The sequence below is a fragment of the Heloderma suspectum genome, chromosome 4, assembly GCF_057233095.1.
Source record: "Heloderma suspectum isolate Gila_16-S chromosome 4, 16-S_ref, whole genome shotgun sequence".
NCBI classification, from domain to species: domain Eukaryota; kingdom Metazoa; phylum Chordata; class Lepidosauria; order Squamata; family Helodermatidae; genus Heloderma; species Heloderma suspectum.
Window position 1 is genome coordinate 262984938 of NC_139461.1, and position 121896 is coordinate 263106833.

The 121896-nt window shown below is 44.4% G+C and overlaps 2 protein-coding genes across 2 annotated transcripts; one reads left to right on the plus strand and one right to left on the minus strand.

Annotated features, from left to right (window-relative positions):
* Positions 1-37586: 37586 nt before the first annotated feature.
* TMEM9 (transmembrane protein 9) lies at positions 37587-51832 on the minus strand. The gene is made up of 6 exons (XM_084853587.1): positions 51761-51832; positions 47963-48063; positions 45889-45980; positions 42351-42459; positions 41407-41538; positions 37587-39736 (listed from the first exon to the last, which is right to left on the minus strand). Exons 2-6 carry the CDS (start codon positions 48026-48028, stop codon positions 39587-39589), a joined length of 549 nt encoding a protein of 182 aa, XP_084709713.1. The 5' UTR covers positions 48029-48063; positions 51761-51832; the 3' UTR covers positions 37587-39586.
* Positions 51833-53340: 1508 nt separating this feature from the next.
* LOC146348611 (uncharacterized) lies at positions 53341-103970 on the plus strand. Its single transcript, XM_084853586.1, has 6 exons — positions 53341-53558; positions 91158-91275; positions 95080-95139; positions 95798-95959; positions 98741-98825; positions 100776-103970. Exons 1-6 carry the CDS (start codon positions 53398-53400, stop codon positions 101030-101032), a joined length of 843 nt encoding a protein of 280 aa, XP_084709712.1. The 5' UTR covers positions 53341-53397; the 3' UTR covers positions 101033-103970.
* Positions 103971-121896: the final 17926 nt, after the last annotated feature.

Below are 121896 nucleotides of genomic sequence, written 5' to 3' on the forward strand. Positions count from 1 at the left end.
AGTTCGCTGATTCCCAAGATGTCAATGTTCAATCTTGCCATCTCATGTTTGATCACCTCCAGCTTACTTTGATTCATTGATCTTACATTCCAGGTTCCTCAACAATATTGTTCTTTACAGCCTCGGATTTTCTTTTCACCACCAGACACATCCACAGCTGAGTGTCCTTTTGGCTTTGGCCCAGCCGCTTCACTCTTTCTGGCGCTACTTGGAAATACCCTCTGCTCTTCCCCAGTAGTATATTGGACACCTTCTGACCTGAGGGGCTTATCTTCCGGCGTCATATCTTTTAGCCTTGTGATACGTTCCATGGGGTTTTCTTGGCAAGAATACTGGAGTGGGTTGCCATTTCCTTCTCCAGTGGACCACATTTTGTCAGAACTCTCTGCCATGACCTGTCTGTCTTGGGTGGCCCTGCACAACATAGCTTATGGCTTCAATGAGTTACGCAAGCCCCTTCGCCACAACAAGGCAGTGATCCATGAAGGGGTTTCTAGTATTACCAGCTATAGATTTACACATGATCATGTCTAGACATGAGATGATCCTCTTGAAGCCTTTCGGTAACCAAATGCATTCATAATGTATCAGTGGCACAGATCAGACACACAGTTTTATCCTCAATGATGATTCTATGAGCATAAAGATGGAGGCACTTAGTCATTCACACAACACTCCATCTATTCAATTATGAGAATTGCTTGCAGGAATAGTCCCATTTCTGGAAAAATGATGACATGTGAATCAGCTCTAAGAAGAAGAAGAAGAGAAAAACCCTCAGCTATTAAACGTAATGAATAGCTAAAGAATGAGTCACAGTTATCTCCAAAGTTATAAGAATGTGGATGAGGCCAGAAAGGTATGTCTGGTGTTAACATCAAATAAATCTACAAGCCAGCCTGCTGACCTTCACATTAATGGCTCACTTGAAGACAGCATTTGGGTGCAATCCTATGCATGTTTAGACAGAAAAAAAGTCCTAAACCTCCCAGCATTCCCCAGCCAGATAGCTGGGGAATGCTGGGAGGTGTGGGACTTTTTTTCTTTCTAAACATGCATAGGATTGCACCTTTTCCCCTCCTTTCTGAGACAAATATGGTCCTCATGCTCTACATTTCCCAGGACTAGATAAGTTGAGAGCAACTGCTTTTCTGTTTGCACTTGCTTCCCATAAAGTTCTCTCCAGTTGTTTGTTTGTTTTACTAGTGCTACTTATAAATACCACTTAGTATAGAAAAATCTCTAAGAGGCTTCCATACAAAAATTAAAAGTCACAGTCAAAAATACACATTGAGTATAACGTTGAAAACGTTTCAACTTTCAACTACACGGGTAAGATCAAGACGAACAATAAAAGAGACAGTAACATGGAGCATCAGTATAATTATAAGCCAGGGAAAGCTTGCCTAAGCAAGCATGTTTTCAGCAGGCATCTAACATGCACCCCATTTTCTGCTTCCCAAACCGTTTGGGGAAGGGTGTTGGTGGACTGCAACTTCTATCAGTCCTAGCCAGTGTAGCCAGTAGTGAAAGATTATGAAGCTGCAACCCAGCAACATCTGGAGAGCTGCATGTTCCCCACCCCTTCCTCACAACGTAGAAGAGAGGTGGTTCTTTGTCAGCCTCCTGGCTGACCCCAGACCAGGGGAGTCCTCTTGAGTGGAGGAGGATTGGAATCCCACAGCAAACTCCAATCCCACGGCAGATGTGGAGGAGTCTGGGAGATGTCCCATTACAATGATATCTCACCTGGGGTCCCAAAGGGTCCCACCTGAACCCCCATCCTCGAGGTCTGCCTTGGCCCCTATTTCTCCTCACCAATCCTGCAGCTCTCAGCATAGGTGGCAGTGGACCAGGTGGGAGACTCAGAGTTGTCACTGGAGCACCTGCCTGGTTGCCAGAAGGAATTTTCAGCTAGGTTCTACTCAGGATCAAGGGCCTACTCAGGAGGAAGGAACGGTCCCAGCTGCATATAATGAGGAAGGAAGCCACAACTGCTGAACCAGGAAGAAAGGAAGCTGACAGCACACATTTTAAGACCCTAGTCTCCTCTCAGAATTTGGCTTAGTTAACGGCTCCTTGGAGTAGGGATGCATGAATGAGGGCTGTTCAAGGTCACCAGGATTCCTCAAACTTCATCTGAGCATTCATCTTGTGCCCAGCTCCCATTCACATTTGTGATTGCTGCTTGCTCTGCCCAAAATTGTGCAAATCGAGCAGCGATTAAACATGAAATTTGCACAAATTTTCTAATTTGCACAACTTCCTTCCATAGACTATAGCAGGGCTAATTCAGTCTATGGGGGAAATTTGCACAAATTAGGAAATTTGTGCAAATCAAATGCAAGCACATGTTTGGCAATTCATTAATATTTTCAGCAGACATGTGCTTGCACTCAGATTTGCTCACATGTTTTATGAGCAAAACCAAAATTCTCATACATCCATACCTTGGAGCCATTAAGTCCAGCTCCTTGCTTACATGGATACATTCACAACTGAGAGCCAGAGGAGCAGGAATGGGTGGGAGAGGACTGGAGAAGTCCTGGCCTCCTATTGAGAAGTATGAAGATATGGGCTCCTCCCCATTTGAAAGGTATCACTGAGAGAGAGGAGGGTTGAGAGCAGCCATAGGAACCTGGTAAGAGGGGTCAGAGCTTGCTAAGAGGACTGATGCAGGGTGAGACTCTTCTGAGAGGGAGAGAAAGAAGAGGACTGGATGGGATGGCACAGGACAGAGAAAGTTTGGGATATAGATGAAGTCTCCCTTGGCATGAAATCAAAGGGAATAATATGCTGAAAAGCTAAGCTTTGGGCTTTCCATTAGTCACCCCAAGCTGATTAGAGAGCTTCGGCTATTGGGTGGTATAGAAATAAATAAATAAATAAATAAAATTAGGAGTGTGCCAGGGTTTGATATACCCTCCCAACCCTTCCATCCTTTGCCACATTACTGGCTGTCATGTGTGTGCATGTGTGTGTGTGTGTGTGTGTGAGAGAGAGAGAGAGAGAGAGAGAGAGAGAGCATTATCCAGATCATTGGGTAGCTTGGGGCATTATGTGAATATATTGTCCAGGAATTTAAATCATAGCGAGAAATCAGAGGGGAGGAGTAAATAAACAACCAAATGTAGAGTGTCCCTACATTATTTTCTCTAAAATTCTAATGAAACATCATTTCACATCTCAAACAGAAGCAAGGGTTTTCTACAAAATATTATAATTTAACATTAATGTATTGAAGCCAAGATAGTGTGTAACCTATACTGAATATAGCGGTTTTTCTGCACAAGGCTTTTAATCTGCTGTATCTATTTTTGGATTTGTTGCAGAACTGAGATACAAGCTCTACCCAAAGAGCTTTTCCTTTCCTGCTGTTCCACTACATAACCTCTATGTGGCACTGTACTATAGCAGAATATTGCAATTACACAAGTAAGAAAATACCTTTGCGGTCACTTTCAGAAATGATACTCCATTTTTCCCAGTATTAAAAAAAATGGGAAAGTGCTCTTAAAAAACAGAAGTGAAACTTGAGTAAGGAATGATAAATGCCCCATGTATAAAAGCTCTAAATTTCATAAATTAAATATAAATCTCAAAATGCCAAAGGAAACAATTCACCCAGCAAGATCTCCTGCTCAAGTCACATTGAAACGAGCACGTTTCTCTGTAAGAACAAGAGATTTCCCTGTGTATTGCATCCAAATGTATATAAGTACTTTCCCAGTCTAGATATAACAAAACAAACAACTTGGATCTGTACTTTAATGTTTTTCATAAAGAGATCACTGAATGAAACAGGTTTGTTCTTCTGGGTTTTCAGTAATACTAGAATTATTGAATGTTTGCAAAACTTTGTTTAGCCAGTGCTCTTACAAACCACGCTGTCTAATGCAGTTGCCATTATGTCGCTCCTCACTTTGTATGAGGATGTGGCATATAAATGAATTCCAGATGGTAAGAACTTTCAGCGCTTATTTATCATTCTATGGGGCCAATTTCTTTCTGAATCATTGACTTCGCAATCCTGTCAACGGTAAGAGAATTACTGTTTGCCCAGCAGTTATTCTGCCTGTAATCCTAGCAGATTAAATGTGATGTGCCACAAGCCACATGTGAGCATACAGGCTGCTCTGCTTTAAGGTTCCGGTATGTCTAAGCTATCATGTATGCTACATCAGCCTTTGAGATAAGATCTCTTCCATCTTGCTATCCTACATCCTGCCCTATGGGGCTCCATAACTCAAAACAGCCTGTGTCACATAAGTTGACAACCAGTACAGTTCATGCAAGGTTAAACAGGAAAATAGGAACCTGCCTTATGCCAAGTCAGACCATTGCCCTGTCTAGATCAGTATTGTCGACATTAGTTGGTTGTGGTCCTCCAGGGTTTCAGACAGACATCTTCTCCAGCCTTACATGTCAGACTGAACATGGGATCTTCTGCATGCAAAGCATGCGCTCTCCCACTGAGTTGTGGTCCTGCAGATCTTTGTCATAAGGGTTTTGATTTTAGATGGGCCCTTAATTTAGGACTGGAGAATATTTTGCACGTAGTAGGTAGTAGGCAAGCTTTACATTAATTCACTACAAACCTTTGTAACCCCAAAGTTCTGAAGGTAGACTCCCAGAAATGAACATATAGGGGAATCTTTGGAATCCAAGGTGAAACTGCCAGCCCATAAACTTCTCTAAAAGCAAATGGCGGCATGGCCCTAGTTTCTTATCTCCCTCTATCTTGGGATGTGGATGAGCTGTTCCTGCATTGAAAACTGCACATATCCTGGGTGGGTGGGTGGCAGGGGGAGGAAGATGCATATGTTCTGCTTTTCATTAGACAAGGATGCAGAGAAACAGGATATGCAAAAACGCAAGGCACATCCTCTTCCTGTTCCTACAGCCCACATATATAAATGTCACATCACATGCTACTCAAGCAAAAGCATTTAGATTAGCGTTGGACATTCTGACTTACTCAACAAGAGTCTTGACATAAATCTTAGCATGCATATCACACGCTTACAGGGCCAGAAGGAGCTGACTGATAAGATTGTGCATGTCCCTGGATTATGTCATGCTCTCCTCCTCTGCTGACATGATGGCATTGACACAAGCAGTGTGCCTACTCAAGAAGATGACTTCTTGATGAATATGAACTTGAGCACACTCCGGGAGAGAACGAAGGACAGGAAGGCCTGGCATGCTATGGTCCATGGGGTCACGAAGAGTCGGACATGACTTAATGACTGAACAACAACAGCAATACTAGAAAAGTCCATGTTTGAACCTTCTAGTTCACAGTTTAGTTTCCTGTCATGGCCTTTTATTCTAACTGGTCTTTGTGATTATTTGAATCACCTATGATTTGTGGTGATTTAAGACAAACCATCACTGATTTTTGTTTCATGGTTATGATTTTCCATTATGTGGAGTTTGGATCCCAGCCTAATGTTGTTTTAAGGCTTGCACAGGCAGTGCTTAGTTGGGTCTGGGTGGTGAAGGGAAGAGAACAAATCAGACACACAGGGTTAGTTGCGATAATAAATTGGCCACAACTCTATTGACTTCCACCTGAATAGGCCTGGTGGCAGCAAAGGGTGTGGATCCTGTCATCAGCCAGCCTTCCTGCTGTCCGATTCCCCCTTTCTGGCACACATGACAGGAGTGCTGATGATGAATGGCAGGGCCAGGAGCACACCACAGTGTGGACTGCTAATGTGAACCCCTTTCCACCACCCTGGAAGTGGCCAACTTGCAGCCCCCATGCCGGGCTAGTCTTGGTGGTCTTGGTGCCATGTCCCCAAGATCCCATATGGGAATTCCCACCATGGGGTTGTGCTCCCCCCCACCAATGGATCCAGCCCAGTGCCTATCACGCCTACATAGTTGTGACAAATGTTATAAAATGAAGCTTCCACAAAGCATTTACTGACTGTCCAAATCAACTTATTTACAGTGGAATTAATCTTGCAATGGGGAAGGCAAAAAACCCTGCACTGTCTTTTCCTGGTATACAGTTAAAATTCCTTCCCAGCCCCATTCACTGGTGACTACTTCTGCCACTGCAAGACATCGTTTATCCGGAGTGGGTGGGTGGGGAAGTCAGTGACTGCAGTGCTGCAGCCATGTGGGAGGCCTTCTTTTAGGGGCCTCAGGCTGAACTGGAGTGACTGAGAACAGAGATCTCCCTGCAGTGGGTCTGCCCCTTTGGCCCCACCCCCGTCAAGCCTGTCAGACCATCACTTGGCTCAGCAGGCCTCTCCCTGGGAAGACGCCGACATTGCAGCTCAGCAGCCGCTCCGCACCAGCTTTCCCACCCTTTGCTGATGGCCTGCGCGCCTGCACAAATCACCCCCCCCCCCCCGTAAGTGGGGAACTCGGCTTTTGGAATAATCTTCAGGAGGTAGCTTTGCAGAGCAGATCATCCTGATCCCTTACTTTGAAGGAAATCCTAGTAATTTCAGTAAGGCTTATTACTAACTCATCTGTTTTGGATTGAGGTGAAGAGGATACATTGAGGCTGCAGTCCTATATACACTTTCCTGGGAGTAACCCAGTTGAACTTCTGAGTAGATATGCATAGGATTGAACGGTGAGTGGAGCCTATTATTTACACCAGTGATAGTAGGACAACAGTGCCCAAATGTCCTTCTACAAATGTCCTTACTAAACTATTTTTTTTTCCCAATGACCAAAGGCACTCTGCAAATTTTTCAAGTACTTGCTGTTCCAGATGGATAAACTGTGCTACAGAGAATCTTTAGACGCTTGCCAGTTACTCTGTAGAAGAGAATATGCTCAAATTAAAATAACATTGATTTGTTTCACTAAGCAGATGAGCTTCAATGCTGCAAGTAGTTTTGAGGACACCCGTTTTTGCTTTGACTGACTTGGCACTGAAGTGATATGTTCTTATATTGACACGCTTGAAAAATAAATATGACAAGGTTTATAAGTTGTCCTGCCCCCCCCACACCCACAAGGTTGCTGATTTGCTGCAGTTCACCACTAAACAGCATATTTAGTCATCTACTGAAATAGAATCTCCCTAACTCTGCATCTACAAACCATCTTTCCCAGGATCCTAAGCACAGATTTCCTGGAAACAACTCCTATTGATTTCAATAGGGCTCACTTCCAATGGGAGTAGTTAGGACTGCAGCCATGCTGATTGATCATATGCATGTTTATACAGAAGAAAGCCCCACTAAGTTCAATGAGGCTTGCTCCCCAGTAATGTATGCATAAGACTACTGCCCTAGGCTGCAATCCTATGCATGTTTAGAGAGAGAGAGAAATCTTACAGCTCCCAGCATTCCCCAGCCAGCTGTATTTGACAGACATGGGCATGTTCTAATCTTGGACAGTGATAAACTGGTGGTGCTACAACCTAATGATCTATCTGGAGGTGGGGACACTTCAGGATTGAGATATTTTCCACCATCAAACATCAAAACGTCAAAAACTCCAGGGCCCCATCTACATGGCACTGCTTTCACCCTCCACTCCGTTGCAACTGCACAACATTGCAGCTTCAAGGTGGTATACACTTGTGATTTACTCAGCGCTTCCCTAACAGACTCTGCCGTGCCATTTTTTTGGCCATTATACTTAAATGCGCAGCTGTGCGTTCCCGTGAGTGTGGGGGTGCAACACTTCAGTGGCTTTTTTGTATTTTAGGGGCGTTGCCTAAAGGTAGAGCCCCTAAAATTTAGGTTAGAAGTGAGTGTTTTGCGCTCCTTCATTTCCATGCCATCTGTTTGTCAGTTCCCCAGTCCAAGACTCTTGAGATGGTTCGCATTCACGTGCCTACCCATCACTCCAAAATGGCGGCTGGAGTGATGTTGGTCCTCCCCCAAGTCCCCCCTGGCCATTGGGCACTGAGTCCAAAAGCAACCATTGAGAAGATACAAAGTTGCAAAAATGTGCAGAAGTGTGATGAAATAGAGGAAAATGCATCTCTGTGCCTCTGTAACTGCACAGCTGCAAAGGGATGGGGGGAGTAAAGGGGCGTCACAGAGTGACACAAGCACTACGCACGCCTACAACATGCCCAACGCAAAATGAGGAGTTGGTTTGGGAAAGGGACAGATGGCTCGCAACCACGGGAAACCCCCAGCAAACCAAAAACATCGCAGCAAAACACCTCCTTGGAAGTCCACATTTTCTGGGAGAAAACCACACGTGGCTGCGAAGTGGCAACTGTATTGTCTAATCAAAAGGACCTCAACTCGCACCCAACATGGAGTAAAAGACTCATGTAGATGGCCCCCAGGTTTGATCCCTAGCATCTTTAGGCAAGGCTGGGAAAGAACCCTGCTGAAACCCTTGAGAGCTGCTGCCAGTCAATGTCAACAAAACTGAGATAAATGGTCCAATGTTCTGACTCAGTATAAGGCGGCTTCCTATGTTTCACTGTGTGTGACCTTTATTTGGTTAGCCACGGGTATATCTGTCTGGAGAATGGAAATCACTGGCAGAATGTCTTTCTCCTCCCCCTGATCCCCCCCCCACAATCAGCTCTGGAGGGTTTGGGGGCCCCCTGGACTAGATTTGGGAGGTACATGGGAGGCTGAGTGGGGAGGAGCAAAGGAAAAACCACTCATGTGACATTGGATTTAAGCCCTTGTCTGGAGTCTGAAATGTGCATGCTTGGCCAGCTGTAGCTCAGAAGCATCTGCTCCAAAAACGGGAGTTAGCCTGATCGCACATGCCTGCTATGTATTACAAATATAGCTGTTTCCTTTTCCTGATTCTGGAAGACAACATCTAAGAGGCCCAGCCAGAAACTAGCAATAAAAGGTTTTTTGGACTGGCTGTATATCGAAAGCGTCTTTTAATCTCCTCTGTTGTCAGCTGGTTGAGTAATTAATCAATTCTACAGTGTTCACAAAATTAGGCTCAGCTTCTCTCCCCCCCCCTTTTCATTTCAGAAAATATATTGATAGCTCCAATCTGCAGTGGTTAGTATCTGTAGTTATAATGTTCAGGTGATTACTTTGATTTCCCTTTAATTCCACCTATCTCCATGCCACTTATTTGAAGCTTTGGGGGACTAACCAAATGTTAACAGTATTTTTGCTTCCAATAAAACCTGAAGAAATGTGGCTGCAATGCTTTGCCAAGCTGGTACATATACTGCTCTATTTGACCATATTAGGTCAAAGATAAAGGAATGATAACTACAGAACTGCATGGCCCAGTGGTTTTTTCCTCCTCCCCCCCCTGCTCATAGGTCATGCATCATGTAGAATATTCCCTGGGGGGATAAATGTTCCTACTTTAATTTAGGGGATTGTGATCATACTTTTCAAAATGTATTTTCACTCAGCTCAGCCTGTTCAGTGAACAACTCAATAAGAAAGCACTGAATGGCATGGTAGACATAAACTTTCACTTCCTATTTGGGGCATGGTTACCATGCAGAGAAATAGATTTGACACTTGCTATGTTAAACATGTATTTAACAAGTACCCAAGAATGCTCAGATGCTGTATTTTTTAGGCTTTTATTCATTGGTGAGAGAAGAAATGGCAAGCGTTTCATTCAGAGGGAACCATTTTTATAAAGATGGTGTGGATACTCTGGCAAGTTCTGAGAGACAAAACAGAACTGACATATCTACTTTTAACATGACAGATGGGAAATGTGGACATGCTCCTACATTATTAATGTTATTCTGGGAGGGTGGGGAAGATAATTATTTTGCTGCCTTTGTAGATTTCTATCCTTTGGCCCCCTTGGACAGCAATAGATGTAACAAATAATTCCCATTTTTTATTTCATATTTTATTTCTTTAGCACTTAGATAATATCTCTTTTGCTTTGAGCCAGAAGTGCATTAACATCCTTGTTCCTGGATCTGCTGAGGCAAGGGCTAGACTTGAAGTCACCCATGCCTTGATAAAATAAGCAACACACTAGCACCTTACATCTGGGGAAAGGAACACACAGACACAGACACAGATCCATCCGTTCTGTGGTCAAGGAACTGATGGAGAGCAAGGCTGCAAGCAAAAACCTTCTCAGTTCTGCCTCAGAATTCTTGTGTGGCTTAGAGCCAAACTACATATTACACTGAATGTGTAACTTGCAGCTGCAACTTTGTTTTTTCTTTAATTCATTACAGGCATTGAGAGAGGGGGAGAGTGACTGTTATTGGGACTACAGCATGTGTGTGGGGGCATGCCTTTCCTCCCTAGCCATGACTGGGTCCAGAATTGTATGCATATGTGTATTTATTTATAGCATTTATACCCAGCAGTGCAGCTGGAAAGGCTCCCAGAGCAGTTTACAGATCATTAAAAACACGTTAGTCCCTGTCCTTTGGTTTACAATCTGAAAAAGACAGGCCACAAAAGGAAAAAGGGATGAGGAGGCCAAAGGAAAACAAGAATACTCAGGCACCTATTCTTAATGTTTTACGGGTCTTATAATAGCCAGCTGTGATGCAGATGTTATGCTGTACTGGGTGTAATGCAGCCAGATGTTTTGGGGCTTGTTATCATGAATGGAATGGAAACAAATTCAAAGAGAGGAGGAACCAAAAATGGAAGGTCTCTCAGCTGAGCCGATGGAGGAGACCTGCTTCCTATCTCTCCTTTGTAGCAGCCTGATGGAATGGTTGCTGGATGACAGCTGGGAGATAGTCAAAGCCTGGAGCTGGATTCACACCAGAGCTGAGGGCAACCTGGCTTTCCTTTCCTGCCACTGCTGCAGCCTGATGCAATAGCTGATTGGCACTGATTGGCACTGTTTGGCACTGATGGGAACTTTTTTTCTAAGCCTCATGTGGGTGGTAAGGCAGGGGGATGCAATATTCATCTTGATCATGGCTGAGGAGGAAAGGGATAAACCTCCCTTCCTCATGCAACACAGTCCCCCAAACAATTCCCTCTATGCCTGTATTTGGTGTTGTTGTTTTTAAGAACTGAAAGCACAGCAGCATGCTATGCATTCAGTGTAGTGTACGTTGGCCTTTTGTAAAAACTAGCACTGAGCTGAAACCGGGAACTTTTATCAATGAACCTTTTTATCCCCTGCTGAACAAATACCCTCTTTTTTGCACAGTTTGGTAAAGGGGGTACAAAACTGCTCATAAGGGGGCAAACATTTGGAGGAAGGGGGCAGCAACTAAGCTGACCCTTCCCGCCTCAATTCTAGAAAGTGCATCCAAAGGTGCATCCCTTTGAAAATGATGCCGCTCAGAGAAAGGGCATCCTCATTTGTCATTCGGCAGAAGTATTCAGGCTTGTTAGGAGGCGGGTACGGCTGGAAGGAAATGGCAACCCACTCCAGTATTCTTGCCAAGAAAACCCCATGGAACATATCACAAGGCTAAAAGATATGACGCCGGAAGATGAGCCCCTCAGGTCGGAAGGTGTCCAATATGCTACTGGGGAAGAGCAGAGGGTATTTCCAAGTAGCGCCAGAAAGAGTGAAGCGGCTGGGCCAAACCCGAAAGGACACTCAGCTGTGGATGTGTCTGGTGGTGAAAAGAAAATCCGATGCTGTAAAGAACAATATTGTTTAGGAACCTGGAATGTCAGATCAATGAATCAAGGTAAGCTGGAGGTGGTCAAACATGAGATGGCAAGATTGAACATCGACATCTTGGGAATCAGCGAACTAAAATGGACAGGCGTGGGCGAATTTAATTCAGGTGACCATCATATCTACTATTGTGGGCAAGAATCCCTTAGAAGAAATGGAGTAGCACTCATAGTCAACAAAAGGGTGGGAAAAGCAGTACTGGGGTACAATCTTAAAAATGATAGAATGATCTCAGTACGAATCCAAGGCAAACCATTCAACATCACAGTAATTCAAGTCTATGCCCCAACCACTGAGGCCGAAGAAGCTGAGGTTGATCGGTTCTATGAAGACCTACAACACCTTCTAGAACTAACACCAAAAAAAGATGTCCTCCTCATCATAGGGGATTGGAATGCTAAAGTAGGAAGTCAAGAAATCACCGGGATAACAGGCAGGCATGGCCTTGGTGTACAAAATGAAGCAGGACAAAAGCTAATATAGTTTTGCCAAGAGAACATGCTGATCATAGCAAACACTCTTTTCCAACAGCACAAGAGGCGACTCTACACATGGACGTCACCAGATGGTCAATATCGAAATCAGATTGATTATCTCCTTTGCAGCCAAAGATGGAGAAGCTCCATACAGTCAGTAAAAACAAGACCTGGAGCTGACTGTGGCTCAGATCATGAGCTGCTTCTTGCAAAATTTCGGCTTAAATTGAAGAACGTAGGGAAAACCACTAAACCATTCAGGTATGACCTAAATCATATCCCTGATGAATATACAGTGGAGATGAGGAATAGATTTCAGGGATTAGACCTGATAGACAGAGTGCCTGAGGAACTATGGACGGAGGTCCGTAACATTGTTCAGGAGGCAGCAACTAAATCCATCCCAAAGAAAAAGAAATGCAAGAAAGCAAAGTGGCTGTCTGATGAGGCTTTACAAGTAGCTCATGAAAGAAGGGAAGCGAAAAGCAAGGGAGAAAGGGGAAGATATACCCAACTGAATGCAGAGTTCCAGAGAATAGCAAGGAGAGACAAGAAGGCCTTCTTAAATGAACAATGCAAAGAAATCGAGGAAAACAACAGAATGGGAAAGACTAGAGATCTCTTCAAGAAAATTGGAGATCTCAAGGGAACGTTTTGTGCAAAGACGGGCATGATAAAGGACAAAGAAGGCAGGGACCTAACAGAAGCAGATGAGATTAAGAAGAGGTGGCAAGAATACACAGAAGAACTATACAGGAAAGATCTGAATGTCCCTGATAGCCATGGTAGTGCGGTCACTGAACTTGAGCCGGACATCCTCGAGAGTGAAGTCAAGTGGGCCTTAGGAAGCATTAGTAACAACAAAGCTAGCGGAGATGACAGTATTCCAGCCGAGCTATTTAAAATCCTAAAAGATGATGTTGTTAAAGTGCTGCATTCAATATGCCAACAAATCTGGAACACTCAACAGTGGCCGCAAGACTGGAAAAGGTCAGTTTACATTCCAATTCCAAAGAAGGGCAACGCCAAAGAGTGTTCAAACTACCGTACAATTGCGCTCATTTCACATGCCAGCAAGGTGATGCTCAAAATCCTACAAGCTAGGCTTCAGCAGTATGCGAACCGAGAACTACCGGAAGTACAAGCTGGGTTTCGAAGAGGCAGAGGAACTAGAGATCAAATCGCCAACATTCGCTGGATCATGGAGAAAGCAAGAGAATTCCAGAAAAACGTCTATTTCTGCTTCATTGACTACGCTAAAGCCTTTGATTGTGTGGATCACAACAAACTGTGGCAAATTCTTAAAGTGATGGGAGTACCAGACCACCTTACCTGTCTCCTGAGAAACCTGTACAAGGGTCAAGAAGCAACACTAAGAACCAGACATGGAACAACCGATTGGTTCAAAATTGGGAAAGGAGTACGACAAGGCTGTATATTGTCACCCTGCTTATTTAACTTATATGCAGAGTACATCATGAGAAATGCCGGGTTGGATGAATCAGACGTCGGAATTAAGATTGCTGGGAGAATTATCAACAACCTCCGATATGCAGACGATACCACCCTAATGGCAGAAAGCGAAGAGGATCTAAAGAGCCTCTTGTTGAGGGTGAAAGAGGAGAGTGCAAAAGCTGGTTTGAAACTCAACATTAAAAAAACGAAGATCATGGCATCTGGCCCCATCACTTCCTGGCATATCGAAGGGGAAGAAATGGAAGCAGTGACAGATTTTATTTTCTTGGGCTCCAAGATCACGGCAGACGGTGACTGTAGCCATGAAATTAAAAGACGCTTGCTCCTTGGGAGGAAAGCTATGGCCAACCTAGACAGCATAGTAAGAAGCAGAGACATCACCTTGCCGACAAAGGTCCGTCTAATCAAAGCTATGGTTTTCCCAGTAGTAATGTATGGCTGTGAGAGCTGGACTATAAGGAAGGCTGAGCGCCGAAGAATTGATGCTTTCGAACTGTGGTGCTGGAGAAGACTCTTACGAGTGCCCTGGACTGCATGGAGGTCAAATCAGTCCATCCTAAAGGAAATCAACCCTGAGTGCTCATTGGAAGGACAGATAATGAAGCTGAAGCTCCAATATTTTGGCCACCTAATGCGAAGAGAAAACTCCCTGGAAAAGACCCTGATGCTGGGAAAGACTGAAGGCAAAAGGAGAAGGGGACGGCAGAGGATGAGATGGCTAGATAGCATCACGGATGCAATGAATATGAACTTGAGCACGCTCCGGGAGAGAGCGCAGGACAGGAAGGCCTGGCGTGCTATGGTCCATGGGGTCACGAAGAGTCGGACACGACTGAACGACTGAACAACAACAACAACGGCTGGAAACATCTGTTAGGTGGCTGGAACCAGCTGTGGCCCACTGTGGCTTGTTTGTGAAGCATTTTGAAGATAACTTTACTTGTATTTTGCATATAATGTCACCACTCCAATAGGATGCCATATCAGTTGCAAAGGCAGCACCGGAGCCCTCTTAGCTACTCTCAATCGCAGCTGCTCTGATGAGTTTCAGTTGGTTTCACCTGAGGGTGCAGACAAGGTGTTAGGCAACTGCAGGCATAATGTACCTACTCAGTCCTTGCTTTCCTTGCCTGTAATGACTAGCTGCAGAAATGTAGCCCCTCTTTAAGAAACCATCTCATGCCCCCACTGATGTGGTCAACTATAGAACAGTTTTGATTACATTTGCCTTTTTTGAGTAAAGTACTTGAGGGGTGGTGGCCAGTCAACTCCAAATATTTTTGGATGAACTTGATTGTCTGCATCCATTTCAGTTTGGTTTCAAGCCTGGGTTCAGGACTGAAACCAGTTTGGTTACCTTGGCAGATGAACTGCACTGGGAGAGAGATGGGGAATAACGCTATGTTGATGTCACTATATTTGTTGGACCCCTTGAGGGCTTCCAGTACTATCATCCACAGAAACCTTCTGAATTGCCTTTCTGGGATGGGGGTTGGAAGTATCACTTGAAGTTCTTCAGTTCCTTCCTGGAGGTGTGGGGAGACTGGTTCCTCTCACTGGGAGCTGTCCTGCAATGTTCCTCAAGGATCAGTTTTGTCTCCCATGCTTTTAACATCTACATTAAACTGCTGGAGGAGACCATCTAGAGATATGAGGTTCAGCACCGTCCTTATGCTAATTTCTCCTTTTCATAAAATCTAGGAGGGTTGATGGCATCCTTGATACTATGTCAGAAACCAGTGATAGGCTGGATGTGAATGAGAGCAAATAAACTTAAGCCCAATACAGACAAAACTGAATTAATTATGTCTACATAACAGACTGGTTAGTTGGCAGAATGACTATTCTGGATGGGATTACATTCTTTTGTAAGAATGCAGTGCGTAAGAAGAACTAGGGTAGGGAACCTAGCCTTACCCTGAAATCCCAAGTAGCTTTGGCTACTTTTATGCTTTGATCCAGAGGCCTCCTCACAGATTCCCTCCCATCTTACTAAGTGGAGGCCTTAAAGGGACAGGCCCCTGGCCCAGAGCTTAGCACTCATCCATCTCTCCAAGAGCTCATGCTGGGCATGTTTCTGGCCTTGGTGCATCAGTTCCATTGAATATGGAGCTCCTAGAGATGGATGTGCTGGCCTGGCCCAGTGCTGGAGCTAGGCTCAGAGACCACAGATCTTGCCCCCGAGCCTAACCCCAGCACTGGGCCAGCACATCCAGCCTCGAGGGTTTCAGGCTCAAGTCTCTGGTTCTGCAGTGGTACCTGGGCCCAGAGCCTCCTATGTTGGCCACTGGTTCCTCAGCCTCTGAGTCCATGTCCAGGTCACTGCTGGACTGCAAGGTCATGACAAGGTCCTTGTCTGGCTAATTTATTTTAACTTCTATTTTCGTTGAACTATTTTTATTTTTGTCACAGGTAAACATGCTGTGGCCAGTTCTTATATCCTGACTTGACCCCCCCCCAGAGTTCTCTCTGTCTCCCCCCTCCCATCTCTTGATACAAGGATGGGAAATGTGTGGCCTCCAGATGTTGTTGGATTGCAACTCCCACTGTCCTTCACCATTGGCTTTGCCAGATACAGCTGATGGGAGTTGCAGTCCAACATGTTCCCCACTGCTGTCTTAATGAAAAACAAAAGCCCAGAAAGAAGGGGGGGGGAGAAAAGAGAGTTCTTTTGAACAGCTCATGTCTCAAATGTAAAGATATAGTTTTCCAAATGTGTCATTTGGCAGGAAAATGGGCTATAAAAGAAGGAATTGTATTAAAGAATAAGGAAGCAACGAGTCTGAACACCTTTACAGATCAAAAAGAAGTTGTTGAACAACGCTGCTGTAGAATCCATGGAATCAGAGGTATGTATGTATAGTACGTAGGGATGTGCAAACCCCCATATGTCTGGTCCAGGGGACTCTGCCACAGGGAAATCCAGGCCCTTTGGGGCTCTGCAGATTTCCCAGGAGCCCTGGTGTGTCCTCTGGATTTTGCATGGGCGTTTTCTGTCTTTAAACAGGACAAGATATCTTGGGCGAATTATTCCATAATTAGCATATGTTATGCCATTTGTGGCCATAAAGCGCTTGCTTTTATGTAAATTGTGGCCTCAATATACAGTATGTATAAGTAAGCACTTTATAGCCGCAAATGGTATAAAATACACTAATTATGGACATAATTTGCCCAAGATACGCTAATTGCAGCCACCCCATGCAAAATCCGGAAGATGTGCTGGCAAGGAGAGCCAGTCCACTGTGGACTCCGCAGGTCAGATTCTTGGGAATCCAACTTCATTGGGGTCTGTTGCAGATTTCTCCAGCATCCCTAATAGCACATAGGAGTTATTGTATGTTTCTATAAAAGAACAACAAAGAGGTCCCTGCCCAAGGTGGCATACAATCTAAGAAATAAAAGGGAAACAAAACTAAAGGGAGGGTGGAGAAAGAGAGAATAAGCACAAGACTTTACAAATAAAAGGTACATTCCAAGTTAGGATGGTGAAATTAAACACAGCTTGTTGTAAAATATTCAATTGTCCCCTATAAGGGTTAATCTCATTCTACACATTGTTATACTACATCGTAATATTATGGTGGTGAACCGATGCCACCTCTTTGAAGACAGTTCCATACTGTTGAAATGTTTGGTAGAGGGAGCAAAAGAAGTAGGGAAAGGCATTTTCTGGACCTTAATGAAATAGTTGCCTATTTAGCACCTTCCTCCATCAGAGTACAACAGTTTGAACAGGTCCTGCATTGTTGGTTAGAAACCAGCAGGTGGCATTAAAAATTGGTCATAAACCCAGTTCAACAGTTTCTGTGCTGAGCAGCTAATGCCATTTCCAAACCTAAACTCTTGGGTTCTTTGAGCAGATGCTCTATTTCTTTCTTGCCACCCTAGCAGTCTCATGTGCTTTGAATCTGAGGAAGAGAGAGTACAAAATATGAAATAAGATGCCTTTTTAAAAAATCTTTGGATCTCAATTTAAGATTCACATTTAACAGGCTGGGTTAACAACAGCTGATTTCATTGCATTCATTTCAGTAATTTGTTCCTCATTTTAAAAAAATATTTTTCCTTAAAACGGCCATATAATAACATTAGTGTGTCATACCGTACAACAATAGAACACTATCAAAAACATATCAAATGAAAGAATTACAATATACAGCAGCATTAAACCTAAGGAGACTGCATAAGAACGGTAGGATGCAATCATAAAATGCTTCATGGGATAAAACGGTTTTCAGCATCCCATGAAGCATTTTATGATTGCATCCTACCGTTCTTATGCAGTCTCCTTAGGTTTAATGCTGCTGTATATTGTAATTCTTTCATTTGATATGAAAGCAGCACGAGAGGAAAGCTGGGGAACCTCCCTGGAGAGAGAATTCCACAGCTGCGGTTCCACTGCCAAGAAGGCCCTGTCTCTGCTATCTGCCAATCAGATCTTTACTAACGGCAGGCCAGAGAGCAGAGGCTCTGATGCCAGTCTCAAAGCTTCAGCAGTTTCAAATGACCACAAGCTGTCCATAGGGTAACTTAGCTGTAGGCCATATCCCTCTAGCTTTAGCCTTATTTGGATGCTATTCTCTCCATACAAGCAGGGTTCCCAAACATGGAGAGGATGTATGTGCATTCCGCAGGCTTTCCCGCTACAGAGAAGCCCCCAATGTGTAAACAGCATGGGGGGGTGGCAGAGGATGCAGTGGCAGAGGAAGGGGCTAGCACATGTAGACCCCTGCTCTCTCTCCACAAAATCTCAAATTGTATGGAAAGAATAACACCCACACAGGAATTTTCTCTACCAATGGGTTGCTCCAGTTCTTCTTTCTCATTTCTGACTTTTGAATGAAAGATGAAATATCTAGGAATTTTCAGTGCAAAAATGACCCACAACTTGTTCAGGTTTGGGAAAGATTCACCACAATCAGTTCAAAATTATCCAAGAATTATGGTATAGGGATGGGTGAGAAATTCATTTCAGTTCATTTTTTATAAGAATTGAACAAAATTTGCACATTGATTCAGTTTTGGGATGGACTACTGTTGTTGCTGTTATTGTTGTTGCTGGTTTTATTGTCAGCTTTTATGGTTGCTTTTATTGCTATTTTATTGTGTTTATATTTTATCACTGTTAATATTTTAACTGTTTTTATGTATTCTGTTGCTGTGAGCCACCTTGGGAGAGCTTCTGTCCTGAAAGGTGGCCAAGAATTTTTAAATAAATAAATAAATACATTTTTAAAAAGAGATGTAAACAAAAAATTGAATGTAGGAGAAACCAAAATGGATGGATTCGGCCATCCATGCCCAAGGCTTTGAGAGCTCTGGATTTAAATCCCTGTGTATTCAACCATGTTAGTGTTGAGTTAGGGTTGCCCCCTCTTTTTTCTGACAAGGTTCCTCATCTGTATAGCAGGCAGGTAGAATGTGGTACTCTCCATGCTGGGGGCATCTGCACCTATTCAATTTGACAGGTGCAGATGGGGAATAATTTTGTTCAGTTCCATTTACGGCTGCATTTAGGCTAATCGTCCACTACGCCATTTGCATCCCTGTTTTTGGCTGTGATAGGCTACGCAAATATTTGCTTAGCCTATTGCATGAACAGGGACGCAAATGGCATCCAGTATTGCATCCCTGTTTTTGGCCGTGATAGGCTACGCAAATATTTGCGTAGCCTGTCGTGTGAACAGGGACACAAATGGCATCCGGCTCCGCAGGTTCGACATGGACAGGGATCCGACCCGGATGGATCCCGCAGGGAGGCAGAGGTGAGTGATCCGTTCTGCCCCGGACTCCGCCATCCCTACCAAATTCACCAGCCACACATAACTACATGGGACTGATGCAATAAGCCACAGAACCTCCACAGAAATCATGTTCAAGTATCCGTTCTGGGCAATAGTCTGCATTCTTGAAAAATGGCCCAAAATGGCAGCTTTCACATGAGCCAATTCAGCAAACTCACCAGTCACACATTACTAGGTGGGAGTGATACAATAAGCCATAAACAAACAGTACCACTCAATATTAGAATTAAAAGCCATATTTAATGTATATTGCAATAATATAACAGAATCAACCCCACCACCAAAATTACCGACATGTGTCTTTAACTTTTAGCCCTACCAAGTAACATTTGACATCATCAAATTAAATTTGTCTATTGTTAAACCAGTGTAATTTATATTCAGTGGTTGTTGTTGTTGTTGTTTTTAAAAAAGCCTGCTGGTTTATGACCAGAGCTAAAGCTATCTCATGTTTGCTCAAGGTCAACAAATCCAGGAAAATGGAAACTAAGTCTGGTGCCTTAACTGATGTGCCCTGTGATCAGTGATGATATTGTACAATGTCATTAATTATGCTTGCTTACAACTTACTCTCCATGCATCCACATTTCTCCTGGTCTTTCAGGCCCCAATTCACACAAGGATGATGGAGTGCCTGGGACCAGCAATGATGCCCCATGTTGTCCTGATCCTGTACTGCCTTATGAAGCATCTGAGCCCTACTCTATTGCTAGAGGAATCCTCCTGTGAGTTGAGCCAGGCTTGTTTGTTAGTTACATCAGTAGCTGGTAGGAGGATGGGTTAAACAATGAGAGGGAGACCTCTACTAGCAGTAATGCTCCATGCTCCATAAAGCAATATAAGTCAAGGACAACATGGGGCCAGTACTGTAGTGGCAAATTCAGAAGTGCAGGGTCCCTTTGTGACAGTCACAGCCACGCCCCCTTCTAAGATTGTACAACTTGTACGATATACAGCTTTCAACTGGAATCCAAAAACAGTGAAGCTGAGAGTAAGGCAGGGATGTTTCAATTGGATGTCTGAGAAAAAATGCAGGGGTGTTAATCTTTTTCACTCACTCATTCACTCACTCACCCACATTTTAGGTTTTCAAAATATGATCCTCTATGGAAGCTTCACCCTCTCAACTCAGCCCTCATGGACAGATCCCTTCTCATTTAAACAGCCCCCTTGCACACTCCCTTAGCGCCCCAACATTACCCATTAGCCTTCCCTAAGGTCCTTCATTGTATCTCCTCCCTCCCCCTCCAACAGGAACGTCCACACACCCAGCTGGATTGAACCACACTCGTGCACGCGCACCGCGGGCACCGCCCCTTCTTTCTCCTCTCCCCCAACTGATTTTTTTCTGTTTCCTTTCCCTCCACCAGGGTTTGTTTGCCCAGGTACATGCCAGCCTTGTACCAAAAAGTGTAGCTGACAGACCAGGTTGCATTTGGCAATTCTGCTTACTGTAGAAATTAATGTTCAAGAATTAACAGTGCAATCCAATGGGTCTTTATTTCAAATTCAATTTACAGAGATCTTGAAAAGGCAGCTAAGGCTGCAGTCCTTTGCACACTTACCTGGGAGAAAGCCCAACTGGCAATTCAACATAGTGGGACTGACTTCTGAGTAAACATGCATAGGTCTGTGTGATAAATCCTAAAAACTGGCACAAACCAGCCACCTGCCCTGCCCCATAAGTAAATAATTACTTCCATGGTCAGCAGCAGCAGCCCTGAGCGGGTGGCCGGTGGTGCAGGAGAGGAGGGCAGTGCCGGGCGTGTGGGTGCAGAGCAGGGATGGGCAGGGATGGGCGGAGAAGCCAAGAGCTGAGGAGGAGAAGGGGGCGACAGGAGGTTGCAGAGCTCCCTCAGGCTCCCTCTCTTGCTCCCTTGCTTCCTTTGTCTGGCTGGCTCTGCATAGTAGAGGAGAGGCAGCCAAGAGGCAGCCGCCCGCACTCCCTCTGTTTCCTCCTCCTTCCCTAGCAGACTGCGACCCAGCTTGGGGCTGGCTTCAAAAAAAGTGCTGGAGTGAAGCTCCGGTGTGACCTGCCACCACTACACCACTGTGTGGGGCATCTTTGCTGACCAAGGAAAAGTGTGGGTGCATGGGGTGGACTGAAATGGGCATCATAGACTGTGAATGCATGATCAGTGTAACATGTGAATAGAGTGTGAGATAAAATCTGTTCATGTCCTTTCCCCACCAAACAGAAAGTAAGAGCAAGGACTGGGGCCCTTGTTCTGCATTTCTGCTTTCAGAAAGGTGGTGTGGGGTCCTGATCCTTCTGCTCCCTCCATCTGTGCATTCCATCCCTGTGTTGTTGTTCAGTCGTTAAGTCGTGTCCGACTCTTCGTTGACCCCATGGACCACAGCATGCCAGGCCTTCCTGTCCTCCGCTCTCTCCCGGAGCGTGCTCAAGTTCATATTCCATCCCTATTCCGCACAAATTATCTGAGGGTAAAACTTGGTGTTACTGTAAAGATGTAGCTAGGTTTTCTTTCTTTTTTACTCAAAAGTAAGTTCATGGGACCTCATCTGGATAAGGACCCTAGACTGGTGGGTAGGGGGCTTTAACCTTTCCCCCTATGCCTGCAATTTACATTGCAACTGCATGCCTTTGGGGGATGTAGGAATTTTTTTAAATCTGTTCCATCTGTGTTTCATGCATTCTCAGGCATCCTTTGTTCTGTTGTCCACTCACTGACCTAATTGGATCTTTTCTACAAGAATTTCATTCATTTAAAAATGCACATTCATGCACTTCCATGCACGCACACATCTGCAAGTACACATTTGGACAAATTCCCTGCAAAAGTTAAGAAAAGAAAGAAAAAAAAGACTGCAAGTCTGGTTGTTGGAACACTGTTTTTGTGGAGGTTCTGTGGCTCATTGCCTCACTCCCATCCAGTTATGAGTGACAGGTGAACTTGGTTGATTTGGCATATTTTGAAGTTGCCCTTCTGGGCTATCTTCTGGAATATGGACCATTGCCTGGAATAGATACTAGAACATGGTTTCTGTGGAAGATGTGTGGCTTATTGCATCTATCCCATCTAAGTTACGTGTGACAGGAGATTTGGTTGATTTGTCTCACTTCGAAGTTCCTGTTGCGGGCCATATTATAGAATATGGACTGCTGCCTGAAACAAGCAGAAGAACATGGCTTTGTGGAGGTTTTATAATCCCCCCATACAATCCCACCCATACAATCCCTCCCATATAATCATGCGTGACTGGTGAATTTGATTTGGCTCACTTTGAAGTTGGTGTTCCGCACCATTTTCCAGAGTATGGACTATTGCCTGGAACTGCTATCCATTTGTGGTTTCTGTAGACATTTTGTGGTTTATTGCATCTATCCCATGTACATATGTGTGATGGGTGAATTTTGTTGATTTGGCTCACTTGGAAGTTGCCATTCCGGGTGGTTTTTCGAGAATGTTGACTAGTGCCTGGAATGGTATCTGAACATGGTTTCTGTGGATGGTTTGTGGCTTATTGCATGCCTCCCGTGTTGTTATGCGTGGCTGGTGAATTTCATTTATTTTGCTCATTTGGAAGTGGCTGTTCGGAGCCATTTTTCAAGAATATGGACTATTGCCCAGAACAGGTACCTGAACGTGGTTTCTGAGGAAGTTTTGTGGCATATTGTATCAGTCCACGTAGTTATGTGTGACTGCTGAAGCTGGTTCATTTGTCATATTTGGAAGTGACCATTCCAGGCCACTCTGTGTTCTGGGCCTTAAGGGATTAAAGTGCTGGTATTAACATTTAACTGCATATAAGTTATTGTCGCCCTGCTTATTTAACTTATATGCAGAGTACATCATGAGAAACGCCAGGTTGGATGAATCAGAGGTCGGAATTAAGATTGCCGGGAGAATTATCAACAACCTCCGATACGCAGATAATACCACCCTAATGGCAGAAAGCAAAGAGGATCTGAAGAGCCTCTTGTTGAGGGTGAAAGAGGAGAGTGCAAAAGCTGGTTTGAAACTCAACATTAAAAAAACTAAGATCATGGCATCTGGCCCCATCACTTCCTGGCATATCGAAGGGGAAGAAATGGAAGCAGTGACAGATTTTATTTTCTTGGGCTCCAAGATCACGGCAGACGGTGACTGTAGCCATGAAATTAAAAGACGCTTGCTCCTTGGGAGGAAAGCTATGGCCAACCTAGACAGCATAGTAAGAAGCAGAGACATCACCTTGCCGACAAAGGTCTGTCTAATCAAAGCTATGGTTTTCCCAGTAGTAATGTATGGCCGTGAGAGCTGGACTATAAGGAAGGCTGAGCGCCGAAGAATTGATGCTTTTGAACTGTGGTGCTGGAGAAGTCTCTTACGAGTCCCCTGGACTGCAAGGAGGTCAAATCAGTCCATCCTAAAGGAAATCAACCCTGAGTGCTTATTGGAAGGACAGATACTGAAGCTGAAGCTCAAATATTTTGGACACCTAATGCGAAGAGAAAACTCTCTGGAAAAGACCCTGATGCTGGGAAAGACTGAAGGCAAAAGGAGAAGGGGCGGCAGAGGATGAGACGGCTAGATAACATCACTGATGCAATGAATATGGACTTGAGCACACTCCGGGAGAGAGCGCAGGACAGGAAGGCCTGGTGTGCTATGGTACATGGGATCACGAAGAGTTGGACATGACTGAACGACTGAACAACAATTAACATTTAAAGCTTGGGGCCAGGTTATCTGAAGGATTGCCTCCTCCCATTTGTGTCTGCCCGGACCTTAGGATCATCCTCAGCAGCCCTTCTCCGTGAACCCCTGCCAAAGGAAGTGAGGTGGGTGGTTACTAGGAGGAGGGCCTTTTCTGCGGTGGCACCCCGGCTCTGGAATGAGCTCCCTAGTGAGGTTCACCTGGCGCCTACATTGTATTCCTTTTGGCACCAGGTGAAGACCTTTTTATTTTCCCAGGTATTTTAGCATTTTAGCTTTCTAGACTTTTAGCTTTGCAGTTTTAAATCTGTATTTTAAATTCCTGCACTGCTGCTAGGTTTATTGTGGTTGTATTGTTACATTGTGGTTTTAATGTTCTATATATTTTAAATTGTTTTATTGTGTGCCATTTGGTTTTAATTTTTGTGAACCACCCAGAGAGCTTTGGCTATTGGGTGGTATAGAAATGAAACAGACAATTAATTAATTAATTAATAATATAATTTTTCAAGGGTTTCTGTCCTGAAATATTGTTCTCAGATGTCTCTAACACGTGCCATAGTATTTGGCATGTTTGTTTTTTTAAAAAAAATAAAGGTGCCATTCCATTCTGTTCTGTTCCATCTCTGAGTGTGGGCAGCTTCTGCAAAGAGAAAGTGAGAGAGAATGAGAGAGGAGAGCCACTTGAGGTTACTGGGAGACACCAGTGGCCCTCGCCTTGCAATGAAGACCAGTGTTCTAAGATATTACTTGCTGTGCACCATGGGAAGAAGACCTTTTTCCCTTCCTGGCTCACCTACTACAGGCACGTGGTAAGAAAACACAGGAGCATGACTTGCCACCCAGTTTCTGAAAGGTGGCAGGATACAGCACAGATATACAGCACAGATTCCCCGATATAAGGAATCTGGCAGCAGGGCCCTAATGCCTTACTCCAGCCTTCTCCAACCTGATGCCCTTCAAATGTTTTGGACGACAACTCCCAGCATTCCTGACCATTGGCCATGCTGGCTGGGGCTGGGGGGAACTGATGTCCAAACCATCTGGAGGGCACCAGGCTGGGAAAGGCCGCCTTCGTCTCTGTGCCACCTCGCATGCAGAGGGAACTGCTGGCCTGCTCCTTGCTGTGCTGCAGTGCCAGCCTCATAATGAGTGGAAGGTATACTTTAGCTTGTTGTATGAGGCTGTTCAGGTAACCTGGGCAGCCAATAAGGCCCTTGCTAGCTTCATATAACTGCAGACTGCAGTTTTAGGCTTGGTGACCCAGTTTAAGGAATTCATCAGCCAGAGTAGTTGGGCTACAGACCCCTGAAATCTCACCGTACCGGTGCTGCCACTTTTCAGTTTGCCTATGCTGGACTACGTAGCTACCTGTCTCAGAACCTTTGGACCTACAGTTGCTGCCTTTCAGATTTAAACTTTTACCTGCCCCAGACTGCACTACTCACCCCTGGCTCCTCTGACTGACAAGCGGTACCCCTATGTATCTGAAATCTGACCACTTGGCTAACCTTACTGGGCCCTGAATGCCTGAGGGAATCTTAGTACGTTGCATTGTTTAGCTGTATGCAGTGGAGGCTGGTTGCTCTGATGTCAGTGGGGTGGTGAATTCGCTCCAGGTTTCAGTCAGAACCAGTCAGAGCTCCAAAGGAGCTATCCAAGGCGCTTCACTGAAACCCGAAGTGACACTGGAGCCACCACCCTCCGCTGGCTGTATGCCTACTTTTTTTTTTTTTAAGTGCACACTAAATCTGTGACAGATGATTAAAAATATATGTATCATATAGAAGTACTAATCAGAGAGCAGATATTGCCTGCAACTCCTTTTCGGATGTACAGTCAGTGCAATGGGAGCTTTTCCAGGCTGGTTTTATTCTGCTTCTGTTTGCCATCCAGATAGAAACCACTGAATGATATCATTCTGCCCATTGTCTTCTAATTGTTGGAACTAATTGGTTCAGATGAAATGGCACAGCAGGGATCGAACAGTAAGCATTAATCTCCTAACACTACAAGCTTTATCAGCAACCATAAAATAACCCCAAAAGAGCCCCGACAGGCAAAAAATGCTTGTCAAGTCTTGCTATTAAGGATTGATGTCAGGACTTGATGAAAAATGAAGTAATTGTCTCTGGGGGTGGCGGGGGGGGGGAAATTACTGGTTCTCTCTTTATTCTTTGTCTTTCATTAAACACATTATCCAGTCATAATTTGGTTTTTTATTTTCACTTCTATCACAATGTCCTTTTTGTGCTGTTAGTAAAGCTGGAGATAGAAAAATATAGGGCAAAGATTTCCCTATTAATTTTTGTTGTTGTTAAAGATACTTCAGTAATCCACTATTTTGCAGGGGTCATACTATGTTCACTAATGCATACATTTGTCCATGTTTTCATAAACAAACATACCTCTTGCATGCACATTTTAGCAACAACAACAAACACCCTAATGTAAATTTATATCAAATTAAGAATATGAAAGCGGAGATCCTTAATTCTTCTGGGGAGCCAACATGTCCCTGAGTGCTTTAACTTGCCATCACAAATGACATTCAAGAAGCACACTCCCTTTGAATTATGGGGTTCCATATAACTATCATGACCAAGGCTCAAGCTACATGTTCTGTTAAAAAATAGTGTGCAGCTGTGTGTGTGTGTGTGTTTACTCAAAAATAAGCACAGGGCCCCCCAATCCAGATCAGAGACCACAGTGTGCAGGGAGAGGAGATTAAATCCTTCCTTCCCCAGTCGCACACGCACAGCCCTGAATCTTCCCAGGTATAGCAGTTAGTGATAGTAACAAAAAAAAACACACACCTCCCGCTGGCTAGAGTCTAGCAGATGAAAATGCCTTGCATTGCTTCCAGAAGAAGATATCTAGTCTTCTGCTTTCACAAACATCTACAGATCCTACAGATTTTGAGTTGAGTTGCAACCACTGGCTTGGATTACTCACTGTACATAAATATGTTTCCAACAAGCTTATTAGAAAATAGCTACCAAGAATGCCTCTCCACATGCTGGGTCATGGAGGATACCACCAAGGAAGGAAAAAGAAACATACTATCTTAATGAAGCTCAAAGCTACAGGTATCATAACAGAATGCTGGCCTTTTTCTTTAAAAAATGTAAACTAGGGTAGCCTCTTATGAACCGCCAAAAAAAGAGAGGAAATGCATCACTAAAAAAGAGGACAAAAGAAGATAGTGATTTGCACACAGATGCAAATTTCAAAATAATTATTCTAATTTAAATAGAAATACAGTACATCTCACCATAGTGTGGAAGACTGTGGCCAGTTGATATGTGTGCCTGTCTGTTGAGTCTGCTGTCCAGGTGCTAATTTGTTCTTATCTTATGGTTCTTTATCCTTAAACCAGAATTGGGCAGGATAGCCCTTCAAACAGAAGATGCTTTCAAATAAAGGACTGTCCTCCGGCAGCCCTTCAAATAGAAGACTCTTCTCTTTAAAAGAGAGCACACGCTCACCCTAATTTATACCTGTACCATTGGGCTCAATTACTGCTGATTATAAACTTATTCCACACCTCCCATAGAATTTTGTAAGACAGAATTTATTTTACTTAGCATAAAAATAATATGGAAAGTGAAAAGGACAATGGCGGCACTCCAGACCATAGTTGCGCCATCTTTAATTCCTGCTGTTTTGAGTTGGGCCTCATGCATAACTTGCGGTCTGGACTGCAGCCACTGGCTTCCACTTTGTGCACATAAACATGTTTACTCATAAGGGACAATGTCTTTATTGTTCATATTTAACCGCTACTTGCTTATCTCAGATTTCCCATTATGGAGAAGGAATATGCTACTCTAGAATATTCTTTAGACTGTGTTTCTATTAAATATATGATAGTTGTCAGGGAGTCTTTTAGAGTGAGAATGGGATTGGATCCAGTTGCAGAAACACCATTCTAATAGGGGCTAATCTTGAAAATGGTTTGGCCTATATTATCAGCATGGATAACATATGGCAATCTAGTTATGCAATTCTTAAAAAGAGAGAAGAAAGAAGACTGAGTGCAGCTAAGGGGATGATGGGGCCCAAACTACACAAGCTCCACAGGAATCTATTTGTTGTTGAGCGACCCTCCTCACAAATCATACATGAATATGAATATTTGAGAATTTCACTGAAAGGGGTTGGAGGTCATTTAGAATGCAGTTGAAGTGAAGGGGGAAAAAGGAAACATGGCAAAGTTTGGAGTCGGTAGGCAGCTTTTAATGAATCAAACAAGATGATAAATTACAGAACTCAAAAGCAGCTTTATGTTGATGCCCCAGTTAAGATACCAAGGTTGTAATCAACAACAATCTTTGTCATTGTTTTTTGTTGGTTTTGTTGTTGTTGGTCACATCTTCAGGAAGTTTGGAAGTGAGAAAATGGCTTTTCAATGGCTGCTTTTCAAAACTCAAATCGCCACAAGTCAAAGGTGCCATCTCTGTACATTATATCCCTGCATTGCAAATACTAATGTTTGATAAATGATAAATAAACTAATTGATAAATTAGTTTTACATTCAACTGAAGCAATGATCAACTACACCTTGTAATTTAATAAGTCTGAGCCCAGCTCTGGATTATTCATTTTTTATATTTAATTTGACTTATAGCCTAGTCCAGCCCAAATTCTAGGATGGGTAATTATGCTAATTATTTGACCCTACATCTCCCTAACAGTGACTGCCAAAAGTGGCCACAGTGGCTGGGAATTATGGGAGTTGCAGCCAGTGGAGGCTGGCAGCTCCGATGTCAATGGGGTGGTGAATCCGCTCCAGGTTTCAGTCAGAACCGGTCAGAACTCTAAAGTAGCTATCCAGGGTGCAAAGTTCCTTTAGAGTTCTGGACAGCTCCTTTAGAGTGCTGTCTGGTTCTGACTGAAACCTGGAGTGGATTCCCCCCCACTGACATTGGAGCCACCAGCCTTCACTGACTGCAGTCCAACAGAACTGGAGGGCACCAGGTGGAGAAGGCTGTCCAACAGTGGGAAGCTTCCAGGGCAGTTTCACAGCGTCAGTTTCCTTTTCAATGAGAGAGCACCAAGGACTAGTGGCTTGGTTTGTTTAAAAAAATACGTTATTTACAAAGATGTAGGTAGAGCCGAGAGAATCAGGTAAGCCCACAAACAGGTACTGCTCATCTTAAACTGGGATTAGTCTCCCTAAAACAACAGCACACTCTTCCAGATCTAGTGACTGCTCCTTGCCAGCAATTGTTTCCCCTCCTCCTCCTCTGGCCAGATTCAATTTGCAAAACACTTTCCTCCCCTATCATGTTGGTTTTAGACCTCATGCTGTCAGGACAGTAGCCCTATTCAGGAGTTACTGCCGGAACCTGTGGAGGGCAGGATGAGGTTGCCCACACTAGCACCACCTGGCATCTCCGGAAGCTCCATTTCCACACTATCTGGGTTCCTGATCTCAGGGGCATTCTAAGTTCATTCAGCTGAATGTGTGAAGAATCCCTGGATAGAAGGTCAGGACTGGAGCTGGCACATGTGGGAACACTTTAGGTGGGGCTAGCATGCATAGCCCCACTCCTCCCTCCATGGGTCCAAGTAGTAACACCTGACTAAGGCTAGTGTGACCAACATTTCAAGTTCTAGGCACAACAATGTCCATTAAGGACGCAGATTTAGCTATAAAGCTATACAAAACCTAGGCAAATAATAATTTCTTCACTTTGCACAACACAAAAGTACAGCTTTATTAAGTTACAGAAACCTAACAAGGGAGTTTACGTCAGTGCTGGGTTATTAGTGGTTGGTGGGCACTCCTGTAAGTTACACGGAAACCTCGATGTTTGGTTGAACAAGCTGATCATTGAAAGAGATAGTTCCCTGAGGATTGTAGTTTCATCATTTCTAATTTGCACCATGATGTGAGGTTGATGTAAACAGCACAACGAATTAGTCAGTGTTTACTATGTAACATCACAGTAACTGAAGTCTATGCCCCAACCACTGCAGCAGTAGAAGCTGAGGTTGATCGGTTCTATGAAGACCTACAACACCTTCTTGAACTAACACCAAAAAAATGTCCTTTTCATCATAGGGGATTGGAATGCCAAAGTAGGAAGTCAAGAAATCACTGGGATAACAGGCAAGCATGGCCTTGGTGTACAAAATGAAGCAGGACAAAGGCTAATAGAGTTTTGCCAAGAGAACACGCTGATCATAGCAAACACTCTTTTCCAACAGCACAACAGGCGACTCTACACATGGACATCACCAGATGGTCAATATAGAAATCAGATTGATTATGTCCTTTGCAGCCAAAGATGGAGAAGCTCCATACAGTCAGTAAAAACAAGACCTGGAGCTGACTGTGGCTCAGATCATGAGCTGCTTCTTGCAAAATTTCAGCTTAAATTGAAGAATGTAGGGAAAACCACTAAACCATTCAGGTATGACCTAAATCATATCCCTTATGAATATACAGTGGAGGTGAGGAATAGATTTAAGGGATTAGACCTGATAGACAGAGTGCCTGAGGAACTATGGACAGAGGTCCGTAACATTATTCAGGAGGCAGCAACTAAATCCATCCCGAAGAAAAAGAAATGAAAGAAAGCCAAGTGGCTGTCTGATGAGGCATTACAAGTAGCTGGGGAAAAAAGGGAAGTGAAAAGCAAGGGAGAAAGGGGAAGATATACCCAACTGAATGCAGAGTTCCAGAGAATAGCAAGGAGAGACAAGAAGGCCTTCTTAAACAAACAATGCAAAGAAATCGAGGAAAACAATAGAATGGGAAAGACTAGAGATCTTTTCTTTTCAAGAAAATCGGAGATCTCAAGGGAACATTTTGTGCAAAGACGGGCATGATAAAGGATAAAGAAGGCAGGGACCTAACAGAAGCAGATGAGATTAAGAAGCGGTGGAAAGAATACATAGAAGAACTGTACAGGAAAGGTCTTAATGTCCCTGATAGCCATGATAGTGCGGTCACTGACTGAACTTGAGCCGGACATCCTAGAGAGTGAAGTCAAGTGGGCCTTAGGAAGCATTACTAACAACAAAGCTAGCAGAGATGACAGTATTCCAGCTCAGCTATTTAAAATCCTAAAAGATGATGCTGTTAAAGTGCTGCACTCAATATGCCAACCAATTTGGAACACTCAACAGTGGCCACAAGACTGGAAAAGGTCAGTTTACGTTCCATTTCCAAAGAAGGGCAATGCCAAAGAGTATTCCAACTACCGTACAATTGCGTTCATTTCACATGCCAGCAAGGTTATGCTCAAAATCCTACAAGCTAGGCTTCAGCAGTATGTGAACCGAGAACTACCGGAAGTACAAGCTGGGTTTCGAAGAGGCAGAGGAACTAAAGATCAAATCGCCAACATTTGCTGGATCATGGAGAAAGCAAGAGAATTCCAGAAAAACGTCTATTTCTGCTTCATTGACTATGCTAAAGCCTTTGATTGTGTGGATCACAACAAACTGTGGCACATTCTTAAAGAGATGGGAGTACCAGACCACCTTACCTGTCTCCTGAGAAACCTGTATGAGGGTCAAGAAGCAACAGTAAGAACCGGACATGGAACAACCGATTGGTTCAAAATTGGGAAAGGAGTACGACAAGGCTGCATATTGTCACCCTGCTTATTTAACTTATATGCAGAATACATCATGAGAAACGCCAGGTTGGATGAATCACAGGTCAGAATTAAGATTGCCAGGAGAATTATCAACATCCTCAGATATGCAGACGATACCATCCTAATGGCAGAAAGCAAAGAGGAACTAAAGAGCCTCTTGCTGAGGGTGAAAGTGGAGAGTGCAAAAGCTGGTTTGAAACTCAACATTAAAAAAACGAAGATCATGGCATCTGGCCCCATCACTTCCTGGCATATAGAAGGGGAAGAAATGGAAGCAATGACAGATTTTATTTTCTTGGGTTCCAAGATCACGGCAGATGGTGACTGTAGCCATGACATTAAAAGACGCTTGCTCCTTGGGAGGAAAACTATGGCAAACCTAGTAGTAATGTATGGCTGTGAGAGCTGGACTATAAGGAAGGCTGAGCACCGAAGAATTGATGCTTTCGAACCGTGGTGCTGGAGAAGAGTCTTACGAGTCCCCTGGACTGCAAGGAGGTCAAATCAGTCAATCCTACAAGAAATCGACCCTGACTGCTCATTGGAAGGACAGATACTGAAGCTGAAGCTCAAATATTTTGACCACCTAATGCAAAGAGAAAATTCACTGGAAAAGACCCTGATGCTAGGAAAGACTGAAAGCAAAAGGAGAAGGGGAGGGCAGAGGAGGAGATGGCTAGATAGCATCACCGATGCAATGAATATGAACTTGAGCACGCTCCGGGAGAGAGCGGAGGACAGGAAGGCCTGGCATGCTATGGTCCATGGGGTCACGAAGAGTTGGACACGACTTAACGACTGAACAACAACAACCATCTATTTACCAATATTTACCATCTACTGTTTAAAATGGTAGAAGGATGCTACAGGGAGTGCTCTCACATTGTTCCAGAAACTTAGAAAAAGAACTAAATCCCCCTTCACTCTCATATATAAATCTGTCACTCAAACACTGAACTTTGTTCCTTGTTTAAATTTATCACTGTACATTTCTTTTAAATGTCTATTTAAATATTTAACAGGTGATTTTAGATGAAGAAGACCCCCCCACACAATAAATTATAAACAACGTTTCAAGAAATAATCTTGAACTCTGGGAAAAACCCTCTGTCTTGGCAGGGTTGCTTGACAGCTGCAATAATAAATGCATAGTTTCCTTTACATAAAACACAAATAGGCAGATTCAAAACATCTTGTGCCTGAAGCAGATTTGGACCATTAGCGTCACATCCACACCTTCCAATAGCTGTTAGCAGAACGTAAAGGTGTCAGCCTAGGCCTTGTTTCTCTTTTGTCCCTGGTGAGTTCTTGAGAGAAAGTTTCCACAAACACCAGGAATTTAACCAGAAATATTGGGAAGTGAGAGAAATTTGGGCTGTATTGACTGAGATGACTGCCTTTCCAAACTTCCTAGATATTTGTTTACATACATCCTGTTTTGCCATGCAAGAAGGTGGGTTTGTGTGCAAGTGTTATGCAAACTCACTCAGATCAAGCTACATGGACGGGATGCAGGGGAAAAGATGTGGTTGTTGGCCTTACGTGCTGCTTTTTTCGTTGTTATACTCTAACCTTTTATCAGCCATACAAAAATAAATACATTTGGAGAGGATGCAGTGCCAACCATCCATGTAAACATCATTTTCTAAGCTGGTAGTCTTCCGCCTTTTGAACCCAGAAGAACTCACATTTAGTTACAACCTTCAGCACAGAACTGGCTTGTAATTTTGCAATTCTATTTCTCCTTCACTTTCTCTTTCTCCTTCACCATTTACCACCTAATGCAATCATGGGCATCCTCAGGAATTTCTTCTGTGGGAGAGGCAAAGCTACACAGCAGTTTGTGGCTGTAATTTGCACACATAACACGTGCCACTATGATGGAGCAGCTGTGCACTTTCCTTCCATGTGCACTTTGCTGCTTAGCATTTAGAAGCCTACACAGAGTAGTAGAAGATCCTGGGAAATGAACAGTACTAATGCAGAAGAGTGTTATATTCAAGAAGCATCATGAACTCCAACAAAACTCTATTTGAAGTGAGGGATTAAAAACCCCCACACACTCCTAGGAACAAGAGAAAACCAAACCAAACCAATGCACCAACACAGTACAGCTGCTTTAAGAATACAGTATTGGATACTTTATGCATCAGTGCACTTATTGTAACATTGACAACTTCACATGACTTGTCCTGGAATGATTTCATCTTGGAAACAATGGTGAACACCCTCTAGAGCAGCCTTTTCCAACCTGGTGCCCTCCAGATGTTTTGGATTACAACTCCCAGCATTCCTGACCAGGCTGGCTGGGGCTGATGGCAGTTGAAGTCCAGAACATCGGGAGGGCAGCAGTTGGGGAAGGCGGCTCTAGCAGTGGAGTCTGTGGGGAGTGTCTTCAGCAGCGGGAAGACAAGTGGGTGTGCCTGATGAGGGTTCAGGGATCTAGAGGAGCCTGGACTACTCACTTTGCTTTTCATATTGTTATCAGATACTTTTTACATCAGCTAGCAATACTGTTTTTGCATGGCTTGAATTCTGAACTGTAGCAGTTCTTTTGGAACTGCATGTTTTTCCTGGAACTGCACATTTCGTATATGGTTGCATATTTTAAAAACGCCCTGATGACATCAGAGAACAGGTCCACCATTTCCGGTAGGTCTGGTGATAAAACAATTACAAGGTCTGCTCACTATAGCTGCCAAGATAGGTAGACCTGGCCTCTGAGAAATGTGTACACCAGCTCTACCTCTCTGTTCTTTCTCAATGAGTAGACCTGGTGTCTGAACAATGTCTTTTCACCCGCCACTGAAACCCTCCATTCTTTCCTGGACTTCCATCACCACTGTAATGGCCCTTGGGACAATGGCCATTGCAAGGGTGAAAGGTGTGGTTAATACCTGGGGTGGAGGTGACTTGCGCAGCTTGCAGATAGCACACAATACATTCAGGTAGGGATTGACGAATGCCCCCTTCCAGGGACCACTGCCCCTGCTTGCGCACCCCAGGACCCACTTGTCTGCCCCCCAACACTCACTAAACTGCCGATAACCCACACTGACCCGTCCTCAACCACCTGTCATTCCTGCGGTCGCCTTTTTGCAAAAAAAATAAATAAATGGTGACTTGGGAACTTCGTAAATCTAATATTGCACACATAGTGGCCATAGACCCCACCTACGCGATATTACAGCCATATATGGGCCATTTACACCTGCAATATTGTGTAGATGGGGCCTTTACAGCCGCTATGTGTGCAATATTAAATTTATAGAAGTTCCCAAGTCACAATTTTTTTGATTGGAAATAAAAAGGAGAGCCCTGATAAAGTTATTCCCTGGTTGAACGCTAGAGCTATCAGTCACAAAACTATGCACCTTCCCCTCTCCCTTTCCATATATGGAGAGCTGGAGCCAGGGGGATGCATCAATTTTTGCAAACATATTATCTGTGTCTGTGTCCCTCCGAATCATACCCAGAAGTTTCAGAAGGAGACGGATATGGTTCAGATTCGTAGGACACCACCTTCGCTTCGGACAAATACAAAACCTCCCTGAATTTGCATGTTCTGGTTTGGGATCTGCCTGAAGCAAATGCACGCCCCTAAACATTTTCTAACTGCAGTGTTTCCCATTTTAATTCTTCAGACAAAGCAGCTAAAATAAGCAAATTGCCTTCAACAGCAACATTTTCCAGCAGCAAAGTGTTGCACTTTTAGGTACAATCAATAAAGGAACAGTCACTAAATATCACGTTCATTTGTCAGAGATTTGATCCCCCCCGCCCCCAGTCCCGGAGTGGCTCAATGATGAAATGTCTTCATCACTATGGGAAACAATTATTTCCGCAGATCCCAATAGAATCCACATGGGGGAGTGATAGAGTCAGATCAGTGAAGATGACTGCAGAAGAAACACACAATACAAGGGAGCCATCATGATAAAATACAAGAGAATAGAATCTGTAGGCAAATACTATTGCTCACTGGAAGTATAATGGGTGCTTGGATGCTCCCACTTAATTTCTTTGGGGACAGAGTTTGAAACAAAGGCCAGTTGTATTATGGTGGAAATGCACAGACCCACATTTCTAAACCGACTTTTATTTATTGGAGAGGAATCTTTTTTCTACACCCTCCTTTGGGCCCTTCCCCCTTACTGAAAAGAATAAAAATAAATGAATGAATGAAAGTATTAGGAAGGTAACATCTAAAGTGCAAGAAGATCAAACCAGTCCATACTCCAGGAAATAAAGCCAGACTGCTCACTTGAGGGAATGATATTAAAGGCAAAACTGAAGTACTTTGGCCACATCATGAGAAGACAGGATACCCTGGAGAAGATGCTGATGCTAGGGAAAGTGGAAGGCAAAAAGAAGAGGGGCCGACCAAGGGCAAGATGGATGGAGGATATTCTGGAGGTGACGGATTCGACCTTGGGGGAGCTGGGGGCGGTGACGGCCAACAGGAAGCTCTGGCATGGGCTGGTCCATGAAGTCACAAAGACTTGGAAGCGACTGACCGAATAAACAACAACAAACAACTTCTAAAGGACAGAACCTTAGTGGATTCATAATCAGAACTTTGCATTTACTTTTATTTTAACGGAACTAGATGTGAAAACCAAGATTAATTTATGAGTGGACTCTTGACACACACCATCTGAGTTCAGAAAAACAGAATTCAAATTCTCAAACTTCCATCGGTTTGAAGGATGTGGGGAGGGGAAATTATCGTTCTTCTCTGACTCCATGCTGCCCACTCTAAGACTGAAACATGACTGGGTCAAGTCCAGAATAAAAACCTAGAAAAAACTGGAATAAAGGATGTTTAAAAACATCTTCACAAATGCCAGTCTCTCTCTATAAATGCCAGACGTTTCCTAGGTAAGCAGAATAGTAGACAAATTGGGTGCGAGTTGCACATCCCACTGAAGAGCAAAGTTCCCTTTGGTTTTCAAGGATCTAGACCAGCCTTCCCCAACTTGGTGCCCTCCAGCTGTGTTGGACTACCATTCCCAGCATCCCCCAGTCAGCCGTGTAGTCCACATCTGGAGATCACCAGATTGGCAAAGGCTGACATTCTGTGCCTCTAGGTGCAGCCAAATTAATCAGCTAGCCTTTTTTTTTTTTTTTTTTAACCAGATTGACACTTGGTAGACAGAGGGATCCAGTCTTGGAGTTCTCCATCCAGCCAAAGGCCTGCTGGCAAAAGCCAGTCAGGGTGGGAGGAGCAATGGATGCTTTCACAGTCTCCTGTTCCTCCATTTTGTTATTTAGAACTAGACAGGCTTTGAGCCCATCTAGCTTACCTACTTTGCTGTGTGCAGGGACAGGAACAGAAGCCATACCATGCATAACCATGTGCACCTCTATCATGTCTCCCCTTATTCACCTTTTCTCCAAGCAAAAGAATCCCAGCTGTTGTAACCTTCCCTCATAGGGGAGTTGCTCCAGCCCCTTGGGTCATTTTAGTTGCCCTTTTCTGCACTTTTTTCACCTCTACAATATGTTTTTTTAGGTGTGGTGACCAGGAACTGCTATGGAACTTTCCACACCGACTGAGAGGGGTAGGGAGAAATCCCCACTTGGATCTCCCACGAACACCCCCACGGTCATAGCTCTGTCTATGGCCTCAGGGAGGGAATTCTGCCATATCCTATGGCCCATCTGTTACTGTTTGATTGCTGTCTTATTCTTTTGCATATAGTCCTCTTTATATTTTAATAGAAAAGTGGCTTGTAAAGGTTTTTAATAAAGAGAATGCATTTGCGTGCTTCATCCTTCCACTTAAATGTTTGTAACAGCTTATTTAGAGATTAATGTTTAGTGACAGCCTGCCTAAAAGCTTGCCTATATTTTAGGATGCATTCATATTCCTTCCTGTCTTCCCTTTGCCATGTGCTTCCACCCATTTGCTGAAATGTGTGATTTCTCATAGCTCCTTCTACACAAAAGTATCCAGAAAAACAGACCAGAAAAGCACACCAGAAAAAAAGTTACACACCAGTTTCTTTGTTTAATGAAAAGATGCTGCATAGTAACAAGGACTGGCCCAATCTGCCAGAGATCCCGTAAGGGAAATAAATAAAACCAATTATTTAGTACATAAACACTTTCTCATGCAGAAGGAATACAGGCCATCCTTAAAAATTTCTTGTTGACTTTTTCATTAGAGAACCATTACTACATACATTACAGAGTTGCACTACGGTTAATACTACTTCCCCTTCACCAGTGACATAATGCTGCCTCGACAAACTGCTGTGGATATCGTAAGAACAAACATGTTTGCAATGTCCCATACATGTGGACAACCTGTTCCCAAGCCAAACTAAAACAAAATAACTACTGCACCCCTGTGAAGTCAAATTAAAATCCAAAGCTTTAATCCTATTTCTTTTCAGGCGAGTTTATACCAGGATCCAGAGACCAGTTTCTGCATATCGAGTTGTATCCGATGTTAGTCCTACTTAGAGTAGACCCACTGAAATGAATAGGATTTAAGTTAGACTACCAACGGGTACAACACAGTGAACAGACTTCCACAAGCAACATGACAATTCTCCTTGCCTAAGATGCTCATGCAAAAAGTTTTCAGAACGTGGGGGGAGTGGGGAAGCAAACAAATCTAAAGAGCCTCTTTTGTATGCAGCTGAACATCTTGAAGGCCTTACATACAAACAGGATAGTTAACATGTGCAAAGCTTATGCGTGTGCAGGTGCAACTGTGTGAACAGTATTTGTTCTTCCTGCTCAAGGTTCTCTGGAACCCAGATTTAAGCCTAGATCTTACCCAGGGGTAGGCAACTATGGGAGGTCCATGAGCCATTTTTTACTTAACAGGCCAGAGAATATTGGTCTGTTTTTAAAATTAGAAATGCCATCCGTAGCATAACGGAGGACCTAAAGGGTCAAACTTAGCTTGCTTATTATTTCCCTGAAGCTGGCAGCAGGGAGCTGCATTTGGTCCACCCCTAATCTAACCTTATGAGCAATTAACTATTGTTGTCTGCAGAGGGAATACACAGCAACCTGCCATCAATGTGTATGTGAAAGAGGCATGTGCAAACTTTTAGGGCCAGTTTGGTCTCTCTGGAGGTGAGAGCAGGGGAGGAGCCTAAATCTTACCCAGGCTCATTCACAAAAGTGCTAAGCCATAGTTTAGAATTACCTCTGAATCAGCTAATTTGCTTCTCTGTGTTTCTTTGGTCCGAGCTTTACTTGCCTGAAAGAGTCCCTGAAGGAATTACCTATAAGGGCTCACGATGCAAACATAACCTCTCCCTTTACTACATTAATTTCCTTTATTTTACTTTTCAATAATTAGTGCCAGATCCCCAAACCAATCTTCTCTATGTAAGACCAGACCACTTCCCTGTGAGCTTTTTGCAATAATGAAGGGTCTTACATTAGCTTGATGCCAGGTGGGGAAACAAGGAAGTGGACCTTCCAGTTCCATTAATAATGTACCCACTTCAAGCTGAAAATCAAGCCATGGGTTTATAAAACAGCAAATAAACGAACAAAAACACCCTAGTGCCACATTTTTCACCAGTAACTTAGATCCGTGCCTGGCAGGTTACTGGACTAAGCATAAATTTGCCATTATTTATAACTTTGAAAGTCAAACAGATACACTGCAGCTAAAAGTTGGTCTTTCCCTCTTCCACAGATCACACAAAAATCAAGCGGCAATACTCACTGCTTGGTGAATGAAGCATGGTTTTAGGCAATGGGGCAGATGTAGGGGATATTCCTGCCTGAAGCATAAAAGGCTTTGGGGATACACAGCCAGGGGCTTGCTTCAGTGTAGCTTGTTCTTGAGGGTGGGGTGGGGCAAAGGGGGTGGGGAGAAAACCAGCAAATCCAATCTCGAAAAGGCAGGTGCAACAGATTTCAACTACAGGCCTTGGGGTTTGTCTTGGCTAACAGAAATCCTCCCCCCAGCTAACCGGCAGCCGCTGCCCACTCCTGGGTCGTAAACTCTCAGTGAGCTCTAGCTCAGCATCTTGTGCCGATCAAAGACAGTCTTCCGCTGCTCCTGCACCTGACGCTTCCACCGCTCCTGGGCTCCTTCCACTCTCTCCAGCACGGTGTTTGCCCTGATGCCGGCAGAAGGGCGGATAGCTGCCAACGAATGGGTATCCTGCAATAGCGAAAGGAGAAAGGTCTGAAGTATCCGGGTCGGGAAAAAGCATTTGGGATGCACAACAGTAATGGTCTATATTGGGACACAGTGAAGTATGAAAGGGTATCTGAAGCAGAATGGATACACACACACCTGCACGCTATACTAAAAGGAAACAGTGTCATCATTCAGACTAGGGGGACATCTCTATGTGGCATTCTTTCCCTGGCATTCTTCAAACTACCAAACCAATTACATTGCTGCAATACCCTCTGAACCTGCCTTCTGCAATCTGTGCCTTCCAGATGTTTTGGACTTCAGCTCCTATCAGCCCCAGGCAGCATTGCTAATAGTCAGGAATCCTGGGAGTTGTAGTCCACAATGTTTGGAGGGCACCAGTTTGGGAAAGTCCATTCTAAAGGGACTGGACTCAATTTAGGCATCTCATCAAGGCCTAACTGGGCAGGAAGAGCAGCATATAAAATCTGAATTAATGAATGACCCAGTTTGCACATAATGACAATCCATGGGCTTTTTAAAGCATGGGTTGTTGGGGCCTCAGGTGAAGAAATGAATGTGTTGCCTCCTGTGTGCTCATCGCTTCTGCTTTCAGTCACCAACCCAGGAACCTGGGTTGTTATCACGATGACCAAAACCAGAAATCTGGATTTCTTAGGGTTTAAACAACCTAGAGTGAACCCAACAACAAACCATGGGCAGTTGTTGGGTTAATTCTGGGTTGTTTGCTGCTGCTCAGCCCAGGAATTGTCATGACATGCAAACCAGGTCAATGAAATCTTACTGATTCGTAAGGGTCATATAGATTGCATGTATCTGCAGTTCTGACCTCAAGCACATCCTGGCTCTGAAAAAGGTCTGATCAATGTCTGTAAGCCACAATGGAGGTGGAAAGAGTCTCCAATTGTCAGGGACCAGATAACTTTTATATTCAGTGTTCCCAAAAGGGCTGGATAGGATGCTGCCTATATTATAAAGTTCCTGAAGAATGGATAATAAATATGATTGAAACTATATTCCCCAAGGTGTACATGTGCATGCATGCACATACTTTAAGGTACTCCAATGCCAGTCATGTACCCTAGAATTTGGGTAGCAGGAAGCTATATCACAATCTGGGATAAAATCCCAGGCTGCTTTATTCCACTGACTCGTTAGGGCCAAACTACAGGTTATGCTAATTGTGTCCTCAATTCAGATCAGGACCACAGTGCTCCTGGAGGGGAGGGTTCAATCCCACCCTCAGTTTTCCTGGAAATTTCAACTCCCCCCTCCCCCGCCCTCTGGGAGGGGTGTTAAAAAAAAGAAAAACGCTTCAATTGATTCTAATGGATACTTTTTTTCCTTCTTTTTTTTTAGCCTCCCTCCCGCAGGGGTGTGGGTGGAATTTCAGGGGGAAAAAATGAGTGTTGAGGGGGTGGGGAAATATTTAACCCTCCCCTACTAGAACACTGTGGTCCTGATCCAAAGTGGGATCACTTGTATAAGAGTAAAGAAAACTATCCCGAACAGCTACATGCTATGTGATTAGCATAATGTACAGTTTGGCCCTAGGAGTGTTAGTTACAGGAACAGACTTGGTTGCAATTTTCATTCTCCATCCCATCTACTTTTTCACCACAGCCTGTTCACTGTCCAGAGGGACCCTAATTAGAGAACATCACACTCACCTCACTCTCTTCTTCATTGTGCAGGCGCTGGGTGTAGGCATCGGGCTTGCGGATGAGGGGGTCCACCACCATCAGAAAGACCATGTAGAGTAGAAGGGCCCCAATCACAGAGAGGTATAGGATAATGATGAACTGCAAGAAGACGACAGGAAAAGATAATCAAGGACTCTGGATGAAAGAGAAATCTTAAGCCGTCACTTCCAACCAATGGCAAGGCCACAGAACTTATACTGAAATAAGGGGAATTGGCTCAGGCCCTTGGCAGGTCAGTGGCACAGAGATAAGATGAGGCTGTATCTCCACTGAGAGGCATTAAGTAACTGACCCAAGATAGCCATCACCTCAGAAGTAAGTGATCCAGGAGCCAACTCCCAGACAACTAACTAAAACATTAGCTCAATTGTTTCCTTGATGCCTCTATGATTAATCCAGGCCAAGGGCAGGCAACCTGGTGCCTTGCAGAGGTTTCAGATGACAACTCCCATAATCTCTGATCACTGGCCATGCTGGCTGGGGCTCATAGTCCAAAACATCTGGTGGGCACCAGGTTGTCTACACCTGATCTACATCATGATTCTCAAAGATAGCCCCAGTGGCTGCCTGTGGGTACCAGGGACTTCTGATGAGGCCACTGAGACACAGGCATGTTCCACTGACATGTACGGGATATGACTCTGCTGTGGCCACATCTGTAACCCCTACATGCGTTCTATGGCCACACATTAGCTACAACCAAAGACCTATGTGAGAACTGCCAAACTAGACCTTCAGAGATGCAGGCATTCTTTGTGGAGCAGTGTTACTTCCCCCATAGGTGTATCCTCCATCCTTTTCACCTCTCTCCTGGAAATTGCCAACAGCCAAAGTTCTCAGTGGAATACAGCAAGAGTGGGGGAAAAGAGGGCACAAGGAAGGCTGGTATAAAGGATGCGCTTGTCATGTACCTTGATGGTGGTGGTGCTTCGCTCTTCATACCTGCACTCACACAGCAGGCAGTATGCCTCGACATCATGGCCTGGCACTGGCATAGGCTCCACCACATGGAGGCAGTTACTGGAATGGCAAGAAACAAGCATCAACAATGGGTATCAAAGATCTCTCATGCTGCAGAGTAGGGTATAATGCAGGCTTCCCCAATGTGGTCTCCTCCAGGTGTGTTGGACTGCAACTCCTACCATTCCCAGCCATTGCCCATGCTGTCTATGGGAGTTGTAATCCAGGAGCGCACCAGGGTGGGGAAGGCTGGTATAAATTATCTGTTCTGGAGAAGTTTATTGCAACATTCAACTGGACATATTGTCCAGTTGAATGTTGCAATACATGCTGCATATTGACTGTGTTTAGATGATTATCAGCTTAATAAGCCAAGATATGCACAAGACTTTTGTGTTGTGCTCACAATCCCTTCTCCACTCTTTACAGTATGCAGAAATTAAACCCAGAAGTCTCAAATTAACCATAGTTTCAATTTCATCCAAATCAGAACAAGTTAGGATCTTAAGCCATGGTTTGAAGTTGGCTTAAGATCCCAGTTTATTCTGAAGATGAAAAAGGAAATTCTAGTTAATTGGAGATTCATGGGTTTAACTGCTGCATGCCATGAACAAAGGGGCGGTGGAGAGAAAGGGGCTGTGTGTAAAGGCAAAACACTCATATATATTTCAGTTTAAACTGAGATATGATCATCCAAACTGAGCCATTTTACACAGCAGGAAAATAAAGACCTGTGCAGTGGCAACTAAGTGTTTGTGCTGTTGGGCATGTGGAGTTTAACAAGGAGCTAGGCTGTTTCTTGAAAAGAAATAGACGAGAAAAAAAACAGATGAAAAACAAACAAAAAAATCAGATGAATACTGTTTCCTTTCAATCTTCTTAACCATATACTAAAAGAATATTAGAGCCTTTCCTTATTCCCCATTCTTTGCAAAGCACCTCCATTTTTCTTCTTCTTCTTCTTCTTCATCTGTTCATTCACACTTTCCCTTCTTTGTTTCCTGATTGTTCTTTCTCTCAGCTAGAAAACATCCACCAAAATTAACTGCTTGTGCAGTTAGAAACAACCCTGGAAAGATGAGATTTTTGAATGAAAGAAGCAGATTCAAGAAAATTCATTTGCAGGAATTTGGTAGAGCAAACGCCTGCACTTGGGTGAGATTTGGCAGACCTATGATAACTTGACCAGTTGCATCCTCAATCATTTCCAGCCAAAGTTCATCAGCACGGCAGCCTTTTGGAGAATTCCTGCAGTTACCTTCCCAAAGTCCTAGATGGCACCAGCTACATGGCCATTTCTTGAATACAGCTGTGTGCACAGAAGTCACATAAAATGGAAAAAACACATAAAAGAACATTTAAAATGGAAGTCGCATGTCTAGAGACCATCTGGCTGTGAGTCCTGCTGGATGATCTTATTCCCTGTTTCTGTTCCATCTGGCGGGGGGGGGGGCAGTAGTCCTAATGAAGGGTTTCTGCTGGGGCAATGTTTATTTTTGGATAAGTGATACTATTTTTGCTGCAATTTGGGATTTTGTTTTTATATTTCTTTTTGCTAGGCCTCAGTATGAATTATTAGGGGATTGTTCAATTTTGGTGCAATACTGAATTTTGTTAACATGAATTGCTTGGGCCTACTGAACTATTTGTTATGGCAACTGAAATTTTGCTGACATGACTTTTACTTGTACTGAGAATTATCTTGAAATGTTGGCCTACTTTATTATGCATTGCTCTATTCTGACGTTGTCATGAGCTGCTATGAGCATGACTGGGCATACTAAAGGAGGCATACTAATAAATGGATGATGTCATTTTATAATACAATGCAATAACTGATGATGTCATAGCTAATAAATTGATGATGTCCTAACAAACTGATGATGTCATTTTATAATACAATGTAATAACAACAGCAGCCGCAACAACAACACTTGAAGGCAGATCACAGTCCTAAAGTAGATGTTCTCGAACTCCATCAGAGTGTGTCTTCCCAAGTCAGCATACTTGTAAGTTTTACCAATGGGGGCAAATAAATAAATAGCAGGGGTGGAAATACTTAACTCTCTCCTCCTGTGGTCCGGATCCAGATTACCCCTCCCCCCCATGATTGCTTTTTGTTTTTTTAAAAAAATGCTTTGGGAGTTCCAACTGCAGAACTCCCATGTCACAACTAGTTTGACCCTTACTTGTGAGTAAATCTCATTGAACTCATTGAAACTTGCATCTGAGATACCACGCTTAGGATTGTGCTGTTCACGTATCTAACATCACCAGTTAGTAAAGTCAATCTTCCTTACGACTAAACTACATAAAAGGTAAAACAAAAGCATCACCCAGCATAATTAATTCCATCAAAATACATCCTGAATAATGATTTTTAAGTTATTTTTTAAAATACATTTCTTCCTGTAAGTTACAAGGGAAGAGTACTAGTGGTACCCACTTGGACAAATTTCCACAACCTCATGTTTATGCTATAGAAGTCCCTCTCCAGTCATTCTGACTAAGGACATTCTGAGCAGACCTTCTTAATACATGGGTATAAGGCCGCCTTCCCAACCTGCTGCCCTCCAGATGTTTTGGTGTTCAACTCCCATCAGCACAGCCAGCATAGCCAATGATCAGGAATGCTGGTTGTAGCCCAAAACATCTGGAAAGCTCCAGGGTGGGGAAGGCTCATGTAGGGAATGGAGGGTGTGTTCTCTGAGATGGCAGGGGATGGTGAAATAATCTCACTGCTTCCAATGTTACCTTCTCCATATCAAGACTGTGAAAATACTATTAGGAAGGGAGCAGAAAATAACTGCAGACAGAAAGGAGTGTCCATTTTTTTATTGTTTCCCTACTGAGGGCTTCAAAACATAAGCAGGGCATTGTAGCACCATGAGAGGTCCTAATCCTCAGACTGCCACTCTCATCATTACAGCTTCATTCCCTTAATCAGTAATGTTGAATACACACATAGTTTAAAGGCACAATCCTTTGCATGTTTAGACAGAAAAAAGTCCTGCAACTCCCAGCATTCCCCAGCCAGCCATGCCAAGAATTGTAGGACTTTTTTTCTGTCTAAACTTTCATAGGATTGTTCCTTAAATGTATGTTTAAAGCAATTATGTTGATCAGCCAGGAACTATGAAATTTCAGTTTATTTTCCCAACAACCCAAGACTTAAAACTCAGCACAAAGAACTCCCATGGTCTTGATCAACATTTAAATGACAAATGTTCATTTTCTTTGGTGTTGTCATGATATGTTGCATGGTGCCATTGGCATTTTATATTTTAAATCCCTTAAGAACAAACATCCATCCATTTCGGCTCCAGAATCGGAAAGGAGCAGTTATAAATCCTGGCCTTTCACACTGGTGGAGGTCCAAATCTGTTTTGACGTTCCTGGAATAGTTACATAAGGAACTCTGTTTTACAGCTTGCAAAGGTCAAATGCTACGAATATGGAGATTGTAAACCACAATGACGGATGACTCACCAGTCCTTCTGCGACACATTCTTCTTGTAAATCTGTCCACTAATATTCCTGTATGGCGGGCAGACACACTTGCAACGGATGTCCTCAAAGGTCTTCCAAAGAAAAATAGGATACAAATGGAATAAAGAGCACTAGGCAAAATGTCCTGCCCCATCATGAAGTGAGATACTTGCAGCAGATCCCCACTAGAATTCCCTAGCAATCTTTCTCCCTGCCTAATCACTTCATCCAGATAATAATATGTTAAAAGAACTAATAGCCATATGTAGGGGATTTTTAATTCATGTTTCAAACATTCTGGTAGAAAGAAGCTCTCAGTTTGCTGTTAAGTAGAACTACAGAGCAGCTGATATCTGTGTCTTAGGGCGCAATCCTGTTCATGCTTAGAAAGAGCAATGCTGGCTGGGACATGCTGGGAGTTGTAAGCATTTTCTCTGTCTAAACATGCATAGGATTGCGCCCTTAGTGTCTGATGCTATGCATGTTTACTCAGAAGCAAGTGTCAATGAGCTCAATAGGACATACTCCCAAATAAGTGTCCATAGGAGTGCATCCTTACTCATATTTTAACAGCAACCTAGTTAACTCTACCATGAAGTCATAAAACAGGTATCTTTTATTGGATTGATCCAAAGCAGTAGCAAAGGACTGTAAGCTTTCAAGTGATAGAGTCCTTAGAATAGACAGAAGAGCACTATATGCCCATCACAACCCATAATAAAACAAGGGGGCAATCCAGCTAAAAAGATTACGCATGTTTATATCCCACATTTTAATGGGACAGTCAAGCACATGCAAAGTAGGTCAATGGGATTTAAAAGCATCACACAGTTTCTTCTACATGTAATGCCCATTTCCTTTCTTACTAGCACTGAGATGATTCACATGTAGGGATGTACGAAAGTCACTTACCTTTTACGAAATTTGATTCACGGTGGGGGGGAGGCGCTCTGTCCCTCCCCCCGAAATTCTGGCCGGGGGGGGGGAGGCGTCCCGTCCCTCCCCCCTGAAATTCTGGCCAGGGGGGGAGGCGCCCCGTCCCCCCCCAAATTCTGGCCGGGGGGGAGGCGCCCCGTCCCTCCTGCTGCGAATCCTGGCCGGCCGGGTCTGCAAATGGCGGCGGCCGTAGCCGCCGCCGTTTGCGTTCCTGCAGTCAGCCGTGATAGGCTACATAAATGTTTACATAGCCTATCATGGTATTTTTTAAAAATCTAGCTGTGATAGGCTACGTAAATCTTTAGGTAGCCTATCACGTTTTTTTTTAAAACTTGGAAATGGCGGCGGCGGAAGCCGGTCGGAAGACTGGCCGCCGCCGCTGCCGAAGCCGCCGCTGCCACCAGGGAGATTCGCCCAAGTTAAGTCCTGCCATGGGGGAGGCCGGGGGGGCAGACCGTTTCGCCACGGATTTCAGGGGGCCGAATGAGCTGGCATTCGGCCTCCCCGAGATTCGTGGCGAAATTCTCTGACATCCCTATTCACATGCAGGACTAAACTCTGGTTTCGATTACATTCACAAGCTGAAATGAGCCCAAGCAAAGCCTTGAAGTCACATACTCCCCTCTCCCCACTGCTGGGCGAAGAACTTCCCTAGTGTTTTTGTTTCACTTTCAAAGAATCATGACTTATCATGTTGTGGCTTAAAAAAAACTCTTGTCAGTTTTGAAGCAAGCCAACTTCCAAATGTGGTATCTGAACCTGGCTTGTTTAACTAACCAGAGTTTGTTTTAAACCACGGTCTCGGGGTTGTATGACACAAGCCAGAATTCCTTGAAAATGAAAGTAGTGACGCTCTTCTCCTGGCTGGGTGGGGGGAGGTGAGAATGCACAAGACCGAGGCTTTGCTCAGGCTCATTACACCTTTACTCAGGTAGCTTTCCCCAGCCTGGTGCCTTCCAGATGTTTTGGACTTCAACTCCCATCAGCCCCAGCCAGCATGGGCAATGATCAGAAAGGCTGGGAGTTGTAGTCCAAAACATCTGGAAGGCACCACGTTGGTGAAGGCTGATTCAGTGTTACATGTGAACTCTCCCATAGAGTGCATTTTCTCCCTCTGAGACCCCTCTTGCTTTCTCACCTTGCGGGCCTCAGACAGTGGTACTAGGATACACCAAACAATGGCTGTGACTGACACGAATTTCATGGTTTTTCAGATGTGCTGCATGAGCATCACAGGACCTTGGAGCAAAGAAAAGAAAGGAAGTCAGCAAACTCTTTGTAGAGCTCTATGCATAAGTCCTAGATGTCACAATGGGCCTGTTCACACGTTGGGTGCTGCGTGTGAACTGCTTCCAATCTGAATATGCAATCTCCAAACCGTCCAATCGTAGGTTGCTTTGTGATGTGCGAACCCAGATGCTATGGGTTACTCATGGATTAAATAACCCAAGGTTAACCTAAGAACTAATAGTAGATTAACTTTGGGTTGTTCAACCCACAAACAACCCATCATGTACAGGTGCACATGACACAAAGCAACCCACAGTTGTGGCAATCAAAGGTTGCATATTCAAAGCAGCAGTGGCACATGACCCAGCAAATCATGGGTTAATTAATTAACCCATGGTTTGCCACCACTACTTGCAAAACGGGTAAAATATGGTTATCTGTTTCCCAATACCACCAAAATATACCTTCCCGCTTAATTCATAATATATAGTTGACCATGGAGATGTCTACCTTCTTCTTTTAGGCCCAACAACCCCAAGCATTCAACAAAATGAGTCAAAATTCAGTGTTGCATCTCCCAATCCTCCAGAACAGATTTTGAAGTTGCGAAAGGGGGAGGAGGAATCAGGCCTCTCCCCGTTCCATTGATGGAAGCCATATTGTCAGTGGGAGGAGCTAATTGGACATAACCTATTGTCGGTCAAGCTTTAAAAAGAGAACTTGGTCTTTTTCTGTCTCTGTAGTTAGATTTTTAATTTGTGTGCTGCTTTTAACCTGTGTTCTAAACCCCCCCAAAGCAGCTCACAATACACAGAAAATAAACCAAGAACTGTAACAATGCATATCAAAACATAAGAGCAACATATCAGTAACCATTCATTTCAATCATAATATCAATACTTCAATAAATATTTCAAAAAACATTTAATTATTAGAAAATTCCAACCTTTACAACAATTGCATTGGCCTCCAGACTCAAGCACATTCTCACCCTTCCGGCCCACATGAGATGAGCTTTTCCAGCCACTTTATGTCCAAATGTATCATCAGTCTTGTGAATGAGACAGTGTTAGTTTGTAGACCGGCCCATTTTGAGACATCTGACTTCTGTATGTCTTGAACAATATGTTCACAAAACCAGAAAGTACATAGCTATGTCATGAAGTAACTCTGGGGCGGGGCGGGGTGGGGTGGGGTGTAGGAGATCAGATTTGGTGATGTGAACCCATCCTGACTGTATTCACACAGTGCATAGTTAAACTATGGAACTTGCTGGCAGAAGATGTAGTTATCGCTGCTAGCTTAGACAGCTTTAAAAGGGAATTAACCCATTCATGGAGGACAGGGCTATCAATGGCTACGAGTCGTGATGGCTATATATCGCCTCCAGTATCGGACACTCCAGTAGAATATAAATGCAATAATAAATTAGAACTATATATAAAAGTAATTCAGAGTTGCTCAGTGCCAGGTGTGTGTGTGTGACTAGCAAGTCCCGAGCAAGAATGGGAGTCCCATTCCCACAGAGCGAGTCCCAGAGCCTTTCCACGAGGGTTCCCTGAGCACTGCTTTTCCACAATCAGCTGGATGCCGGTCCATAACTGAAATGGGGCTCTGCACCACACTTCATACAGTGTGCTACCCCTCATTACAATGACACAACACCTGCCACAAGGAAAAGGCAAATACAGGCAACACATTACTGCCCCAGCCATAGCAATCCCAAGCAAAAGGAGTGTAAACGTTTGCTCATTAATTTGGGGTTTGTCTTTTCAGCGCACTTGCAGAAAGAAGAAAAACGGCAAACACCAGCTGCTGTAAAACAATGAGGGGAAAGGATATTGTTGCAGGACATGTAAAACAATGGGGGCAAAGGATAGTGTTACAGGACATGCGATGACAGAGGTGGTGGAAGCAGCTTGTGATTCTTTTTGACTTTTTTATTAGCACACCTGTGCTGCAGCGCAAAAACAAATCAAAAATGTTGACTAATAATAGGACTAATGCTAGCTGTGAATAGGGAGAGGGATTGCTTTATAAAATTACCAACAGGTGAAATGCAGATAAAAGTCACACCAATCAGCTGTTTGGTGAGAAAGAGGGATATGGGGGGCAGGTCTGACTCTAGCCCCCAGCTTCCTAGCCTAAACAGCAGAACCGCAGAATTTTAACGTTTTTGAAAATGGATATAGGACAATGGTGGCAGAGCAACCAGGGAACTCAGGGCAAGCACGCAGAAGGGCAGGTTTCTGACTGCCTTGAGGACCACTGCTTTGCCAGCTGAATTAATGGCATTCTGCCGGCCAACATGGGAAAGGCTGATGCTGTAAACCTAAAATAATGAGTCCAGGCCAGGTCTTCAAACATGGCAGGAGAATTGGTGGGAGGTTGGGGACTGGCTGGGCTGGAGTGGGAGTGGAGTAAAATGCCAGCTAGAGAAGAACTCGGTCTTGCAATGTTCATCTTGTATTTAAGGCAAGCATTACAAGCCCTGGATACTCGTATTTCGAAGGCTACATCTCTATAAATCTATGGTGCATCCACATTTAGAATACAGTTCTGGTCAGCTCATTCTGGTCAAAATATTGCAGAGCTGCACAAGGTACAAAATAGGCAACTAAAACAACAGAGAGGTTGGAGCACACTCCTTTTAAGGAGAGAAATAAGCATTTGGGGTCCATTTGTTGACGGGGGTTACATTTAAAGGAATACATTAGAGATATATGAAATGATGAATGTGGTAGAACGGCTTTCCCCCACCTGATGCTCTCCAGCATGGCCATTGACCAAGCTGGTTGAGGATTGGGGGAATTGTAGTCCAACACATCTGGAGAGCACCAGGTTGGGGAAGGCTGAGGTAGAAAGTGAGGATTTCTTATGCTATTCATTAAAGCAGAAAAGGGTCACCTAGGCAAGTGGACTGAAAGAAGTTTCAGAGCAGACAAAAGAAAGCCATTCACATAATGGGGTTGATCCACATATAATGCCAAACCATGGTTTGGATAAGTCCTGTATTTCCACAGCCCTGGTTTGCAGGGCAAGCGTAAAACACAGATTGCTGGTTGGGATGCAATGGCACATTCTGGTTTGCAACCAACCAAGCTGCCACTCGTTAACCAGAGAATAAGAGAGGAGAAGGGAGAGGGTAAATCCAAAGCTCAGTTATGTGACACCAAATCATGGCATGGCGTTACAGATCAATAGCCCCAAGATTTAATTCCCACACAGAATTCACTGCTACAATATGTGATTATGGCCACTGGCTCAGACAGCTTTGAAAAAAGGCTTAAATTAATTCATGGGGAACTGATTCGTCAAAGGCTATTATCTATGACAGCTAAATAGAACCTCCACTTATGGAGGGAGTATACCTCTGATGCCCAGGCCAAACAAAAGAAAACGTACCACTAAGTAATGATGCATTTCTGTAGGCCTCCTGAAGGAATACAATGAAAAGGTAGCAATTTCTATGGGTTTACTTGCAGATCATATTCTGTCTGGCAATTTAAACTCTGTCTGAATCCGTTTTCGCACATTCATTCATCACAAACGAGAAAACTGGCCAGATTGCAGGAACTGGGCTCTTCGAAGCTACACGCCAGCCAGCACGAGACGGCGCAGACTAAACTACGAACTCCCCCGCATCCCCCGTTGCTAGTCCTCAAATCAGGGACTAGGATTATTCAGTATATAATAAAATACCCACCCCAGCTGCACCGGCTCGTAGAAACAGTAGAATCCACGCTAATCGTCGTCGGTATTCCCTGCTGACATCATCAAAACAGACGCTGCTTGCAACCAGCCAATAGTCTTCGTCCAAGCGCCGCAGCGAGGGATCATCAATATTTTCTGAACCTTGGTTTAACAGGGGAAAAAAAATACCAAAGTTAAAAAGGGCTTGATTTTGGGAATGAAAGATTCGACGGCTAAACATTTAATGCAGGGCAGACGATAATTATAATTTATCGGGGCACGAAGAAGCGCCAGGCGCAGAACCAGCACTGATTTCCTGTTTTGAATCTGCGAATTTATCCTTACAGTCTTGGGAAGTCATGTCATCTCCATGGGCTTGCTCAGACTAGTTTGCAAATAAAGTGAAATGCAATCTTTACGTATCAAGGACATCCGGTTCACAACAGCGGAGAGGTACACTTGATTGCTTGGTTCGGGGTGTCTGTGTAAGGACACTGAACACACACACCAGCACTACCAACCTTTTATATTAAACAGTGACACGCTGGCTAGAGTACCATTGAGCATGTGCAGAATATATTTCCTTTGTAGCCAGCATCACATACATAGAGCTATACAGAATAATTTACATCGTAATCCTATGCATGTCTATATTCAGAGGAGTCTCACTGAATTCAATGGGATTTACTCCCACGTGAGTGTGCACGGGATTGCAGACTTGCGCGCGCGCACACACCTCAGTTCTCCGCCCATATGCAATTTACAATCTAGATCCTGACGGAAGAGGAGACCAGCGGAGACGAAGGGGAAAAAAAGTCGTCGTAAAGTATTAATATGCGCGAATGGGATTAGCCACTCCTTGCAGATAGAGTTTGTTTCAGTTGGGGATTAGATCACTGAAACCAGCTTTTGTTTTGAAAATGAACCTGAGCCAGGAGCTTTGAGCATATATGCAGAGTGATTTCCCGGATAACACGAACCAAATTCTGTTTTGTTTTGAAAGATGTAAAGGAATCGTTGCACCACTCAAAACACCATCTCATTAAAAAAGGATGCAGGAGGTAGGAAAACACGGGCTGTGCAACTCGCTGTTGAAAAAACGATTGATCTTTCTGCCGGGGCTGATTTTAAAAGGTGTAGGATTCTTCTTGTCCCACAAGCGGTTCGTCCCAGGAAGTTTCTCTTATCAGCCGCGCTGCTGCTACTGGGCAACCAGTACCAGTACTTCGGCTGGGCAACCTGCTTCTAGTTTAATGGTCCCTCTCTAACCGTACGCAACTCCAGTCGGACCCTGCCCATATTAAAAGTGCTGCGTTAAAGGCAACGAACGACACGCCAAGGGCGCAATCCTATGCATGCCTAGCCCGAGAAAAGTCCTACAAAAGCATGCTGGGAATCGTAGGACATTCCCCCCCTGGGAATAAACTCTTGACTACAGTGAGCTTTACTTCCGAGCAAACATGCACAGGAGCGCTCTGTCGTTAGGCGGGCTGCACCCGCTACCCACGCTCGCCAGAGATGCCTTTTAATAACGTCAAGTCGACTTGATGGTGTCGGAAAGTGTTAATAACCTGGGCCGGAAGCGATGTCACCGAGGGAGGGGCGGGCTGAAGTGCCGGGAAGCGCGCGTCGGCTTGCTGGGCCGGCGCGATGGCGGCAGTGGACTGCATCGTTAAGCTAGGAGGCAGCGCACTGACGCAGAAGCACCAGCTGGAGACGCTGCAAGCGGGGTCCTTGCGGAGAGCGGCGGCTATTGTGTCTAAGCTCCGCGGGGCTGGAGAGAGGCGGTGCATTGTCGTGCACGGCGCAGGGTAGGGACGCGGTGCATACCTCGGAGTTGGGCGGGGCCTGTTCCTGGGAGATGCTGGGAGTTGTAGTCCAATATATCCGGAGGGCACCTGGTCGAGTAAGGCTTCCAAAAGTAACGGAGGCTGCAGCCCTAGAAGCACTTGCCTGGGAGCGAGCCCCATTGAAGTCAATGGGGGCAAACTAGTCAGAAGTAAGCCCCACTGAAATCAAGGGGGCTTACTTTTGACTAGGTACGTATATACGATTGCGCTGTGAAGCTTAGATATACGCACCACCATCGAAGAAGTCATGCAATGCTATGACCTGTTCACTCGGAAGCAAGCTCCGTTGTGTCCAAAGCTTACTCCTAGGGAAGTGGGCAAAGGCCAAAGTACTTCAGTTTTGCCTTTAATATCCTTCCCTCAAGTGAGCAGTCTGGCTTTATGTCCTGGAGTATGGACTGGTTTGATCTTCTTGCAGTCCAAGGCACTCTCAGAATTTTCCTCCATCACCACAGTTGGATTGATAATTTACTGCCCTTTAATCCATAGGTGCAGACCTGGAGGCCAAATTTGGCCCTCCAGTCCAGCTGTCTGGGGTTTCCAAGGAGGCCAAACCCCTTCCCCCAACCACTGATTCTTTCATGGTTTCCCAGCTTTTGTGCAGTTTTTTCCTCATTCTAAAGGTTGAAATGCCTCTCCTAAGACTTCGAATGGCAGTAACAGCTTTTAACTAAAATATGCTGGTATTTTTTTACCATGCCTTTGGCCTTGTTTGTTTTGCATTCGGCCCCCAAGTGTTTCTTCAGAATGGAACTTGGCCTTTGGGCTGAAAGAGGCTCAACCCCCAAACCTCTGATTCCCCCCCCCCCAATCTAATGGTACAGCCTGCCCTGCTTGCGATTGTGTTGATTGCTGCTAGGATGAAATCATGACACTTCAGACATCTCAAGTGGCATTTAGCATGTGATATGTTTAGTGCTTCTTGGGTTTCCTCCCATTGGCAATTACTTCTTGTACGTAACGTGCAATATGAGCGAAGTCGGTAGAATCTGACTGATTTTGTCTGGTACTCAGTACTTTACTGTACAGTGTAGAGTTGATGGGGCAACAGGGATCCTGAAATAAGAAACATACTTTATGATCTGTATAAAGACAATAAACTACTCTGTAACCCCAGAACGCATGGAGGATGCGAAATTGTTCTGGTGGTGGCAGTAGTAGCACACGAGTTGTACTCTGCAGTCTTTGAATCCAGGGTTGTCCTAACAGAGATATTCTGACCTTCTCATACTGGGCTGAAGTATTGCTGGATGGGGAATGCTGGGAGTTGTAGGCCTTTTCTCTGTCTAAACATGCATAGGATTGCGCCCTAAGTGTGATGTGAACCACCCTTCAGTGGTGTGGGGGCGGGGGCATGGAACAATCCCTGTGCAATCTCCTTTCCTCCTTTGCTTTCCTGGGGTCCCCAACTCATGAATATGAAAACAAGTTTTGAGTGTGTAAATTGACCTGCTCTCTCTCTCTCTCTTTTTAATTTGCCCAATATCTGGCCTGGGATACAGGGATGTTTTGCCAGTGAACTAGTTTGACTTGTCTTTGAGGGACCCTAACTTAGGAGAAAGGACAAAGTTTAGGAGGACAAAGGTTGAAAATTCCTGGTTTAAAGTCTGAAATTTGCTGTGCTGATTTTGCCATCTGCCTGCTGCTGCGTGGAAGAAGGAAGTGTCTAAAAGAAAGCTGTGCATTTTGTCTCCAGCAGGGGGCAGTGGTTCTTATCTTCTCTAAAATACCTTAAAGGTGCACAGAAGCAGGGATGTCAGAGAATTCCGCCACGGATCTCGGTGAGGCCGAATGCCAGTGCATTCGGCCCCCTGAAATCTGTAGCAGAACGAAGCCCCCGCCCCCCCACCCCACAAAAGGCGCATGAAACGGCGCACTTACCTGCTGCTGTCTGCACTGACTTGCGAATGGCGGCCGCACTGCAGCCGCCGTTCGCTTCCTCATCATAGCTGTGATAGGCTACGTAAATAATTACGTAGCCTATCACGGCTAACGCAGGGACACCATTTGTGTCTTTGCGGAGGCCGCGATAGGCTACGCAAGTATTTACATAGCCTATCATGGCAAGCTAAAAAAACCCACCAGCGTACGCAAATGGCAGCAGCTACGGCAGCTGCCATTTGCGTTCCTTTTTTTCTGCTGTTTTAGCCTATGTAAATATTTATGTAAGCTATTACAGCAAAAAAAAAGGGGGGGGGAACACAAATAGCATAGTGGACGCTATTTGTGTTCCTTTTTTCTCCCGCCGTAATAGCTTACGTAAATATTTACGAAAGGGCAAAGTATACATGAATATGTTCTTCATAACGGATGCTATAACCATCTGAATGAAGGGCAATATATAAATGTGCAATACAAATAAACAGTATTTTGAACTTGGATATTGGAACCAGAGTACAAAATGTATCTTTATCTGAAGAAGTTGCCTTTATGGTGTGATCAGATGGTAGGTTTGAAGGGGGTTGATGGATGGCCATCCAATGCAGATCCAGTCTGTACAGTGTGTTGTTGTTGTTCAGTCGTTAAGTCGTGTCCGACTCTTCGTGACCCCATGGACCATAGCACGCCAGGCCTTCCTGTCCTGCGCTCTCTCCCGGAGCGTGCTCAAGTTCATATTCATTGCATCGGTGATGCTATCTAGCCATCTCATCCTCTGCCGTCCCCTTCTCCTTTTGCCTTCAATCTTGCCCAGCATCAGGGTCTTTTCCAGGGAGTTTTCTCTTCTCATTAGGTGGCCAAAATATTTGAGCTTCAGCCTCAGTATCTGTCCTTCCAATGAGCAGTCTGCAACTCCATCCCTGTGCCAGTCTGTTGCTTGTTCTCCATCAGTCTATAATTTAGGTAGTGGCAATGGAAGGATTAGCTAGAGAGGAACCGCTCACGAAAAAGAACCCCAGCAACCAGTTACAGATTTTGCAGGAATCAGCTCTTTTGTTCACATCTTATGCTTCTGGTGTAGCAAACATGCATAGCATGAACAAAGTGGGAAGAAGTTCAGTTGGCAAGAAGTGGCATTTCAAATCTTTGAAGAGCTTGAAAATCAAGGGCTGCAAAGCTCAGTTTTGAATGCAAATAAAAAGCACCTCAATACATATATTTTACAGTTCTTGCTTTTAAACAAACCACCTATTTACTGGGGAAGCAGACTCATGACATGTGAGGGACTGGAGGTCGAAAGAGCAGATGGATGCTAATTTGGAGCCACTTCCCCCATTGATTCCTGGTAGAGCCAGCACTAATATTAGATAGGACAATGTGGTTGTCTTTGGAGTACCATTAAAGGGCAGAAAATTGTCACTGAGTTTATTATAATTTTTACCACAAAGGGGGAGGTTTGAATTTTCTGCCGCAAGCACCAACATTTCTTGGGCTTTTGGTGGATGATATCCTCTTGCTGAATTAGAATGAAACTGTCGAAACAGTATCTTTTCCCATGAGTATTCTGCCTGTCACTCTCCCTTGCCAATCTTATTTTTACACCCTCTTTCCATCCTTAGCTTGCCATTTCTCATTTGCTGCTGATAAGCACGGATTAGCTCTGGAAAGAGCCAGGCCAGACTCCAAGGCCTGCAATGATGGGCATGCTGTTGGTATGGGGACCAGCAGGGCATTGTCTGCTGTTATTGGGTTACACTGGGGTTTAGTATTCAGAGGGTGGATCTGCATAGGAATAGAAGCATCTCTGGTACGTGCTGGAGCCAGCTAGGGGATTTGTCACATGCAATGCTTGAGAAAAATGGGCTTTGATGCGCAAGGGCTTAGCCCAGCTCTTGGAACATGTCTCATGAACAGGTGTGAAGCTCTTTCAATTACCACCCACCCTGCAAAATGTTTTAAAAGTTTTGAGAGCCAAATGGCACTGCTCTCTAACTGAGGCTCAAGTGACTGTTGGGCATTGGGTGCAGCTGGCGCAAGTGAGACTAGATGTCTGTTTTGGCCATGTGATGCATCTCTACCAGCAGCGTGATGTGATCCAGTGGCAGGAAACCTCTCAAGCTAGATTGGAACATAAGAAACTGCCTTATACTGAGTCAGACCGTTGGTCCGTCTAAGCCTGGTGTTGTCGACACTGACTGGCAGCGGCTCTCCAGGGTTTCAGGCAGCAGTTTTTCCAGTCCTGCCTGGAGATGCTGACGAGTGAACCTGGGACCTTCTGCATGCAAAGCAGGTCCTCTACTGCTGAGCTACAACTTCTTCCCTAAGCTATAGTAAGCTTATTCTTTATAGAACTTGGAAGGATTTTCTCTTCCCCCTGTCCTCCTCCAGTAGCAGTTTTACACCACAGTAACTGCTGAACTTAAGTGGAACAATGCAGAATAAGGCTAGTGAAAGGGATCAGTGGCTGGTTGAACTTATTTCAAGGGTGCAGCAAAGTATGAGTGACTGGAGCATTGAACCAAGGTGTTGTCATTGCTAACTGTCAGTTGACTGGCTATGCATGGTTATGTTATGCCAGACAATATGCTAGTGCTTCTTGAGAGAATCTGATGATTGTGGAACTAGAAAGAGGATAGGATCTGGCAACTGCAAATATTATTTTCCAGGGTCTTGGTGAAGCCATAAGGCTTATGCAGTGCTCAAATACTTGAAGATCTATGGACTCTGCTACGGCTTGTTCAAACTTCCTCTCCTCCAGCTGTTTTCTCCATGTGGTGCATCTGCTTATGCCCCAGCATCTTCCTATAGTGAAACATCAATAATAGCTAATGAGAACGTCACAGGAATTAAACACTAAACCAGGTCCCATGTACATATGTACCATTAGATTACTGTCTCATGCACGTATGTGCAGCATTATAACCTCTCCACTAAAATTTGCTCGACCTTAAGTGGTAGAAGATAAAAGCTGTGGGTAGTAACCAGTGTTAGTCCTACATAGAGTAGAGCCATTGAAATGAATGAAAAGTTGTGACAAGTCTCATTCATTTCAGTTGGTCTAGTCTAAGTAGGAGGTGAGCCTTTACACTATATAAGACAATCGAACTGAGCATTTCTGAAGAACCATTGACTTTACAGCCCAGGCTGAAAAGGCACCTCTTCTGTTTAGCTCTGGATGGCGATCATTTGATGTCTAGTGGGATATGTTGCAAAATGGCATTGTGTGGCGGGTTGAACATGTCCACAGATGTCATGCACCAGGAGAGCCTTTCTTGGCCTAGAACAAATAACCCCAAATGCAGCCACTGTCTTGACTTGGGAGAAAGGAAGGAATGCTCTAGGAGCAGCAATACCTGGGGGCACTGGTTTCCACAAGCTGGCCCAAATGCTAGAGAACCACCATGTCTTGTCTTTGAACGTTTCACTTATGGCTTTTTCAGAGCTGCATTAGGATTCTGCACAAAAGTTGTTGAATTCACATCGCCCCCCGCAGCCCCGGTCCTACTATATAGTTTGTGAGTTATTGGAAGATCCTGTCACACTCTTGTTTAGTTCTTACAATGGTAAATCAATCGTTTGCAATAGTACTCCTGAAATTGTGTGTCACGACCCACCAGTGGTTCACTGGAATCTCATTGGGTGCATCACCAGCCCAACTCTAGCACTGGGTGTGGCCCCAAGGTATATTCATGTGGCTCCTAGAGTCAGTGGATGGGATCAACAGTTGAGTCCTGAGCAAAGGTGAGAGCCAGTATCTCTGCAACAGGAAAAATGACTCCCACTGCAGAGCCATGGCCAAACCACTCAGATTATTCCATGCCTTGGTTTTCCTATTTTCCTAATTATTTCAGGACCAACAGAAGATGTATTGAATAACCATTTGTTAAGGCATTTTGCATTCCTCATCTACAAGGCCCTGGAGATATTAAAAACCTGTTATTCTGCCAGTGGCTGCCCATAATCTCTTAACGTATAATTGCCATTAATCAAGACCGGGAGCAGGTGGCTTGCTCACGAACTGAGAGGGAAATGTGGATTTCCCAGTATGCAGCAGAGAGGGCAGACATAGTATCAGTGACGTGCCTTTGGTTACATGCAGACAGACGGGCGATGTGAGCAGCCCAGTGTCAGGAGACAGCTCCCCTAGGAGCAGCACCAGGCTGCGATCTACCATTAACTTAATTGCCATGTCCAAATCAATCTAAATACTGGAGCTGAGCAGTGACTCTCAGGAATGGCAGCTGCTGCATTTGCCAGTTCTTGAACGCCTCCTGGATCTTTTGGAGGGGGGGGAGATGCAGAGGGGGATAGATGCTTAATGTTTTCAGGGCCAGGGAGAAGAATCAGAGAAAGTTAAGACTTTCCTTGGGTGTGAGATCCTCCCTTTGTGTCCACTCTACTGCCTCTGGACCCAACTAACCATTATGGGGAACATGTGGCAACTGCCACTTTGTGCTACCCTGGTGACGTCTGATAAAAGAAATGCATATGTGATGATATTGTGGTCAGCATATCCTTGCTCCTGCTCCAGTTTGTTTGCTGCCACTTGCAGAGGGCAAGGCATCACTGGCCATAATATCACTGCATGTGATTCTTTCACTGGGGACCAGTAGGGAAGGGAGAAATGGGTCAATGCTAGCCACATGTCCCTCATAACATCTAGAGATGCCCTCAGCTTCATGTGGGAAGCTGCTTGCCAGATATCACCCCACAGGGGAGGAGGGGTGCAATAGAGTTTCCATCTTTATCACTGGTTCTTCTCCTGTGTGCCCTTAACAGCAGACTGACTTGCGTAGAATTTTTCCCCAGCATGGAAAGGCATATGGAAATGGAAATACATATATTTACTTTCTTATGAAACCTAGACTTACTTTAACAACATAAAATGCATAATGTATTAAATTTCGCTATGCAGCATATTTATCTAATTACCTGTGCCATTTTATTTATTCATTTAAATATTTTAGGCTGCCCATTAAGACTAAAACCTCTCCCAAGGCAGCTTACATAACAGAATTCTGTTCGTCTTTACTCAGAAGTAAGACCCACGATGTTTAGTGGAGCTTTCTCCCAAGTATCAGATCCCATCCTCAATAGTTTTAATGCATACATTTTGTACAAGCAAAATTGTGAACATATCCAATACCAGAGAAAGTGAGACCTGCAAACTGCTGCACCTTTTGCTACCCGTGCAGACATGTCTTCACTTTTTTCCATCTGGGATGTAAGAATAAATAAAAGTTGAAAATAGAAATCACAAATTTAGTAGTAAGCAAAATAAATTTTAGTATTTAGACAGAAATAATCTCATACAACCATAATATTAAGGACTAGCAGCATATTTGGGTATCAAGTTAAACTTTATAACAACACTGAAAACATCGAAGTCTTCAATAGTGTATCATTCTGTAATGCTGTAAATTGCCTTACATAAAAATGGTTGTACTACACAATTAAAGTGAGCAAAACCTTGTCTTCAAAAGCATTTCATTCATTCCAAAAGTTAATGTTTCATAGCAAGTTTTTCAGTGTTCCCCCCAATTTTCCTCTTTTTTTTGTTGTTGAAAAAATTGGAAAAGAAAAAAAATCCTGGGGGAACACTGGTGGAAAGTGTTTTTTCATGTTTTTTTCTGGGCCTTCACATCCCTACCCATCATCAACTCAAACACAATGCTCTCCTTTGGTGGAGACAATTAACATGTTTGGCTCAGAACCTTCAAGTGATGAAATGCGCGTATATGAATTTTCCCAAGCACCGGATGAGCTGTACTACAGAAGGCTTTGTCTGCTTGTTAGTGCAGAATTTTATTCTCCCACCCTTGCTCTGGCCTGGTTTGCATGTGACGAGAAGCCACAATGGGCAAATTTCCCTATGGAGCTTCTCATTGCTGCCACCACCACCATTTTGAATATTTGAGGTGCGGCATATAGGCTTTTGTTACGTATCAACCTGGCAAGGGTGAGTTGTTGGGGTGGTTGACAAGCCACCCACAACCCTAAAACAGCCCATGGGTTCTGGGTGGCTTGTCAACCACCCCAACAACTCGCCCTTGTCAGGTTCACACGTAACGAGAAGCCACGGCGGCAGGGGCTTGGATTGCCAATCTGGCGCTCACAGGTGCAACCCACCATGCCAGTAAGCCATGGTGGGCTGCAGTGACTGAGCGAACCAGGTCTCTCTCTCTCTCTCTCTGGTAATATCACTGCACAGTTGTCTGATATTTAAACATTGGAGAGCAGTTGCAAATGGTGGCATTTTCCCTTAGAATCATAGAATAGAAGGGTTGGAAGGGGCCTACAAGGCCATCGAGTCCAACCACCTGCTCAGTGCAGGAATCCAAGTCGGAGCATCCCTGACAGATGGCTGTCCAGCCTCCTCTTGAACGCGTCCAGTGTGGGAGAGCCCACCACCTCCCTAGGTATTGGGTTCCATTGTCGTAATGCTCTAACACTTGGGAAGTTTTTCCTGATGTTCAGCCAGAAAACACCAGGAAAAATGATGTTACAGTGTATCATTGTAACTATCACCATCCCTTCTATTACAATATATTTGCTAAATTACATTGTTTGTTTATATTTATTTTAAAAACCTAATTAACATTCAACATGTTACTTGGAGCAGCTTTTGCCGTTTTGTGTTTATTAATGATGGCCTCCTTCATATACACAATTCCTGGCCTATGGTGTTTCGTAGGAAGGAACAACAGCTGCATTACTTGTGCCAGTGCTCTCCCCTGACCCCCAAACCTGGCACAAGCTGATACTGTACTGTGAGTAAAATGTGGTTGGTTCATGCACTGATGTGTAGAGGACTTTGGTCTGGATCATGGCACTGCCAAAACACTCACCTGTTGTCAGCACCGCCTTTTGGATAAGATATTGCTCTGAGTTCTTGTGGCTGTTGAAGAATTTTTGCATGAGAAGGTGAATTTGCTCATGTGACATGGCTGAATCCCAACTTGGGCACTTGCATTTGGCATCTCTGAAATTCCCATTTGCACTGTAGTGCGTTAAGAGATTCTTCTAACTTCCCTCCTGCCACATTTATATAGAGCTGCCGTGTATTGGAAAACAGCTGCCTCTTTTCATTTGGGAGGGGAAGCACATCTGCATTATGGGAAGTAAATGTTGGCAGGGATTAAACAGCAGGTTTCAGCCAAAAAATGTTCCCCTTTAGCCTACTGATAAACCCCAGGGTTAGGGATGGTGTGAGGCTGGGAATAAATTCATTTATTCTCCCATTTAAGCAGGCATAGTTTCCCAAGGGAGATGATGCCAGTTGCCAAATTATTCGAAATAAGTTGCTTCTGGGAAAAAAACATACGTATGATGGATTTCTCAATTATATGATTTTGTCCATGCTGAATGCGAAGTGGTATGGCTAGGGATGTACGAAAGTCACTTACCTTTTCACAGCTTGGATTTGCGGTGGAGGGAACTGCTCTGTCCCTCCCCCGGGAATCCTACCTGGGCCGGCTCCGCTCCGCTGTGGCTCTGCAGAGCCGCCAGCCAGGGCCATCTGCAGCCGTAGTTCTGGCCACGGACGGGCTGCTGCGGACGCAAATGACAGCCGCTGTAGCGGCTGCCATTTGCATCCTGCGAAGCTGCCATGATAGGCTATGTAAGTATTTACGTAGCCTATCACGGCAAGCCAAACCCCCCCCAAACAGCATACACAAATGGCGGCGGCTAGCCCACTACGCTATTTGCGTTCCCCTTTTTTTCGCCGTAATAGCCTACGTAAATATTTTTTTTTTAAAAGGTAAAGGTGTCCCCAGCCAGCCGTGTCCAACTCTAGCGTGCGGTGCTTATCCCTGTTTCTAAGCCGAAGAGCCAGCACTGTCCGAAGACGCTTCCGTGGTCATGTGGCCGGCATGACTGAACATCGAGGTGCACGGAGCGCTGTCACCTTTCCCGCCGAAGCGGTACCTGTTTATCTACTTGCAATTTCTTGCTTTTGAACTACTAGGTTACATAGGCTAAAATGGCTAAGAATAGGGAACGCAAATGGCGGCCACCGTAGCCGCTGCCATTTGCGTATGCTGGGTTTTTTGGGGGCTTGCAGTGATAGGCTGCGTAAGTATTTACGTAGCCTATCACAGCTATGATGAAGAAGCGAATGGCGGCCGCAGGGTGGCTGCCATTCGCAAGTCAGCGCAGATGGCAGCAGGTAAGTGCTCCGTTTCGCACGCCTTTCGTGGGTTTGGGGGGGCGGGGGCTTCATTCCACCACAGATTTCGGGGGGCCGAATGCACTGGCTTTCGGCCTCACCAAGATCCATGGTGGAATTCTCTGACATCCCTAGGTATGGCTACTGCAGAGCAGCCAGAACGAGGGACATGCATCTCCTAGACAAACCCCTTGAGAACATGTTCCTCTCTAAGGCTGTTTTTACCAGTAATGCCAAAATCCGTTTTTGAATGTCCTGTCTATGTGAGCCCAGATTATGCATGTTCAAATGTTAATAATGTTTTTCTACCCTGAAAGTAACTTATACCAACCGCCTTCTAGAACAGGAGAAACCACAGTCTCTGCTGGAGAGCTATAGTTCCATGTTTTTCCATAGTAAACATGGCCAAGCATCATACTGCACACTGTTCTGGAAACAACTGCTTGCAGGTACAAGATAATATGTGTCCACCAAATCTCTTGAACTAAATAGCCATATTTGTCAGTTCTGCCATGTAACCCAGATTCATAGGCACATCAAAGCTGCCTCATAGCAAGTCAAACCATTGGTTCATCTAGCCCCAAATTCTTTGGTACCAGGGTTTCTGACAGGGGTCTTTCCCAACCCTACTTGGAGATGCTAGGGATTGAACCTGGGACCTTCTGCCTGCGAAGCATGTGCTCTACCGCTGAGCTATAGGCTGTCCCCAAACCCTGTGTTGTATATCATCTTACCTATATTGGGGGGAAGGGGAAATGTCATCAGGGGTGAAAGCTGTTCTAAGGTTGCTTTCATAAGACATGCTAAGGATTGGATGGCCAAGGATGCTTCCTGGCAGAAAGCACAAGTAAGCACTGACAGCAGTTCATACCACACCTTTTGAGTAAATATGAGCAAGTCGCAATCATCCATTTTCCAGCCACCACCACCTTGAAAATGCTGTTGGCCATTTCCATGATTAGTTCGCACTGTCTGGCCACCGGACCAACTATCCGAAATGGTTAGGGATTCCTTGTAAATGTACAAAGCACTGTGTCAGGCTGATTAAACATTTTTGTTTCTCAGTACAATTTTGAGGTTAATTTTTTAAAGCCAGTGGACTGAATCCAATGTTAGTCCTACTTAGAGCAGACTCACTGGAATGAATAGGACTTAAGGTAGTCATTCATTTCAGTGCTCGAAATAGGGCTAACATTGGATTAAACCCAGTGACTTCATTTTACTTCCTCGATTTTTTAAAATAATTACACATTTTGTTTCAGAGGCATAACTTCATCTTTGTTTTAAAGGTTTCATTGTGTTTCCCATTCAGGCAAATTAGAGCTGAACTCCTTCGTTCAGAGGAGATAGGTTATTTGCTTTTTGTATCCATTTCCTCTGAGTCATTTATAGTCCCAACTGGTTTGCATTTTTTACTTTTATGACAATTTAACTGTTAAAATAGGTGGGTGACCTTAAATATCGCAAGTTGCCTATGTTAAATGGGCTTTGTCGAGAAGCAAGAGAGCCATATGCAGATCATTATGAATGATGGTCATAAAGAACCTGAATTGCTCCTGGATATGTGATTAGATGGCAAACCAAAGTATGGGTTTCCATGCCTTGGGGTTTGATCCTTTAAAATGGGCTGTGGCAAAAAGTATTGGGATCCCCTCTGCCATTTAATTTCCATGTTATAGTTAATCCACGGTGGATAAACAGCTTGCTTTTACCTCCAGCTAGTACCTCCCGGTCCCCCAGAAAACAGGGGATCAGTTTGAAACTGTGTGTGTGTGTTTAATATGGATTGATTTAAATCAAGATGACTTAAGGGTGCAATCCTATGGCCGCTAGTCAGTGGCAAGATGGCCATAGGATAGGTCAGTTCCCAGGAATTGACCTCAGAGCCTGCACTCCGAGGGTGGTTTCCTGAGAACTGACCTCCACCCCCTCCCGCACTGCCTCGTAGGCAGCACAGAATGGCCCTGTGCTGCACACTCGGAAGAGGATCGTGGAGCGGCAAAAACAGGGCATTCCTGGGGGTGGAGCGGGGCTGGCGGAAGCGCTATTCCAATGCTTCCTATGCATTGGCTGGCATCCGCCCCTCGCTCCGACTTCCCGCGACTAGAAAGCCGAAATCAGCTGTCTAGCCATGAATGCAGGGTGGATGAAGCATGGAGGGGATGATCCCCTCCACGCTTCTGCCCTGCATTGGATAGGTGGCCGCCTCTGAGTTTGGAGGCGGCTGGCTGCCGATCCCGATAGGATTGCACCCTAAATCACTAAATTAAATCAAGTTCTTCTGATTCATATATTTCTTTGTTGCTCTAACAATGAAAACATATTAGTTGTTTGCAACTCAGCTGAACCTTTGCATTACCCGAGATAATCTGAAACCCCTGGTTGTGTAGCAGGCATGCCTTTTGTACTACAAAACCTATATTTTCCTTAGGGGAGCAATTGTGAAATAAGGATTTCTGTTAGGGTATCTATATATACATGTCAGCAAGGTCATTTCTAGACTAAGTGCCCAGAACTTCCTAGAAGCAAACAAGTCCTTGTAGTTACTAGTCAGAGGAATATTTCCTCAATATGTGGAAAATAAATGTCCACCGTATTTTGTTGAAAAATTCTAAATATTCATATTTTGTATATGAATGGAGAATAGCATGGTTTGTGTCATAGTCCTTATCCTTACTGCTTGACCTCCGAAGTCAGTATTTTTTCGTCTGGTTTGTTCTTGTACGCATAAAAGCAGGTTCCTGGCATCATAGCATCTTTCTGTGACAAGCACCTGCTGGGGATGCCAGAATAGCCCTGTTCAGATATCACACTTCCAATCCTCCACTTTCTGGTTTCCTCAAACCACAGTTTGCCTTAATGTCAAAACCAGCAAACTGTGGCTTGAGAGATCCTTCCAAACTAGAACACTAAACCAGGATCAAATCATGTTTTGCAATCCCTGTTTCCTGGTTTGGATGTCATGGCAATCAGTGGTTGGAAGAAACTAGGAAGTGTTCTTTTATGTTGCGAGCAAGAGGAGATGAGGGAGTGCTTGAGGCTGTTGCTTGTTCCTGATCCTTACTACGATGGTTCCTCCATATCTGACTGCATCCAAGGTGCTTGATGGAGGGTCATGGCTTCAGAAAATAGAGGGTTTATATTCTGAATGTTATGGGACCGCAGTGGCTTAGTGGTTAAGATGCTGAACTGCAGACTGGAAGGTCGGCAGGTCAGCAGTTCGAGACCCGAGTGCTGCGTGACGGAGTGAGCTCCCATCTTCAGTCCCAGCTTCTGCCAACCTAGCAGTTCGAAAGCAAGAAATTGCAAGTAGATAAATAGGTACCGCCTCGGTGGGAAAGGTAACAGCGTTCCGTGCACCTCGGTGTTCAGTCATGCCGGCCACATGACCACGGAAGCATCTTCGGACAGCGCTGGCTCTTCGGCTTAGAAACGGGGATGAGCACCGCACCCTAGAGTCGGACACGACTGGTTGGGGACACCTTAACCTTTTATTCTGAATGTTACACAAATGATATATTACTTTTAGGCCAGTTGATTTTAAAAGCCATTTATTATAATTGATAAAGAAAAACTGATTCCCCCTCCATCAATTTTTAGCCACTTCATTTATTTCGATTCACTCTCCAAATGTTAGTAGAATGTTATTGTCCTGAAGTAACTGGCATAGGCACACCCTATTCCCCTTATGTGCTGTACTGCTCCCTGCACCAGCTGTAAGTATCTCAGCAAGGTGGGTTATTGCCTTATCATTTGGGAATAACAACTATGGAGACTTTTTTCATAGAGAGGCAGATGTTGATTTCCATTCATCTTCCTGATCCTTACGAAATATGAGCCTGTTATTTAGTAAATCCCTCCGAATGTGAGAGTCTGTCCATTGGCTTGCATCTTTGTGGAGCCTCCTCTGTAAAGTTTCTCAGTATGATGTCTCAGTCGAGAAGCATCTTTCCATGACAAGCACCTGCACTTGAATGCCTGCTGGGGATGCCAGAGAGGGTTTCTGAGTCTGGAAACACTCATCGGTCTCTGTTGTTGGCTCACGTGCGTCTTCTCAGCTCTGGTCACTGGTGTATCTGGTTGCTGCTAGGGATACCATCTCGATTATACCATGTGCTTTGATTCCTCGCCCTTGAAGTGTTTTGCTACCGGCAATGCTGGTACATAGTGAACTCACGGAGGCAGACTGAAGTTTGTGGGGATAAATATGGTTAAAAAAAAAATCCTAACCAGGAGTCACCACCATCCCAAACTCAAGGTTGGCTTGATCGCATGGCCAGTAAGGGATGCTAGGTCACGTGGTTTAATTGAGAAGGAACAGGGCAGAAGCTGCCTGGGAGAGAGTTACAAGGCAGGGGATGGCTGCTCCCCAGTTGTTATGGTATGGGTGGCCCCATACTGGGGAGCAATGGACAGTGTCCTGGGAAACCCATCCCACCAGCAAACACTATTGGCGCTGCGCTAGAGATTGCTTACACTAACTAATTGCAATGCAATTTATGTTAGTGGTAGTGTTAAATAGGATACTGCCCAAGGAGTCGTGCCATTGATATCCACAATGCGATCATTGACTCCATGGTTTAATAATGAAAAATAGACTACCACTTGGTGTTGCTGACTTCATGGAATATTTGGCCACAGTCCAATAACGGTTGTTCTACCAATTTGACTTTTCAGCTAACCCAAACCTTCCTGGCGGGTGTGAGCATATCCTAAGTTCTGCTGCTCACTTGCTGAGTGACATTATGGAAGTAGCTTCTCACTCGCGTGCTCAGTGCCGGCTCCAGGGTTTTGAGGACAATTGGGCAAGACGCCTTCCATGCCCCCCGCTCCCTCGGTGAATCTACCTTCACGCTGCCATTGTCAGCACCTGCTATTGCTCCTCCTCCTCTTCCTCTTCATTGCTACCACTTGCCTGCTTGATGGCCAGACAGCCAATGAGCAAGTAGGCGGCGGCATCTACTGCGCCTCCTTCTCGCTACTGCTGTTGTCTGGGCCGGAGCAAGAGGCAGGAGAACAAGCAGGTCACAATGGTGCAGAGGAAGAGCAACTCCAAGGGGCCCCTGCTGGGGTCTGGGCTCCTGCCAGGTGCCCAGCCGTGCCTACCCCTGACGTTGGCTCTGCTCATCCCCCTCCCCCCATTGTGAAATGGGTAGAATGACCCAGTAGAGTGTTGTGCTTCGGAGTGGCTGGAGGGCAGGCACTCTGAGAGGTGACATAGAATGCTAGTTATAAATGCAGTGGAAGCTCTGCAGACTTGGTGACAGGGTTGCGATGTTGTCACTGGACTTGTCCGTATGTAGTTGCACTTGCCTATGGAGACAGCTACAAATATCTCTTCTCCTTGGTGTCATCTCTTTGTGCCTTTCTCATGCTAACAGCTAACCTTTGAGAGCAGCGACAGCCGCACTGCCGGTCCTTTTGGACCCATGTCTGTGTTACATTAAAAATAGTTTGAAACAAACATCCCCTCCCTTTTAAAAATGATCACCAAACCATGGATGTGAAATCACTGATTCTTCTACCCCACCCCCCCAAGCTCAGCCTTTCCCTCTATTGCTTCTACATTCCTCCCCTCTCTCTTCCTTTGGTCTCCAATCTTGATTTCATTTTCAAAGAGCCTCTGTTAATCATTTTCATATCATTTTGAAAATTCCCCCTCCCTTCCTGCTTCAAAAATTTTGATTACTTGCTCTGTTTCATGCTAAATTCCAACTTTTCCTGACTGGGGATGTGCTTTTGAGCACACACCTTTTCCCCGTTCCTCAAACAATTTACAGATGGTCCCATATAGAAATGCATAAACTGGACATCTGATTTGCCAGCTTGAAATGCACTTTGTCCCTTAGAAGATTTATTTATTTATTGCATTTCTATACCGCCCCATAGCCAAAGGTCACTGGGCGGTTTACAGAAGTTAAAACATTAAATACAATATAAAATGAGATAGGTCTTAACCTGGTGCCTAAAAGATAATAATATTGGCACCAGGCAGACTTCATCAGGGAGCTTGTTCCACAGATGGGGGGCCACCACTGAAAAGGTCCTCTCCCTCATTGCTGCCTTCTGAGCTTCCCTTGGAGGAGGCACTCTGAGGAGGACCTTAGATGCTGAATGTAGTATACAGGTAGGTTCATTTCGGGAGAGGCATGTTGTCAGGTATTGTGGTCCCAAGCCATGTAGGGCTTTATAGGTTAAAACCAGCACCTTGAATTGAGCTTGGAAGCATACAGGCAGCCAGTGCAAGCAGGCCAGAGTCGGTCTTATATGTTCAGGCCTTCTGGCACCTGTTAGCAATCTGGCCACTTCATTTTGCATGAGCTTCAGCTTCCGAACTACCTTCAAAGGCAGCCCTATGTAGAGTACATTGCAGTAATCTAATCTGGAGATTACCGGAGCATAGACAGCTGAAGCCAGGTTATCCCTGTCCACATAGGGGCATAGCTGGGCCACCAACTGAAGCTGGTAGAAGGCACTCCATGCCACTGAGGCCACCTGAGCCTCGACAAAGATGGTTCCAGGAGGATCCCCAGGCTATGGACTTACTCCTTCAGGGGAGCACAACCCCATCCAGAACAGGTTGAACACCCTCCATCTGGTCAGAAGAACCACCCACCAACAGCATCTCAGTCTTGTCTGGATTTAGCTTCAGTTTATTAGCCCTCATCCAGTCTACTGTCACAGCCAGACGCTGATTCAGCACATCCACAGCCTGACCTGAAGAAGATGAAAAAGAGAAATAGAGCTGCATGTCATCAGCATACTGACAACACACTCCAAAACTCCGGATGACCGCACTCAATGGTTTCATGTAGATGTTGAACAGCATGGGGGACAAAACTGACCCCTGTGGAACCCCATATTGGAGAATCCATGGGGCTGAGCAGTGTTCCCCAAGTGCCACCTTCTGCAGCCGACCTTCCAAGTAGGAGCGAAAGCATTGCACTACAGTGACTCCCACTGCCAACTCAGAGAGCCACCCCAGAAGGATACCATGGTTGATGGTATCGAAAGCCGTTGAGAGATCAAGGCGAATCAACAGGGTCACACTGCCCCTGCCTCTCTCCCGACATAGGTAATACAGGGTCACCAAGGCTGTTTCTGTGCCAAAACCTGGCCTGAACCCCAATTGAAATGGATACAGATAACTGGTCTCATCCAAGAGTGCCTGGTATCCACTTGCTCAAGGACCTTGCCTAGGGATGGAACATTTGCAACCAGCCCATAATTATTAAGGCTTTCTGGGTCTTGGGAGGATTTCTTCAGGAGTGGTCTCACCACTGCCTCTTTCAGGCAGCCCAGAACCACTCCCTCTCACAAGGAGGCATTAATCACCATCCTAGCCCAGCCGGCTGATCTCTCCCTGCTAGTTTTTATTATCCAAGAAGGGCAAGGATCCAATATGGAAGTGGTTGCACGAACCTGTCCAAGTACCTTGTCCATGTCCTCAAGCTGCACCAACTGAAACTCATCCAAGAAAACTGGACAAGACTGTGCTCTGGATACCTCACCAGATTTACTTGCAATAATACTGGAGTCTAAGTCCCAGTGGATTCAAGAGATTTTATTCTGGAAGTGCTTAGCCAGTGCATTACAGTGGGCCTCAGATGGTTCCATGGTGCCTTTAGGGCCAGAATGTAAAAGGCCCTGGACAACCCTAAAAAGCTCTGCTAGGCGGCATATGGATGATTGAATAGAGGCAGTGAAATATTTTTTCCTTGCCGCTTTCACTGCCTTTGAATATACCTGACCATAGGCATGCACCAGAGTTCGATTGCATCCACTAAGAGTTTTTCTCCACCTGCACTCAAGCCGTCTCCTATTTTGTTTCATCACTCTCAGGGGTATACCATGGAGCCATATGAGCTCTACTCTGGAGAGGGCGCTCAGGAGCAATTGTTTCAACTGCTTGGGTCATTTCTGCATTCCACAGATCAACCAGGGCTTCGACAGGAGTGCCAGCCGTATCAGCCGTCAGCCCCCCCAGAGCCCCCTGGAAACCCTCCAGATCCATTAGCCTCTGGGGGCGGACCATCTTAATAGGTTCCCCACCCTTGCAGAGGGGAAAAGCTGCTGTATGTCTAAACCTCAGCAGGCAGTGATCTGACCATGACAAAGGGACTGATACAAAGTCCCCCACCTTCAGATCACCATCTCCATGTCCAGTTGAGAAAGCCAGGTCTAGAGTATGCCCCACTACATGCGTTGGGCCAGTGACATGTTGGGACAGTCCCATGGCTGTCATGGAGACCGTGAAATCCTGAGCCGCCCCGGACAAGATGCCCTCAGTGTGAATGTTGACATCCCCCAGAACCAACAGGCTGGGGGATCTCAGCAGCACACCTGAGACCACCTCCGTCAGCTCACCTAGGGAGTCTGTTGAGCAGTGGGGTGGGCAGTACACCAACAGAATCCCTGATCTGTCGCCCTGACCCACTACAAGGTGCAAACACTCCAGGCCAGTAGTCACATGGACAGGGAGCCTGCAGAGGGAGGTGGAATTCATATAGACCACAGCAATGCCCCCTCCCCGGCCTTCAAGCCTTTCCTGATGCTGGACCAAGTACCCTGGTGGGCATAGTTGGGAGAGACTGACTCCTCCCTGCTCACCCACCCTCCCCAACCTGAGGCTCTTCAGATATGTTAGACTACAAGTCCCACCATCTCCCAGCCAGCAAGGCAATTATGCATTCAATGCATTATTAGGGGATGTTAGGGAGTCTACCTCTGTTTTATTGACCATTGACAACTTGATCTCTTACAAATTGCTTATTAGGATCATCCTTTGTTGTCAGTGTTTGGGGGATTATGTGTGAGTGTTTTGCCAAATATCGAAACAGTACCTATTTTTGCCAAGTTCTCAAGTACCCATTTACCTTGGGAAAATGTTATTCATCATGCAGATCATCCCTTACTATTGTGATTACCATGGAGTTGCATGACAGTTGTAGGTTCCCGTTTAGGGTTGCTAGCTCACAACCCTTTAACTCTCATAGATCATAGAATAGAATCATAGAATAGCAGGGTTGGAAGGGGCCTACAAGGCCATCCAGTCCAACCCCCTGCTCAATGCAGGAATCCAAGTCAGAGCATCCCTGACAGATGGCTGTCCAGCCTCCTCTTGAATGCCTCCAGTGTGGGAGAGCCCACCACCTCCCTAGGTAAGTGGTTCCTTTGTAACAGTCAGGAAGTTTTTCCTGATGTTCAGCTGGAATCTGGCTTCCTGTAACTTCAGCCCATTATTCCGTGTCCTGCACTCTGGGATGATCAAGAAGAGATCCTGGCTTTCCTCTCTGTGACAACCTTTCAAGTACTTGAAGAGCACTATCATATCTCCCCTCAGTCTTCTCTTCTCAAGGCTAAACATGCCCAGTTCTTTCAGTCTCTCTTCATAGGGCTTTGTTTCCAGTCCCCTGATCATCTTTGTTGCCCTCCTCTGAATTTTTTGCCCTCCTTTGTTGCCCTCCTCCTCCTCCAGTTTGTCTGCATCCTTCTTAAACTGTGGTGCCCAGAACTGGACACAGTACTTCAGATGAGGCCTAATCAGTGCTGAGTAGAGGGGAACTAGTACTTCTCGGGATTTGGAAGCTATGCTTCTATTAATGCAGCCCAAAAGAGCATTGGCCTTTTTTGCAGCCACATCACATTGTTGGCTCATATTCAGCTTGTGATCGACAACAATTCCAAGATCCTTCTCGCTTGTAGTGTGGTTGAGCCACGTATCCCCCATCTTGGAACTGTGCATTTGGTTTCTTTTTCCTAGGTGCAGAACTTGGCATTTATTCCTATTAAATGTCATTCTGTTGTTTTCTGCCCAGCGCTCCAGTCTATCCAGATCACTTTGAATTTTGTTTCTGTCTTCCAAAGTGTTAGCTATCCCGCCCAATTTTGTGTTATCTGCAAATTTGATCAGCATTCCCTGCACCTCCTCCTCCAAGTCATTAATAAAAATGTTGAAGAGCACTGGGCCCAGGACTGAGCCCTGCGGTACCCCACTCGTTACCTCTCCCCAGTTTGAGAAGGTCCCATTGATAAGCGCTCTTTGAGTCCGATTCTGTAGCCAACTGTGGATCCACCCGATTGTTGTTTCATCTAGCCCACTTTGAACTAGTTTGCTCATCAGGAGATCATGGGGCACTTTGTCGAAAGCTTTGCTGAAGTCGAGGTATATGATGTCTACAGCATTCCCACGGTCTACAAGGGAGGTTACTTGATCAAAAAATGAGATCAGATTTGTCTGGCAAGACTTGTTTTTGACAAATCCATGTTGGCTTCGAGTAATCACTGCATTGTTTTCAAGGTGCTTCCAGATGGATTGCTTTATCATCTGCTCCAGAATTTTCCCAGGGATTGATGTCAGACTGTCTGTAGTTCCCAGGTTCCTCCTTTTTGCCCTTTTTGAAGATAGGGACAACATTAGCCCTCCTCCAGTCATCTGGCACTTCCCCCGTCCTCCATGATTTCTCAAAGGGAATAGACAGAGGTTCTGAGAGTTCTTCTGCCAGTTCCTTTATTACTCTAGGATGCAGTTCATCTGGCCCTGGAGATTTGAAATCATTCAAAGTAATTAGGTGTTCCTTGACCATATGCCTATCGATCTCAAGCTGCAATCCTGCCCCTTCAGCCTGTACTTCACCTTTGCCAGGGGGGTCATAGACCCTCTTTTGGGAGAAGACTGACCAAAGTAGGAATTGAGCACCTCTGCCTTTTCTTTGTCATCTGTTATCGTTTTGCCATCCCTATTTAATAGCTGAACAACCATTTCTTTCCTCTGCCTTTTACTATGCACCTAGCTGAAGAAAGCCTTTTTGTTGTTTTTAGCATCCCTAACCTGAGCTTTAGCATCTTGCTAACCTGAGCTTGTTCTCAGCTTTAGCCTTCCTGATACCATCCCTGCAATTCTGTGCTACCTGCCTGTACTCTTCCTTTGTTACTTGGCCTTCTTTCCACTTCCTATATGTGTCCTTTTTTGTTTTCAGGTTATCCCTAAGCTTTTTGTGAAGCCACATTGGCTTCTTCTGTTGTCTTCCACCTTTTCTTCTTGTTGGAATTGTTTGTAATTGTACCTTGAGAATTTCCTTTTTTAAAAGCTCCCACCCATCTTGGACTCCTTTTCTCGCTAGCATTGTTTGCCATGGGACCTTACTGATCATTGTTCTGAGTTTATTAAAATCAGCTTTCCTAAAATCCAGGGTACGCATTTGACTACCCTCAGCTTCTGCTTCTCTTAGAAACAAGAACTCAAGTACAACATGGTCGCTTTCCCCCAGAGTTCCCATAACTGCTACTTTATCCACTAAGTCATCTCTGTTGGTTAGGATCAAGTCAAGGATAGCCGATCCTCTAGTTCCTTCCTCTACTTTGTGTAGGAGGAAGTTATCCGCCACACAAGTCAGGAATTTCCTGGAGGGGCCATGTTTTGCAGAATTTGTCTCCCAACAATAACGGGGAAATTGAAGTCCCCCATTACTACTACATCATGCTTCCTTAAAACATTGGCTATTTGCTTTTCAAAAGTTTCATCCTCATCTTCTCCTTGGTTGGGTGGCTGGTAGTAGACTCCGACCACCAGGTTCCTTTTATTCTTTGCTCCATTTATTTTGATCCAGATGCTCTCGAAGGGGCTACCAAGCTCATCCTCCTGTATTTCTGTGCAGAGATATGTATTTTTCACATACAGTACAACCCCACCTCCCTTTCTGTTCCTCCTGTTCTTTTTGAAGAAGTTATATCCTTCAATTGCTGTATTCCAGTCATGAGAGTCATCCCACCAAGTCTCAGTTATATCTATCAAGTCATAATTTCCCTCTTGTATTAAGAGTTCAAGTTCGTTCTGTTTGTTTCCCATACTCTGGGCATTAGTATATAGACATCGAAGACCATGTGCTTCATAGTCTGGCTTTCTTCCTACATGTGTCTGAAGACTATTATTGGGCGCTATCAGAGCTGTTCTCTCCATTGCAGTGCATGCGCCTACGTCCATTGTTACCCCCAACATTACATCTCCCTCCCCCATAGGATTCAGTTTAAAGCCCTCCTGATGAAGTTCTTCATGCTGTGGCCAAACACATTCTTCCCTGCCTTTGTGAGGTGCAACCCATCCCTTGCCAACAGCCCATCTTCCAGGAAGTATAGGCCGTGGTCCCAGAATCCAAATCTCTCTCGTCGGCACCACCGTTGTAGCCAGTCATTCACCTGGAGTATTTTTCGTTCCCTTTCTATCCCTCTTCTATTATTGGGCGCTATCAGAGCTGTTCTCTCCATTGCAGTGCATGCGCCTACGTCCATTGTTACCCCCAACATTACATCTCCCTCCCCCATAGGATTCAGTTTAAAGCCCTCCTGATGAAGTTCTTCATGCTGTGGCCAAACACATTCTTCCCTGCCTTTGTGAGGTGCAACCCATCCCTTGCCAACAGCCCATCTTCCAGGAAGTATAGGCCGTGGCCCCAGAATCCAAATCTCTCTCGTCGGCACCACCGTCGTAGCCAGTCATTCACCTGGAGTATTTTTCGTTCCCTTTCTATCCCTCTTCTAACTACTGGAAGGATGGATGAGAAAACTATCTGAGCCCCAAAGTTCTTGAGTTTCCTTCCCAAAGCTTCAAAGTCTGACATGATCTCTTTGTAGCTCTGCTTGGCAGTATCATTTATTCCCACATGGATGAGAAGAAAGGGATACCTGTCAGTGGGCTTTATGAGTTCAGGCAACCTTTCAGTCACGTCTCTAATCCGTCCTCCTGGGAGACAACATACCTGGCGAGTCCACAGGTCTTCGTGACATACTTGGGTCTTGATCCCACACAGCAAGGAGTCTCCCACTACTGCCACTCTTCTCTTCTTGTTGTTGTAGGCCTGGGTTTCATCACCTCTGTTTGACTGACCTTCAGCCTCTTGCTCACTCTCATGTAGGTTCCTCTGTGATTCTTCCTCTGCAGGCTGTCCTCCAGTCTCATCCGCCAGTACCTGGAATCGGTTCCACAGCTCCACTGCTTCCACTGGTGCAGAGTGGCGTCTAGCTCTTCTTCTCCTAACTGTCACCCTTTTCCAAGGAGTATCCTCTACTCCATTTTTCTTCACTTCAGCATTTCCCACTGCCTCATCTTTCTGTTGCTCTTCAAGCTTCTGGTCTTCCCTTTGCTGCTGTAGTTCCCCCATTCTGTCCAAGAACTCTTCGTGTTCTCTTATTCCCCGGAGGGTCGACAGTTGCCGCTCCAGTCCACTTACTTTTTCTTCCAGCAGCAAGATCATCTTGCGCTAGTTGCAGGTGTAGGCCATGTTGTTCTCAGGCAAGAAAATAAACATTGCACACACCTTGCAGGTCACCGCCACTGGAGAGTCCTGTCCTTCCATAGCCTCTTTTCCCTTTTTGTGTCTGGCTTTGTGATTGTTCTAGACTAGCCTGTGCCTGCTCCTCTACTCACTAGAGGTTAAAAGCAGAGTCCCACTGGTGTGGAAGTGTGTGTTACAACAGAAATAAATGGAAAAAGTTAGTTAAAAATAAAATAAAATGAAAAAAAATGTTAGGGGCCTCCTCCTTGACCTCCCCTGCCGAACTCCCAGGGTGACCTCAGAGCAAGTGGGCGGTCAGGTGAGCTCTCTGAAGAGCTGCGTCAGCCAGAAAAGTGGCCAACATGGTGCGTCAGAGAGGCAGTCCTGCCCAAATGCTTGCCTCCGTGGGGTCTTTCCTTAGGGCCAGGCATTGTGGGAGAGGTGTCCCTGGAGATTGCCCATGGTAAAGGCTCATTACAGGATCACAGCCTGGACACATGGAGCAGAATGAGCTGTTGCTGCACTCACAGTTCTACTACAACCCCCACCTCCTGGGGCACAGAAGCCTTGCTGGTTGACAACCACAGGACATGTATTGTTCCTTTTCAGGACCATCTCTATCCATCTTGGATGCTGTTCCACAAAGGCTATGACTTTAGGGATTCTGTCCTTCATCCTCATAGGATGTGACTTCATAGAAACATAGGAGGCTGCCTTATACTGGTCCATCCAGCCCGGTATTGCCAACACTGACTGTGGCTCTCCAGGGTTTCAGGCAGGAATTTTTCCAGCCCTACCTGGAGATGCTGGGGATTGAACCTGGGACATTCTGCAGCTGCTTTACCACAGAGATACACCCCCTCCCCTGCCTCAGCCCCTCCCCTTCAGCTGACTTCAGGATGGGGCTCTGAGTGGGTAGGCAGGGAGCTTGATGGGCTCACCGTCAGTGTCCCCTCTGCCCTCTGCTGAGTCAGGTTCCTAGGTCTGTGCACAGGCAGGCCTCAGGGTGCTGCTGCCAGGCACGCTGAATGAGGCAGTCGTGTGTGTGTGTATGTGTGTGTGGCGAGCGATAAGGGAGGGAGAAGGAGTAATGGGGCCTATTGCAGCGATTGGCAGTATGGGTCACCGGGGGGAAGGTGTGGGCCAAAAGGGCTGGTTAGTTCATGTAGGAGTCAAGCTGTTGCTCCATGCAGCACTCCTCCTGGTTGGCTCAGGTGTGCCTGGGTGTGAGCTCCCTTCCTCCCTTTCCTGGATTCTAGTGTGCTTCTGTGGCCCAGTGGTTAGGGAACTGCACTTTGAAGCTTGTAATGTGGGTTCAAGTCCCAGGAGCACTCTCTTCCCTGCTCCTACCCCCAACACACAAATGGTGTGGGACTGACTTCACTCCTTCCTCCTGGTGGGGCTCAAACTCCCGTCTCCTGCTTCCCAGCCCCATGCCCTATGGAGGTTGCTGTCTGCCAGTGTGTGTCTGTAGCTCCCCTTGTTATGGTTGAGCCAGGCCCCCTGCCTTTGGATTCTTGGCAAACTGTATTTCTTACTACATTTTAAAAGAGTCTTGCCATCCCTGGGTAGGTCTTGAGCCCTTGTCCCAGGATGGCTGTGTGTGCTCTCTGCAGGCACCCTTCCATGGCAGATATGTGGGTTCTGGTGGTATAGGCTGTTTCCTTCCTTTGTGTGTGGTGCTCCAGAATGGTGCTTGTGAGGAGCATCAGGGGATTCGAACCCCTGCCTCTAGGGATGATTGGGCATTTGCACTACACTGCTGCCTGTGTGTACGGAGGGTGTCTCCTCGTTGTCTCAACATCGCTGGCTCCCTCTGCGAGTGGCTGGAATGTGCACATCGCTGCCAGCATAGTCCTTGATTTATAGGCTCTGGCGGTGTTTACAGAGATGCTGTTTTATGACATTTTGGGATTTTCTGAGCTGTTGTCCCCCTCCTCCACATCCTGGGCTGAGCGGAAATGGGATCCGGAGGTCTTGCTGGCCTAGCAGCACAGTATCTTCCCCCCACCCACCACAGAATTATTTTGTAGGATTACTCTGCCCAATTTGTTAAGCAATATCCGGTGACTCTGTTACATGGGCATAAGGTCAGCGACTAAGGTACATCTAGGAAGGTAATAGTCCTCTATGACTCTAGAGAACATTGACTGGTAGACAATTGACAGGTTAGAGACACTGATTATCCATCTTTTGAGTCTTTGGCCTTCCGCTGTGTTGCAAAAGATTCCATAGTTGGATGCCAAAGACACAAGTTTGTTGTGCCTAAGAGTTCCCCTGAAAAGGATTCTTGAAACACATTAGGCTCATTACACTTCTTTCTCTGCATTTATAGGCTTCCTCCCCTCTCCCCGCCCCCCTGTATTTGATGTCTTCCTGCTTTGCTTTTTAAAAATAATACTGGCCACCTTACAGGGTTGTTGTAAGGATTACAAGATAATTCTGTGAAGTCCTTTGAACAGTCAAAAGCACATGATGATGATGATGCAGAAGCAGAAGAAGCATCAATATTATCTCCTTCCCCAGCACTGCCCTGTCATTCTAGGAACCTTTACTTAATTTTTTAAAAAAACCTTTCATTGTAGATTGCACACTCCCCTGCAAGAGCAATTTTAAAAAAACAAAAAACAAAAAACAGTTGAGAACAACCGTTTGGCTTCTCTCCCAGCAGCTAGGGGACAGGATATCATACTTCTGGCATCCGGCCATTGTGGCTGGCACTTAGGAAAAAATCAGTTTATTTGATTGCTTAGAAAGGCCAACTAGGCCAAGGGAGCAAATAGGAAACGTGCACCTTTCCAGCAACCTCCTTCCCTGGCAAAGGTGTTTATCCCATTGACAAGCAGTCAAGCAAGCCCCTCTGGTCCTTTTGTAATTGCTGCATTAGCAGAGGATCAAGTGGCGCTTAATGGGCGCAGGCTGTCATAAAGCACACTTGAAAAGGTCAGGGCCCTCGTGAAGGGAGAATATTTGCGGTACTCTGACATAAGCCTTGGCCGTACGCTCACAGCAGGTGCATGTTTTTAGCCCCTCCTTGACAAACCAGCCTCTTCAGTGCCCCCCGCCCCTGCCCTAACCACAGGCCTGGCTAGTTCGTGTGACTCTTGCCTGTTGAAGCTATCACAAGCCATAGCTGAGATTGGGGGGGGGGGGGGGGGGATGGGATCAAATAGCTGGTGCAAGCAGAAGGTAACCAGAAGCACCAGTTCTGCTTAATGCAGGCTTTTAGTACTACTCCACTCCACTGCTGGTTCTATTGAGTGGCTCAGGAACCCATAGGAAAAGCTGCAGCATTCCCCAGTCTGGCGCCTGCCAGATGTTTTGGACTTCAACTCCCATCAGCCTCAGCCAGCATGGCCAATGATCAAGAATGCTGGGAGTTGTGGTCCAAAACATCTGGAAGGCACCAGGTTGGGGAAGGCTGATTTAGTGTTACATGTGAACTCTCCCATTGAGTGCATTTTCTCCCTCTGCATTCCCTCTTGCTTTCTCACCTTGTGGGCCTCAGATGGTGGTACTAGGAAACACCAAACAACAAATTTCATGGTTTTTCAGATGTGCTGCATGAGTATCACAGGACCTTGGAGCAAAGCAAAGATGGGAAGTCAGCAAACTCTTCGTAGAGCTCTATGCACAATTCCTAGACGTCACAATGGGCCTGTTCACACATTGTGTGCTGTGTGTCAGTCACTTCCGATTTGAATTGGCCCCATCATAGGTTGTTTTATGATGTGGGAACTTGGACACTATGGAGTCAACAGTCATCGGCCCCAGCCAGCATGGCCAATGGTCAGGAATGCTGGGAGTTGTAGTTCTGGAGGGCACCAGGTTGAGGAAGGCTGCTGTATAGTATCCTCACTTGAGCTGGATTGGTGCTACGTGCTTCTCAGGCCCTGAGAGCTCTCCTCTGGGGCTTCTCAGAAATAAATATGGGGGCATTTTGAAAACGTTGAACAAAGCAGCACCATGCAGTTCTGATGCCCTGAGCACACTGCAAAAGATATTTCTGAATCAGGCCTTTCTGAATCCTATGGTGGTGTTTCAGAAAGAAACTAAAAAACCACATAGGGTGCAATCCTATGCATGTTTAGAGAGAGAAAAGTTCTACAACTCCCAGCATTCCCAGCCAGCCATGCTGGGAATTGCAGGACTGTTTCTGTCTAAACATGCATAGGAAAGTGCCCTTAGAACCTCTTCTGTACTGTGTTGCTGATGTTGGGAAAGCAGTTTCCAGTCTGTGGATAAATGCATAGTAACAATGTTCATGTGTGTACTATTAGCACCATATGCAAAACCACCCTTAGGAACATAAGAAGCTGTCTTATATCCAGTCAGACCTTTGTCTGTTTAGTCCAGTATTCTCTCCTCTGACTAGCAGCAACTCTTCAGAGTCTCAGAAGGAGAATATTCTCATCACCAGTTACCTGAGGTCCTTTTGAGTGGAGATGCCAGGGCTTAGACCTGAAAACTTCTGCATGCAAAGGCTGCACCCCGCTTCTGAACTGTGGTCCTTCCCCAGTTCATCATTATGACACAGTGCCAGCATTGCCAGAAGTAAGGGCAATTTTTGAGGAAGGGAAAGTAGCCCTTGCATTTTCTGCCTTCACATGGATCTTGCTCCTCCATCTGAAGGCTCCTTGTCCCTGGTTTGTACCTTCTCCTTTTTCCTTCCCATGATTAAGGGGGAGCTATCCTCCCTTAGGGACTGAAGCTGAAAAACTGCCAGTGCAGGCTTAGCTTCCCCTAGCATAGTCAGCATGGGATCTATCCTGTGCTGGGGCATAAACCAGTGTTAAAGCTGAACCTTTTGATGACAGAATTGTGTGGTCCCTGGAAGGAAAACAAATCTGCATTTAAATCACTACGTTGTCTTGGTAATTGATTAAGTTGCTATGTCTTAATGCCTTTAAACATAGCTGGCAATATGGGTGTAATATATGGGCTGCAGGGTTTTTTATTAATTCAGGTTCAAACCAGCAAAAAACCCTAGTATATAAGTCGCAAGAGTTGAGACTCCAGACTTCTTAGGACAAATTCATTCTTCCCAGTGATTCCATGTAAGAGCAGGAATTCAAATGTAAAGACAGAACTCCCCTACTTGCCAAGAAGCCAATTAATCTCTGTGGAAGGGGAGCTTTGCTTGCATGTGTGGATTAGTTACGCCTGTTGGGTTCATACAGGAACTTACACAGAAGTACTGAGTGTGCGTGTGCATTTTTTTAATGCATTGGAGTGTGCATGGACTGGATCCGCTTATTCTCCCCCCTTTTCTTTAAGTCACTGCATTCTCGGTTTCTTCTGATTATGCTTAAATCATACTTAATGTTGGTGCTTAAAGGATCAATGATAATCATACTGTAAGTGCATGGATATGGAAAGATTACATTAGTAATAGTTACCCACATACATTTCAGGGGATAGCTTTCTGAACAAGTTCCAAGGATCACATGTCCTGCATGTGGGTTTCATTCTAGAAATATTTCATCTAGATATCAGTCATAATGTTCCCAAATGTATGCACTTGCAGGATCAGATAGAAACTTCTCTTGAGCACCAAAGCTTACAGAATTAGTTTTCATAATTTCCTGCTTACTGTTTGAGCCCTAAGCAGTCTTTTCTAGGCATAGGTGGGCCGCACATATCACCAGCTTCGTCTTGCTCAAAGGCAGGTTAATTAACAAAGTGAGACTTTTTAAATGACATTAAGTTGGAGCACTTTTAAATGCAAAGAGCTCTCTCATGCAATATTTATTTATTTATTTATTTATTTATTTATTTATATCCTGCCTTTTTTCCTCCTTAAGGAACCCAAGGCGGCTTATTATCCTCCTCCTCTCCATTTTATCCTCACAACAACAACCCTGTGAAGTAGGTTGGGCTGAGAGTCTGTAACATTGTGGGATTGTCAACCCTTCGCCATATTTTCCACCCTGCTTATGTAATTTTGCGATGCTTTACAGAGTTTCTTGAGCAGTAGGTCTGTCTAGCTACTTCCCTAAAAGGGATTGTTACCTCACATTGACCATCATATTGGCCTTTTGGAGCCAATTACTACAGCAGTGACATGGGAGCCATTTTCCCATGGTTTCATCCACAGTGCTACTGTCATGTTTAAAGGACTGACACCATGTGTGCATTGTCACTCCTGGGTTGTAACATCTAAATTCTTCCATTTTACTCCCCAGTTCTTTAAATTGTCAGATAAGACATTATGAGAATTGGCTCAGTAAGCTTGATAGTATACTGAAATGCTCATATACCACCATCGAAATAATTGTACCTATTGTGTTAATAGAAGTCCTGTCTATTTTTTTTGGTGGGACTTACCTGATACATTCTCCTTGGTATAAAGGAGGGCTGTAGGTGACCACCTGCAACACGTTTTATTGCCTTCTGTCTGAGCACAACTGATTCTGAACCACTCATTCAAGGGATATAATTATTACTGATGTTCTCTATTTATTTTAGCTGCTCCTATGCTGCTTGATATCCAAGATTTCCAAGTTCTTTACATTAAAAAAAAACATACAATACAATATAAAAACCAGTATAAAACCAGTATAAAACAATAAATACCTTAAAAACATTACAATAAAAGCAGTAAAACAGCAGTGTCAAAACTGATTGCAAGTCAGGGAAAGCCTGAGTGAACAAATGCGTTTCAAGAGGCAATTGAAGCTTGACATAGTTTCCAACTCTCAAACGACATCTTGGAGAGTGTTCCAGAAGGTGGGTGCAACTACCAAGAAGGCCCACTTAAGTGCCACTACCTGACGACACACTGTTGGTCATGGAATGACCAATGAGGCCTTCTTGGAAGATCTCAGGAATCCATTTGGTGTACCCAGCAGGAATCAGGTACTGGGCATTTTGCTGATAGGTTGCTTCAGTGCCTCCCCTTTTCCATGCCAGCAGTTCTCTTAACTACTTTTACAGTATGGAAATGCCCGTATCTGCTAAGCTCCATGTTATCATAAAGTTTGAATGTTATCGTAAAGTTTCAGAATGTCCAAGATCTGGTTTATAGACTTCCTTTAATGGGTTTGGCTTCTCTTGTCTTTCCACAGGAATGAGGTCTGGAATCTGCATCTGTCTAATCTTCCTTGCACGCAAAAGTCATGCTTTGCATGAAGGGTGGACAGCTGTGTAGAATCCAAGTAGGAGCACTGAGATATTACAAAAAGTATATCTCTGTCACCAAAAACAGGAGCCATGTGTAGAATAACATGTGTAGCTACGTTATACCGGGACAGACTATTTGCCCTCTCATCCAGTATTTTCTACTCTGAGTGAAAGCCACTCTCCAGGGTCCCAGGCAGGGATTCTTTTGCATCACCTGCTATGCTACCTGGTTGTCTTTTAACTGGAGATGCCTGGGAGAGAACCTGAGACATGCATAAAAATGCATGTGCTCCATCACCAAATATGGTCACTCCTGCCTTCTGTAGCATCGAGTCCTGCCTTCCCCAATCTGGCACCCTCCAGATGTGTTGGACTACAAATCCCATCAACCCCAACCAGCACGTCCATTGGGCATGTTGGTTAGCGTTGTAGTCCAACACATCTGGAGGACGCCAGATTGGGGAAGACTGATCTGGTATAATTTATTTTGTATCCTAGCTTCATTATGCTGAGTGTTTCCTTGCCATTGCTACCCAACATTGGCCGATGCTGGCCAGAGTGGGGAAACTCTCTGTGTAACGATGCACGGACACAAACAATGTATGTTTTCCTACACATTTTGGAGGATGAGTGGAGGGGGGGAAGCTTATAGTTTATGTTTTCTGGTGTTTGCTGTATGTTTGGGGAGCGGGGGTTGCAGCAACTAGTTCTGTCCTGATGCAGGTAGTACAGTGATGTTAACCTTATAAATCATTTGAACCAGGGCATTAAAATATATCTGTATGGTCATCATTGTCTACTCCTTGGATAGGAAAATGGCTGCTTTAAAGCAGGCGAGCAAGTGGGTAGCTGCAGTGAAGAGGAAGGGGATTATGCCAGGATTTTTTCACTAGTCCAGGAGTCTTGTTGAGTGCCCACCCAGACATACTGATCCCTGATGTCAGAGCTGTCTTGTCACTCCCAAATAATGCCACATATGCCTATTCTGTAAAAGGTCAACATTAAAAGAGAATAAGCTATGGTTACTAACTGAGCAAATGGGACAATATCCCTGTGAAGTTCTCTCCATTGGATTATAAGGGGGTGGGGGAAGATATCAACAAGGATTAAAAACCCCAGTTGTATTGGCTGTACTGAGCACTTGGACTGAATATAGGAAAGCCTGAACCTTCTAACACCTTGATAATAAGAACAGTATGGACAGGATATTACAGCTCTGGTTTAAAAGCAAAAGCACAAACTACAGTTTAACCATGTTTTGGAAAATAATAATTTGCTATCCTAATAGGATCTATGTAGCCTTATGAAGCCCCTTCATGGATCACTACCTTGTTGTGGTGAAGGGGCTTGCATAACTCAGTGAAGCCATAAGCTATGCCGTGCAGGGCCACCCAAGATGGACAGGTCATGGCGGAGAGTTCTGACAAAATGTGGTCCACTGGAGAAGGAAATGGCAACCCACTCCAGTATTCTTGCCAAGAAAACCCCATGGAACGTATCACAAGGCTAAAAGATATGACGCCGGAAGATGAGCCCCTCAGGTCGGAAGGTGTCCAATATACTATTGGGGAAGAGCAGAGGGTATTTCCAAGTAGCGCCAGAAACAGTGAAGCGGCTGGGCCAAAGCCGAAAGGAGACTCAGCTGTGGATGTGTCTGGTGGTGAAAAGAGTCTGATGCTGTAAAGAACAATATTGTTTAGGAACCTGGAATGTAAGGTCAATGAATCAAGGTAAGCTGGAGGTGGTCAAACATGAGATGGCAAGATTGAACATCGACATCTTGGGAATCAGCGAACTAAAATGGACAGGCATGGGCGAATTTAATTCAGGTGACCATCATATCTACTACTGTGGGCAAGAATCCCTTAGAAGAAACGGAGTAGCACTCATAGTCAATAAAAGGGTGGGAAAAGCAGTACTGAACGATAGAATGTTCTCAGTACGAATCCAAGGCAAACCATTCAACATCACAGTAATTCAAGTCTATGCCCCAACCACTGAGGCCGAAGAAGCTGAGGTTGATTGGTTCTATGAAGACCTACAACACCTTCTAGAACTAACACCAAAAAAAGATGTCCTCTTCATCATAGGGGATTGGAATGCTAAAGTAGGAAGTCAAGAAATCACCGGGATAACAGGCAAGCATGGCCTTGGTGTACAAAATGAAGCAGGACAAAGGCTAATAGAGTTTTGCCAAGAGAACACGCTGATCATAGCAAACACTCTTTTCCAACAGCGCAACAGGCGACTCTACACATGGACATCACCAGATGGTCAATATTGAAATCAGATTGATTGTGTACTTTGCAGCCAAAGATGGAGAAGCTCTATACAGTCAGTAAAAACAAGACCTGGAACTGACTGTGGCTCAGATCATGAGCTTCTTATTGCAAAATTTTGGCTTAAATTGGAGAACGTAGGGAAAACCACTAAACCATTCAGGTATGACCTAAATCATATCCCTGAGGAATATACAGTGGAGGTGAGGAATAGATTTAAGGGATTAGACCTGATAGACAGAGTGCCTGAGGAACTATGGATGGAGGTCCATAACATTGTTCAGGAGGCAGCAACTCAATCCATCCCAAAGAAAAAGAAATGCAAGAAAGCAAAGTGGCTGTCTGATGAGGCATTACAAGTAGCTGTGGAAAGAAGGGAAGCGAAAAGCAAGGGAGAAAAGGGAAGATATATCCAACTGAATGCAGAGTTCCAGAGAATAGCAAGGAGAGACAAGAAGACCTTCTTAAATGAACAATGTAAATAAATTGAGGAAAACAACAGAATGGGAAAGACTAGAGATCTCTTCAAGAAAATCGGAGATCTCAAGGGAATGTTTTGTGCAAAGACGGGCATGATCAAGGACAAAGAAGGCAGGGACCTAACAGAAGCAGATGAGATTAAGAAGAGGTGGAAAGAATACACAGAAGAACTGTACAGGAAAGATCTGAATGTCGCCGATAGCCATGATAGTGCAGTCACTGAACTTGAGCCGGACATCCTCGAGAGTGAAGTCAAGTGGGCCTTAGGAAGCATTACTAACAACAAAGCTAGTGGAGATGACATTATTCCAGCTGAGCTATTTAAAATCCTAAAAGATGATGCTGTTAAAGTGCTGCACTCAATATGCCAACCAATTTGGAACACTCAACAGTGGCCACAAGACTGGAAAAGGTCAGTTTGCATTCCAGTTCCAAAGAAGGGCAACGCCAAAGAGTGTTCAAACTACCGTACAATTGCGCTCATTTCACATGCCAGCAAGGTGATGCTCAAAATCCTACAAGCTAGGCTTCAGCAGTACGTGAACTGAGAACTACCGGAAGTACAAGCTGGGTTTCGAAGAGGCAGAGGAACTAAAGATCAAATCGCCAACATTCGCTATATCATGGAGAAAGCAAGAGAATTCCAGAAAAATGTCTATTTCTGCTTCATTGACTATGCTAAATCCTTTGATTGTGTGGATCACAACAAACTGTGGCAAATTCCTAAAGAGATGGGAGTACCAGACCACCTTACCTGTCTCCTGAGAAACCTGTACGAGGGCCAAGAAGCAACAGTAAGAACCAGACATGGAACAACCGATTGGTTCAAAATTGGGAAAGGAGTACGACAAGGCTGCATATTGTCACCCTGCTTATTTAACTTATATGCAGAGTACATCATGAGAAATGCCAGGTTGGATGAATCAGAGGTCAGAATTAAGGTTGCTGGGAGAATTATCAACAACCTCAGATACGCAGACAATGCCACCCTAATGGCAGAAAGTGAAGAAGATCTAAAGAGCCTGGTGCTGAGGGTGAAAGTGGAGAGTGCAAAAGCTGGTTTGAAACTCAACATCAAAAAAACGAAGATCATGGCATCTGGCCCCATCACTTCCTGGCATATAGAAGGGGAAGAAATGGCAGCAATGACAGATTTTATTTTCTTGGGCCCCAAGATCACCGCAGACGGTGACCGTAGCCATGAAATTAAAAGACGCTTGCTCCTTGGGAGGAAAGCTATGGCAAACCTAGAGAGCATAGTAAGAAGCAGAGACATCACCTTGCCAACAGAGGTTCGTATAATCAAAGCTATGGTTTTCCCAGTAGTAACGTATGGCTGTGAGAGCTGGACTATAAGGAAGGCTGAGCGCCGAAGAATTGATGCTTTCGAACCGTGGTGCTGGAGAAGAGTCTTATGAGTCCCCTGGACTGCAAGGAGGTCAAATCAGTCAATCCTAAAGGAAATCAACCCTGGCTGCTCATTGGAAGGACAGATACTGAAGCTCCAATATTTTGGCCACCTAATGCGAAGGGAAAAGACCCTGATGCTGGGAAAGATTGAAGGCAAAAGGAGATGGTGACGGCAGAGGATGAGATGGCTAGATAGCATCACCGATGCAATGAATATGAACCTGAGCACACTCCAGGAGAGAGCAGAGGACAGGAAGGCCTGGCGTGCTATGGTCCATGGGGTCACGAAGAGTCGGACATGACTGAACGACTGAACAACAAGCCTTATGAAGAGTGTGATACTTGACTATCTTTCGGGAAATCCAAAGATTAAAATTAGGAAGAGCTAATGCTGAAAGAGCATGAACTGTGAGAGCCTTTTGTTGAGAAGTTATACAATTGTATTCAAAATAGAAGATCAGTGGGTTTAACTTTTTCAAGACCCAGTGTAAAGAAGCATCCTTATACTATGTTTTATCTGTGGTGTTTGACACCTGCTCTTCTAGCACTTCTTATAGTGAACTTGAATTTAGTGTCAACTAAAATCACGCAACAGTTTATGGCATAAATAGGATGTTTTGACCACTAGGTTGGGATCCAAAGAGCTATTTTAGATATGGCTGGGGCTTGATCAGGCCTGGTGTCTGTGTGTGTGTGTGTGTGTGTGTGTGTGTGTCTTTGAACAGGAGCCCCCCCCCCCATGGTTTATTGGAAGCTACTTGTGAGCAAGTGCTGTTGTTTATGAAACATAAACCCAAAGGCCTCCTGTGGGTACAGAATTGTGTGTTAGATCCCAGCAGCGGCAATTGATTGTGATGTTGGATCTTTCCTACCATTTTGCCTCTGTTACTATGATGCTGTATTGGCTTTGGCTAGAGATATCATCCAAGTAAGGTTACCTTTTCAGTGGTGTAGAGCATTCATTTCATGAAAAGTGAACTAAGTCTTTCGTTGAGGCCCCTTTGCTCCTTAAGGAGTGAGGGGCATGGACCAAGATCTTCGTGGAATTGCTGGACACAGGATAGGCCCTCCTTGAACATAAATACTTCATCAGCCAGCTCCTGCTACAAGAGTTGCACTGCCCCCCTCCCATGCATCTTTTTCTTACTTGGTCCGATTGGGAACAGCCCATTTGGGCCACAAATTCAGTATGTTCTCCCCAAAATAGAAAACAGTTGCTAGATGAAAAGAGAGAAGTCCAAGGATATAGAATGTAAATTGAGATATGCCTGGAAAAAATATGCTGATTGAATCTAAAAAGCACATGACTGGCGTAAGGCAATGAGTGATTATCCATTCACTGTCATGAAGATAAACGTATCATAGACGGTCTCTAGGACCATCTGGGGATACCTGATCTCCCAGTAAAAAAGATTGACAGGAGCCTGCTGGGCTTCATTAATGTCCAAGGCAGAAATCTGTTTGTTTTCCATTATCTTCACTTCAGAGACTTGGATTTGCACCAGTCGAAATTGGACAACAAAAGGGGAACGTTATTCCCTTGTTCTGTCTTTCTCATGGGTAGATTTACACCTCCTGGACTATTAATCCAACTGCCCTATCTAAGAATCTACTACAGCCTCTGCACTTACTGAAGCCATCTGTACTTTCCTCCTCAATGGACAAATCATTTCTTTTCTAGTACCTGTTTCCTCAAAATTTCTGCTCATCATTATCTATATTGCTGTCAAATACATTTGCACTATTTATTTGTCTGCCTTGTTCATTTCTGTGTCCCTCGGGATTAATCTTGCTGTCTGGATGTTGTTCAAGCCAACAGTCTAGATTGCAAGTTAGTCCATCCAGGTTATGTATAACCTATGTCAAGTGCCTCCATTGGCAAAAGCCCAAGTTGTATGTAAATAGCAGATACCCTTTATTCCTAATTGCTCTTTCCTGGCAAGCTTCAAAAGAATAAGCGAAGTAGCTTCTTTTCCTTTCAGTCTAAGATTTCTTTGTGCCTACCCCTCAGGGGTAGAGAAAGAGCGTCATTCTCTTCACACATGATGTGAGTGGACTTGCACCCCTCCTTCCTTTTCCGGACTGGGCTAGATTAGAATAAAAGACTTCCTTGGAGAGGCCCTACTTTATGATAATTTCCATGGGACTCCACTACTGACTTCTGAGGATGTGACCCACCAAGCCCCACCCCAGGAGACCTACCACAGCTCCACTTCTGGAGATGGGCTCTTTCCTACTTGAGCAGAAAGGCTAGCACAGAAGCAGCTGTCCACAGAGCCAGCTCAGTGGAGCAGATACTGGGGAGATCTACCCAAGTACCTAGGACAGCTGTAGCCTCAATCTCTGGGGTCATGTCCATTGGCTTTCCCTAGAGTCTAGAAGCAGAGAGGGACAGTTAAAAGGGGGGAAATCTCTTCTTTGTTCTGCCCTACATTTCTGTCTCTGAAAATTTGTCCTATATTGTACTTTTGATGTCTGCTTGTATATTTTATTATAATGCATTATCAAGACTATTAATAAGAAACCATGCCCACTGCAAAAGACTAAGAGACATTGAAAATGAAGCTTGAAAATCTTTCAATGCCTCCTCTTCTGTGACTCTGACTAGTTGCTTGGCATAGACTGCATGGTACATGATAAGTTTTTTGTGCACCAGTTTAGGTGTTCTTTGAGGGTTTGCAGTGGTGAATTGGCACATTACAGTCCTGACAAAGCAGATCAGAAAGGCATTCCAGATGCCTTGCATAAGCGGAGACTTGTAATAAACAACTAGTGCAAGCATGCCCTGCACTAGTTTAGATTCTTTCCCTTGTGGGGCAGGACCTTTGCAAGCTATCTAACTGAGCTGCCTCAGAGGAGTCACGTACAAATGTAGCTTTTCAGCAGCCGTGTAGATGAAGTGACCCAAACAGCTTTCTCCAATATAACCAACTGCCTTTTGCCATTCCAGCTCCTTCGGGCATTTCCAAGCAAAAGAAAATGATGTTGCCTCAGGGGCGTCGGCAGGATCAGCTGCAAGTGATAATTTGAGACGCGGACTGTGTTTGACCAGGATTTCTGTCACCAAGGTACTCGGCGGCCAGCAGGCAACAACTTCATTCAGCAGCCTAGTAAATGTTCTCAAGTCGCCTGTCCAACCCTGTGCTATGCCGCTGCTCCTGCTGGAGTCCTTATGTCAAGTGCACAGAAGTCTGGCAAATGGACAGGATGAGACCATGTGCTGGGCACATGTTTAAATGAGATACGATTTCACAAATCTGCGAAACCAATGGCTGCGAAACGTGCTGCTTGGACTACGTCTCAGCGTTCTGTATACATGTGAATTGCTAATTGCTTTAATGCAGAATACATTTTCTGATTCCAAATGGTTTTGCAGAGAGAAATAGCTCTTGCAGCTTTCTCCCCAGCTTTTCCGCCAATCCCAGTAACAAGGATCAAGGGAGAGAGAGGACTGCCTGTTCCCTCACTGTTCCATGAATCACACGGTGCCCAGAAAACTAAACGTAAAGCTCTGGGCGAATGTGGAAGACCTGTTTTGAGGGTGCACGACTTTACCGCAAGGATGTTGAACCTCTTTCAGCCAGGGGCTGAATTCCATTAAAGAAAAGCTCTTGGGGACTTTTCCAGTGGTGCGTGGGGCCGAAAGCAAAAGTGGCTGAGCCAGAGGCAAAGGGGGCAGGGTTAAAAATGCCAGCATATTTTAGGTTAAAGCTCTTGCTGCACAAAAGCTGGGAAACCACCAAATGATTGGTGGTTGGGGGAAGGGGGCAGGCCCAAGGGAAGGGGTGTGGCCACCTGGGAATCCCAGAGGGCCAGATTGGAATCTCAGGAGGGTCAGATTTGGCCCTGAGCCTGAGGTTCTGCACCCCTGCTTTACGGCAGAGTTGAGCCACTGGTTTCGCTCCTGGGCTAATTAAATATATGCTAGATAGTCTGTGGGTTGCAGGTTCAAGCCAGCCTCCCATTCAGAACCAATCCCTACTCTAGTATGGCAATGCTATGAGGGGCCATCACTTCCAGTGTTTCTGTCCTCCAGATACATGGAAAGCAATGGTACCAGACCACTTGTCTGATTTTATTATTGGTGGTTTCTACCCATTGGGAATACAGCACAGATCACTGCCCAGGAACTACAGTTTAATAATACTTGCAAAGCACTTTGTCTCTTACCCTTGGAAAAAAATAACAGAAGGGGAATGATAGTTGTTTCCAGGGACACTGAAGTTTGGAAGGCACCTAGAATCAGTGTTGTGATTTTTAATTTATTTTGTGGGGACTGTGAAGTTACATCCACTTTGCCAGCTCCAGTGAGCAGGGATGGATGTTAGGGACGGTACTGACTGGTAGCTTCAATGGAAATCATTGCATCATGTCATAGCAGTGCTGCTACCTTGATGAGATTCCAAGGCATCAGTCTGCAGCCTGGAGCAATAGCTCGGTGTCCAGCCCCAGACAAACACTTGGTGTCTCCAGGAGAATCTAATGCCAATACCTAGCAGGACTCCCCACAAATCATAAATGGTTACATTACATTCAAGCTAGCATTAAAGAGCAGGGTTGAAACTTCATCCACCTCAGCCCCAAATTGGCTTAGCATCTGTGCAGGATATCAGAGATCACCTTGAAGTCTATTTACTTCAGGACGGGGGGCTAATGAATGAGCTTTTTTCCCTCATACTTGCCCACAGTGCTTCTGTGGTTTCTTCAATGAAGTATTGGAGTGCATTAGTGATAAAGTGAAACGCTATTCTCATTGCAGTGGAACTAAGTTTCAGAGAGATGAATTTTGACATTGTCTGTCTGTGAAGTGCTGAAGAAGGGCAGATTTCTGAGTCAAACAAGACTAATAGAATCATAGAGTTGAAGGTCATCTATTCCAACCTCCTGCTTGATGCAGGAAATCCAGAGCTGGACCATCCTCAACAGATGGCTGCCCAGCCTCTGCTTGAAGACCTCCAGTGGAGGAGAACCCACTTCCCTCTAGGTAATCAGCTCCATCATCAAACTACTCTTACCATAAGATGTTTCTCCTAATGTTCAACCAAAATCTAACCTCCCCTAATGTAAGACCATTCGATCTCGTCCTGCCCTCTGGAGCAGCAGAGAACAAGTCTTTGTCCCCTTCTGTGTGACAGCCCTTCAGGTGATTGTAGGGCTATCATATCATGTCCCCCTGTAGTCTTCTCAGGGGAAACACACACATACATATATATATTTATATATTTTTATTTTAATTAATTAATTAATTACATTTTTATGCTGCCCAATAGCTGACACTCTCTGAGCAGTTCACAACATATCCAATTCCTTCAACCTTGCCTCTTGTTGTAGGCTGTGTTTTTCATATCAACTTGGTGGCCCTCCTCTGAAATTGTTTCAATGTGTCTATGTCCTCCTTAAAGTGTGGCACCCAGAACTGGACGCAGTACTCCTGATGAGGTCTGGCAAGTGCAGTTCTAATAAGATAAAATTATTGCTTCCTGTGACTTGGAAATTCTGGCTCTATTAATGCAGCCTGTAATTGTGTTAGCCTTTTTCAGGGGGAGCTGCATCATACTGCTCACTCATGTTCAATTTGTGATCGACTACAATTCCAAGATCCCTTACACATGAACTGTTACCTACTACACACTGGTTTGTCTGTCACACCATGATTCAAGCATATCTTTGAAGCCGATTACTTATATACATGACACCTTTACTCTTTAAATACAGGGTGATATGAAGAAGGGAAGGGAAAACCTAGAGGGGAAGGAATGGGGGCAGGGGGTAGCAGGAGCGGGGAAGGATTGTACTGGAAAATGAAAAAAACCTAATAAACTGTTAATAACACCAGCAACAAAAGGATGTGTTAAAGCAGAACCTTTGGAATGGTGGCGTTTATACAGAATGACATCTAAAGTTTTTGCGCATATTTTGTAAAACTTGAAGAATTAGAAAATTCTGTCCAGTTCTCATTCAAACAGTGTTTTTTGTAACTGCTGTGTATTCATTTCAGTCTAAGAGAACCTGAAGCAGAGGTCCTACTTATGGCACAGACAGTGGTGGTTTGTGGCACATCTGAACAGGAGGGCCCAGGGATCTGGCATAGAGTCAGATTCATATGTCTGCTTTATACTGAGTCAGACCATCGGCCCACCTAGCCCAGTACTGTCAACACTAAAAGGCAGCGGCTCTCCAGGGTTTCAGGCAGGATTCCTTCCTAGCCCTACCTGGAGAAGCCGGGGATCGAACCTGGGACCTTCTGCATACAAAGCATGTGCTCTATCCCATTGAGCCCCTCCCATAATCCCATATGCTTGATTCCCTAGCTCGGAAAACTAGAGCCCAAACCACCCCAAAGCAGTGTGTGTGTGTGTGTGTGTGTGTGTGTGTGTGTATACATATCTGCTATAATGTGTATTGGAGCAACAGTACCTCATATTTTGGACATGCCTTGTGACAAACCTGAAAAAAGGTTGGCTACCAGTGTTCTACCCTTTGAGCCAACAAAATCTCCTGAATACTGAAAAAAAGAGAAGGCTAAATTCTAACCAATTTGACTTCAGACATCACAGTATCCACAGTGTGGGTTGTATCTGGTTACCAGCATGGTCTATTGTATGTCCAGGTGTGAGGACAGCTTAAGAGCAACACTGCATACAAAATAAAATGATCTGGTGCCTCCAGATGTTCCGTATGAAATATCTGAAACAGATCCAAGGAAAGCACATGGCCGATGTTGCTTTTCCGCTCTCCCCTCACCTCCACCCCCACCCTGGTTATGGTTTTATCATCCAAGAGTATTACTGAACTAATATTGCAGTTTGAGTACAGGAAACTGAGATAGAAAAACTCCTGGGGTTTCAAAGTTACTCGTTTTCTTCTCACAGCTGAACCTTCTGGTGACAGAACAACTGGTAAGCTGTGGAGTTCCAGCAGTGGGCATTTCGGTAAGGGCGCCAGTTGTTTTTATTCGTCTCCTTTTTACGTGTTAATGCCTTTCTTGGGAAGAAAATACTATGGGACGTGTATTTGGGTGGAGGGGAAGAATTGGGATTTATACAAGTCATGTGCAAGTCTTAGATCTGCTCTAAACAAACTGCTGCAGCATCTTGTTCTTGGGTTTTCATAGTACAGTATCAAACAATTTAAGAATTTCAGTTAATTGATCATCTGCCTTTTAACTTATTAATCAGTAAATGTAAACACATTTGCAAAGTGCCAGCACCTCTGTATAGTTGCCTTTTGAGATACTAATGTATTAAGATAATTAACAGTTTAATTTATAGGAGGAAAGGTTGAAGGAAAGTGTTAGAAGGCAAGGATGTTTTAAATATTTTCCTTTTCATTCCCTATTACATTAATACACCAGAACCAAGGCAGCCCCCAAAACAAAGTAACTGACTTGCAGCCTTAATTTTAAAGTTGTCACTCTCCTTAATTTATAAGTAATAACTCTTTTAATTTTGGTATCTTGTAAAATGATTTTATTTATTTCCACATTTGGAGTTGAATTTGACTTGCACATTCTAATTGAAGTTTGGGGGCACTACTGACTTGAATGACCAATACAAACAGGAGTGTTCGTCTTTGTCGTCTTTCTCATAGCCTTTTGGAACCTGGAAAACAGCATGCAAGAATGTCAGCCAGGCTGGTATTGAGGTGGTGAAGGATGTTTTAGATGCAGGTTATGTCCCAGTTTTACATGGTGATTGTGCTCTGGACTCGGAACAGCACTGCTCTATCTTATCTGGTGATACAATCATTGAGGTGAGAGGCGGGGAAGGGGAGAGTTCGTATTCATGCATCATAGTAGTAGCATTAAGGTATTTAGCCTTAATGGATCATTTTCATCTTTGTAAGCTAGTTCTCCTACTCTGCACTTGATGTGAAACCAGTTCTGCTTTGTTTGTTGGTTTGTTGCAATTATTTATATGTCACCTTTCAGGATACAGATCCTACCAAGGTAGCTGGCAAGTAACATTAAAATAATGTTATGTAACAATATTAACATTTTTAAAAAATAAAAATCAATTCATCCATCATTACGATCCTTTCCACAGGGCAGTTGATTGTAGATGGCCCTGGTGGGGAGTTGTGGGGGCGGGGGAGTGTCTGAGGTGGTCTTTGCCTGCCTCTTCCTCTCTCCTGTTCTAGTGCATGCCAAGCACTTTGCAGATACATTTTTTTGTGGATATAGCGGAGAATGCTGTGATGTCCATCCACAGCAATTGTACTTCCAAGAAATGTGGATTTCTTAGGTTGATTTCTTATCTTTCTTACCTTCAATCTTATATGCTGCATTTATGCCTGATAAGCACCTCAGACTGAAATTTTTTTAATTAAGGGTGCACAAACTGGGGTTGATGATAGTTTGACAGTCCAGTTGTGAACAGCCTACCTGTGCATTAACAAACATATCTGTGTCCGTGATTCTTAACTGGGCCAAATGTGCATCAACATAGGAAGCAGCCAAGAGCTAAAGAAATGATTTCAAGTTGTATGGCTGTATGCTTATAAGAAAAACAATAATATACAAAGGAAATAATGTATTAATTTCATTGAGAAACAGTCCTACACTTGACACATTTCTGTGCTACACTTGTCACATTTTTATTTTTGCGTGTCACTCCCATAACAATAATAATAACAACAATAACAGCAGCAACAACAATAATAACAACTATCATTATTTACAATATTTATATACCGCCCCATATCTAGAACAGATTTCAGAGCAGTGAACACAAAAGATTAAAACAGTAAAAGAATAAAAAGATTAAAACACCACATTAAAATTATACTTGTTTAAAAAACACAATGGCAATAAAAACCATAACTTGTCAATTGAGGAATGTCTCCTGGAATGGTGCCATTTTTAGGAGGTGCTAGAAACAATGCAGTGTTGGTGCCTGCCCAACCTCCAAGGGCAGGGAATTCCAAAGAAAGGGGGCCACCACGCTGAAGGCTCTTCTCCTGGTGGACTCCAGTCGGGCCATAGGTCCATGTGGAACCACCAGAAGCAAGCCCTCTGATCGCCTCAAGTGACTGGCTGATCGCCTCAAGTGACTGGTAAGGGAGAAGGTGCTCTCTCAGGTATCTTGGTCCCAAGTTGTTTATGGCTTTGTACACTAGTACTAATACCTTAAACCTGGCCCGGTAGTGAAGAGGCAGCCAGTGCAGTTCCCTCAGCAAAGGAATTACATGATAGAAAGGGGCAGTTCCTAACAACAGCCGAGCTGCTACTTTCTGCATTAGCTCCAGCTTCCAGAGCAGCCTAAGGCAACCCCACATAGAGCACATTGCAGTAATCCAGTCTTGAAGTTACTAGCGCCTGTACCACTGTGGCCAAGTTATCCCTGTCCAGTGGAGGCTGTAGTTGGCGAACTACCCAATCTGGGTAAAAGGCACTTAGAGTCTCCATGACCACCTGGGCTTCCAGCGACAATGATGGATCTAGGAGTACCCCCAGACTACGGTCCTGATCTTTCAGAGGGAGTGCAACCCCATCCAGAACAGGCAATGAGCCTATCTCCTGGACTCGGGAACCACTCACCCACAAGGCTTCCATCTTGCCAGGATTCATTTTCAGTTTATTGGCCCTCATCCAGCCCATTACTGAGTTCAGGCACTGGTCCATTACTTTCACAGCCTCTCCTGATTCAGATGTCACAGGGCGATAGAGCTGTATGTCTTCAGGATACTGATGGCATTTGGCTCCAGATCCCCTAGTGACCACTCCTAGTGGCTTCATATAGATGTTAAATAACATTGGGGACAAGGTGGTACGCTGCGGAACACCATAGCTCAATTGCCAAGGGGCTGAGGAATGGTCACCCAGTGTTACTGTCTGAAATCAGCCCCACAGGTAGGACTGGAACCACTGTAACACAGTGTCTCCGATTCCCATCCCATGGAGTCGATCCAGGAGGATACCATGGTCAATGGTATCAAAGCTGATGACAGATTGAGAAGAATTAACAGGGTTGCACTCCCCCTGTCCCTCTCTTGATAAAGGTCATCCAGCAGGGTGACCAAGGCTGATTTAGTCCTGTAACCAGGATGAAACCCAGATTGAAATGGGTCTAGTTAATCAGTATCCTCCAAGAGTGCCTGCAGTTGCTCCGTCTATTGTGTGAATGACAGCATACTCAATTAGGTTTAAAAAATTACTGGCTGAGCTGCAGAGAGTTCCCAGTGTTGTGGTTCCTTCTGTGAGGCAGACAAATGTGTTGTCATGCTCACATTAATTTCTTTGCATTTCTAGACACAAGATGAATGGGATCCTCACACTAAGATGCGACCCTCAAATTTTATGTTGCATACTTAGAGAAGAACCATAGCTTAATGGCAGAATACATGCATTGCCCGCAGAAGGCCCCAGTCCCGGGCATCTCCAGTGAGAAGATCTCAGGGCTGTGAAGGAACATTGCTTGAGACCCTGAAGAGCTGCTGCCAGGCAGCATAACATGTCGGTGGGCTTGATGGACCAACGGTCTGACTTAGTATGTGCCAGTTTCATGTGTTCATGTTCCATTTTTCCTCCTACAGGTTCTAGCTAAGAAATTCTCTCCGAGGCGAGTTGTGTTTCTCACAGATGTGAGTGGAATTTACAGCTATCCACCTGACACCCCAGGTAAAGAATAAGTAGGTGTACTTACCAGCACCAGGGGGAAACTAGCCAGTATCCAAATGAGCACAGAAGCCAGTATCATAGTGATTACACAAACTATGTAATTTGTAATAAGCACAACAATACCTATTCATGCAGTTTAGTTTTGAAGTATTTATGTTTTAGGTATATATAAGCCATAAGTGGGCTTGCTTATGCTAGTCCTGAACATAGGTGTTAGAAAGGATTGTGAGAAAAATGGGCTTTTCTGTGGTGTTTCAAAAGGATGATTGGAATACTAAAACAAAACATAGAGTAGGCCATGCTGTATAACAACTCCCACCCCCGGCCATACTGCCATTAAATCAATAGCTTGTAAACTGGATGGTGCAGCTAGCGCCTGAAAATCTAGGAATAGATAGGAATGAGCCTCCCAAAATCCTAGTTTGCTCTTTGTCCTGAAAATAGTGTGTCAGGGGTGTCAACCCCCCCCCCCGAAAATAACCTTAACTCTACTCACTTTGTGTCTTTTTGCTGCTACAGGTTTTTCCTCTGGTCCCGTCCCCCCCCCCCCCGTTTTAGTCATTGTTCTGATCCCAGCTAATCAGGGATCACATATTGGGTATGACACCATGTTGCCAATCAGATCTGACTATATTCTGATAACACTAAGGGCAAATGAAATCCATTTAGAGTAAAAGCGGTGCTTCCTATACTGGTCACATGGACAATCCTAGCCAGACAAACATCACTCTAACAATCAAACGCTTTTGCAACCGCCCCTGAAAAATCACCCCGAAGAAGGACCCCTTTCTATACTGACAGAAAAAAATTGGGATGTCTTCTCACCTTTAGGCTCACTCCTAGTAGGGCTGTGCACAAATTGCATCTCAAAATTCTGCACCTTATTTGCGGGCAGAGAAATTGGAAGGGGGACAATTTCACCAAATTTCTCCAGGGGAAGGAGAAATATTCAGTTTCTCAGAGGCAGAGCTCACCATTAGCAGTGGTTGTAGCACAGCTTCTTTCTTTTTTCCTCAGGGATTTTGTTTTTTGTGCCACCACTGCAACTGGCAGCAGCAGCAAATGTGTTGGCAGCCTGGTCACTATTTTGCGTCCCTCACCATGCTCCAATTCAAGGGTACTGTGTGTGGGGTTGGGGGTTCTTTCTGTTATTCATCTCTCTGTTGCTGTGCAGCCTCCCATGCTGCCTGCACTTCCTGATCTGGAAAAAGCCCTATGGGAGGAATTACCTCAAGATATCTTCCCCGTGGCTTCAGTTGAAGTGCTGGAAGCTGGGGAGGCAGTAGGTTGCTGGATAGGTGGTTGCACAGTGGAAGACAGGGCACTCGCACACACTCGTCAGCCATCTTGTAAGTAAGAACCATGAACCCAACCCTGAGAATTTCTTCAAAATTTTCTTCTTTGAATTTCTTTTTGAAAGCAGTTTCTTTTCTATCCAATACAATGAGAATAGTCTGAAAATGTGGATGAAATTTTCGGCACAGCCACTAATTCCTAGTAATGGGCAAAGTCACCCAGGACTATCCCTGCAGAATGTGAGAAACACATGGTGCTACTCAGGAAGACCCAGGAAGTATGAGGCTCCAGAAACAGCTGGAGGACTTAGACATTGTCTCTCAGAAATGAGCCTTGCACCTCTTGCATCATATTTGCACATATTTCTAGACATATGTGTGACTTCGGAGAGGAAGGTGCCCTGAGTGATGTGCAAGAAAGGCTGGAGGAAAAGTTTGGATCTCCAAATGTCTGGGCCATTGTCTTAATCATTATGTCATCCAGCCTTCTTCCTAGGTTTGTCTTTGGGAAATGAAACTTGGAAGGTTTCAAGACTAAGCTAGCTGTTTTCGTGCTGCAGTGTTTTTATTCTTTAAGATTAGCCTTTGTGTGTTGTGTTCTGAGAAGTGTTTCCTTGTGGTTCCAATTCTGAATCTTCTGTTTATTCTGCAACAGGTGCTGAGCTTGTGGATTCCATTGTCGTTGGCCCTGATGAAAATATGGAGCCTCCTGTGGTCACATCTGCACTGCAACATGATACTACTGGAGGTGTGTCCTTGAAGTTACAAACTGCTGTAAAAATAGTTTCTCAGAGTCATGGAGCCATTCCAGTTCTGATCTGCAACCTGGACAGTGAAGCAGCTGAAAGGGCTTGTTTGACTGGGGAGTTGAAGGAAGGCGAAGGCACAAAGATTTCCTACATCGAAGGATGAAGACTTCTCTGCAAGAGCCTTTAGGCAGAAGAAGGGCTTCACTGAGGTGGTGCCATTTGAATATCAGAATCTATTCTGTAATTTACACATGACTGTCATAATGCATTCCCGATGCCTTAAACTAAATCTCAGAGTCACTGTTATTGTCTTAGCACTGAACTGAATGGCAGCAGATAATCCAGCACTCATGCTCATTTTCTTCTAAAGAGGTATCTAATAAAGCTACATGGCACAGAGTGAGCTTTCAGGTAAGCTCCTGGGACAAGGACCAGCTCTTTTCAACTCTGGTTTAATAAGCAAAGGCTAGTCAGGAGGCTGTAAGTGCTAAATATTTATGAAGAAGGGGCATTTTCAAGTTCATTCCTGATAGTCCTTTTTCACGGCCCTTCTCCTGAGAAAATACTACAGCAAAATACTGAGAGCTCATTTCAGGTGTCAATGGCTTCAATCCTCTAATGGTTTGCGACTGAAATCAGTGTGACAGCTCTGGCTGCAGCAGACCTAGAAATGTTGATCCCTTGCTGTCTTCTTCTCCCATATCCAAATGCATTTTGCTTTCCGCTCTCCATCTCAGCTTGAGGCATGCACTGCCAAACAATCACTGCAGCAACAGAGTTTCGTCACACATACTGTCCTTGGTTCACATCACTTCCTGTCTGCCTAGCACCATGCCCCTTCTGCCAAGGCTCATGAGGCCCATAAGATGGTTCGCAGAAACCATACAAGCATTAAGCCAATGAATCTAGGAAATAATATTATTGTTAAGATAAAACTGGCACCATAAAAACAGTTCTAAATACTTAAAATAGGAATAAGAATCAAACTAAAGATGACCACTATTACTACTATTACTACTAGTACTGCTACTACAACAACAACAAATGGGCCCTGCAACAAAATTTTTGCAGTTTGGAGTGCTTCTGTTCATGGTTCCATTCCATTCTCCAGTCCGTTTTCCTTCCCCCACCCACAACAGTCGGTCAGTGTTCCATGCTCAGTCCTCATTGGCATTCTCTGTAATGGGTTTGTTTTCTTGGGTGTGGTAGAATGGACATGCTTGTGCCCAATCACAGCTACATTAAAATCTTGGTCCTCTTCGTTGATTTCTATGGGCAGCTCTCAGTTCCATCCCTGGGGACAATTTAAAATAGCTTCTCAGTGTGATCCAGGACATTATCTACCCAGACAGTGTCTACAGAGCCAATGTGGAATAGTAGCTAGAGTTCAGGCAAAGCCTTCGCTGTTCCACAGAGCATCCAGGGCCCCTTGGGTTAGAAAGTATCCTCTTCTTTGGCTAACTTTCGGGGGGGGGGGGGTCCTTTCTGCTGATGTTTAGCTTTTTGTTTACTGCTACTTAATTGATTCATTAGTTGTTGACTGATTATTATTATTTTTAATTATGAAGTTTTAATTGTGTATCAGTTTGGTGTGTTTTTTTTAATGCTGCCAGCCTCCTTGTAGATCTTTAGGGTCAAAAAAGTGGGATATACAATATTTTAATAAATAAATAAAATAATAAGTTTGTGGTGAAGTTAGTTTTTTCTTTTTCCAGTCAGAGAGATGGGACTTGGCTTTGTAACACTAAAGGAAGGTGCGTATTCTTCCTCAGACTTTGAAGAAATGCTGTAGTTTATGGGGAAATCTATGTTGCTTTGTTCCTTGGACAAAATTTCATTTCTACATATAGAACATTTCTACACTTCTGCTGCAGCACCTACCCCCAGAGGACACAGGGAAGCTGATACACTCTGGAAAGATCAGCTAAAGGAACGACGAACCTCAGAAAAGAAGCTGTGAGAAGTGGATGAGGGAAGTAGGATTGAGTGTCTGATCTGCCAAGTTGGTTTTGAGTGTACTATTATTGCAGCTTCCCTGTGACATTTCAGTTCAGTCCCAATGTCAATCTGTTTGTGTTTCCCATATGACAGATTGTGATTCCTCCTAGAATTACAGGCTAGCATTTAATTTCCCCACCCCCCTTAACAAAAATTTGAATTCACTACCAAAATATAAACATAAAAAAGAATGAAAGAGGAACAAGGCAAGGCTAGGAAGAGGGACAGTGCAAAATGACTGTACAGATGAGTTGCTGAAAGGTTTGTATCTCTCTAATGAGGTACCAGTTTTCCCACAAATGAACTTGGACATTGATTGCTAAGTGGTGACAGATCACACAATGTGGTGTGGGCTGCACTGGCTCCACATGCAATTTTCTTTACCAGATTGTGTGAAAAGCTGCTGGACTGAACACATCCTAAGAGCATTTGCACGAGATCTGGATTTGTCTGTATGGTGAGTGCCTTGGCAGGCTGGCAGCCCAGAGGATACTAGTGCGAGCAAGAGTCATCTCTTGCAGCTTTGGCTCAACTATTTATAGGTGATCAAAGAAGGTGACAGAATTAAACTAGTTAGAAAGTTTTGCATTTAAAGACCAGATGAGCCGTTTCATGTGGGGCATGATATTTGTTGATGAAATTCAGTTTTAAAGGCATTGCCCTACTGTGGATTTTATTTTACTGGATCCATTTCTGACAAGATAGGACTAAGCAAAGAATTCTGCAATAATTTTTTTTAATGGTCAGTTTATTTGGGATGGTTGTTTACAACAGGTGTTTAGTCTTCCTTCCCTTAAAGTTTTTGTTCTTCCTTCTTTTAAAGTTTTGCATATTTGAACCAAAGCCTATTGGTGTAATTGCCCCTTTTTAATATATTGTTTTTATTTTAGAAAGTGCTGACTTGTAATTGCTTTTAATTTTTGGCAGATTTGTTATCTCAAGTCTGGTGCTATATTAAGCTGCTCTTTATGACTTTTCTGTTGAAACAGCTTTGACTTATGTTGTAATGTATTTTATAGTACTAGGCCATTTTATTGTATGTGTGTTATTATATGTAATGACTGGCATATGTAATAAAGAATCTTGTACAGTGTTCATTTATTAATTTATGTGCTTGTCCTTCACTCTGTCATCCTGAGAAATCTTAGATCTGGATTGAAGCAATTTTGCTTTGTAGTATATTAATAAGGCAAAAAAAGGCAAAAGTTAAAACAATTTAAACACGTGATTTAAATTTATCCTGAAGTATATTACTACTTCCACCTAAAATCTGATATTATCATGTGCCACCCCTTGAATGGTACCAGTAGTGGTACTGTTCCCCAGACCTTGAGTAAGCAGAAATAATTGTGTGCAATCAATTCTGCAGAACATATGTATTGTCAAGCAGTGAACTGCCCAGGGAGCTTCAGTTATGGGGCGGTATAGAAATATAATAAATGAAAATGAAGCAGCACATATATTATGGGGCAGTTACTGTGGAAAAGCAAGCAGCTTTTAAAGCTGCACTATACAAGTGGAGAAAAGTTCAAGTTACTCGGACAATAGACCTGCAGTGGTTAAACTGAAGATGTGACGTTAAACCACTGCATGGAAGCTGTGTCCAGATGTGACCCCTTTAATGGAACCCAGAATGAACCAACCTACTTCTTTGGTCAAGATTTAGATTATACACACATCTCCTAGCTTTGAGCTTGCTGATTTTGCAGAGGAGTGTAGATTGTACCCTACAGCAAAGGTGAGCAAAAGGCAGATCGGGATCTACTGAGCGATTTGCAGTAAATCTGAAAGAGTTTCTGACTCTCAATGGTTTGGCAATACCAAAAACAAAATGCCTTTTTCCACTTAAATGAGGCTGCTGAAATGAAGAAAGGTTCGGCTAACCAGTAGTGGATGTTTGCATAAAAAGACTATGAACTCAGTTCAGTTCTGGTACTGAAGACAAATTCCTAGGCTCAGAATATGTTCTTTCATTCTGAGCATATGTCTTTTTCACCTGTCTCTGGTTGGTGGATCTTGGGGTTCTAATAAAAAACAAGCAAACTAGATCCAACAGCTCTGAAGTCTGCTTATTCGTGCCCTGCAGAAGCACAATGAGATGCCATCATGCCCATCAGTTGCCCAGACACACTGATTTATAGTGCCCCATGGAACTGTTCTGGACCAAGGAACCACTACAAATCTGAACAGCAGACTTTGCAGAAAAATGCAGAGAACATGGTTGCACATTTCACATGGTAGCGACTTCAACTGACCAAGAGTTTTGGTGGCCTCTGCCACAAATACTACTACTTGTTCCAAGGAGGAAGAAAGGCAGGGCCTGTGGCATGCCTTTCATCACAGTGGTGTTGATGGCCACCTCTCCCGCTGCCGATCCCTCTGCCCAGTGACATGTTTAGATAACTGAAATTCTAAGGATGGGTTGCTAACTAAATCTTCATAAAGTTGGGTGTATTCCCTAACACAACCTGACTGCTATGAACCAATATGGAGTACATGTATGCCTGGCCTACTGTGCATTATCTTTCCCTCAGTGATTGGTGCATATTTGTTACAGGGAAAGTTTGAAGTTTGGTGATAGCATTCACGATGGCATGTCTGTAAATACACTGATCATGTTGGCAGTCACCTAACTATGATTGCCAGCATTTACATGTGTATGATTGAAAAGTGGGGAGTCAGGTAAACTTTTTAGGCGTTCACATGTGAATGTCAATGTTCAGATTTTTGTCACTCATTGCATCACATACAGGATGATTACAAAAAGCAATGCATTGAAGCAAATACTATTTTCGATTAGGGATGTATGGATTTTATTAAATCTGTTCCGTCTGTGTTTCACAGGCTGTCAGGTGTCTTTTGTTCTGTCATCTGGTCATTGATGGAACCAGATTTGTTTCAGGGATGTACAAGAATTTCATTCCACTTGCACAAGTGCACATTAGCGCTAGTATGTACTCGTGCAAAAGAACATTAGCGCAAGTGCGAATTTGTGCAAATCCCCCCAAAAGTAAAAAAGCAGTCCACAAGTCTGGAGAATCCGCACAACTCAGAAAAAGCTGGTCCACTGTGGAATCTGCAGGTTGGATTCGTAGAAATCCGAACTAATTTGAATCCATGGTGGATTTCTCCGACATCCCTATTTACAATTTATGTCACACTCTTATCCAAAAGATTCAGGGCAGATTGCAATGATATCTGAAAGAACTAAAAACAAAGTCTGGTGCCTCAGTCTAGAGGTGCATCATGTGCTTACATGTGCACACAGATCTCCTGCACATGCAGGCTGCCCCATTCATTTCAACAGAGGGACCCACATGTGCTGTCTTTTATATATGCAGATCAGGTCTCTGTCTATTGAAGTGAGTGGGAAAGCTGTAGAAGAGCCATGTATGCATTGATTCTTCTGTGCCAGGGGTGGGCAATGCACAATAGTTAATTTCAGCTTAATTTCAAAAGCACTCTGCAAGTGATTGGTTCAGACCTCTGGAAAAAGCAATCTGTCCCTTCTTCGGCAGCCTGCTGGGCAGGGAGGGAGAGGGGGAAAAATGGGGTGGAGAGAGAAAGAGAGAAAAGGGGTGGCTCCATCTACTTTTGGCCCACTGCTGGTGTAAGCCTGGCCCACTGCAGTCATGCATTCACCAACAGATTACCTCTGAGGAAATGCAACCCTCAGCGGAAAAACAGTTCTCCACCAGTGTTCTATGTAATAACCAATGGCATAACTTCTATGCCATAGAAGGATCAAGGAAAACCAAAGTAGCACACAAAACATTAACACTCTACAAAGTATAAGTAAATAAGTGTAAATCCTACAAATAATCCTATTCTGTACAAAGAATGTTACTCCCCTGCATCTCTCGCTGAGTAGAAACTACTCTGTCTATCCCCTCCCCAAGCAAGGGAACTTGTTCCCCCCCACTCATGAGGAAGGCATAAGCAAACACTTAATCCACCCATGTTTTCTCTTCCTAACCCAATTTCCTTTATAATCCCCATCATAAACTAAATCCTCTTTTAATATATAGACTTTTTAAAGGTAAGAACATTAATTATTCTAACCACTAGTCTAAACAGATTTACCACCACAATTTAAAAGCTGTTCAGACTCTGATTGTTATTGTGTGTCTCCCCCCGGCCCACAGAAGTTCTTAGCTATTGATTCAGATAAAATTGTCATTGCTCAGCACTTCTGAAAATCTGGAAGTTTTTCCTCTAAACACCAACAGTTTTGTGCCTCACATGGAAATATTTACAAGGTTTTATGAGAGGGATGCTTTGAAGGCTACAGTTCGAAGAGAAAATCAGATCAGCAGAAAATTAACACTTCAGATTGATTTATGAAATGTCAAATAATTAAGTTAATTTCACATTTGTGCAGCCATCCTCTCTGGCATGTACTAGAATAATAATGGCTAGAAGGCAGATGTCGTAAGTTTCCAATTAAAAAAAAATTGGCTTTATTTCAGGCTAACAGCTCTCTGACAAGCTTTCACCTATGAAAGGGAGAGGGCAAGAGTGAGACGAGAGAAAGTGAGACGGACTAAGACAGGGGCAGTCAGAAGGCTCTCACTGACCTAATTCTAAGCTAGCTCTTCTTCAGTGGCTGAGTATTGACTACAACAGAGACCCTTGTCAGAAGCAGCAAAAAGGGAGACGTTTATAAGAACCCAGAAGGCAAGCGTAACAACGCGAACAGGTGAGTCAAATCCTGAAGCTCACAAGCAACTTGTTTTAGATTGTCCTTCCCTGACCGAGGCATCTTTGAGCTGTTAGTCTTCATTTGACAGCTGGGTAACCACCAGCAAGCAATGATACTTCTCAGAGCACTAATTGGGGAAAAGTTCCTGGGTTCCAAAATAGTCTTTGTAAAGCTTCTGAATTGACACTGGGGTTCTGAAATGGCATGGGGGATGTGGGAGGTCCTTTCTGGTTGGTTACTTGCTATTATTTCTAATGTGTTTCTGAGAAACTCATAGTTCTATGAGTTTACATCAAGGTCCTTTATTTTTTCCTTGAGGAGTGTTGAATCAAGAGGGATTTCTCTGGAAAGTACAAACCACTGGAATATGAGAATGCAAAACCTGGATTCCTCAGACACTTCATTGCCCACATCAGATATTGGCTCTTTGAAGCTGAAGCTACAAAATTGGCCAACACAGCCACTTGAAATAAATTGTAAGGAACGTTTGATCAAGTATAGTGGCACATCCAACCCTAGCTTCAAAAATGCCATTTAACCCCAAAATGCAAGTTAAATTATAGGACTGTTCCTTAATATTTGGAATCCAGAATATTATGTCAAGTGCAGATACCTAACAAGTTAAGGATGAGGAGCTATAAATGGGAGATTTGTCCAAATATTGGGTTTCATAATATCCGTGGTTATCTTACACACAGTTATGCATGCTGATGTTTTGTTAACTCAATGACACTTGAGCATATGAAACGATGAGTAGATTTGCAGCTTAGCTGGACAACAGTATTGAGAAGCCCATTCCCTGCCATCCCATCCTCAACCCATGCCTCCAGGTTTCAGAGAATGCAAGCTGCACCCTTAAACTCAGAAATCTTTTTTGCCATGTTTACATTTTTAAAGATGTGATTATTTTGTTAACCCTTGGGTGCCACATGGCATGCACACTAAAGATTTGGAACACCCGCTGTTAATTTTAGCTGGAGCACAAAGCCATCTGATGAGGTGCAGTGACCATATAGGGCTATACAGAGCAGCATCACAGTGCATTCTTTGTCATTCTGTGTTCATGAGTATTCAGGGTGCATTAAAACATTTCTTCTCTTGTATTTTTCTAGTGAAGGAGGAAATGAGGATGCATCTAGCAGGCCTTCTAATGTCCTGCCTAGATGATGGGGCAGAGCAATATTTCTGCCTCTGTTGCTTCTCCATAGTGGGAAAGGGGTAGCCAGACTCACTGCTCAACAGCAGGGCATGCTCATGTAAGAGCACAGGGAGAGTGGAAGTCACAAGAGTGGAGTAGTCAGGGAAGACATCTGAGTGTCAAACTTAAAAGCAAACCTCACTCCATCTAAATCATGCATCAAGATGACAAACAATGCTGATCAGCCATTTAAATCAATTTTAAATGAGGGAATAGGAGAGATTCTGTGTGTCATGGGGAAGGAAGGAGCTAATTTATAGCTTGGAAGCTGCATGTTGCTGCCTTCTACATTTGTGAGGTTAGATTTTAATCCTTGCCCTTAATGACTGGCAGGCAGACACAGTTAGGGATTACTTAAACTGTGCAAGGATATTGGAATGACAGCCATTGCTTGCTGGGGAAAAGGACCCACCATGTGAGAGGCATGCTAAAATTCTAGAACTCTTTAAATATGCAACTCTTGTGTCTGGCCTAAACTGCAAGTTGGCCACCTGTTTTTAGGAGGGCTTCTGAACTCTCACTGCAGTCAATGTCAAAGCATTCCCACAGTTATTTAAAAGCTTCATGTGAAGACCTAATTTAAAGCATATACATTTGTCAGTTGTGGCCCGGAGCCTTCCATCTGCGAACTCATTCCGTTCAAGTATGGCCAACATACAGGATGAATGTTAGTTTGTTATCCACAGCATTTCAGCCAATAATCTTGGGATCAAGTCCAGATCTCTCTCTCTCTCTCTCTCTCTCTCCCCCCCTCTCTCCCTCTCTCCGTGTGTGTGTGTGTGTGTGTGTTTCATCTCATCTCAAAAGGCCATGCTTTGCAGAGGTGTACAAGGCACAGTGGAATTGGAGCAAAACCCACCAGCTATTCTCACATCAGTCAAAGTGTGTTCATGAATGGGGTTGGGGTTTTCAGTTAATACCAACTTCCCTGTGTCTAAGGGTCAACATTACTTTAAATGTGTGTCTAGCAGCTATGTCTTCTTCTCATTTTTACTCTACAATAGGCACAGGGACCCCGATATGGATCTTAAAACCCTCCTACCCCATGTGCTACGCTCCCAATTTTTACTCTAGAGTAAAATTGAGAAAAGACATACCTGCAAGACAGACACAGATTTAAAGTAATGTCTGTTTTGGCCCTAAGCTGCAACTCAGGGCTGATTCATATGTACATTTCAGCTATGACAAAGCCCAAACACGGTGATTGCACTGTCAGTAATGTAACAACAGCTGTTTCAACATTGGTGGATTGCAACCTTCATGTGCCACCTCAGAAAAAAACACTAGCTGTCTGAATACCAAATGAATGGGAATACAAGTTTCACCATCTCAGGAAAAAAAAGTATGAACAAGAGCTGCAACATTTGGTTGATCAATCAGTTAAAATATTTTATCAATTATCATCCGAATGATTGCTTTAGTTCCTATGCAGATATAATCGATTAGTTGTTTAATCCATTAAAACCAACTGATGCAATTAATTGACTAAGGCTGCAGTCCTATGCATCTGGGAGTGAGCTGTGCTGAATACAGTGGGGCTAACTTGCAACTAAACATACATAGGATCATGCTGTGAGATGTCTTTAATCAAGTGATGGCCATAGTATGACCCAAAGAACAGTCAGTAACCATCCCTTTCTTAGACTCTCTCCCTACGCTCCTTTTAAAAGACACATGTGTGCTTTTCGAATATACCTCTTAACACAGAGGAGCATGTAATGTTGGAAGGCTAACATGTTCAATCTATTTCAGAACAGGAGGTGCAGCTCTGTTTTGTAAGCTCGAGTACATGTATCTTCTATCTGAAATAGATACAGGTACCAGCTTTCTGACACCATCAATCCATGCATCTTAAGATAAAATAATAACTCCTGAGAGCACACCTCTGCCTTTTAAAAGTCACTTAGGAAACAGCCCTCATTCTACAGCCAAAGAGCTCCACCAAAATGAAATATTTTTTCTCAGTCCCTTAGGGCTGGCTGATTCTCATCAAAGCCCCCAGTACAGTAACTGCTATTTGCACTGACTTCTAGGTGCCATGGAGTTGGCCAAACCCAAACCCAAGCCAATGCCCAGTGGCACATGCAGAATTCTGAGTCTGTTAACTTTCAGTAGCATGCTAAAAATTGGTATGTGCAGAATTCTGAGCATCTTATCAGCTCACACCCGACTGCCTCCACTCACAGAAGCATCAGTTACAAATCATAGCACACAGTAGCTGCCAAACCAAGGGGGAAGGAAGAGGATAGTCATGAGAATCAATCCCTCAACATGAATGTATAAGCTTCAGGAAAATGTCCATCTGCCCATACATTTTTTTCTAGTATAAATCCTGCACATTTGAATTAACCCAGCTGCCTATGGTGTTTACGATGTACTAATCACCAATGTAAAAAAAAGAAAAAAGCATAGAGATTCTGTCAGAAGACTTAATGAAGCATGAAATCTTGTCCCATCAATGGCCTCTTGTAAATGTTTTTAAAGATCTATTTCAAATCCAAATTATTTATGCTGAAATCACCCTGGCTATCATTTCCTAGAAGAGCTCTGCTGAGTATGGATTATGGTCATATCTATCATTACCACCAAAGCACAGGCCCATAAGCCAGTTGAGTCAAAAGCTGGCTGATCAAAGTCCAGACATTGATCCTGACTTCACATTCCCCCAACTAAGAAGGGCAAAGACCCTTTGAGTTGAAGCAGTCGCCTCAGTAAATCCTCATACATTGCTTCAACTCAGTGCTGTTTGAACCACCTGGGAAGATTTCTACTTATTTCTTGCAATAAAGATGCCTTGAACACAATGAAGGACTCAATATATGACTCTCAAAATCTGGCTGATAGAGAAAATGGAGGACATCGAGAATCATAGCTCTGCTCCTCCAAGAGCACTGTTAAATTTAATCCTGAGATGATGGAAGACGATAGGATCGTGCTCTATTCATCAGTTCCCCCTCTCCCCCGTGATCCTTTTTCACTGACTCTGGCAAAGTGTGTTTGGTCACATGGAAGAAATGGCCTGAAATTCATGATGGTTGCGAACTGCGTGCGGCACCTTCTAGGTATTGCATTGCTTTTCGGTGGGCCCACAAGAGTTAATGGCACTGGGTGGGAGGAGCAAGGCGCAATGTGAAATGGAAGAAGGTCAGCATTTGGCTTTCTCACAGATGGTTTTAAGTTATCAGACCTTTTGTAAGCGATGCATTTAGTGCCTCAGGGCTGAAATTGAATGGTGCAGTAGAAAGGTCCTGGTTTCTGGGGCCTTATGTGAACCCCTATAAAAAAGGGGGAACCCATATTCTCAGGACTTTGCCAAATGGTTAAGTCTTCCGTGACAGTAATGATCCCACTGTCACCTGCTGTGATACCCCATCTCCACTCCGTGAAGAGCATGGGGCTACCCTTGCTGCCTGGGGATAACGTTGTTAGCATGGGAAAGATTTTTCTTAGAAAACATTCTAGGAGGTGATATCCTCCATTACTGCAGAGGGTAAGCATGTCGCCTCTAAGGGGGGAAATTGGGAAAAGCAAGCGAGAAGAGAGCAAAAAGACTGGGGGAATCGGACAGTAAAAGAGACATGATGAGAAGCTTGAGGCATTGTGCATGACATGTCACAGCACTATGGACTGATGATAAAGATGATGATTTTTCCAGGAACTTCTGTCAGAGGTTTCACTACTGGTTAACTGTGCTTTATCCTACAGGTGCCTGTATTTTTTTTTTCCTGTCATCGTTCCCCCCGCCCGCCCCCCACTAGGATTGTGTGTTTGTTCGACATAGATTGAGAAAACCCTGTAGGGAGAAAAGGTTAAACTTCCCTCCTCCAGCACCACTGCTTTGATCAATATCAGAGCCTCAGTCTGACCTCTCTCTCATGGCTGACTTAAAGTAAAAATGAAAATGGTGGAAGATCCATGGTCAGATCTCCCACATCACACAGAATTTGGCCTTGGGAGTTTGTTTGTAGAATTTGTCTACCACCTTTCTGCAAAACCTAGCAACAGACCAAACACCATGCAACGTATCAAAAATAATTTAAAAACCCAATATCATAACATTAAAAGCAACACTAAAAACATTATTAATAACATTAAAAACAATTAAAACTACTAAATATGATTTAAATGGGCAAATTAAAAAGATGCATACTGATACCTTTTCTAAAAGCAGAGAGACTGGGGACTGATTGTAACTCCCAGGGGAGAGCATCCCACAATTTTGGAGCAATGCAGGAGAAAGCCCCCTCATGCATGCCCATCCAATGGGCCTCTGCTGCCAGTGATGGGACCTTCAGAAGGGCCTCTGCTGCAGATCCTACACAAGTTCTCTTGCTTGTGTAAACCAGTCATGGCTTCAACTGAATATTCGTATGCCACTGGGATGAACTAAAATGTATTTTAAGGTTGTTCTTTCTCTCTGAATCTTTTAGATCTTTCTAGTAGTTTCCTTGATGCTTTAATCTTTGCTACTGTAAACAGGTTTTGTTGTTGCCTTTAATTTTTTATTGTATTTCTATTTTATTGTCTTTTATTGTGTATTTTATATACATTGCCCTAGAGGGGCTTTTTTGGCTATAGGGCAACCCAAAAGTTGAGGTGATGATGATGAAATGATGATGATGCCAATAAATCTTTAAAAAGTATATGAGCAACACTGAAAATAGCCAGGCTGCCAATCTTCTCACAGCCAAGAAATTATTAGAATGGAGTATCTAGTAAAAACGGGAAGGGGTATCGACAAAATGGCTACAGGATCAGCATCTGAAAAATCTTCCCAGTCTCCAAGAATTTATGGTAGAATAACAGTTTCACTCCCCTTCATGGATCACTGCCTTGTTGTGGCGAAGGGGCTTGCGTAACTCAGTGAAGCCATAAGCTATGCCGTGCAGGGCCACCCAAGATGGACAGGTCATGGCAGAGAGTTCTGACAAAATGTGGTCCACTGGAGAAGGAAATGGCAACCCACTCCAGTATTCTTGCCAAGAAAACCCCATAGAACGTATCACAAGGCTAAAAGATATGACGCCGGAAGATGAGCCCCTCAGGTCGGAAGGTGTCCAATATGCTACTGGGGAAGAGCAGAGGGTATTTCCAAGTAGCGCCAGAAAGAGTGAAGCGGCTGGGCCAAACCCGAAAGGACACTAAGCTGTGGATGTGTCTGGTGGTGAAAAGAAAATCCGATGCTGTAAAGAACAATATTGTTTAGGAACCTGGAATGTCAGATCAATGAATCAAGGTAAGCTGGAGGTGGTCAAACATGAGATGGCAAGATTGAACATCAACATCTTGGGAATCAGCGAACTAAAATGGACAGGCATGGGCGGATTTAATTCAGGTGACCATCATATCTACTATTGTGGGCAAGAATCCCTTAGAAGAAATGGAGTAGCACTCATAGTCAACAAAAGGGTGGGAAAAGCAGTACTGGGGTACAATCTTAAAAATGATAGAATGATCTCAGTACGAATCCAAGGCAAACCATTCAACATCACAGTAATTCAAGTCTATGCCCCAACCACTGAGGCCGAAGAAGCTGAGGTTGATCGGTTCTATGAAGACCTACAACACCTTCTAGAACTAACACCAAAAAAAGATGTCCTCTTCATCATAGGGGATTGGAATGCCAAAGTAGGAAGTCAAGAAATCACCGGGATAACTGGCAGGCATGGCCTTGGTGTACAAAATGAAGCAGGACAAAAGCTAATATAGTTTTGCCAAGAGAACATGCTGATCATAGCAAACACTCTTTTCCAACAGCACAAGAGGCGACTCTACACATGGACGTCACCAGATGGTCAATATCGAAATCAGATTGATTATGTCCTTTGCAGCCAAAGATGGAGAAGCTCCATACAGTCTGTAAAAACAAGACCTGGAGCTGACTGCGGCTCAGATCATGAGCTGCTTCTTGCAAAATTTCGGCTTAAATTGAAGAACGTCGGGAAAACCACTAAACCGTTCAGGTATGACCTAAATCATATCCCTGATGAATATACAGTGGAGGTGAGGAATAGATTTCAGGGATTAGACCTGATAGACAGAGTGCCTGAGGAACTATGGACGGAGGTCCGTAACATTGTTCAGGAGGCAGCAACGAAATCCATCCCAAAGAAAAAGAAATGCAAGAAAGCAAAGTGGCTGTCTGATGAGGCTTTACAAGTAGCTCACGAAAGAAGGGAAGTGAAAAGCAAGGGAGAAAGGGGAAGATATAGCCAACTGAATGCAGAGTTCCAGAGAATAGCAAGGAGAGACAAGAAGGCCTTCTTAAATGAACAATGCAAAGAAATCGAGGAAAACAACAGAATGGGAAAGACTAGAGATCTCTTCAAGAAAATTGGAGATCTCAAGGGAACGTTTTGTGCAAAGACGGGCATGATTAAGGACAAAGAAGGCAGGGACCTAACAGAAGCAGATGAGATTAAGAAGAGGTGGCAAGAATACACAGAAGAACTATACAGGAAAGATCTGAATGTCCCTGATAGCCATGATAGTGCGGTCACTGAACTTGAGCCAGACATCCTAGAGAGTGAAGTCAAGTGGGCCTTAGGAAGCATTAGTAACAACAAAGCTAGCGGAGATGACAGTATTCCAGCCGAGCTATTTAAAATCCTAAAAGATGATGCTGTTAAAGTGCTGCATTCAATATGCCAACAAATCTGGAACACTCAACAGTGGCCACAAGACTGGAAAAGGTCAGTTTACATTCCAATTCCAAAGAAGGGCAACGCCAAAGAGTGTTCAAACTACCGCACAATTGCGCTCATTTCACATGCCAGCAAGGTGATGCTCAAAATCCTACAAGCTAGGCTTCAGCAGTATGTGAACCAAGAACTACTGGAAGTACAAGCTGGGTTTCGAAGAGGCAGAGGAACTAGAGATCAAATCGCCAACATTCGCTGCATCATGGAGAAAGCAAGAGAATTCCAGAAAAACGTCTATTTCTGCTTCATTGACTACGCTAAAGCTTTTGATTGTGTGGATCACAACAAACTGTGGCAAATTCTTAAAGTGATGGGAGTACCAGACCACCTTACCTGTCTCCTGAGAAACCTGTACGAGGGTCAAGAAGCAACAGTAAGAACCAGACATGGAACAACCGATTGGTTCAAAATTGGGAAAGGAGTACGACAAGGCTGCATATTGTCACCCTGCTTATTTAACTTATATGCAGAGTACATCATGAGAAATGCCGGGTTGGATGAATCAGAGGTCGGAATTAAGATTGCTGGGAGAATTATCAACAACCTCCGATATGCAGACGATACCACCCTAATGGCAGAAAGCGAAGAGGATCTAAAGAGCCTCTTGTTGAGGGTGAAAGAGGAGAGTGCAAAAGCTGGTTTGAAACTCAACATTAAAAAAACGAAGATCATGGCATCTGGCCCCATCACTTCCTGGCATATAGAAGGGGAAGAAATGGAAGCAGTGACAGATTTTACTTTCTTGGGCTCCAAGATCACCGCAGACGGTGACTGTAGCCATGAAATTAAAAGACGCTTGCTCCTTGGGAGGAAAGCTATGGCCAACCTAGACAGCATAGTAAGAAGCAGAGACATCACCTTGCCGACAAAGGTCCGTCTAATCAAAGCTATGGTTTTCCCAGTGGTAATGTATGGCTGTGAGAGCTGGACTATAAGGAAGGCTGAGCGCTGAAGAATTGATGCTTTCGAACTGTGGTGCTGGAGAAGACTCTTACGAGTCCCCTGGACTGCAAGGAGGTCAAATCAGTCCATCCTAAAGGAAATCAACCCTGAGTGCTCATTGGAAGGACAGATAATGAAGCTGAAGCTCCAATATTTTGGCCACCTAATGCGAACTCCCTGGAAAAGACCCTGATGCTGGGAAAGACTGAAGGCAAAAGGAGAAGGGGACGGCAGAGGATGAGATGGCTAGATAGCATCACGGATGCAATGAATATGAACTTGAGCACGCTCCGGGAGAGAGCGCAGGACAGGAAGGCCTGGCGTGCTATGGTCCATGGGGTCACGAAGAGTCGGACACGACTGAACGACTGAACAACAACAACAACAACAACAGTTTCACTTGGTCCAATTGAACTCCAGTAATTCTGGTGAACTGACTGCTAATTTTAAAAGTCTGGTCTCTAAAGATCAGAAACAGTGAGCTTTTCCCGTTGGCAACTGTTTTGATAATCTTTTTATATAAGTCCTGTGGTTTGCCCTGTTTTATAAACAAGGAGATGTCATTGGATTCTGGTCCATGAAAACTTATGCTATAATAAATTTATTGTTTTTTAAAGTGCCGTAAGACTGTTTTTGGACATACATAGAGGTTGATTTGGGATTGTGAACAAACATATCATTATACCTGGATTTTCTTCTTTTTTTTCAGTATTAAAATAATTTGGTACTGAATATTGTGAGATATGGTGAACCAATATGAACTCTGTGCATTCTCGGACAAACCATGAAAATCAAAGGGCTAGTCAAGGTTGGAGTAGGATAGTGTGGTCTATGTGGTGATAGGTTTGATTGGCTTTCCTGACCTCAATTCTTGTGCCTACTTTGCTTTTTCCATCTGGGCGAGTAGGAACTGAATATAACTCAGGGGTAAGGCCGCCCAGCCAGATGAACAGGACCATGCTATTTTTTGTCCTAGTGCACATAGAACCACAACACCTCTGCTTCCTGGGCTTTCTTGAGTCAGTCAATCCTTAGTTATGGGTAAGTGAATTCTGTCAATTTACACTGTTGCTCTTCCATGGATCTCATAGAATCATAGAATCATAGAATAGTAGGGTTGGAAGGGGCCTACAAGGCCATCGAGTCCAACCCCCTGCTCAATGCAGGAATCCAAGTCAGAGCATCCCTGACAAATGGCTGTCCAGCCTCATCTTGAAGGCCTCCAGTGTGGGAGAGCCCACCACCTCCCCAGGTAATTGGTTCCATTGCCGTATTGCTCTGACACTCAGGAAGTTTTTCCTGATGTTCAGTCGGAATCTGGCTTCCTGTAACTTGAGCCCATTATTCCGTGTCCTGCACTCTGGGATGATCAAGAAGAGATCCTGGCCTTCTTCTCTGTGACAACCTTTCAAGTACTTGAAGAGCGCTATCATATCTCCCCTCAGTCTTCTCTTCTCAAGGCTAAACATGCCCAGTTCTTTCAGTCTCTCTTCATAGGGCTTTGTTTCCAGTCCCCTGATCATCTTTGTTGCCCTCCTTTGAACCCTCTCCAGCTTGTCTGCATCCTTCTTAAAGTGTGGTGCCCAGAACTGGACACAGTACTCCAGATGAGGCCTAACCAGTGCTGAGTAGAGGGGAACTAGTACTTCCCGGGATTTGGAAGTGATGCTTCTATGAATGCAGCCCAAAATAGCATTTGCCTTTTTTGCAGCCACATCACATTGTTGGCTCATATTCAGCTTGTGATCGACGACAATTCCAAGATCCTTCTCGCTCATAGTGTGGTTGAGCCACGTATCCCCCATCTTGTAACTGTGCATTTGGTTTCTTTTTCCTAGGTGCAGAACTTGGCATTTGTCCCTATTAAATGCCATTCTGTTGTTTTCTGCCCAGCACTCCAGTCTATCCAGATCACTTTGAATTTTGTTTCTGTCTTCCAAAGTATTAGCTATCCCGCCCAATTTTGTGTCATCTGCAAATTTGATCAGCATTCCCTGCACCTCCTCCTCCAAGTCATTAATAAAAATATTGAAGAGCACTGGGCCCAGGACTGAGCCCTGCGGTACCCCACTCGTTACCTCTCCCCAGCTTGAGAAGGTCCCATTGATAAGCACTCTTTGAGTCCGATTCTGTAGCCAACTGTGGATCCACTGGATCGTTGTTTCATCTAGCCCACTTCGAGCTAGTTTGCTCATCAGGATATCATGGGGCACTTTGTCGAAAGCTTTGCTGAAGTCGAGGTATATGATGTCTACAGCATTCCCATGGTCTACAAGGGAGGTGACTTGATCAAAAAATGAGATCAGATTTGTCTGGCAGGACTTGTTTTTGACAAATCCATGTTGGCTTCGAGTAATCACTGCATTGTTGTCAAGGTGCTTCCAGATGGATTGCTTTATGATCTGCTCCAGAATTTTCCCAGGGATTGATGTCAGACTGACTGGTCTGTAGTTCCCAGGTTCCTCCTTTTTACCCTTTTTGAAGATAGGGACAACGTTAGCCCTCCTCCAGTCATCTGGCACTTCCCCGGTCCTCCATGATTTCTCAAAGAGAATAGACAGCGGTTCTGAGAGCTCTTCTGCCAGTTCCTTTATGACTCTAGGATGCAGTTCATCTGGCCCTGGAGATTTGAACTCATTCAAAGTCATTAGGTGTTCCTTGACCATATGCCTGTCGATCTCAAGCTGCAATCCTGCCCCTTCAGCCTGTACTTCGCCTTTGCCAGGGGGGTCATAGACCCTCTTTTGGGAGAAGACTGAGCCAAAGTAGGAATTGAGCACCTCTGCCTTTTCTTTGTCCTCTGTTATCATTTTGCCATCCTTATTTAATAGCTGAACAACCATTTCTTTCCTCTGCCTTTTACTATGCACGTAGCTGAAGAAAGCCTTTTTGTTGTTTTTAGCATCCCTCGCTAACCTCACCTCGTTCTCCGCTTTAGCCTTCCTGACGCCATCCCTGCAATTCTGTGCTACCTGCCTGTACTCTTCCTTTGTTACTTGGCCTTCTTTCCACTTCCTATATGTGTCCTTTTTTGTTTTCAGGTTATCCCTAAGCTTTTTGTGAAGCCACATTGGCTTCTTCTGTTGTCTTCCACCTTTTCTTCTTGTTGGAATTGTTTGTGATTGTGCCTTGAGAATTTCCTTTTTTAAAAGTTCCCACCCATCTTGGACTCCTTTTCTCGCTAGCATTGCTTGCCATGGGACCTTACTGATCATTGTTCTGAGTTTATTAAAATCAGCTTTCCTAAAATCCAGGGTACGCGTTTGAGTACACTCGGCTTTTGCTTCCCTTAGAACCAAGAACTCAAGTACAACATGGTCGCTTTCCCCCAGAGTTCCTGTAACTGTTACTTTATCCACTAAGTCATCTCTGTTGGTTAGGATCAAGTCAAGGATAGCCGATCCTCTAGTTCCTTCCTCTACTTTCTGTAGGAGGAAGTTATCCGCCACACAAGTCAGGAATTTCCTGGAGGGGCCATGTTTTGCAGAATTTGTCTCCCAACAAATATCGGGGAAATTGAAGTCCCCCATTACTACTACATCATGCTTCCTTAAAACATTGGCTATTTGCTTTTCAAAAGTTTCATCCTTGGCTTCTCCTTGATTGGGTGGCCGGTAGTAGACTCCGACCACCAGGTTCCTTTTATTCTTTGCTCCATTTATTTCAACCCAGATGCTCTCGATGGGGCTACCAAGCTCCTCCTCCTGTATTTCTGTGCAGAGATATGTATTTTTCACATACAGTGCAACCCCGCCTCCCTTTCTGTTCCTCCTGTTCTTTTTGAACAAGTTATATCCTTCAACTGCTGTATTCCAGTCATGAGAGTCATCCCACCAAGTCTCAGTTATACCTATCAAGTCATAATTTCCCTCCTGTATTAAGAGTTCAAGTTCGTTCTGTTTGTTTCCCATACTCTGGGCATTAGTATATAGACATCGAAGACCATGTGCTTCATAGTCTGGCTTTCTTCCTACATGTGTCTGAAGACTATTATTGGGCGCTATCAGCGCTGTTCTCTCCATTGCAGTGCATGCGCCTACGTCCATTGTTACCCCCAACATTACATCTCCCTTCCCCGTAGGATTCAGTTTAAAGCCCTCCTGATGAAGTTCTTCATGCTGTGGCCAAACACATTCTTCCCAGCCTTTGTGAGGTGCAACCCATCCCTAGCCAACAGCCCATCTTCCAGGAAGTATAGGCCGTGGTCCCAGAATCCAAATCTCTCTCGTCGGCACCACCTTCGTAGCCAGTCATTCACCCGGAGTATTTTTCGTTCCCTTTCTATCCCTCTTCTAACTACTGGAAGGATGGATGAGAAAACTATCTGGGCCCCAAAGTTCTTGAGTTTCCTTCCCAAAGCTTCAAAGTCTGACGTGATCTCTTCGTAGCTCCGCTTGGCGGTATCATTTGTTCCCACATGGATGAGAAGAAAGGGATACCTGTCAGTGGGCTTTATGAGTGCAGGCAACCTTTCAGTCACGTCTCTAATCTGTCCTCCCGGGAGACAACATACCTGGCGAGTCCACGGGTCTTCGCGACATACTTGGGTCTCGATCCCACGCAGCAAGGAGTCTCCCACTACTACCACTCTTCTCTTCTTCTTCTTGTAGGCCTGGGTTTCATCGCCTCTGTTTGACTGACCTTTAGCCTCTTGCTCACTCTCATGCAGGTTCCCCTGTGATTCTTCCTCTGCAGGCTGTCCTCCAGTCTCATCTGCAAGTACCTGGAATCGGTTCCACAGCTCCACCGCTTCCACTGGTGCAGAGTGGCGTCTAGTTCTTCTTCTCCTAACTGTCACCCTTTTCCAAGGAGTATCCTCTACTCCATTTTTCTTCACCTCAGCATTTCCCACTGCCTCATCTTGCTGTTGCTCTTCAAGCTTCTGGTCTGCCCTTTGCTGCTGTAGTTCCCCCATTCTGTCCAAGAACTCTTCGTGTTCTCTTATTCCCCGGAGGGTTGACAGTCGCCGCTCCAGTCCACTTACTTTTTCCTCCAGCAGCGTGATCAACTTGCACTTGTTGCAGGTGTAGGCCATGTTGTTCTCAGGCAAGAAAACAAACATTGCACACACCTTGCAGGTCACCACCACTGGAGAGTCTTGTCCTTCCATAGCCTCTTTTCCCTTTTTGTGTCTAGCTTTGTGATTGTTCTAGACTAGCCTGTGCCTGCTCCTCTACTCACTAGAGGTTAAAAGCAGAGTCCCACTGGTGTGGAAGTGTGTGTTACAAGACAAATAAATGAAAAAAAGTTAGTAAAAAAAAATAAAAAAAAATGTTAGGGGCCTCCCCCTTGACCTCCCCTGCCGAACTCCCCTGGCCAACTCCTGTTTGCTCCCCCTGTTCGCTCGCTCTCTGGGAGCTTGCCTGCTTCTGTAGTCCCTGGACCAGCTGGAGCAGCTTGCTCTGCTCTGCTCTGCTCAGCTGGGAGGCGGGAAACAGACTGAAGCTTCCCGCCCAGTCAGCTGCTGGGAGTACTCAGGCCACACC

Excerpts from the sequence above, each read along its gene's own strand:
- TMEM9 (XM_084853587.1), bottom strand. The coding sequence starts at position 48,028 with ATGAAATTCGTGTCAGTCACAGCCATTGTTTGGTGTATCCTAGTACCA. Across the intron at positions 45,981-47,962 it reads CACTGTCTGAGGCCCGCAAG|ACCTTTGAGGACATCCGTTG; the intron begins GTGAGAAAGCAA and ends TTTCTTTGGAAG. Across the intron at positions 42,460-45,888 it reads AATGTGTCGCAGAAGGACTG|TAACTGCCTCCATGTGGTGG; the intron begins GTGAGTCATCCG and ends TTGCCATTCCAG.
- LOC146348611 (XM_084853586.1), top strand. The coding sequence starts at position 53,398 with ATGGCGGCAGTGGACTGCATCGTTAAGCTAGGAGGCAGCGCACTGACG. Across the intron at positions 53,559-91,157 it reads ATTGTCGTGCACGGCGCAGG|CTCCTTCGGGCATTTCCAAG; the intron begins GTAGGGACGCGG and ends TTGCCATTCCAG. Across the intron at positions 98,826-100,775 it reads CTATCCACCTGACACCCCAG|GTGCTGAGCTTGTGGATTCC; the intron begins GTAAAGAATAAG and ends ATTCTGCAACAG.